A 107,104-nucleotide genomic window follows, 5' to 3' on the forward strand; every position below is an offset into this window, starting at 1 on the left:
AATGCATGACGTAGAAGGTTGCTATATATTTTATAATACATCTCCATGATAAGTACTAGCGTTATCGCATTGATGTCTTATTTATTACTATCTCTGACATCATAATTATTTATTTTCAATTAGCTAATTTCCACGGCTAAACTATACTGAAATTCCAATATTTGCTATTGTTATTATAGTGCACATCATATACTCATGATATCTGAATGTTTAATATTCATATATGTCTGTTTTGTATTAGTATGCATTCTCTGAATTATTGTAACTTTTTTCTAATTGGTAACCTATAGGCCCATTGGGCCGGGTGTTATCTGTTTGATACTTAACTAATGAATTTGTATTATGTTTATACACATGTCACGGTAATAAACAATTTACTTACTTATTTACTTACTTTATATGTAGGAAGTAAGTTGATCTGTTGAAAGACTAATTCGTGAGAACAGTTTAACCATATTTTCCCTATATAACTCTATAGGCACTTTCGCTTCAGCGGTTTTCTCCAAAGTTGGCAATGCAAAGTTTTTACTTTATAAGTATATAGAAAACTTGGACCCCGGGGCTCGGCCGGCTCCGAACCCAGATTCATTATTTAATCATCTGGGTAAAGGACCACTTTATGAGGCTGCATGACAAAAATCAAGGTACCGTGGCTTGCGGTTCAGAAACAAATATTTTCAATGTTTTCACTATCTAAGAATTTAGAAAAGCAGGGACCCCTTGAAAGGGGCCATTTTCAACCATATTGGCATGCATTGTAATTTGAATAAGATATCACTGCATGATACTGCATACCAAATATCAACAGTCTGGGCCTTGCAGTTTTAGAAAAGAAGATTTTAAAAGTTTTCACTGCATAAGTTATAAAAAACAGGGACTCGAAGGGCGGGGCCACTTTTGACCTCAGTGCCATAATTAAATGGTAAAGGACAACTACATGAGACTGCATTGGTTGGTGGTCACTAAGCCGGACAAGTGAGTTTTCTACGGTTTAAGCAACAACACAAGCCCACACTCTCGCGCAACAGCATACCAATTCGATTGACATAGTATTCATTTTAAAACGATTGTGAAAACAGTTATACAATGTATTATCTTATAAGTTAATATAACGCTCTTAATAATCGTTGGAAAATCAACTCAGCAAATCAATGAACGATTGTCAAGCTTGATTCTTAATATAGTACATAAGGATTTTCGATCAACTTTTTGGAGAAGCGTCAATATTTTTAGTTATATTGTGCCTCTGATTACTATGAAGACATTATTTAGGCAGTTCTGGGCACTTCCAAGCCTGTTATAATCTAATGATATTTATCTTACTAAAAAGTATCACGAAATTTATATATTTATAACTATAGTGAAATTATTTCTTTAACAGACCTGGAGCCAACTGAAAATGCTTGAAATTTACGGTGGCACAGTACGGTGGCACAGAGGTGACATCCGCAAGACTTTATTTATTGTGGGGCCACAGCTTAGTAACTTGTGGCCACAACTTAGTTAATCGTGGCCACAATTTACTAACAATTTACTAAGTTCTGGCCTCAAGTTACTAAGTTGTGGCCTTAATTAAGTAACTTTCCATCTCCTACATTTGTAAGGTATAATTATTGGATGTCCAGGGCTGTTTTGGCGACATCAGAATTTTAGGGAGATCGTTCGTAGCTAACAACAAGTTAACAAATAACAGCAGCCAATAAGGAACTTAAAAACGAAAAAAATGCTGTTTCCATTACATTTCGATTTCATTCCGTCGCAAAACTTTAAAAATGTGACGGAGTTTCATTGCTAAAATCGACTCCAGACATTTGGGAATGCTAACCACATCAAATGAAATTATATGGATACCATATGTTTATTAAATGAACATTTCCTGAAGAAAAAAATCAATCCAGCAATTCATACGCTTAACATCACTGATTTCACTGAATAATGAGCATTCGATTTCGACTTTCGACGCCACACTCTCACTTCGGACATTTGTGGTCATACCTTAATTAAGATCTCATGTCACTAATATTTAGGTCGAGATAGCCGCACGGCCGTGTCAAACCATAATTCGTGTCAGACCTTGATACCCAAATAATACAAAATTAGACAACCACCATGTTTATGATGGGTTTATCGTAAACTCTTTAAAAATGTGCATTAATTTCGGTCAACGTAGGTAATATTACTTTGCTCAAAACATTTACATCTTTTGTTGTTATCTTTTCATTCCATGGTTGAATGTATGTTGACTAATAATCTAATAGACCTCACAATGCAACTATAGCCCAGTCATAACCGGGCTTTCCCTGCTTCTAACCCCGAGGCCATCTGTTACCAATGCCTTTGTATACGACAATCTGTTCGTAATTATATGTCCACAAAATCAATGTGAAACAGTCGAACGGAAATTTCTCATGTTCATATGATTGTTTATATGCCAATTGCGACTGCAAATATTGTTGAATTATCTTGGCTTCCAGTTCTCGTATTATGACTGAACTTTGGAAATGTGCTAAACAGTAGAAGAAGTTTCATCATGTAAACGTTGCTGCATTACACCATATATAAGTAAGAAAATAAATAAACTTAAATCATGAAAACTGTTTTATCATTAGCGATTGTTTTCGTCATTCTGACGTCAACATGCGTTGCCGGTGAACGTCTGAAACGTGATGAAGCGACCGGTAACTCTTTCGGTGATATGTTTAATAAATTTATGGCGGCAATGTTCGGTACAGGAAATAAAAATGACGACGCCGCAATTGATGCCATTAAGAATATTACTGCAGATAATGGAACAAATGCAACAAATGATACAGTGATACAAAAGATTTTTAATGACGTAACTGATTCATTGACATCAGAAACGGTCAATGATGCAACAGATGATACGTCATCTCCTTCTTCCCCGTCGTCATCATCGTCTGGATCATTTACGTCGGAATCCTCATCGACGTTGTCGTCAACATCTTCAACGAAATCAACGTCACGAAGTGGGGACTCTTCTATGATGTCATCCGATTCGTCAGCGTCCTCAACGACGTCACCAAACTGGATAACAACGATCGTAGAGGATACCAGGTGCTTCTCAGAAGCTGTGCTACAGGTACACATAGTATTAATTTGTAAAAGATGCAGGCTATGTACTGGCAAAGAGTTGTCAGGTTCTAATACACTTTATTCCGTGCTTTTACCTGATACCGTACGTCAAGATGTTGTGCAATGATGAAATTTACATATTATTAAAGGTTGCATATCATAATCTCCTAGTTCGCAGACCAATATGTTATATACTTGTCCATGTTTCAGTCGGAGCTGATCTGGTAATGGTATGAAACCTCTTTTCTGTACGTGGATACAATAAACAATGACAGGTCAACAAAAGTTTTATAAACCGTGTAAATTACCCATGTTCCAGAATTTCTGTTCAGTTGGGGCTGATCTGGTGGATGTATCGTTCTGGGATCTTTACTCTGTCCTGTTCTCCGACACCGTTATTGACGCCCTCATGATCGGCTGTACCCGGGGTAGCTGGTGTCTACAGGTAATGTTGCAATACGCAATGATCGGCGAGAAGCACACTTTGAATACTGATATCTATTTACTTCAAATACATCTATACAGAAAACTCATTGTATTGTTTTTATTTTTATTGGCTAAATCCAATAAAAGCTGATTGATTCTCATCCATTGTAAGGAATATGACCACTCTGTTACCCTCATATTAAAAGTGATACACGTGTACGATCTGAAGTTTTAAATGTAAGTATACACACGCTACCTAAAACATTAAAGCTCTGTCCCACCCCGACAGGACCGTTTTGACTACTGGGAAGCGTTGGTCGTTGAGCGTGTTGACATGGTGATGAACTCTGAGATAGCGGCAGATATGTGCCGCCCCGAGATTCGCCCATGTCTCGACACTGTCATCGAGAACTTCAGGGATTGTGACGCATTCCTGGTAAGATTTATTAATTTAAACCTAAATCTGTGTTCATTTTTAACTTCCATACCAGTATCCAATCCCGTTGTATGCATGCATTTAACTATAATATCTCATATTATCTTTACAGCAAATGGAGTACACAGTGGACGCCCTGCAGCTCATCTGTGACCTGAAGCAGAACCCATCTCTGACGTCAGAATGCTACAAGCACGCGCTCGCCGCTCTACACGTCACACTGGCTGACATCATGAGGAGAAACGAGGTAAATTAACTTTGGCGGTAGATGGACGTTGACGTTTACTGGTAATAGTCTCCGCACTCGGACGTACGGTAGATATTTCGACACAGTTAAGCGGATGCATACGCAAGCTTCATGTGAAACGCTTGAACATTGTTTGAGTTGTTTCCAACGTTTTTGCATGATAACGTCAGCGAAACCATAACCTCGACTTTTAGCTTTGATAAACACGTACGACTTGGTCCATCTAATGACAACAGTATAAACGCACTCCATAAGATAAATGAATACATGCACATCCCTTTGCGGATGCGGCGCACGCAAATAATACTTGCACATGTAGATTCCTATATGGAGGTCAAGATATGTAATTTTATCTTCGCAGTGAAGTGTTTCGAATGTTGGTAAAATGTTAACTTTTAAGAAAACTTATGAATTATGATCGGTTGAAATCCATTCCATCCATTGGTGTCCCATTTCAAGCGATGGGTGGATTCAATACATGATTCCACACACCTGTATTAATGGGCATCGCCACCATCATCATCACCACCATCGCTAATAACAACAACAAAAACACGAAGAAAGAACATCACCAACATCATCGCAAATTACGACGACAACAGCAACAACTACAACAACAACAACAACAACAACAACAAACAAACAATCCATCGCCAATAAAAACAACAACACAAACAAACAAAGGGAACCACCATTACCATAACCACCATCATCATCAACAACAACAAACATAATCAACATCAACACAATTAACAGAAATCCTATCTAATTGAACCGACACTAAAAGAGTTTACAGGACAAACAATTACATTGTGAATTTTGTTTCCAGAGCAGCCTACAGAATGCGAAAGAAGACATCTGTAAGTCTCCTGAGGAACATGTAAGTCTTCTGATTGCTTCCGATGGCGTAACTCTAGTCTTTAAAGGTAGTTGTCTTTTTCATATGAATCTAATAGTCATAGCTTGCCGAAATAACGTGGGCTGTTTTATTAAGAATCTTTCATAGGATAACTTCAACAGTGCAATGATAATGTCTAAAAACTGTCATTTATGAGCAAAGTCGCCATGTCTTAACAAAAATACCGTGTGATTTATTAGGCCATACTACATCGTAAAATGCGTTGCCGACCTAACACAAATGTCGAGCTCTCAGAAAAGCAACTCGACAACGTCAAACTTTAAGACAAAAACTAAACACTAATTTTTTAGCTTTATAAAATACGAGAGATTAATAATTATGTTACAATCTAAAAGTTGTCTCGTTTTTAAAATTAACTTCATACATTAATGCAGTATTTCTTTCGCAATAATTTGGAAAAAAGAGTTGTTGTTAACATAAAATTAATTTGGAATGTACTTCAAAATGCTTCTTCGAATCACATTTGTCATATCATTTCAGTTTAAATGTATTTGATGAAGTATAGAAGTGTACCTTTAAGAGGCCTCAACCGGAAGCGTGCGAACAGTAATTTCTACATCACTACCTAGAATATTGTTCCTGGAGTTGTGTTTAAAGGTTGAGAGTGGCAAAATGAATAAAAGGAACAATTTATCCGCTTTAAGGCGATCTACAAAAAGCAAATTTGCTCCAATTTTATACGTTTTTCTGATGTACGTTCTAAATGATTATTACCAGATGACGAGAGGACTTATCTGCGTGACCAACTCGTGTCCGAGTGAGATACAGGCCTTCAACGGGTAAGTTTTGTCGTTCGTAAAACAGTTTCAGTAGATACTTCAATAACGATAAGAAATCTCACGTCAGCCACGTTGGAAGTTAAGGTGGGGTCTAGGTCACAGCGTCGACCTATGTGAAAAACCACCAAAACTTCACCGTCAACCCGACGTCGAAATCGAACACAGGTGTGCAGTTACACTGACATCTAGTGTCTGTTGGGGACGCATTGCTTCTTTAATATAAAGAGTTACACTATAAAGAGTGGCATAAAACAAGCCGAATTGTATTCCCATATTGATCGTAATAAGCCATTCGGCATCCAACATTGGCATGATTGTGTAACAGTTACCCTGGAGGTTCTAGCTTTTTAATTCAGTTTCGGTCCCTGGTCGTGGTTTACTTCCGTGGTTGATGACCTCATTGACCGATGTGACCTGGATCCCAACAAGTGTCTCGCCCTGCTTACGGTAAGATAACCTAGTTAGTATTAATTCCTAATGTGACATTGATCACAAATCGTACATCGCTGTTCTTAGGGTTGGTGAATTTCGTAAATGTAGGTTTTGTAACAGAATAGGAAGCAACTTATGACTAATAGCATAGTTTACAATCTCAGTGGACGTGATTAATAGATGTGACCTTGACCTTTACAAGTGCCGCGCTGAAAAAACTCGCACAGGAGTTCTTTGGGAGATTATAGACTTTTGAAGCAATTAATGTCTTTAAGTATAGTTCATGCGAACGTAGAGCGTTTCGTGATTGACCCTGGACCCTATTTCTCGACAAGTTAACCGTGTTACTGAGCGTTTCGTGATTGACCCTGGACCCTATTTCTCGACAAGTTAACCGTGTTACTGAGCGTTTCGTGATTGACCCTGGACCCTATTTCTCGACAAGTTAACCGTGTTACTGAGCGTTTCGTGATTGACCCTGGACCCTATTTCTCGACAAGTTAACCGTGTTACTGAGCGTTTCGTGATTGACCCTGGACCCTATTTCTCGACAAGTTAACCGTGTTACTGAGCGTTTCGTGATTGACCCTGGACCCTATTTCTCGACAAGTTAACCGTGTTACTGAGCGTTTCGTGATTGACCCTGGACCCTATTTCTCGACAAGTTAACCGTGTTACTGAGCGTTTCGTGATTGACCCTGGACCCTATTTCTCGACAAGTTAACCGTGTTACTGAGCCTTTCTGTAAGTCAAAGCGACAACCTTTCATGTTAATATTTAATTAAATTATTAATATAATAATAATTATATTATTGACGAGCTCGTGTTCCCTTTTACCGCGAGCTTGTCTTTATTTGTCGGAAAGTTATAAAGTTTGTCCGAACTATTTTAGACAACACTATAAGTACATAAACTTTACAGCCACAGGCAGGAAGGTTGTATGAGGGAGAACTAGGAACGCTGGTGGGCGTCAGCGTGGTTACCATGGTAACAGCGGTCGTGCTCGCCATTGCAGTTTGCACGTGCTATAAACGTCACCGCCGGAATGCCGTCATCAAGGACGGCTACCAGCAGCTGCTTAACGACGTCGACGAATCGTAAAACCTTTCTACGATGCCGTAATTTCAAAACGTTTTATCGTCGGATACAAATAATACATTGTTTCTTCATGTAAACGAAATAAACCACTCGGCTGTCAATGTTGGAAATGCGAGAATAAATTTGTTCCCTATATTGACATTGAAACTTAAAATGGGCGCTAAAAATACATAAAAAACTATTCGGTTTTCTGTGACCTCAATTTAATGTTTGTGCAATTTTCTGATTCTATTCAAATAAATAAACTTATTAAAGAAAAGTGGTTTAGCTGTGTGCACTTTACATAAATCTTACATGATTGTATAGATACCTGCCAGGGTAGTTTGAGTTTGTTTTGTACGTTTTAAAGTGAATAGACACTAGATGATACAATTGCAAAAAAAAAGAAAACTGTCAGAAAGTTACAAAGAATTGATATCGTTGTGTACAGCACATTGAATCTTACTTACTGATGTATCACACCGCTTACAACACACGCATCTTTCGAAGTTTATGCGCATTTTTCCAATTTGAAATTTCTGGGGTTTACTAAGTACTTAAATTCCAATAAGTTTGAAATGGCATCGGCATATTTATATGTTCTCATCACGTGACTTTCACACAACAAATATACATAATTCATGGCTTACCAGAAAAAACGACATTACAACAAAGTGGAATACTACTGGAAAACAACACAGAGCCGGACAGATCAATATCGGTGATAAAATTGAGCAATGAAAACTTTTGAAAGAGGATTACTTTGCTGAAAATGTCAGCGAGTTGCTTCAACACTTATTGACAATTTTGTGTGTCAAAACGATTACATGACTTGCAAGGTGTTTGGAAAAACCATTCCACGCTTTTTTTAAACTGCAAAACTATTGGTCACTATTTTTAAACTGGGAAACTCTCAGCTGAGACATTGACATGATTGTTGTGCTTCTTCTTTTATTCAAGTAAAAATATATATTATCGGGAATTACGGACACTACGGACCATGGACATTACGGACCAGACATTACGGACCAGATTTAGGAACACTACGGACCAGATTTAGGGACATTACGGACCATCTTCGGAATCTTCCGGACCATGATTTAAACATATTTTTTTTTAAATTAATCACTCATTAGTTTATAATTTGTTAATAAATACTTGAATATGAGCGCTCAGTATGACGTTATATCTTCCATAAAACTGAAAAATCCCGTGAAGTTCGAATAGATCGCAATATAAAATCCTGTGAAATTTCAAAAGGTGTTAAAGACCTATGCATTTATAACAATTATGTAAACAATAATGAACGAAATTTGAAAGATCGGCAGTTAAATCAGTTAAAAGCAACAGAAGAAATATTTTCCAAAACAGTTTATTTCCCAAAATAAATCGAGCAGAAGTATTTTCCAGAACAGTTTATTTACCAAAATAAATCGAGCATATATTAAATAAACGATGTGTGTTTGTTGCAATTCTTGCAAACTGATGTTTAAAACTGGCAATTTCTGTTGCCTTAATTAGTCTTTATTAGTTATAATTGTACCCGCAATTATCGGCGCTGTATAACAAAAGAAACAAACATTGTACTGACAACCTTTAATTGGCAATCATAAAAGTGTGAAAACCCATTGTAACGGCGCACTTTCACTGAACCCACGGCTCAATACACAATCCGACTGGTAGGTTACATTGCCATTTATCATTTTGGCTCAGATTTAGCGGAAAATGAGGTTATGGCATGTTGACATTACAAAACAACTGCAACCTATCTTTGTAAAAATCGGAGCTGCAACCTATCATTTTCATTTCGTTCTCATATCTTTTAAAATCATTAATATATTTGTTCACAAATACCCGTACCTGTTATATGTAAACAAAACTTAAGTGTTTTATGCGGTTTTCCTGAACTTTTATCTCATTTTCTACTAAATCTGAGCCAAAATGATAAATGGAACTGTAACCTTCCAGTCGGATTGTGTACATGTTGGAAACATTGCAGAAGTGTTCTCGAAAACGGTAACAGTTTCAAGGAAAATATGGATATGTAAATACACACTAGGTAGGTAGGCATATGATAGGCTATGTTTAAATTCCAAGAAACTATCATAATTATAGATATAACGTTGATTTTCGGCTCGAGTCGAGCGTTTTTGTGACGCCGTCTTGCACTGAAACCAACCATTTGGTCACGTGGATTCCCCGCCTTGACTGAACCTTTCAATTAAAACAGTTGAAACGGAAAACAAACAAATATGACGATTCAAAGTTTATTTCAGAAAGCAATCGATCACATATGAAAACAGGATAAACACATATTTCGTTCATTATTATTCAAATTATTATAATATTTTATTAAAAATACATTGATGTTTAACATTGGAATTTCCTGGATTTTTCAGTTACATTAAAGATAATTTTCATACTGAGCACTAATATTCAAGTATTTATTAGCAAATTTAAGACCAATGAGTGAATAAATTAACAAAAAAATGTTTAAAAACATTACAAATGATGGTCCGTAAGTTTCTGAAGATGGTCCGTAATGTACCTAAATCTGGTCCGTAGTGTCCCTAAATCTGGTCCGTAATGTCTGGTCCGTAATGTCCATGGTCCGTAGTGTCCGTGACCCATTATCGGCCCCTTACTAGCTCGCATTGACACTACTGTATTTGTCGATTTTGATACTATCTGGTGTCTAGTCCCTTTAAAATCAATAGAAGCTGTCACACAATCAATGTCAAACAAGATGCATCAGATGGTTTTCATGTTTTTGTGTAATTTGATAAACATTTGGGGGAATTTCTTCTGTTTGTTACAGGACTGGTGCAAATCATATTTTCATACATAAACATGTAGCAGTATTTCACTAAAATTCTGAGTTTAATTATTCTATAAAATTGCCACTTATTAGGCAATATTGTTAAAAATGTCTGTAAATGTTAAGTTGCTTCGCTAATATCAAGACAAATTTTATTAGAAACAATTTTAAACAATAGCTGTCATAGGAGAGCACTCTCTATTATACAGAACTTTGTCTTAGAAACTAATACAAAAATGATGTAATATGTGACTGTCAAAAGCGATAAAAAGACAAAATAATAAGTTAACAAACACCGCAATGCAACACAAGAGGTCCATGATGGCCCTAAAACGCTCAACTAAGTAAAGGGCCACAACTCTGTGATAAAGCATTAATAAATATGTTGCAATTTAAACATATCTTTACTGATGACAATGCCTTGTTTTATTTTCGGAAAGAGTCATGCAATGAAGCTACCTGTAAAGTTTCATTGAATTTGGCCGTGTAGTTTCAGAGATTTTTTTAAAGCAAAACAGTTAGTCGGCCATTTAGTTGTTGTTGTTGATCAATCTCAATGCCTTGTTGTATAAGAAATACAGAATTTATGAGGGTCATAAATTTGACCCATCCTTTTATTTTAAGTTGCGAAAGAAAATTTCAGTTTTGGACGATTTTAGATTTAGCCATTATTAGGTAGAGCTGTTCTATAGGGGGAACGTTCGTTGATAAAGTACTGAAATATCAAATCATCTCTGATAAAATTACTTCTTTTACAAATTACATTCCGTGTCTTTTTCTATAATTGATCGTTTATCAAGACATTTAATTGGGGCCATTTCCACACCTTTATTTTAACAGTTTGGTATTTTTTCTAATAGCAGTGTAACACAAAATTGGGTGTGTAATTTCGGAGAGAAACAGCTAAAAAGAAATATTAACTGCAGTTGCTATCATTTAGTACCGGTCTTTAACGATACAAGTCAAGTAAAATGTCATTAATGTTGTATTGACAATAAGACAGGTATACCCTTTTATTCCATAACAACAAGTTGATTAAATGGCATTTTGACACGTTATGAAAACCAAGTGCACTCCCTACTAAAAATATGCTGACAAAATTTCATGTAAGACATTTCTTGCCTAATCAAAATAATTATATTTACGCTAAATTTATAAACATGTTTGGTTGAGCGCAAAATGGTAGACCAAAATGTTTACCATTAAGAATTAGAACTGAAGCAATACTAAAAAACATGTTGACTAGATGTAGATCTGTAAACTACTATCTTTGAATACCCTTATTTATTATGTTTCATAGCCCATATGTATTTAAAAAATTGCCAATGAAACTTTAAACATTAATATTTTATAAGAAAAGTGTTACGTTTTAACTGTCTGTAACAGTGATTGGGAATCATTTTTGCTAAATATATTACTTTCTTTTTTTACACAAAAACAATATATGAAATTTCTTAACTACTAATGTAAATGAATTATCGAGTATCATACATAATTTCAATTAAATAATAATGATAAAAGGGGAAAAATCCGAAATAGTTATGGTAATAATAATATTTCTATAATTGACAATCTTCGTTGCACATGTCATACCCAGTGTCATAACCTTACCGATGGATTATTTCTATCCTGCTGTGAATACGCCGCGGGGTCGACCATATTTACATAAATGTTCAAAAAGGACCAAAAAATATTTAAAAATTCATTATTTCGAAAAGTGCATTTGAAAGAGAAAAAAATTCTGCATCGTAAATCCGCTGGAAGCTAAGCGATCGGATGACTATTATAATTTTAAATAGCAAAACAATTTTTAGCTCCTTCTTATTTCAATGTAACTTTTAATGACCAACAAAACACTTAAAAAGGACCAAAATGTAAAAATCATACAATTAATACAAAACCATCATCTTCAAGGGCAAGAATTATCCTAACATATATGTAGGAAGAAAGTTGATCTGTTGATAGACTAAGTCGTGAGAACTGTTTAACCATATTTTCCCTATATAACTCTATAGGCATTTTCGATTCAGCGGATTTCTCCAAAGTTGGCAATGGGTAGTTTTAGAGGTGATGTTTTTTAAAAGCAAAACTGGAAGTTGACCATTTTGTTGTTGTTGTTGTTGGATCAATCGTGACCCTTGTTGTATTTTGTAGAGGGTCACCAAAGGAAGTTTCATTGAATTTGGACTGGTAGTTTCAGAGAAGTTTTTTTAAAGCAAAAGCGGAAGTCAGCCATTTTGATGTTGTTGCTGTTGTTGCTGTTGATCAATCGTGAACCCTTGTTGTATTTTTGTAGAGGGTTACCAAAGGAAGCTTCCTGTAAAGTTTAAATTGAATTTGGACTGGTAGTTTTAGAGGAGATGTTTTTTTTAAAGCAAAACAGGAAGTTGGCCATTTTGTTGATGTTGTTGTTGTTTTTGTTGTTGATAAATCATGACCCCTTGTTGTATTTTTGTAGAGGGTCACCCAAGGAAGCTTCCTGTAAAGTTTCATTGAATTTGGAGAGGTAGTTTCAGAGATGGTTTTTTTAAAGCAAAACAGGAAGTCAGCCATTTTGTTGTTGTTGCAGTTGTTGTAGATCAATCGTGACCCCTTGTTGTATTTGTGTAAAGGGTCACCCAAGGAAGCTTCCTGTAAAGTTCATTGAATTTGGCCAGGAAGTTTCAGAGGAGATGTTTTTTAAGTAAAACGGACGGATGGAGGGACGGACAAAGACCGATGTGCTCTGGTGAGCTAAAAACAGGTTTTCAATATTAAATTGACAGAAGAACTTCGGCCTTCCTTTTGAGATTCAGTTTAAACAGTAATTTACCATTTGTATTAACAGTGACCTTGACCCTAGGGGCTTCAAATGGTAGTCTACCATAATGACTTCGAACATACCAAGTTTGGTCACAATATATCAATCTTAACTACAGCTCTTCAGTATTGAATGATTATCTATTAATAGTAACAGTGACCTTAAATTTTACCCAAGGGACCCAAATGCAATCCAATGAAAGGTCTCAATAAACTCATCCTATATAATAAGTTAGGTTGCAATATGTCAACCTAAACTAAAGCTATTAAGGTCCAACCATTTTTACTATTTTAAGTAACAATAACCTTGACCCTAGGGGCCTCAAACGCAATCCCATGAAAGGTCTCTATAAACTCTTTCTGGATACCAAGTTTGGTAGCAATATATCTACCTTAACTAAAAAATTTCAGGACCTACCATTTTTCTATTTTAAGTAACAGTGACCTTGACCATAGGGGCCCCAAACGCAATCCCATTTGGTCTCCATAAACTCTTCTTTTATACTAAGTTTGGTCACCATTGGTCAAACCTAACTAAATTTATTCTATACCATACCTAAGTTTGAAGTTGTCATCATGCCACCTGGCCCCAACATCAGTGTACATCATTCTAATAAACAGGTTTCACTTTTCACAAATAAAATCAAGGGCCATTATTTGTATTTAGGGTTAATATTGAGTTATGGTCGTAACCAACTGTTTAAGTATGAAGTCAATTGAAAGAAGGGTGTATATATAATTAGTGAAAGTCCGAACTTGCCCTTAAACTTAAACCAGACATAATGTGCCCTAAAACTTTAACCCAAGTTCTTAAGTCAATCAGGGGCCATAATTTGTGTTTAGGATGAAATGGTTCTCTGTAACCTGTAAGATGGTCATCAATAATCTTGTGAAGTATTAAGTCAAGTAAATAAAGGGTATAGAAGTTATTAGTAAATATCCCCACATGCTGTAAAACTTTAACCTGGCACTATGTGCCATAAAACTTGTACCTAAGTTCCTAAGTCCATCAGGGGCCCCATTTTATTTTAGGATAATATGGAGTTATGTAACCTTATTGTGTGATTGTTTCTTTAAAACTGTGTTAAGTGAATTGAATGAAGGGAATTGGAGTTATAAGTGAAAATGCCTACTTGCCGATGCTGGGCTGGGTTGTAAAGCCTCCTTATTCTTCTAATAGTCCAGCTAAAACAAAACAAGAGGCCCAAAAGGGCCTATGCTCTACTGGCATGGCTCTTGTGGTCATTTTCAATCCAGAGCATGTACGTTTGAGTAATAGGCAACAAATATATAGTTTACTTTTAGTGTTTTGGTTAGCTGAAAACGCTGCACGTTCAACATCTGAGGACAGGAAGTGTTGTAAGCAGATTAGTTGCATGAACTATTTTAATATGTGCCAAGTAAAGGTAATCTGAGGGTAAGATATATTTGCTTTTAAAACAGTACTCATCGTCAAAATTTCATTTTTGTAGCCTTAAAAATAAAAAGTTGGTCAAAGGTCAAAGTCAAGGACATCCGAGGACAACATTAATGATTGTTTGCAAAACTGTTCACATGGTCAAAATTTCATTACTGTAGCTTTAAAAATTAATAAGTAGGTCAAAAGGGGTGGGGCCAGCTTTTGCCCAAGGGGCATTATTTCAAATGTTTTCTATTGCATCATATGATGCTCCACAACAAATATCAAAGGTATGGGCCTTGTGGTTTGAAAAAAGAAGATTTTGAAAATATTTCTTAAATAAGTCTCTAGGAAAATTGTGACACCCAAGGCAGTGCCAGTTTTGACCCAAGGGGCATAATTTGAACAACCACTTGCGGGACAATATCCGGGGGGGGGGGGATATAATCAAAACTGAAGACTGTATCATGTTCACAAGCAATTGTTTACAGACAAACTGATTTTTTAATACTTTCAAGGCCCATAATCTAGGCATGCATGGTTGGATCTGGCTGGTTTTTGAAAGGAACCGAGCTCTAATGGATATCTAAATACTGTACAAGTTTCATCGAGATACAATCAAAACTGAAGACTGTATCATGTTCACAAGCTAGTGTTTACACAATAGCATTTTTTTATACTATAAAGGGCCATAACCTAGGCATGCATGGGCCGATCTGGCTGGTTTTTGAGAGGAACCGAGCTCTAATGGATATCTAGATACTGTACAAGTTTCATCGAGATACAATCAAAACTGAAGACTGTATCATGTTAACAACCAACTGTTTACACAATGATTTTATCTAGAAATATAAAAATGATGTAAATGCAGTAAGCTTGTACATCATGGCCTATTCAGTTTGGGTTAAATGGATTAATGCATAGTTCCATGGCTAGCTATGAAGTGGATCAATGCATATTTTCATGGCTAGCTATGAAGTGGGTCAATGCATAGTTCCACGGCTAGCTATGAAGTGGATCAATGCATATTTCCATGGCTAGCTATGAAGTGGATCAATGCATAGTTCCATGGCTAGCTATGAAGTGGATCAATGCATATTTCCATGGCTAGCTATGAAGTGGGTCAATGCATAGTTCCATGGCTAGCTATGAAGTGGATCAATGCATATTTCCATGGCTAGCTATGAAGTGGGTCAATGCATAGTTCCACGGCTAGCTATGAAGTGGATCAATGCATATTTCCATGGCTAGCTATGAAGTGGATCAATGCATAGTTCCATTGCTAGCTATGAAGTGGGTCAATGCATAGTTCCATAGCTAGCTATGAAATGGATCAATGCATATTTCCATGGCTAGCTATAAAGTGGATCAATGCATAGTTCCATGGTTAGCTATGAAGTGGATCAATGCATAGTTCCATGGTTAGCTATGAAGTGGATCCATGGTTAGCTATGAAGTGGATCAATGCATAGTTCCATGATTAGCTATGAAGTGGATCCATGGTAAGCTATGAAGTGGATCAATGCATAGTTCCATTGCTAGCTATGAAGAGGATCCATGCTTAGCTATGAAGTGGATCAATGCATAGATCCATTATTAGCTATGAAGTGGATCAATGCAAAGTTCCATGGCTAGCTATGAAGTAGATCAATGCATTGTTCCATGGTTAGCTATGCAGTGGATCCATGGTTAGCTATGAAGTGGATCAATGCATAGTTCCATGGCTAGCTATGAAGTGGATCAATGCATAGTTCCATGGTTAGCTATGAAGTGGGTCAATGCATAGTTCCATGGCTAGCTATGAAGTGGATCAATGCATAGTTCCATGGTTAGCTATGAAGTGGATCCATGGTTAGCTATGAAGTGGATCAATGCATAGTTCCATGGCTAGCTATGAAGTGGATCAATGCATAGTTCCATGGTTAGCTATGAAGTGGATCAATGCATAGTTCCATGGCTAGCTATGAAGTGGATCAATGCATAGTTCCATGGCTAGCTATGAAGAACTTTTCAAAATGATTGTGTTTGAAAAAACGTTTTATCAGACATAGATACAGATTGTGATGTACAAAAATAGTTAACCATATGTTTTTACAAAACTTACCATTGTCATTAAAATGTTTATTCATCATAAAACAATTAACTATCACAAAACAAACATGAGTCAATAATCATTAAAAAGAGTATATTTGAAGACTTTACACAATTTTTTTATTCAGCTGTTCTTGGCCTAAAACATTCTGCAGTTTGCTCAACTCTCTAGACCGCTCCTTGGCTAAAGCAGATCTTTGCTGTTCATAAAACACATCCAGTAAAGCTCTGAGTCTTTCTTTCATGGTTTCTGTGTTAATTTTGTGCTTTGTGGAGATTTTGTACACTTCTCGGAAACGGATCAAATTCTTTGGCCGCAATTTTTCATCAACGTCCGAAACCAACTCTGTAGCGATATAAGAAATGTTAGGTTAGGTTACATTAGATTAAGATATTATAAAAAGATTTTCCCTTGTGAAAATCACTTAATACAAACATATAAAGCAACAATCAAATGCACTTAATTACATTTGAATATCTTAAATGTTTTTTTTTCTTGTTTTTGCTCATCAATGAAGCTGATGACAAGGTCACAAAGGCCACCACTATACAGTGACCTCTTTTTTTAAAAAAAACAGAGGACGTTATAATATGGAATCAAGCGTAGGTCTACTATGACATTTACCTGGCATATGTTTGATCTTGTCTATAATGCTGTCGGTGAGCTTGCCAGACCGGTCAGTATCGATCTTGTTTAGAGCTATCACAGCTGGCTTGTGGAGGAGATCTTTATTGTACAGCTCTAATTCCTGGTATAAAGAAATTTATGTTGATAAATGTGTAAGCCAATCTTAATTATTTTCACTCAATGATAGAAATATAGTAAAAAATAATAACAATTCAGTTTTATCATCTTTAGTTTCAAACTGGTATTTATTTAACTAATAATGAGTCTTGGCATCAGTAGAACAGGACATGTGAATGATTTCATTCCAAAGTGTGAGTATTGCCTGTATAGGTATATAACTAATGAATTAATAACTGCCAGTCAAAAAACAATAACAACAAAATCTGCAATGTTTCAATTAAATATGGCTACTAGGATATAACACACCCACCACTCCAAACATTTGCCTAAATCTATGAAATTTTACCAGTATATAAGAACAAAGTTACGGTTACCTATTTAACCATTTTCACAAAAAGGCCTTAAGCACAAGATTTGTTTTAGGTAATTAGCTACATCAGTATTATATTTATATATATATATATATATATATATATATATAACACTGTGCAAAAATTGCTATGTGCACCTGTCTTGGTTCGATCCCATGACCTCTCGCTATGCAGACTGACATTCTACCCTATCGCTATAAAACTAGCTCTATAGCGAGACAGTATAAATGCCACTCTATACATATCATATACCCGGTTACATATTCCCCCTCCATTTTGAAATTGGTCCTGGATTTTTGGACACTTAGGTTAATTTACAATGACCTTGAGAGTTATTGTGTAATGCAGGTCCCAAATGTAACAGACTGCACGGATTGCTATGAGGTTGATGGGGTTGGACTGATTTAAATTTCAAACTTTTAGAAGCCTTAAGCATTGGTATAACTTTGCCAGTCAGGGAACACATTTTTTTAACACATTTGGGAAATACTGGTTCTAATCAAACTAGGATTTCTGAGGTGTGGAAACGTACAAAATTTTGGAACAGTTTGTGGAAAAAGTGGATTATTTAGAGTTTTTGTTCATGAAAGTTTAAGCAGATAAGCCAAAACCAGGAAGAAAGACTTATTTTTAAAATTTTACTTTTTCTGTCATGGATGTACCTTATTAAGCAGAAGAATTGTTTCAAAGGCATTGCGGAAAATGTAATCCTGACTGAGCTGGAATCCGTTGATGTCGACCATGAACAGCAACATCTTGGTGCGTTCCACGTGCTTCAGGAACTTGTGGCCCATACCATAGTTGAGGTGAGCACCCTCGATCAAACCGGGCAGGTCAGCTACTGTGATCTATAGGAATGTTTGCTGAACATATAAGTGCTTTATGGGTTTATATTTAAACTTATTTACTAAAGCTGGATGTGAAAACTTGACAAGCTGGTATACATGGGGTAAATCCATCTAGAGTCTGTTCCAGGTAGAAACCAGTAAGAGGCAAAGAACACTAGTACACTAAAATTCATAATCTCTTCTGATCAAGTGTGTTGTTAAAATTTTACAAGTTAAGTGGATTTTCAAAGACATGGTATGGAAGTACAATAAAGGACACACCTAACAATACTCTGTGGGCAGTACAATAAAGGACACACCTAACAATACTCTGTGGGTAGTACAATATAGGACACACCTAACAATACTCTGTGGGCAGTACAATGTTGGACACACCTAACAATACTCTGTGGGCAGTACAATAAAGGGCACACCTAACAGTACTCTGTGTGCAGTACAATGTAGGACACACCTAACAATACTCTGTGGGCAGTACAATGTAGGACACACCTAACAATACTCTGTGGGTAGTACAATAAAGGGCACACCTAACAATACTCTGTGGGCAGTACAATGTAGGACACACCTAACAATACTCTGTGGGCAGTACAATATAGGACACACCTAACAATACTCTGTGGGCAGTACAATAAAGGGCACACCTAACAATACTCTGTGGGCAGTACAATAAAAGACACACCTAACAATACTCTGTGGGCAGAACAATAAAGGGCACACCTAACAATACTCTGTGGGCAGTACAATGTAGGACACACCTAACAATACTCTGTGGGCAGTACAATGTAGGACACACCTAACAATACTCCGTGTGCAGTACAATAAAGGGCACACCTAACAATACTCTGTGGGCAGTACAATGTAGGACACACCTAACAATACTCTGTGGGCAGTACAATGTAGGACACACCTAACAATACTCTGTGGGCAGTACAATAAAGGGCACACCTAAAAATACTCTGTGGCAGTACAATGTAGGACACACCAAACAATACTCTGTGGGCAGTACAATGTAGGACATGTGTGCAGTACAATAAAGGGCACACCTAACAATACTCTGTGGGCAGTACAATGTAGGACACACCTAACAATACTCTGTGGGCAGTACAATGTAGGACACACCTAACAATACTCTGTGGGCAGTACAATGTAGGACACACCTAACAATACTCTGTGGGCAGTACAATAAAGGGCACACCTAACAATACTCTGTGGGCAGTACAATGTAGGACACACCTAACAATACTTTGTGGGCAGTACACTGTAGGACACACCTAACAATACTCTGTGGGCAGTACAATGTAGGACACACCTAACAATACTTTGTGGGCAGTACAATGTAGGACACATCTTACAATACTCTGTGGGCAGTACAATGTAGGACACACCTAACAATACTCTATGGGCAGTACAATAAAGGACACACCTTACAATACTTTGTGGGCAGTACAATGTAGGACACACCTATTAAACAATACTCTATAGGCAGTACAATGTAGGACACATCTAACAATACTCTGTGGGCAGCACAATGTAGGACACACCTAACAATACTCTATGAGCAGTACAATGTAGGACAAACCTAACAATCCTCTGTGGGCAGTACAATAAAGGACACACCTAACAATACTCTGTGGGCAGTACAAAATAGGACACACCTAACAATACTTTGTGGGCAGTACAATAAAGGGCACACCTAACAATACTCTGTGGGCAGTACACTATAGGATACACCTATTAAACAATATTCTATGGGCAGTACAATATAGGACACACCTTACAATACTCTGTGGGCAGTACAATAATGGGCACACCTAACAATACTCTGTGGGCAGTACAATATAGGACACACCTAACAATACTTTGTGTGCAATACAATGTAGGATACACCTAACGATACTCTGTGGGTAGTACAATGTAGGATACACCTAACAATACTCTGTGGGCAGTACAATGTAGGACACACCTAACAATACTCTGTGGGCAGTACAATAATGGGCACACCTAACAATACTCTGTGGGCAGTACAATAAAAGGACACACCTAACAATACTCTGTGGGCAGTACAATGTAGGACACACCTAACAATACTCTGTGGGCAGTACAATGTAGGACACACCTAACAATACTCTGTGGGCAGTACAATGTAGGACACACCTAACAATACTCTGTGGGCAGTACAATGTAGGACACACCTAACAATACTCTGTGGGCAGTACAATGTAGGACACACCTAACAATACTCTGTGGGCAGTACAATGTAGGACACACCTAACAATACTCTGTGGGCAGTACAATGTAGGACACACCTAACAATACTCTGTGGGCAGTATAATGTAGGACACACCTAACAACACTCTGTGTGCAGTACAATGTAGGACACACCTAACAATACTCTGTGTGCAGTATAATGTAGGACACACCTAACAATACTTTGTGGGCAGTACAATGTAGGACATACTTAACAATACTCTGTGGGCAGTACAATAAAGGACACACCTAACAAGACTCTGTGGGCAGTACAATGTAGGATACACCTAACAATACTCTGTGTGCAATACAATGTAGGATACACCTAACAATACTCTGTGGGCAGTACAATGTAGGATACACCTAACAATACTCTGTGGGCAGTACAATGTAGGAGACACCTAACAATACTTTGTGGGCAGTACAATGTAGGACATACTTAACAATACTCTATGAGCAGTACAATGTAGGACACACCTAACAATACTCTGTGGGCAGTACAATGTAGGATACACCTAACAATACTCTGTGGGCAGTACAATAAAGGACACACCTAACAATACTCTGTGGGCAGTACAATGTAGGACACACCTAACAATAACCCGTATGCAGTACAATGTAGGATACACCTAACAATACGCTGTGGGCAGTACAAAGTAGGACACACCTAACAATACTATGTGGGCAGTACAAAGTAGGACACACCTAACAATACTCTGTGGGCAGTATAAAGAAGGACACATCTAACAATACTCTGAGCAGTACAATAAAGGACACACCTTACAGTTTTCTGTACAAATACCTGTCTATGATCAGGGTACATCATGGTGCCAATCTGGGGACGTAGAGTTGTGACTGCAAAAAAAACAACAACATGCAATTAAAGTCTATTTATGTTAAAGCTTACTGGATGAGCAATTTTTTCATTATATGTTGACATATGTTAGTTGTTCCAGAGTGGTATCAAAGAAAATCTCTGGTTAAATTTTAAAAATATCAGAAATAATCAAATTTGACCTGAACGTCAATGCAATGAATTACATCTTAAGGATTCAGGTAATAATATATATTAAGAACAACTTACAAGGGTATGCAGCAATCTTAGGGCTGGCCCTGGATATGGTGGTCAAAAATGTAGATTTACCCGCATTGGGAAACCTGTAAACAGGGAGATTGATAACAATAAAGTCATATATTTGGTTAATTAACTAACAGTGAACCTTCTTTTAAACAACATTTAATATTGATATTACCACTTCTTGTTTTCTTTGTTCAACAGAATAACCAAAAAAAACATTCTCAAAGACATAAAAAAAACAACAGTAAACTGTTTTACTATTTTCATAATTCTTAAACTTATTGAAGTTATGTTTTATATTGTCATTGTATGAATAACCGATAATTAGTCATTGGGCCCAGGGTAATTTTCCCGTAATGACTTTGAATGAAAAAGAGCACGATTTTTCCGAAAACTACTTTTTACATGCCAGAAAAACACTTCTCATATGGTCAATTTACTATGCCACGTATAATGAGTGAAATAACAAAAGAACATTCAAACAATTTAAAAATTAATTAAAGTCAAATGGCCTAGACTCACTGGAGGTCAGAGGCAGTTTGAATGTTGTGCAACAGTAATCATTTGGTGTGGACTACTTCCATTGTACCAGAGTGACTATAAATAAGCTGTTGCATCAGTATAACATGACATCGGCAATAAAAGACTGTCCAAGAAGTGGCAGACCAAGGGTTTTGACGCCGCGACAAGACACCGATATAAGGACTACACACCTCAGAAACGGATACTTTTTAATAGTTTAGTATATTTTTACAAATCCAAATGAAGTTTTTCCCAAAATACTTTGTAATTTACTTATTATTAGAAATGTGCAATTCGTGACTTTGCATGACACATGAATATTCATTTAGATAATAATAATAGATAAAAGCATTAAGTTTTCAACAAATACCCGCTTAAACTGATGTTTTCGTGTTTGTATTCAATACGCATTATTCATTTTTAATAATTTAAATAAACTTTATATCCAAATCTGTTCATCCCTTGTTCTATATTCACTACAGTATGCTACAAACATTAGCAGATTTTTTTTATATTAAAAAACACATTTATTTTGAAAACAATTCAAATTAAACATTTAATGATCATATAACATTCATGAGCCTGGTGAAAATTGAAATTCTTAACTTGACCCAAAAGTAAAAGAATAAATAAACATGCACTATCATATAAACAAAGCAATGGATACTATTAACTAAAATTCTGCAAAATTAGATGTGTTGCCGGTTTGGAGTGCGCATTATAATCAAACCAATTTTGTAATACTAATTTTAATGTAAAATGTGCAAGAATTTGTAGTCAAGTGAACTTTGTCTGATTATCCTAACATTTAACAATAAGTAGGCCAGCTGTATCTTAATACAGAAGGAATGATTTAACCAGCAACTGACCCTGGCCGAGACAATATGCCCACAAATATTGCTACCAAGTTTCAATATGATTGAATAAAAATCACTATTATTTGTTTGCACATAACATGAACCTGAGCATACCTCTGGAGAAACTGAGACAATATCCTCAACAGTCAACAAGACATTATGCCCATAAACACTGCTAAAACTACCTACCCAACCAGACCAATGTCAGCAATGAGTTTGAGATCTAGGACCAATGACATGGCTTCTCCTTTACGTCCCAGGTAATCATTCTCAGGGCTTCCAGGTGCTCCGCCATTTGCCACCACAACCTCATCCCCCTCAACATTCAGGTCACCTAGATAATCAGGGCAAAGTTAAGTCATAGATTAAATAAACCCATGTTAAGGTATTCATGGCCAAGAAGGAAGAATACTGAGGGATCTTAGCAAAATTGGCTTACATTTTAAAGGAATACACTTTAATATAAGTTTTAAAAATCCTTTAATATTTAATAATTTTGATATCTAGTGATTTTTCAGTAATGTATAAAATGCTAATAAATGACAGCGAATGGATCAAGAGGCAATGGAGGCAGTAACCTCTAGGGTAATGACCACGGATTTAGCATGTTTAATGCTGTGGTCAATCATTATCAAGCAATAACTATTCAGTCCTTTCTTTTTAAACCTCCGTACCAATCACACGTCCTTCATCAGTTGAGATTGTAACACCGAGAGGAACAGGAATAATATGTGGCTCTCCAGATGATCCAAGCAATATCTTCCTCCTATTGGATGTTAAATATTTATTATATAATTGTTTAAAAGTTATAAATTAAATTCTTTAATAAAAAAACCCATAACCATCATCAAAGTGATTAATGTCAAAACAAATATCAAAACATGTAAGAGAAAAAAATGTAGTTATAGAGGAACATCTTTACCACTAGACCACTCTCAACCTGGTGGGGCTTGAACCCACAAATTTGTGGGTGATAGTGAAACATCTTTACCACAAGACCACTCTCAACCTGGTGGGGCTTGAACCCACAAATTTGTGGGTGATAGTGAAACGTCTTTACCACAAGACCACTCTCAACCTGGTGGGGCTTGAACCCACAAATTTGTGGGTGATAGTGAAACATCTTTACCACAAGACCACTCTCAACCTGGTGGGGCTTGCACCCACAAATTTGTGGGTGATAGTGAAACATCTTTACCACAAGACCACTCTCACCCTGGTGGGGCTCGAACCCACAAATTTGTGGGTGATAGGCGAACATCTATACCACTTGACCAATCTCACCCTGGTGGGGCTTGAACCCACAAATTTGTGGGTGATAGGCGAACATCTATACCAATAGACCACTCTCACCCTGGTGGGGCTCGAACCCACAAATTTGTGGGTGATAGGCGAACATCTATACCACTAGACCACTCTCACCCTGGTGGGGCTTGAACCCACAAATTTGTGGGTGGTAGGCAAACATCTATACCACTAGACCACTCTCACCCTGGTGGGGCTTGAACCCACAAATTTGTGGGTGATAGGCGAATATCTATACCACTTGACCAATCTCACCCTGGTGGGGCTTGAACCCACAAATTTGTGGGTGGTAGGCGAACATCTATACCACTAGACCACTCTCACTATGGTGGGGCTTGAACCCACAAATTTGTGGGTGGTAGGCAAACATCTATACCACTAGACCACTCTCACCCTGGTGGGGCTTGAACCCACAAATTTGTGGGTGATAGGCGAATATCTATACCACTAGACCATTCTCAGTTTGGTGGGGCTCAAACCCACAAATTTGTGGGTGATAGGCGAACATCTATACCACTTGACCACTCTCACCCTGGTGGGGCTCGAACCCACAAATTTGTGGGTGATAGGCGAACATCTATACCACTAGACCACTCTCACTCTGGTGGAGCTTGAACCCACAAATTTGTGGGTGATAGGCGAACATCTATACCACTAGACCACTCTCAGTTTGGTGGGGCTCAAACCCACAAATTTGTGGGTGATAGGCGAACATCTATACCACTAGACCACTCTCACCATGTCGGGGCTTGAACCCACAAATTTGTGGGTGATAGGCGAATATCTATACCACTAGACCACTCTCACTATGGTGGGGCTTGAACCCACAAATTTGTGGGTGGTAGGCAAACATCTATACCACTAGACCACTCTCACTATGGTGGGGCTTGAACCCACAAATTTGTGGGTGGTAGGCAAACATCTATACCACTAGACCACTCTCAGTTTGGTGGGGCTCAAACCCACAAATTTGTGGGTGATAGGCGAACATCTATACCACTAGACCACTCTCACCCTGGTGGGGCTTGAACCCACAACCCCTTAGGTGATATGGGAACATCTATACCACTAGGCCACTTTCACCCTGGTGGGGCTCAAACCCACAACCTCTTGGGTGATTGCGCAACTTAAAATCGATTAAACCAATATTTTCACATGGTGTATTAAAATGGGCTGCAATATTAATAATGTATTCCCTTTATCTTAAATGAGTATAAGAACTTTTTTAAACTTTCTGCATTAAATGAAACTGAAATTGTTTACCTACATGTAAAAATATAAGTTTTTTTATCATTTGTGTATATTTGTGTTCTTCCTGACACATTTTTTAAATACATGCGTATAAACCATATAATAATCAAATTATTCAGTCTTGTAGAGGGTCATGCAATGAAGCTTCCTGTAAAGTTTCAGTGAATTTGGACTGGTAGTTTCAGAGGAGATGTTTTTTAAAGCAAAACAGGAAGTTGGCCAGATTGTTGCTGTTGTTGATCAATCGTGACCCCTTGTTGTTTTTTTTGTAAAAGGTCACCCAAGGAAGCTTCCAGTGAAGTTTCATTGAATTTGGACTGGTAGTTAAAGAGGAGATGTTTTTTAAAGCAAACCAGAAAGTTGGCCATGTTGTTGTTGTTGTTGTTGATAAATCGTGACCCCTTGTTGTATTTGTGTAGAGGGTCACCCAAGGAAGCTTCCTGTAAAGTTCATTGAATTTGGAGTGGAAGTTTTAGAGGAGATGTTTTTTTAAAGCAAAACAGGAAGTCAGCCATTTTGTTGTTGTTGCTGTTGTTGTTGTTGCTGATCAATCGTGACTCATTGCTGTATTTTATAGAGGGTCACCCCAGGAAACATCCACTAAAGTTTCAATGAATTTGGAGTGGTAGTTTCAGAGGAGATGTTTTTTTAAAGCAAAACAGGAAGTCAGCCATTTTGTTGTTGTTGTTGTTGTTGTTTATCAATCGTGACCCCTTGTTGTATTTTTGTAGAAGGTCACCCAAGGAAGCTTCCTGTGAAGTTTATTGAATTTGGCAAGGTAGTTTCAGATGAGATGTTTTTTAAGCAATTGTTGACGGACAAACGGATGGACGGACGAAGACCGATCACAATAGCTCACACTTCATGCTCTGGTGAGCTAAAAATATATGAACATATCACATCGTTTTCAATTACTTTTCTTTGTTCTTTAACTTATTCTATATAAACTGTTTTCCTTCCATAAAATGGTGAATTGTCTTCTTGTTTTTGTAAACTAAGCTCTTCATCAAGTGTACACTTAACCACTACACCAACCACTACACCAACACATGCACCTGAAAATCAAATTGATGTTCATCTTTTTAAGCATTGTCCTAATTGATTGATTGCCACTGCTTTACCTGGATCAACCACCTTATGTCCACGATAGTTATCAGTCAGAATTAAATGTATCATTTATTACAGGCTATACCTTGTTTGAAGTTTAATATAATCATCACATTTTTATTTGTATTACACATGTGTTATATAACAATGTCACTCTGCATGTTTGTTAACAATTTTATATACAGAAATAAAATTGTGTTCTATAATATATGACGACTCATGACCGATCCTTAATATCTGTACTTGAAAATTAACACAATAATAAATCAACTCACGAACTGTTGCCCCCTGAAGCTGCCGTAAATCTTTTCAATGGGTTAATGGTGACAATTTTCTCTAGCGTTGACTTTTCATGGGCCCGAATCATAACATCTCCGCCTTTTCCACCAATACCACCAAATTTCGGGTAACCTTGACCCCCTGCTCCGCCCCTCACATAAATACGCAGCTTGTCAAAAAAGGGTCTCTGAAATAATATTCTGTTTTTGGCTTAAAGTTTCAAGGGTATGTAGTGTTGTAAATTATGTGCTGTGCATTCAGTTATTAAACCATAATTATCCCCAATCATCCAAGATCTAGGCATAGTTAAGATGTTCTGACCAAATTGGAAAATTCTTGAAAATCACAATAAATCCCAATTTTATCTGTAACAAGCTACTGCTGCAATTGTTCATTTTTCAGAAAAATAATTTCAAAAGTTATGCTGAAGAACCAGGGGTACCAGGAAAATACTGATCAAGCTAACGACTGTAACGTGCAACGTCAAACAAACACCAACAGTTCCCTTCAGAGAAAAGCATGCTCGACCCTGAAGGGGTCCACTAGTCTTTACATAAACTATAATTATCTACTCACACAGAGTCCGGGTTTGCTAATTTGCATATTCCTAACCAACTGAACATACGTCTATGAACGAACTTCCCTTTATAACGGAATGTTATTATGAACGCACATCCGCCGCTTACAGCAGACCGTTACACTATGAACGCACATCCGCCACCTACAGCAGACCTTTACATTATTTCCCCCTCCGAGTCTTGATCTGGGAAAATCAAGGGTAAGGCAACACCGTTCCGGCAGTTGTCAATATCCCACCGCTGCCTCCATTTGTAGTATGCGATGTCAAACAAACACCAACAGATCCCTTCGGAGTTACACTATGAACGCACATCCGCCGCCTGCAGTGGAGCGTCACACTATGAACGCACATCCGCCGCCTACAGCGGACCCTTACACTATGAATGCACATCCGCCGCCTACAGCAGACCGTTACGCTATGGGCGCACATCCACCACCTTCAGCGGACCGTTACAATATGAACGCACACCCACCGCCTTCAGCGGACCGTTACACTATGAACGCACATCCACCGCCTTCAGCAGACCGTTACACAACAATCAACTTATAAAAGGCATGGAAAATTTAAATTATGTCCATTTCTCTGAAACATACAGAAAATGGTGTTCCAAAGGGGTGCATCCTTGTTTATGATAAAGGTTTATCAATGTTTAAGACTCTATTTAAGCAGCAAATAATATTTGGTTTGGGCATCCATTAATCCAACAGATGACCTCCTACATTGAATCATTCTGTTACAACAGTATTTTGAATTTAAGCTTTCCATCTGCTGTTGTTTAATATCACTGTTACTCCTCTACAAGTGCAGAAATGTATGCATATTATGTTAATGTATTTTTTATAAGACAAGTCGCTACTGAAACATTAGAAAGCCTTGACAAAGTGTCATAAAATTTTGACATAAAATGTTTTCTACTGTATACAAGTCTCAAGTGATGAAACAAGCCATTGGACCTGTTTAGAGCATCTTAGCCTAGAAATGTCTTCTACATTTCTTTATGAATGTTTTGAATGTGTCATCATGTGGACCCACACACTACAATGTAGCTATATTCATACATTTTGTACCAGTTACCAAAAATCCTGCATTTTATTTTGCTGATACCAAGCATGCTGAAAATGTGAGGGCTGTCACACTAAATCATCGACTTTGTTGATATAAAAATAATACAACGTCACATTTGAAAAATACTTTGCATCTTATTTATACAATATTTAACAAATAAAAAAATCAAGAAAAAACTGAAATGGTATTGTTTAGTTTAGTGTTCATACATTATTTTCAAAGAAAAAGTATACTTCACCGGCGCAGTCGGATAAACAGACTTAAGAAAATACATGTGCTCTGATTAAAGTGTTCTGAGAAGACATATGCGTCAATTTCCCCAGGAAAATATCATATTGTATGTCGATGCTGTTATTTTGAAGTCATCATGTTAAGCTTCAAATAATTGAGGTTATTACTGACAACGATATGCACGATAAAATTACATCATCACAAATTGTGTTAAGCAGAAAATGGTGATGTCAGGCAAAGAAGCGGTGCACAGAACATCTATTCAAGTGTACAATCAGGAGTGATGAAATCCAAAATGTTACAAGAATGTTTTAAGAGCACTTGTGTATAAATGGCATGGTAGATAAAGCGTCGGTAATTCAGAGTGTACACCTTGTGGGCGGCCGAAGTACAAGGATTGCAGAACAGTGAAATCCATAAAGGACCTCATCGACTGTGTTAAAATGTTAAGTTTGTGGGCCATGGCTGCAGGCATTGTCAAGTTATTACACAGACACTCTTTTTGTGTTCAAGGACACAGGGACCTTGAACTTTGACCTGCTGACCCCTAAAATCAAAAGGGGTAATCTACAGGTCAGGCCCAACCTCCAAACTAGAGTTATCTAACTTGGTTAATTGAGTAGGTTGGATGGTTGAGTACCATTGTATCAAGTCTCAATGCAATACCTCAAGTAGTTGCTGAGATATTAACCTGTGTGCTTGCATGCAAAACCTTAACCAGAATTTCTAAGTCAAATAACAAAGGCCTATTATTGGCATTTAATGCAAAGTAGTGCTTGCACGCAAAACCTTAACCTTAACCAAGGGGTGACGCCGACGCCGACGCTTGGGTGAGTAGTATATCTCTCCTTATTCTTCGACTGGTCCTGCCCAAGCCAAGTTTGGGGTCCATCGGTACAGGCATTGTTGAGTTATAACTGAAACAAGCCTTAATCATTCAAGGTCACTGTAACCTCGACCTATGGCCAAATGACCCCAAAAATCTATAGGGGTTATCTACCGTTCAGGCCCAACCTCAGTCAAGTTTTAAGAGCCACGGGTGCAGGCATTGTCGAGTAATCACTCTGACAACCCTTTTTCATTTAATGTCACTGTGATCTTGACCTTTGGCCCGATGACCCTGAAAATCAATAGGGGTCATCTACTGGTCAGGCCCAACCTCCAAGTCAAGTTTGAGGGCCATTTGTGCAGGCATTGTAAAATTATCACTCGGAGAACCTTTTTTCATTCAAGCTCACTATGACCTTGACCTTTGGCCTGATGCCCCCCAAAATCAATAGAAGTCATCTACTGGTCAGACCCAACCTCCAAGTCAAGTTTGAGGGCCATGGTTGCAGGCATTGTTGAGTTATCACTTGGACAACCTTTTATCATTCAAGGTCACTGTGACCCTGACCTTTGGTCTGATGACTACCAAAATAGATAGGAGTCATCTACTGGTCAGGCCCAACCTCCAAGTCAAGTTTGAAGGCCATGGGTGCAGGCATTGTTGAGTTATCACTTGGACAAGCTTTAAAATCAATTTACCATTAAAGGTCACTGTGACCTTGACCTTTGATCCGATGACCCCTATAATCAATAGGGGTCATTTACTGGTCAGGCCCAACCTTCATGTCAAGTTTGATGACCATATATCCAGGAATTGTTGAGTAATCACTAGGACAAGCTTTGGTCTACTGACGGACGGACCGACCGACGTGTGCAAAGCACTATACCCCTCTTCTTCGAAGGGGGGCATAATTAGGGATGGCAATGAGTACCTGAGTACGCAATCAATCATCCAAGGATCTGAGTACTATTTCACATCTCAAGTTTTCGAAAAAAAAAGTTTTAAATTCTCTAAATACACAATATACAACATACAGACCATGTCAGTACTATTACATGATCTGTATGTTGTCTGTATATTGTGTATTTAGAGAATATAAAACTTTTTTTTCGCGCGTATTCATTACTTCACATGCGCTATATTGCATTGTCATAAATTTATATATACAATGAAATAAAAAGGACAAATTTAACACTCTTTCTTTAATTCTTTTCATTAATGTACAGTTAAAGAACATAATGACAGACTTATTCAAAGATGGAAATGGCCAATATTTAGATGACCCACGCACATGGTACATGAACAATACATGTACATAACATGCACATAAAATGTCTCTCAGTCTCCAGAAAATCAATTCAAGTTTTCCGATTTTTTTTTTAATACTGTTCTTTTATTGTGTTGTTTTAATATTTTTCAGTCTCACTTGTATATAATACGACTGGTAATCCTTTGACGGCACAAAAATGCAATTTATGTCAATGTCCATTTTTGACCCAGTTCTAATTATATCTTACTCATTTGACTTTAGTCCCAGTATCTTAAAGTTATGTAAACATTCTGTTGCTACGCATATTCAATTGATTTCTCTGAACTTTTTGATAGTGATGGGATATCGGTTGGAGAACTGCAACCGATTATCGGTTGGAATCGGTTAGCAAACCGAAGCGATATATCGGAAAAAATAATCGGTTAAATGTTATTTATTTTAATAATTTTCTATTCAGATATTTATGTCTTAAAAGTGACTGTTTTACTTAAATTCTAATGATCTTTTGAAAAAGTAAAGAACTTAAATTACAATCTGGTGTATACATAGCTGGCATTTGTGAGAACTGACTGGTATTGTAGTGGTATATACCTCTGTAACAATGTACATATCTAGCATACAGCAAGGAAGTACAAATATTTAGTTTCTCTGGATGATAAAACTGTGATTGTCTGGAAGAAAATAGTCATTTTTTGGTAATATTATTGTAATGGTTACATTAGTGATAAGTTGCACCATGTTCCTACTGCTTGTTGCTAGGCAGACATTATAATATTACTACCAAAAAATTACTATTTGATTTTAAGAGAAGCTAGAATGAATCAACTGACATCTTTTAGAAATGACACATTTCTTTTAATTTATTAGGAATTCAGTAACATAACATCTACAGCTTAAACTACTAAAACTAGAACTTTGCAACAGACTAGAAGTAAATATCTCTGTACAAACGCAACAAACTAAATTGTTTGGCAAAATACAAAACATTTCAAGCTTGGCAAACTACTTCAAAGTAATTAACACATTTTCACTTAACTTGCAAAACTTAGAAACATTACAATACTTAAGTGGTACAAAGTAACACTTTGTTTATTGTTTATGTTTACATTCTTTATTGTTTATGCCGTAACTTTACAAGGCCTTTACGTACTTGATTCTGCTTTATATACATGCTCTTTTTACACCCTTACATCTCAAGTTTGATACTTTTTATTTATGAAAAAACATCCCGTTTAAAACCATCCCGTTTAAAACAAACAACAAATTTAAACACAAAGACAGTTTACAACTTATTTATAATAATTTTTTTTCTAGATATTTAGTACAAACATCAGCATTATTCACATAAAAAACTGTTTTACACTTTAACATGTACATTGAATGTCACTGAAATAATCAAGTTGCATAAAAGTTCTTTCCACCGATATTACATAATAATAGATATAGAAATGTCACAGCATTTTTGTCTCTTGTTGACAGATAGACTCAATCGGACATACCGTTAAAAAATCCAAAATCTATCAAAGTTTTGCTAATTCTTTCGAACTTATTTTTTGACGCTATGGGTGCCGCCATATTGACAGTTGTGCCTAACTGTACGATGTTAAATCAATTTCCATTGGATAACTGCAACGAAATACTAACGCTTCATTGGCTGACCATTTGCCGGCATACTTCGGTTTTAACCGTCAAGCATTAACCATGTCTGATATTTCGGATGCTTTAAACTTTCGGACAGGCACGCGTTCTTTCTATTAAAGTGGGGACAATATATTAGCAAAACATTAATGATGATACCCAAACACAGCTCTTGAGTTCCAAAATATAATGCTGAAGCCTGATATTAAAATACTGGACGGGAAATTTCAAAAGATTCAACTAACCGGTGTTTTTGTAAGTCTTTTTACAAAGACGACAAATGGCGATGTTCATATTCAAATTGTCCTTCGTTGGTGGCAAATTCAGGGCGATCTTTTGAAATCCAAAGACCTTCCATACATTAGACTTAGATTTGGATCCTGGGTTAATAAATATTTCCGACTCTCTATTGCCGTCTGCTAGAGCGGCCATTTTGCACGCTTTCAGAGTTATTTCCCATTTGGAAACTTCGTTTGTACCCGTGAGTATTCGTACCCGCTATCGACTCGGAGAAAACACAATCGATTATCGGAATCGGTTGGGCTTTTCTAGCCGTTCATCGATTATACCCACTAATCGGCCCATCACTACTTTTTGACATTATAATCCTACAGTTTGAAAAAAAAAATACAAATTTTGCGCAATTACAAACATGCCGGGTAACCGAAAGTACACAATAATCATACTAACACCGTAACTTTCATAAATAAGTTCAATTGAAAGCTGAATTATATTCATTTAGAGAAGGATATAGATTACGACAATATCATCATACAGATGAAAATTAATTAAATCTGTGATTTTTAAACCACAGAACATGAGTTACCTTCATACTTTTATAAAGTCATAATTAACAATGCAATTAAAAGGGAGCAGGACTTTTCAACCCCAAGACTTTTCAACCCCTTCTCAAAACGAAGACTTTTCAACCCTTAGACTTTTCAACCCCTACTTTAAAGACCCCTACCGGTTTGGACTTTTCAACCCCTTAATCAAAGACTTTTCAACCCCTAGTTGAACTATTTTGATAGCCATATTAAAGACTTTTCAACCCCTATATCAAAGACTTTTCAACCCCTATTATTTTGTCAGCCAGGTGTTGTCTTTTTCATTGTTTTTGCAACAAACTTAACCAATTGTTATTGAAATACAATTAAATGAAAATTGTTTGTTTGGCTTATTTGTTACACTTTTCTCCAAAGTATTGGATAAATTTTACAAAGGCTTACTAAGCACTTGATGGTTAGTGTTTTTCAAAATAATATTCCGAACATTAACAATGGTACGGTAAAGTAAGGTTTTGATGCCTCAGGTTATCCCGAACATGCAATTGTTGTATTATTCTGAAGGATATTACATATTTTAGCGAATTCACATATATTATGTACAAAGTTATTACCATAATTTTGTTCATTAAATAACAAATTTGAATAATTGCAAAAGAAAATGAATGCAAAGAAAAAATTATGGAACATTCTCCTTTTTGTGTCTGTAGAATGCCAATAAAAACCTGAACTTGAACATTCATAAACATTCATTGCTATTAAAAAAGGTCAATAGTGGAAACTTTTTTATAGTACCATATTGCTATTTCAGTAGTTTGATTTTAGTTCTTGATAATGTATTATAAATCTTAAAATTCAGAGTTTGGGGATATAAACAAATAAAATATAGTTTTTGTTTGGTTTTAAATCCTGAAAATCATAGACAAAATGTATCAAGCTGCCCATAGTTTGGAATGATGGCCATGATATTAGAACCTTAATTAACTATCACTTTCAAGTTACTATAACATCAATTAAAGGTGTTATGAAGCCCCTTAATCCCTTAGTAATTTATGACCATGTCACACATGTTGCCCATTAATGAATGTGCGACCTTCATTCCATTCTTTAATTGCATATAAGACAATGAGACAATACAATGCTTATAGCATTTTTTTTTACATATATACCACTTTATAATAGAATGTCCTTACTTATTTATTTTTGTAAACTGAGAAATAAAAAACGTTAATAAAATCTTATGTTACACTTATGTAATTTGAAAGCATTTGGAACTCAATCTATAATACATTTTTTTTTTACAAAAAGTGTTTAAAAAAACTAAAAGAAAAACAAACGCTGTTTCAATTAATTTATGGAGCAGTACCATGCACATAATATATTATGTGAGGATTTCCTCAGGGAGATAGGGAAGATTTATGGCTAAGTGACTAAATAGCAAAATGGACAGTCGAGCATTTTTTATATATTTATTTCAATGTAAATATTTAATGAATTATTGCATTATCATGTGTTTCAAGTATGTATATTTTGTATGTATTACATATTTTTTGTCTGTTATATTATTAGTCTTAATATATTCTTGATTTTTAAAAGAAATTTCAAAATAAATTGTTTACTATTGTAGTTATTTTCTTAAAAAGGTGAGAAATTAAGGGGTTGAAAAGTCTTCGTTTATTAGGGGTTGAAAAGTCTTTGTTTAAGGTGGGGTTGAAAAGTCTTAGCACTTTTAGGGGTTGAAATGACAAAGGGGTTGAAAAGTCTTTGATTTCACAAATGACAAAGGGGTTGAAAAGTCTTGGGGTTGAAAAGTCTGACAGCCCAATTAAAATACTATCTGGAATGCTGTAAAACAACCGATATGTTTAAAAAAATACAAAAAGGTATGAAGGTAACATGTTCAAGGGTTTAAAAATCACCATAATTTAATTTCTGCAGATGTTTTAGTACCATTATGCTGTTCATGCATTCAATAAGCATCTCAAACACTACTATATCAAAAGCAATGTGCCAATGAGAAAAATAGGAAGTCGCGAAATTATATGACTATTTCATTAAATACTTTTATTGAGAGAGAATGGTACTTCATACCTTTTTCTTTGTACAATATGATCGTCTTAAAATAAGTATAGTATGCTTTTGGAAATTCATGTCAACATTTAAACGTCACGTGAACTATTTCAGAAAAACTCATCATTATTTGTTTCAAAAACGCTTGGCTCAGAGCGTCTTGAGATTTAGATGATTTTGTATACAGTCATAACGACAAGAAGGAATAAAGAATGATGGACCGGTGTATTACACAACTAGATGTTGCCCCAGATGGATGGGCGGGCGGGTGGACGGACGGACGGTCGGGCGGGCGGACGGACGGACGGACGGACGGACGGGCGGGCGGGCGGGCGGACGGACGGACAGACAGACAGACAGACAGATATATTTCAGAAAGAATTGCACATACATGTATATGGACATAAAAACACAACATGTATAGTAAATGAAACATTATACATACATGAAGTAATAAATAGCCATGACAGGCACACCGAACCAAGGATTACACGAAAAAGAGAAAACGTTTATTTCCATTGCGTATATTAAAAGTTATATACATATATATAACTAACTATATTAAAAGTAAGTCTTAATGCATAAAAATAAATGCTACGTACAGTAGTTGTATCACAGTTACTTAACATAATAAGTTATAAGTTGAGCAATATATATATATATATAATATTTAATTATTACATTATCGTATGAATATCACAGTATGCAATACGAATAAAATGCGAGCTTCAGTTAAAATAGCTCCTATACTGAAAATCATTGAGTAAATAAATGAAAAAAATAAGAAAAAAATATGATCAATTCAGCTCCCATGTAATCCGGGGCTATGCCATTTTTTATTCTAAAGACATGACCCAGAATAATCAGGTCAACACGTTTGTTGACAGGTAACCAGTTGAGAGATTTAAAGTGTTCTGTGCCAGTGAGCGATCTTGCATCAAGATCCAAAACAATTTATTTGTGTAATTTGATGCTTGGTTTTAAGTAACTTGGTCAGACCATGTTACCACATAGAACAGGCATAATCAAAATGATATTGAAATAAGGACATGACAAAGAGTTTCTTGGTGTGTTATGTGAGGTAACCTTCCTTCCGATATTGATATTTACTGAAATTGAACCTTGCATAAGCCTTTTTACACTATCTGCGCATGCGCGCAGGTAGTCTTAAGACCGCAAAATCCGAAGAACTACTTCTTTTCATGTTGTTTTAACCCATTTTTTTGTCTCAATGCGCTCTATGTTTAGCAGAATGACGTCGACACCATAAAAATAGATTAGTTGTATTGCCGTCCGAGTATGAGTTCTTGTTTGCTCGGCTATTTCCGCGCTGCGTTTCTGTATCCCGACGTTTTATTTATAGCAGAAAACAACTATTTTTAGATCGCTATACGTATAAGATTGATGTGGGTAAAAAAAATGGAGGCTTTGGTAGGAAGGTAACATTATGATATTCACTCTGAATTTAGAAAGATGTTCCAGAAATTATTACCGACCACAAGTGTCCCATCGCCTGCAGGGTTTGTTATCATGTAGGTCGTGACCCTGAAACACGCTTAATTATTTTTAATGATGTGTTTTTGATATTACTTTAATGGGATAAGAAACAAAAATGATTGTCTGAATGTCAAAATAGTTGCATCTAAGGTTTCGCGTTGCTAGTGCTTCAAATACTATATGATCTGCCTGCTATACAATAACAAAATACTATTCATACTATGACTTTTAGGCGTATACTTTTCTAATAAGATGTTCTTTTTATGGATTAAAGCTTCGTTCCGGTGTATTCTTGGCACATATATATATATATATATATATATATATATATATATATATATATATATATATATAGTTTTAGACATTAGGCGTTCAATTTATATAAGAACACATGCCCTGATACGACAGTGCTCGAGTTATGCATACTTTTGGTCAAGCAAAGTAGTTCGGATTAAACCTGTAAAACATCCAAAGAGTGCGAAGTAATCATAACAGCACTAAACACTGTATTATGTGAAGTTAGAAAACCACATTAAATCTAGAAAAGCCATGTTCCCTTCCACAAAACATTGTTTAACAAAGTTGAGGATAACATAGCCAAAATGGGCAATAACGACTGCACTTTGTACTTCAAAGAACTGGAATAATTACACAAAGCTGCATTGTTGGTGCGTGCATCAACAATGGTACTTTGTACTTCAAGGCACTACAACACATCAACAAAGCTGCATTGTTGGTGCATGCATCAACAATGCAGCTTTGTACTTCAAGGAACTAGAACACATCAACAAAGCGGCATTGTTGGTGCGTGCATCAACAATGCAGCTTTGTACTTCAAGGCACTAGAACACTTCAACAGAGCTGCATTGTTGGTGCATGCATCAACAATGCAGCTTTGTACTTCAAGGAACTAGAACACATCAACAAAGCGGCATTGTTGGTGCGTGCATCAACAATGGTACTTTGTACTTCAAGGAACTACAACACATCAACAAAGCGGCATTGTTGGTGCGTGCATCAACAATGGTACTTTGTACTTCAAGGAACTACAACACATCAACAAAGCTGCATTGTTGGTGCGTGCATCAACAATGGTACTTTGTACTTCAAGGAACTACAACACATCAACAAAGCGGCATTGTTGGTGCGTGCATCAACAATGCAGCTTTGTACTTCAAGGCACTAGAACACTTCAACAGAGCTGCATTGTTGGTGCGTGCATCAACAATGCAGCTTTGTACTTCAAGGAACTAGAACACTTCAACAAAGCTGCATTGTTGGTGCATGCATCAACAATGCAGCTTTGTACTTCAAGAAACTGGAACAATTCAACAAAGTTTCATTGTTGGTGTGTGCATCAACAATGGTACTTTGTACTTCAAGGAACTAGAACACATCAACAAAGCGGCATTGTTGGTGCATGCATCAACAATGCAGCTTTGTACTTCAAGGAACTAGAACACATCAACAAAGCGGCATTGTTGGTGCATGCATCAACAATGGTACTTTGTACTTCAAGGAACTAGAACACATCAACAAAGCGGCATTGTTGGTGCATGCATCAACAATGCAGCTTTGTACTTCAAGGAAGTAGAACACTTCAACAAAGCTTCATTGTTGGTGCATGCATCAACAATGCAGCTTTGTTCTTCAAGGAAGTAGAACACTTCAACAAAGACGCATTTCACTGTTAAGCAAAATGAACATTTCAGCAAGTCAACTTTTCACTTATAACCAACAATTGCATTTCAACAAAGCTACCATATTGGACCCTGCTACTTAGCTTATGTGTTATTTTAGAGTGGTTGAACTTAATGTTCACTGCCACACAATGTGAATCTGGCCACTTTTATGCTTTTCTTTGCTTTTTTCAGCAATTGAATACTTCACAAATTCATTATGTATGTGTTTTTGTCTTGTTTTATTGAAACATGGTAACACTAGATGCCCATAGTCCACTAACTACCTATTCACATGCTATGGTGTTTATAACATAGTGATATGGTAGGCGGTAAAATTGTTGATATGCATGATGGCTGTACCGTATATATGCTTGTGTGCACGCATGTTTCTTGTGTATCCTGCATTGCATATCCCTGTCACACATAACCGTTCTGGATTAATGAATTTTCAGAGCCCTTTTCAAATTTTTATTGTCTTAATCTAGAGCTTGTTAATGTGACATGGCCTCTAACTTTGGAAGTGATAGGCACTGAAAATTCATTCCAACCATTCATCCATTCTTCTCATTACTTCAATTCATACTAACTCCTAGTAGTTTGCAGTGGGTGATGGTTGGTTAACAAGGCAACCCCAGTGTGCAGGGACCTTGGGGCTCACCATAGGTGTTCGCCATATTACTTTTTAACATGTAATCCTTGTATAAGTCAGGTAAGTGGTTCATGAAAGACTCAAGACTGTATTAGGGATGGTTTGCATTTATTTTGGGGCTAGAAATGACTTTATGTTTTGTTATTAAGTATGACTTTTCCCAAATATACATGCTTATTAAGGTGAAACATCCATATTCTTCATGACAACCAGTCAATTGGACAACTGTAATGAATTGACATACTTGCAAATCTGAATTATATTTTCAAACTCAAAATGCTTGCAAAATTGGTTCCCTGTACATGAGTAGTAGCTAAAACAATGAAAACATGGCTAAACAATATAGAATTAACACTTAAAGGGGATGCATTCAAAATTCATAGTTTTGATGTACTAAGGAGTTTTTGGTAAAAAATGTTTATCCAGTTCTCAGTAAAATAGCGTATGTTTTAGACAATTTTTGCAACAAATTTGTTTATTGATTTTTAAATGGAAGAAATAACTTATACTTTATAACCTAATATAAAATTATTTGGAAATGATTAACAAAAATATGTAATTGTCAATCTCAGTTAATTTTACTATATTATTATTGAAAATGTAATACTGTTTGCTGGTTGTGAATAGAAAAATTAACAATTTATAGTTGTCATTTTGTACAGCATAAACACACTACTACAAATGAAACAAACACCATCCTTTTCTTATTATGTTTGAAGGGTAAGAAAAATTACATTTAGTTTCAATTATAACAATATTGCGCACAATTGTGTTTGAAAATAACTTTCATCGACTCCTAACATGTAATACACATCAGCACAATTTATATCTACCTTCATCATGAATATCAGATTGACTTCTTCAAATTATGACCAGTGGTTATACCCAATTTCTTTATTTAAAGTCATAACTATTACATGAGAAGCTTTCTTACAATGAAAGAGTACCAATGCATGAAGGTTATCGTTTTAGTAGTCATCATTTATTATGACTTGTGTCAGTGACTGTTGTAATTGAATGTGACAAATGATCTATTTAGATCTTTGATGATAAATCCAGAAGGCAGTCATTCTCAGTCAATCTTATGTTACATTCAGAAGGTAAATGAAGAACAAGTATTATATTCGTTACATAACAATTTACAAATTTGTAATACCCTTTACATGAGGAATAGCTCAAACAATGATAATATGGATATACAATATCGCTGAAAGCGATGCATGATTCTAAACGCCCGTTTGCTATGAAAAAGCAGAACTTGTAATACAATTGCTAGTAAAAACTAAATTGTTGTAGCATTATTATACACAGTTGGAAAGATTCATAATATGGAGATGTGGGCAGGTTTGAATAATAAATTTAAAGCTAATTTACAATGAATGAAGCACAAAAGCAGCAATTGAAATCCATCAATATTGAAGGTATGGAGCAGATGAACTCCTGCCAAGAAATGTATGAAAATGAAAAACATTTATGATGGTTATTGATGTATTTGAACCGTAGCGCTACCTTGAAACCCCCAAAAGTTTGGTAGTCATGTTTGTATACAGCAAGGGGTGAAAAGCATTGAGCTTAACAAGTTTCAAGTGGCGGTTCTCATAAGGAATGTGCTACCTTAATATGAATGATAGGCTTATGATGAATGTGCAGTACACTCACTCTCATTGCAATTTGTGTAAATACAAAGTATCATATCAGTCCCATCAGTAGTTTTTGCAGTTATTGCCTGGACAAGCACCAATTGTGAAGAATGGCTGTTGGGGTGGATTTTATAACTATGCATTAAAGGATTATGGTACCAGCCCAATGCATCTTCTATCAAGCCATCTATCTAAATACTAAGTGTTATTTCAAAGTAATGAACTATTGGTTTTAATATAAGTTATAAATTGCAGGACCGATGTCATTTTCGGAGATATGAACGCATTTTGGCTGGTCAAAGTATGCATCAAGTCTTTTGGACTCCACACACTTTGACCAGCCCATTTGCATTGATAACCGAAATGACATCAACCCCACAATTCATTCCTAAAATAACATCCGTTCTGTTGACATTGAAGTATATATAACAGCTAAAGTATTCATGGCAAACCTAGTAAAAGTATTTGCAGCTCATACACAATAGGTAGTGATCATTGTCCTTTGCAAGTGATTAAATAAATCATCCCTTTTCAGGTCTTGGCCAGAGCACTATATTATAGTTATTAATTGGAACAAGGCAGTCCCCTACCGTTGTTTTTTAGTATATTTTGTTTATCTCGCAACATGACTGATACGTTTAATCTGACCAAAATTGTACACAACTGGTCAAGAGTGGAAATGTAGGTAATACAATTAGTTTGATCGGTAACCTTCAATATCATTTAAAGATTCTTAAAGATTATTTTGACTAAAAATAAGAAGGAGAATTAGTCCTTGATGTATAACATTGATGAAATAGCAAGCCTTAAATATATATGATCAAGTGATACATATGTGTTGTGGTGACGTCATAACATAGTTTTAATGCTTTTGAAGAGAAAACACATGTTGTAAATATATAATCGCATTTGAGTCCATTGTATTTTTATATATTAAGCTTGTTTCACCTAATGATATTGCTTGATATAATGCGCCAAATATCAATCTGTGCAACTTGTTGAAACACTTTCAAATAGCATTAATATCTTATCCTCTATTTAGCATTGTCATAATATGGACCCAAAACGTAATGATGGATTACTAGCACGAATTGCAATTGGTACGTGTTCTTGGATCAATTCAGTTATTGTTGCTAAAAGTACATGAAATCTATAAGGTCAATGAATATAATAATAATTGACATGCCTTCACTGCTAAATGTAAAAAGCCTGGACACAAGCATGTGTACTATGACCTTCAAATGGCATATGTGACCTCGACCATAAGATACTGGACTCAGGTCCAGATCCTTGCACAATAAGGACAACATTTGTACCAAGTTATAGTTTTTTTGGTAATCCTGAAATGCATAAGTACGGAAACGAGCGGGTGTACTCAGACCTAAAGAAGTATCATGAAACCTAGACCTTTGAGGTATTGACCCTCTTCAAGGTCACTGCACATCGTGTCAATGAGGACAACATTTTTACCTAGTAATTTGGTAATCAATCAATGCATGAGTAAGTTTTAGCACGGACACTAGCATGTGTACTCTGACCTTTTAATGTCTCGTGTGACCTTGACCTTTGATGTATTGATCCGAGTCAAGGTCACTGCACATCATCAATGAGGACAACATTTGTACCAAGTAATATGGTTATCAATCAATGCATAAATAAGTTATAGGCTGGACAATAAATGATACAGACGGACAGATGGACGGACGGACGGATGAACTGACAGACGGACGAAGTGCATTACTATAATAAAATTGCATTATTCCTCATTCATTATTTCTTTTTCGACCAATGTCTTGATTTCTTTGATTTTCTTCCCGAGTATCTCATTGTCGAATGTCCTCTCAATTCCATTAACAATTATGGAAATTATTACACAATTGTCACTGTTCAATGAAAGTTTGTTCACAAAAGTGACATATCTCCCCCTTCCTTCAGGTGAAGAAATTTCTCCTGTAATGTAGAAGATAGTTCATTGTAAGCAGTAGAAAAAGCATGTATGCTTATTTCAGTTTACAACATATGGCATTTATGGCATAATAATATAAAAATTAAAAAATGCTGTATGACTCGCCTTTTGGTATGACAATTTAGTGAAATAAATCATTGAAACTGTCTGAACAGACTGCCAAATAATTCATAAATGTTTTAGAATTTCATTTTCATACCCGTGTAACGGAGCATTTCTTCAGATTTGAAGAAATGTTCTTCAACATCTTCCCATGTTTGCTGGTTTAGCGACTGACATGCAAGGATCTTTAAGTTTTCCCTGTAAATTGAACGGGGTTAAAGGTCAAAATATGCATGTGGATGAATCAAAACCATAAGTCCAGTGTTAACATGGAGTTATTTTGTTGTTAATGATATGAATATTTATCTCACGCGAATTGTCCATGTTGTAATCTCACGTACATGACATTATATATTCCGTACTGTTACACTGACATAAAACATTTTCATCAGGTGTTAATATCATATGCTATCACCTTAAATGGCATATATATTTATATAATTGTAATGAAATGATGACTTAATGTCATCCTATGGTAATTAATTCCCACTGATTGATTGAAATGAATTTCTTAACGTTACATTCAACAGTGTTTTATTACGTAATATTCTTCCATCAGATATGGATGGTAAGCATAAGTTGCCCTATTTAAATGACGATGATTGGTCAATGCGTAATGATGTCACCTCCGTTTGTCTGCCACAATGATTCGGGACACTTTTACTCCGTTCGTCCCAACAGCTTTGGACAGGTAGGGGGTCCTCTTATCATCTGCGACTGACTGTAAGTTTCGGAACAGCTGTAAGTGAAGATTTTCTATAAAAGTTAAATATGTGTTTAATTCACAGGCTTTTTTTATACAATGTATAAAAGGGCATACATTTGTATATTTGCTTTAACAGCCAATAATGGATTAATGAACGAAAAATTTGTTCTTAACATATGAAATTAAATACTCTAACGTAATGATATGATACTGGGATGGAACTGACTTTGTATATGTTCTTTCATATATTTACCATTTGGGGGAACGATCCATCACTGAAGTGGTTGAACACTTGTTCAACTAGCAGGTAATTATTTGTGGAATAACATGCCACTGATAAGATTGTGGACAAACCGGCCTTCGTATGCGTCTGCAAAGTATAAACTTATATTAAAATTGCTGTATATACATTACATTGACTTTGACCAAAGACTATTTTTTAACAAGAGATGTCACAGAGACAGCGCGCTTGACTATTCCGCCGCTTTTCGGTGTATGGATTGTTAAGTTTTGGCGAAACATGCATGGATCATTGTTAGATTAGATTTTAATAAAATACATGATGTGCTGAGATATTTACATTTGAATGGAAAATTTTAGAATTGGTTCGCAAACTTTAACGTACATTCTGAGTATAAAAAGGGGCATAATTTTGTCAAAATGCTTGATAGAGGTACCTCCTCTTGTGTACATGATGAGGGCATGTTGGTGAACAAGTGTTCAACGTTTCAAAGGCAGATGTCAATGGACATTGAAAATAACTGAGGTGGTATGCAAACTTAAACGTAAATTCTAAGTAGAAAAAGGGGCATAATTTTTTCAAAATGCTTGATAAAGTTACCTCCTCCTGTGTACAGGTTGGAAGCATGATGGTGAACAAGCGTGCGAAGTTTCAATGCCAGATGTCAATGGGCATTGAAAATATTTTAGGTGGTACGCAAACTTGAACATAAATTTTAAGGTGAAAAGGGGTATTATTTTGTCAAAATGCTTGATAGAGTTTCCTCCTCATGAGTATAGGGTGGGGGCATGATGGTGAACAAGTGTGCAAAGTTTTAAAGCCATAGGTCAAAGGACTAGTAAGATATTTGAGGTGGTACGCAAACTTTAACATAAGTGGTTACGCTCGGGTGAGTAGGATAGGTCTCCTTATTCGTCGAATAGTCGAGCTAACAATTATCTCATTCAGTAAATGTAGGGCTGGAATTTTGTCTTAATTGAATATTGACACAGAAATGAAAGACATGTACGACTTCAACATGAGCTTGATTAATACTGTACTCATACCTTTCCCTCTATGTATCCCAAAGATACAACAGCCTCTTCTTTCCACGAGTCCTCATTTTTCATATATGCCCGTCGGGCAACTCGTACTTTATCCTGCATTGTGAAAGTTATAGTACAACTTATGCTTTATGCTTTCAAAATGTTATTAACAAGATAATCATGAACAGCATGCAATAAATGAGCATGCACAACAGCTGGCATTAAGAGGACTAGTTAATTTCAACTTTATATTTCCAGGCACAACCTTTTTTGACCACAGCTTATTTTCGACCGCCCCCATAAAGTAGGTAAAACACTTCTATGTTGCGTCACTTTTGGTATAAATATGGTCAAAAAACAGATTGTATAAAGGTCCAATACAACATGTGACAGCTGCCATTTTGGATGCAATATGTAAACAACAGATGATTGAAACATTTAACAAATTAAAGATGAATTATTTATTCAAATGGTACACAAACTTTTGTCTAGTATCATCAATTTTATGATTGAAATGTAAGTAATACTAAGTTGGTCAAAACAGGTTGTTCTAGGATAGCTGTCAATATTTCCATGTTTTTATTATCATAGACTGTCATTTCTATGTCATACAATGAGAAACCAGTTTTTTATTCCTGTTCTAATTCTTCAAAAACAATGTCTATTCAAACTTTTACAATGGTCAAAGAATGTCTTAACAGCTATCTATTGTGCACCATATGTTGTTGATAAACTGAAGTATTACATTAATGTGTGAAATGTTCATTGTTGTTATGTTAGTTCACCAAACATAATGATCTTATTTGGAAACATTCAAACACATAGGCTAAGATAACCTTTCATTACTGAAGAGCCAAATGAACTTGTTATTTTCTTAAAAGATTTGAAGTTGTTAATTAGAATAACAATACTATCAAAAGAACGGATTGCACGGTGTATCATTAACTTTACACTTGGAACGTACAAACAAGTGGCCATGATGGCCCTAAAATGCTCACCTAGGGAAATGGCCACAACTCTGTGAAAACGCTTTAATAAAAATGTTGCAATTTAAACTTTTATTTACTGATGACAATGCCTTGTTTATAATTGTAATGGGTCATTTATTGAAGCCACCTATGAAGTTTCATATGAATTTGGCCGGGTAGTATCATAGATTTTTTTAAAAGCAAAACAGTAAGTTGGCCATTATTTTCAGCAATTGTTGACGGACGGACTGATGGACTAAAACCGATCACAATATCTAACTATCTGTCTCAATTTAATTATAAAACATAATCAATAGGGACACCCTATCCCCATAAGCTAAATCTTAATTGTTTAGAGATTGTTTTCTCCCAGTAATATCAAAACTTAATCACACAATAAGAAATGAATTTTATTTTGTATATGTATTTAGATCAGTCATCGAAAAAAGACTTTCGGATGAACAAGTCTGATTTCATATAAAATTGCTTGGCAATTTTTGAACAAGCCATGCTATATAAAATTAAGAATAAGAGTAAACCTGAATGACATTTTGCCAGTGCAGGGCTTGAGGTCTTGTGCTAATTTTGACCACTGTTAGATTCTTTGAATATTTTCTAATATAACAGCGGCGCAGTCCCATTATCATATCATACCTGGAAGGACAGCTGTAGTGTTTTTGTCTTAGCATTGTGGAGGGATGACAAGTACAACGCTTCCACATCATTTAATCCCACATACACCTGCGCATTGACTTTGCTGAAACAAATGTTAATGATTAATCAACTTTTAGGTCATACATCAATGGGCAGATTGCCAGTGTGGTAGCTGTCTTAATCATATAATGTGTATTATAATAACTAGTAAAAGTTCTACGATGTTATTTGAAATTAATGTCAAACTGTTACTTTATACAAATAAAACAACATTGACGGTGGCGATACTATTTCACGGTCCCGGTCTCATCCGGTCTCTGTTTTCAAAATGTTATAGTAGGTATTGGGCGTGATCGTGAAGGTGTGAAGGACCATGGGGGGTAATAGGATTGCAAAAGATTACAGTTTATTAATATTTTGATGATAATTATTTCCTATCTTTTATCAATAAAACAAGTAAAAAATTAAAGCAAAGATAAAAAACACATATAATATACACATGTACTAAAATTAATGTCAACACATTGTTTGTTTGATTTTTCAATATTAAATTTAGTTATGTATATATTAATGATAATATTAATAGAAATAGAAACAATGCATGAATACCTGTAAATCAATTTTGCAAATTAATTCAGTAATTCAGGAATTCTAAAATATTGTTGTTTATTATAAAGACAATGATATAGAATAAAGGATTGTTATGCAAAGGCTCTAATAAAGATTAACAAGAGCACCGCGGAGTGGGTGCCAACGCTCGTCTGTTTTTTTTCCAAGTCGAAAAGGGGGGATAACTCAATATTAATTAAAGGCAAAATTATATGACCTGCTATAAACATGCATAGTGTTAATAGGAACACGTGTAGCAAGTTTAATGTGAAAATGTTGAACGGTTTTTGAGTTATGAGGTAAGGTTAAAGTTTTTGGACGACGACGACGACGCAGACGCAGACGCAGACGACGCCGACGACGCCAAGGCTATCACAATAACTCGACTTTTTTTCTTCGAAAAACAGACGAGCTAAAAATAAAATGATTTTAACATCTAACCAAATTTTAAAATAAATACTGTAATCAGCATCATATTTCATAAACGGTTAGAGATTCATTGCAAAGTTCCAGTAGACGAATAAAATATATTCTGCTAAATTTGTGTAATAATGACAAAGGTATTCAAATTTATTTAAGGAATGAATTGCGGGGTTGAAGTCATTATCGGGGTATGAACGCAATTGGGCTGGTCAAAGTGTGTGGAGTCCGAAGGACGAAAAATACAGACGTAATAGTTTACACCTATAACATATCGCATCAATAGTTAACACATGTAACAAATTGCATAAATTAAAACATAATGTTTATATATTTTATTCCATTTTGTAACATATAAAAGCAAATAAGATTGTCATATTAGTTTAACATACTTCGCAAACACAATCTGCTGCCTGATGCCATAAGTTATAAACCGGGAATTGAGAGGCCGGATGAGACCAGATTTTACGAGGAGAGACCGGGAAATAGTATCGCCCCATTTACAGCCTTATAAAAAATCAGCAACTTTAGCAAGATAAAACTGTACGCATTTTTAATAATCACAAATAGTTTCCAGTCCAATTTTCCGTACTCATAACACAAATGTACATACCCTAGGCATTCATAATCACTGCTGGTCTGATCCGCCATGATAAGCTTCATAGCTGATACTAAATGGTTCCCACCCAGTATGATGTACGAGTTGTTGTCATCAGCTTGGAAGTCATCAATTGACAGGCACAACTGTATAAATTTAATGTGTGATATTATGCTAAATCAATATGTGTATGTAAGTTATTTTTTGGAGCAATTCACTGCTTTCTGAAGGCTGTTTCCCCTTACCAAAGAACGCCCCCCCCCCCTCCCCAAATATTGTTCTTAAAGAAGTGCAACATCGAAACATTTACGTCAACACTTATTGTATGTAATGAAATATGAACGTAGGGCATTATCTATACAAATGACTATGTGTTTGTAAACGTAAGGATTTCAACTACCATGTACATATCGAGGGCTCAACGCAACACTATTGTAACTCATTTTTTCAAATATTACAGGAGGTTGAAAAAACTTCACAATTTTTTGTATTATACATATTTTGTAAGATTCTTAGTATATTTGTCTTTGAAAGTAGAATCAATTTAATAATCCAAATAGAAATTTGAAGTATAATGTTGTGTTTTTATTATATTTGAATAAATATTAGTTACAATAGTGTTGCCTCTGAAAATGAGAAAATATCATTTAATTTTTCAACGCAACACAATTGTAACTGAAGTTGCAATAGTGTTGCATTTATCTTTTTTTACCAGTTTTCCAGTTATATTTACAATTTGCAGAGCAACACAATGATATTTTTTTTTTTAAGTTGTGCTTACATATTAATTTAAAACATAGCTGAAAACACATTTAATTCCTCATAGTTCTTTGTAGTTTTTAGCTCGACTATTCAAAGAATAAGGAGAGCTATACTACTCACCAAAGCGTCGGGGTCAGCGTCACCCCTTGGTTAAGGTTTTGCGTGCAAGCACACATAGGGTAATATCTCAGCAACTACTTGAGATATTGCATTGAGACTTTATACAATGGTACTCAACCATCCAACGTACTTAAATAACCCAGCCCCAATATCACGCAAATACTTAAGTCAAATCTCAATCTCTATCTCAACTCATTTTACCACATAGAAGCATCGTATTATTCAAAATCTTGCATGTTTTCATACTTTTTGTAAACATATTTTCTCTTGAGTATTTGATAAAAGGCAATGAATTGAACTCAAGTACATTTTTTGGCAATAAAAAAGTTTTCAATTGGAATCGAGACCAAAGGTTTGATCAACATATTCAATGAAAGAATGCGTTTTAAAAAAAATGTGAAAACATATTCTTGTTTCCAATAAATTTTGTATAATATGGTTAAATGAGTTGAGATTGAGTTTGAGATTTGACTTAAGTATTTTCGTGATATTGGGGCCAGGTTAGATACCTCTAGTTTGCATTTAATGCAAATATTTGCAATTTATTATTGGACTTAGAAAATCTGGTTAAGGTTTTGCGTGCAAGCACACATTGGTTAAAATCTCAGCAACTACTTGAGGTATTGCATTGAGACTCGATACAATGGTACTCAACCATCCAACTTACTTAATTAACCAGGTATGATAACTCTAGTTTGCATTTAATGCAAATAATTGCCCTTTATTATTCAACTGGTACTCAACCATCCATCCTCCTAAATTAATCAAGTTAGATAACTTGCATTCAATGAAAGTTGTCAAAACGTTTAATCTGTGAGAGTGCAGCTTTAACAATCTGACTTTTTAAAAATATTTTATAACATGATGTTGCCATCATAAAATGCCCTGTAAATCATAGAAATGCAATTTATTATATAAATAGAATATCCCATTCGTGGTCATTTAAACAAAATTTATTAAGTTATGTTTACTGAATTGTCAAAAATTGATAGAAAGTTTTCACAGCTTACGGTATTTCAATCAATTTTAGAAAACTTTAATAAATAAATGAAAAATAAATTCCTTATTAAACGAACACTCATGCTATCCTCTATGTTTGGCAAACGGGGAATACACTGAAATCACAATTAGGCATTCAAATTAATAATCTGATGTTAAACTAATACATCATAATATTAGCATCGTTGGCAACTACAGTACTTTTTCTGTTAAATTTCATACACAATGAAGCATAGCGATGTTGATCTGACGATGAATAATAAGATATAAATAAATTAATTTATAGATTTATACTTCTATAATTGATCTCATAATTTTCATATGTTCTAATTTTTAAAGAACACTGTACTAGTGGCATAGTACTGTTTTGGTTTAATAGTTTATTTGATTCACAGAGATTATAAGTATCTACCATAGCCGCTCGTGTAAGATTATAGGTTCATCCCGACCCTCGCGCAGGGTGTTTTGCGGGAACTCAGTAAACCTCGTCTTACACTCTCAGCCATGGAAGATACTTATAATCTCTGTGAATCAAGTTCACTTCCTTCTGAGGACCATGATATAGCTTATTTGATAAAAGAAGCTATTTGGCCTCTCTGAGGTATATGATACCGTCCTTATTTCATTGTATTTGACCTTTTCATTATCTTCATTTATTGAAAAGTTTTTCACATTGCTTGTCTAAAATGTCAGTCGTACTCATTTCTTTCACAAAATATGGCCTTTCATGTGATGCAGTTCGGACAATTGCTGCCCACTAACCACTTGTATACACACCGTCATGTTTTGATGCTCTCTCAACTTCAGCATGTATTGAATCTCTTTCATTTTGTGTATAACCTTTTTGCAAATAATTATGTGTGATTGTCCATAGTTTGCTGCTCCCCCTTTGCAGGAGGCTACTGGTAGCCTTGCCATATGGCAGCTACTGAGTTTGCAACACACTGCCGGTCACATCCTTTATGGGAAGCATGTCTCTGGTGTTTAGAATCTTGCAACATATTATCTGTTTCCTAGATACAAAAAAATGGATTAAATATTTTATAGGATGTTGTTATTATGGATAAAACCCTTTTTTCAGAAAAAGTAGCATTTTTTTCAGCAAATACTTCTATTATCCCACAGAACCTTAACAAATCGGATGGAATGCAAATATGGCATATTTCTAAGAACTTTTATGAAAAAACATTAAATTGACCGGACTAAATGACTTGTATCAGGGTCTTATAACAGATTTGTTGACATTGTTTGTATTAACATTTTAGGACACTACTAAATGATATTTTTCCTAATTAGGTCAATTATAAAATTATTTGGACCATAGTATTAAAAAAGTGAGTGTTTTTTTTTAAATTTCCGTTGTATTGCATTGGGATGTTATATAACACCTGAACTACATGTACCAAAATGTCATGGTATTCACTTAAATAGATTATGGTTCTATGGTGTCAGGGCCACATAATTAAAGTTAAATCTGTAATAAAATTGAACTATTAATATAACAAAAAAATATTTAAAGAAAATGTTTAGAATGGTTACACATATTAATCTTCATATACAGTAAAGCCAACCATTAAAAAATAAAAGAAATCAGTTTATTTTTACCTTGTAATGAACATAACATAATAATATTTTTCTTGTTATTTAATTTATAATTTCATAAGATATTATTACAATAAGAAATTGTTTATATGAAAAGTAAAACACTTCTGTATAAAGCGCATTATTGCAATATTGACACAAACTTTAGTGAAAGCTGATGATGTGATATGATTCTTACCCTTTATCTTGGGATAATACACATGTTACTATAAATAGTAACATTTCACTATAGAAATTCGTTCCCGTAATAATGATTATCGTCCCAACCTGTGAGATTATTACGATTATTGCATAATTGCCCGATGAGAACGAGAACGTAAAGACTGACATCAATTTCACGTTAATAAGAATGGCCGCTGTATACTTTGTAGGCAAACATTTTGTTTCAGTAATGAGTACTACCCGAAACTGTACCAGATGTTTACATCCGTTAAAGGTCATAAAGCACTGAGGCAAGGAAATGTTTTGTAGAAACGTTTTTTTTTTACTTTACTCGCTGAGAATTTTTAATTATTCCAGCAGAATGGCTAGAGTCATTTAAGTCGAGATGCTTATGAAATTGCTCCTTATAGAACTGGTTGTGGCTTTGATAAGGGTTGAAGTTAGCCAAATTATTTTTTGATTGGTCAATATTTATCCAAAAATTATTGAGTACCATTAAAAAATAATGCTTTCATGAGCAAACTAGACAAAATATAACATTGCATAACTTATTCAGTTTTATGCAATTAGCTGCTGATCGTTTTGATCATTGAATAGATGACAAACCTCAGAGTCTAGTACAACCGGTATCGTGGTGACCGGCTGTGACGGGGTCTTCAGCAGATCTTTTTTGATAGCACTGACCCATGATGTATTGATAGGCCTGATACAGAAACTTTCGCTGCGTACCAACTGACTGATGGCAATACAGAAGACACCTGTTTCGAGTAAATGACAAGATCACTTCTGTTTTAACTCACTGAAATGTGCATGGTTCAAATTCAGGAGTAAAAATTAAAAAAAGGCATGTTAAATTTAAAGACACTCTATTTTTTCAGAAGATATGCAATCCTTGAAATAGATATGAACATAATTTAATTACCACAAGATAGATATAAAATTTAATTAAAAAATGCATACTTTTGTTTTTATGATAGACACACATAAGTTAATGACATAGATTAACATTATGCAGTAAAGATAAGTTTTTTTATGCGTGTTGATTTTAAAATCGCCAGCAGCTGATGGCAATGATCAGTTCCGAAAAGCACAGTTTTAAGTATTAGTGGTTGAACATTGAATTTGATATGTATCATATCTAAGGTTCAATTTTTATAAATAATGTCAGATACAAATTTAATGCTTCGAGCACTTGTTATGTTACCGGCGCATTTAGATTGGATGATTTTATGACCATCAGGAACAGTAACCGTCTCTGGTACAGGATCATGGTCAGTCACACACTCAGCAAAATCTTCACTGTGAACGTTTCCTGAGAATAAATTCCGATTAATTAATTGTCAACTCAGGTCCAATTCAGGGGCATATCCGGAATTTGATTTTTACAGGGGGAATAATGTATTCATGTGACATTTTGACTTAAGCCCCTTCTTCATAACCTGAATTGTTTTCTTTATACAATGGTCGAAATTAGCACAAGCCTGCAAGCCCAGTGGTCGAAATTAGCACAAGCCCGCAAGCCCTGCACTGGTAAAATTTATTGTTGGGCTTGCTCAAATTCTGAATTTTATATAGCAGGGATTGTTCAAAAATCATCTATACATTCTAAGGATTTGTGCTGAAAGTTTATATAACTATATTCATTTCATTTAAGAGGTCAAGATTCACGGTTTGTGACACATGCCATGATATAAAGTCTAAACTGGAAAAGACTACCAACAAAATGGAGAGGAAGGAATTACACCAAAGAAGAGAAAAGCATCTACGCCAACAAAAGTAAAGTTGAATATCAAACTGTAAATAATGCAATTAAAACAATAATGTCATATAACAGTTTATGCTCCATGCCTTCATGATACTGAGCTTACATAAAAAAATAAGCAAAATGAACTTATAACATGATACGTTATCTCATAAATTTTGTACATTTCATAATATCCATATTGTTATACTTTCAGTGCGGAACGCTCAAAATACTATAAGCTTATTAGAAAGGCAAAGTCCCAGCCGGACCAGTACCTCAGCATTATACTGGTAAAATTGATTAAATTGCAATTTCAAATAATGATTTATCATTGGAATACCAAATCTATATGAATAAGAAAAAAAATATATATATATATATAATCTTATAAATTCCTTTGCGAAAGAGTGTCAACATCTGGAAATCAAACAGTTTCTTCAAATAATACAATTTTTTCAACATATATTCAATTACCCAGGGTCTGCATGCTCAATGTATCAGCCTATAACTTTCAGATACTGTTTACCATTAAATGTGGCATTTTGTCTCTAAATTAGATAAATATTAACGTTAGCTTCAAGTCCATCAGAATGTGATACACTAGTACATTATTTAATGAATGAATTGCTGGGTTGATGTCATTATCGGGTTATAAACGCATTTTGGTTGGTCTAAGTGTTTGGAGTCCGAAGGACACCACGCATACTTTGACCAGCCCATGTTCGTGACCTGCTGACACAATACAAACAATAACAAGAACACTAGCTTTCACGTATATTGTTATACGATAAATTGCGATCCAAACGTATCTGATGATGTTGCGTTAATCGATTGATAAATGCCGTTGCTGAATGGCAGTTCATTGAAGGAATGGAAATTGAGGTGTAAATATTGGGACATATATATGTTAAACATCTGTTAAATGTTAATATTACTATCAAAAGTAATTGAAGATTGAAATTATTCCTTTCTGATAACAGGATGGTATGGACCAGGAAAAAACAAGACTGCCGCATTTGCCAACTACACCAAAGTCATTGTCCAATGCCTGGAAAGTCCAGTTCAATCTCATGGGTGCCATTGCCCATGGGATAGGCATATATGGATTCTTTGATCCGTTCCAGTGGTCACATGGTGGAAACTACACAATTTCAATACTCTGTAGCATTTTTGGCATGCTGGACTCCTTACCTGAAGTGTTATACCTACAGCTGGACAATTGCCCAGGAGCAAACAAAAACAGGTATGATTAAGTTTGTAAAAAAATGAATATTATTCTCAAATAAATGACTATTTGTAGGTTAAAACATTCAAAAATAACAAATTAACTATTAATGCAGAATGAAATAGACTCAATTTGAATGACTATTCTACATGTTTTACTTCAAAAGTTTTCATTTCATTTTTTTGCAGATTTGTCATCGGATTCCTTGCCCTTCTGGTTCAGGCAGGAATATTCAAAAAAATTAAACTTTCGTTCCTCATGGTTGGACATACCCATGAAGATATTGATCAGTTGTTCTCAAGGTACATGTCTAATTGAATAAAACATGAGCAATTAAGCTACAAAAAACATTATTCATTTGCCATAGATATGAAATACCAAAAAATGTCGTCAAAATCGACAGATTGCCATCTAGCAAATTAAAGGTAATCTATTAAAAAAAAACACTCATTTTCTTCGTCAAAAACATTTAAACATAAGCACATAATGGAACCTACAGAATGGGATATTTATGAAAGCATTGTTTCAAATAAATTTTGCATGCTCTAAAACAATATGAGTTAGTTCACATAATGCATGGGTATTGTACTGATATTTAAACATCCGAGTTTTAACATGAAAACATTGATCACTTATCAAAATTATAATGATTTTAACTGCAATGTAAATGATATTTTATTCAGGTTTTCAACCAATGTGCGAGACAAAATGATCATGACACTGGATAGCTTGATGCAGTGTTTTGAAAGATGCTACAGGCCGACACCTACAGGTATTGTTATAGAAAATAAATGAGATGAAATAATCATTAGTATAATAAGTTACAAATATGGTTTCATGCCCTAGTATACACCATATCGGTCATCTACTGACTCTGTAACGTATAAATTATATCGAGAATCACTTTACATTTTCAAATTATTAACTTATTCATTGGGACTATCATCTGAAACCAAACTCTGTACCATTTTTGGTACAATATAATTTGTTGACCAATCGGGAAAAGTATGCCTGACCAGTTGTGGACCAATGGCATTGCATCATTCATGTTGGAGACCTGACCTACCTCTTTTCCTAACTACATTGGTTAAAACCAAAAAAGCATAAAACTTTGTATGAAAAAATACAGCCTTTAATTTTAAATTCCATTTGTTCTTTCTTATTAAAATAGTTGTAAATCATAAAAGTTAAATACAGTTGATGCCCCATTGGCTTGAACTCGCTTGGCTGGAATTCCTTGTTAGCTTGAAGTGGAGGTAAATGACTGGTTTTAATACACTGAAGGGAAGCATTCACGCTTGGCTCGAATTTTTCGAATTATTTTCGAGCCAATGAGGTTAAAATGTACTTTTTTTCAAACACCATTTTTCATAAATTGAGCTATTAATTAGTGCTTTTGCTTGTTTGAAGAATGATAATCAAGATCCTAAAAATCAATTCATTTCAGCAATTAGGACAACTAGCGTGTGGAACTGGTCTGAGACAATGGACATCAATTCAATCAGAAACCATTCGCGTCCACATCTATTCAAGTTTGTCAAAGATGATAATGGCACAGCGATATATTTCAAGAAATGGAGTACTGATCAGGTCTTTGTTTCATTAACAAAACCATTCATATTAAAATCTACACTTAACAATACTCATACATGTAAACAATACACATTCCTGTAATGTATAATTGCATGTATCTGACTACAGCATACATTTTGTGCAGCCATGAGCTGATTTTAATAATAATGGTAAATGAATCGATTGATGAACGAAAATGCCGAAAGGCAGTTAATTTAAGGAATGGAAGTTGAGGTGTAAATATAAGTAACATTACCAAGCAACTACACTGAGATCATAGGGGCATTCGAATGTTTCAGGTACAAGAATTGTTGATTTTGTATAAATTTTCCTCAATATGTATTATACATAAAGCAATTACATTTTGAACAGGAATGGACAAAATGTGAAGGCTACTTGCTGAAATGTGACACGGTCAAGAAGTGTTCCAGAATGCCATTGATACCTCCATGTTGTGAAAAGGTTGATGAAAAGGTTACAACTGATACCTTCTCAATCTGCAAGTAAGTCACTTTCAACCTCCTTTTTCAAAATACAATGAACATTAACTCACTGTAAGCCATTACAAGTGACATAATCATACTTATTCATTACCATTTTCACACAAAAGCTATATTATAAATTAATATCCCAACCTGCCCTAAAACTTTAACCTAAGTTCCATAGTCAAGCAGGGGCCATAATCTGTGTAAATAATATTATGGAGTTATCTAACCTCATCATGTGATGGTCCTGAACAACTGTGTGAAGTATTAAGTCAATTTAATGTAGGGTATTGGACTTAAAAGTGAAAATCCCAACTTGCCCTAACACTTTTACGAGACACCGACGCTGATGCTGGGACGATTATTATAGCCCACCTATTCTTCAAATAGTCGAGCTAAAAATAAAATGATAAATTTTGCACTTATTCGTTACCTCAGTTCATTTCAGTTAAAATTTCATCACTAAATTGCCTACATTGTGCATTTCAGATTTTATGATGACGAAGTGTCGGGACAGTGGTGGGCAGATTTTTTCCAAGACCTCAAAGAGCAAGGTACAAATAGATAAGAAACTGTACCACCAGCAGATTTACATGGTGCGCACTTTGCTACGCATCCTCTTAATTTGTTGACTTTTTTGTGTCAATATCAGATAATTTGTATGAAATGCGCAACAAATATTAATAAACACAAACTTTTGAATCGGCCATTGGGAGAATACAAATAAAATATAAAATAGTGAAATATATAATAAAAATAATTATATCACGCACTGTACATAACAAATAATAATTTTTTTATGAAGAATTTAAACTTAAAATTACATTATAAACAGTATGACGGCCAAATTTGGATAGTCATAACCAAATGAAATTGATGAACCATTGAATGCAACAATAACTAAACACAATTAATTTGGTCTTTCTACAGAAGATAGAGAGTATAATGCAGATGACATAATCTCATCCCTGAAAGCAAAGGCCCTGCATGAACAAATCAACCAACAACCTGCAGCTCAGCAAGAAGAAAAAGAGGATGAAATTGCACCGGTAAATGCTAGCATGTAGTCATTTTCAAGTGCTACATCTTTTTTCTTTATGCTGCAAAAGTCCCATTTTAGCTTGGTTTAGTAAAAATTCAAAAAAAATCATAATTCATTTCTGCTTCATACAACATGGACGCTGATTAAAAGTGATTAAATTGCATCACATTGATTGTAAATCCACTGAAATCATAGTGAAGTAATTCATACCTGCAAACTTCTGGCCACAAAACATATTCAACTTAATACTTTCATTGCATAAACAAGGCTATAATAAATAATCTGAATAATCCTCTGATTCAATATTTGTTCATGAACTATTGTAACTTAACCTTGGATATATATATATATATATATAATCTTCAACATTACAGGTCATCATTGGACAAGCACCAAAAAAAAAGCCAACCCGTAACCTACAAACTAATGACATGGTCCTTGTGGACACAGTGAGATATGCGGATGAGTGGCCGCAGGTTGCCAGTGTGCTTAAGATTGAGGAAACATCTGTAACCGTTCAATGGTTTAAAGGGGCGAAAACTTCCCAGTGGACACCGGCATCAAGACGTATTCCAGGCAAGCGTGGGAAAACAGAAGCCTTCACAGAAACAATATCAAAAAGTGTTATTTGGTATGGTGGCTTTTCATTAACTCCAGGTGGACTTCTCCCAAAACATGCAAGGGATGCCCTTGACCAATACTTCGACGATTAACAATGTTTACCACCAGTGATTTATTTCGCGGTGCAATGTACTGCTTTCTAGCAGTTGCTTCCTTTTACGAAGATGTGTTCAATTGTACAAAAGTAATAATATTTTACTAAATCATTGATTACAGCTCCTGTTATTGCATTAAAAAGGCAATGATTTGATTACAGATGAAACAAAATCTTGATACGATTAGCTAGTTAACAGCATAATGTATGCAAGATCTATGAATATATATGACATCTTTAAATCGGCATTTCACATATTGACAGTAAACGATGTCTAGTGTAATCCACGACCAAATGATACATAACCCAAGCATATGTCATCGACATATTTCAGTCATCCATTTTTGTGTTTTAAAACCAAAAAAATAATACAATTTCAAATAGTATTCATTAAAACACAAACACGAGGTGTGATTTTGATGTTGCTAAAACATACTCTTGATATATAGCATAGCTATGTTTTAAATGATCTTACCTTAGGAAATATCTTAAATTTATCTATTACTAATCATTCCAAACCACACTATTTTGACCTGGAAACAATGACTCTGATGATGTCACGAATACAATAGCTACGTCATAGGTCAATCGGTCTGATATTTGATAATTGTCCAATTAAATCAATGAATTTTTTATTGTACAGTGGAGGAAATGTTGTTTTTCTTATAAAATGAAATAAAAAACACATATGCAATAAAACGGTTAAAAAACGACGCCGGGTTGCCATCTGTCCATAATGGCACACCTGGCCTTCGATGACCCTAGGGCCATTACAGACCAGGTGTGCCATTATGGACAGACGGCAAACCACCGCCGTATATTATCCTCTAAGTCATTTACTTGAACCAACTTAGAAAACGTTCTAAATTGTACTTAAAATACAGAATCAATAATCAAAACTATGTTTAAGTGAACACATCCCCTTTAAAGGGGCTGTCTCATGTATGGGAACCAAATAAGTTTTTTCTGTAACGAATCTCTAGACAATGATGTAATAGAATGTGATACGCTTTGATATCATAATTGTAAAAAAAAAATACCAAAAATCTTCAGTTAGTAAGTTTTAATGCTTGTACACGTCGATGCCAAGTTTATGTTAGTTTGCAAAATTTCTCTTTTCTTTTTCGTTATTTTATCATACCTGAATGCATTCCATTTAAGTGTTAATTCTATATTGTTTAGCAATGTTTTCATTGTTTGAGCTACTCCTCATGTACAGGGAACCAATTTTGCAATCATTTTAATTTTGAAAAAATAATTCAAATTTGCAAATATGTCAGTTCATTATACCCGTGACAAACAAAGTTTGAAGGGGATATATTGGAGTCACCCTGTGGTCAGTCGGTCGGTCGGCCGGTCGGTCGGTTTGTTGGTCATTCCGTTGCAATTTACCTTGACCGGATTAAACTTCATACTATGAGAGAGCATAATGAGAGGAACTGCAGTGTACAATAACCATAACTCTATTCTTGCTTATTAATGACTAATTGCCCTTTGTTACCGGTACTTTTTTTGTCCGAAGAATAACTTGAAAATTACTATATGGAAATCATTGAAACTTCATACAATGGTATAGCACAATGAGAGGAAGTGCAGTGTTGAAGAACCATAACTCTACTTTAGTAATTACTGAGTTATTGCCCTTTATTTGTTTTTTTGATGTCAAATATTTTTCCAGCCATTAACTTTCAAACTACTAGATGGAAATTTATTAAAACTTAATAATACAATGGTAAAGCAAAATGAGAGGAAGTGCAGTGCACAAAAACCATAGCTCTATTTCAGCTAATTACAGAGTTATTGCCCTTTGCTACTTTTTTCTTGTCCGGAGCTTAACTTGAAACCTATAAGAAGGGATTTAATAAAACTTCATACAGTGAGAGATCTTAATGAGAGGGAATGCAGTGAACAGGAACCACAATTCTATTTCAGCTGATTACAAAGTTACTGCCCTTTGTTACCTTTTCTTGTCTTGAGCATAACTTGAAAATTATTAGATGTAATTTAATAAAATTATAAGAAGGGATTTAATAAAACTTCATACAGTAATAGATCATAATGAGAGAAAGTGCCGTGTACAAGAACCGCAAATCTATTAAAGCCAATTACAAAGTCACTGCCCTTTGTTACCTTTGTCTTGTCTGGAGCATAACTTGAAAACTACCGGATAGAATGTAATACAACTTTATACAATGGTACAGCACAATGAGATGGAGTTCAGTGTAATTAAATCATTACACTATTTTAGCAAATTACAGAGTTATTGCCTTTTCCTGTGTTTTTTTGTCCGTACAGTCACTTTAAAACTACTACATGGAATTTCATAAAACTTCATACAATGATAAATCATAATGAGAGGCGGCATTCGGGGGTATTAATCATGTTCAGTGATAGCTCTAGTTAAAGTTATCCAATTGACTGGTTGTCATGAAGAATATGTAACTTTCATCTTAATAAGCATGTATATTTGTGAAAAGTCAGTCTTAATAACAAAACATAGTCATTTCTAGCCCCAAAATAAATGCAAACCATCCCTAATACAGCCTTGAGTCTTTCATGAACCACTTACCTGACTTATACAAGGATTACATGTTAAAAAGTAAAATGGCGAACACCTATGGTGAGCCCCAAGGTCCCCTGCACACTGGGGTTGCCTTGTTAACCAACCATCACCCACTGCAAACTACTAGGAGTTAGTATGAATTAAAGTAATGAGAAGAATGGATGAATGGTTGGAATGAATTTTCAGTGCCTATCACTTCCAAAGTTAGAGGCCATGTCAGATAAACAAGCTCTAGATTAAGACAAAACAATTTGAAAAGGGCTCTGAAAATTCATCAATCCATAACGGTTATGTGTGACAGGGATATGCAATGCAGGATACACAAGAAACATGCGTGCACACAAGCATATATACGGTACAGCCATCATGCATATCAACAATTTTACCGCCTACCATATCACTATGTTATAAACACCATAGCATGTGAATAGGTAGTTAGTGGACTATGGGCATCTAGTGTTACCATGTTTCAATATAACCAGACAAAAAACACAAGTATTCAATTGCTGAAAAAAGCAAACAAAAGCTTTAAAGTGGCCATAATCCCATTGTGTGGCAGTGAACCTTAAGTTCAACCACTCTAAAATAACAAATAAGCTAAGTAGCAGGGTCCGATATAGTAGCTTTGTTGAAATGCAATTGTTGATAATAAGTGAAAATTTGACTTGCTGAAATTTTCATTTCGCTTATTAGTGAAAAGCAGATTTGTTGGTGCACACACCAACAATGAAACTTTGTTGAATTGTTCCAGTTTCTTGAAGTACAAAGCTGCATTGTTGATGCATGCACCAACAATGCAGCTTTGTTGAAGTGTTCTAGTGCCTTGAAGTACAAAGCTGCATTGTTGATGCATGCACCAACAATGCCGCTTTGTTGATGTGTTGTAGTTCCTTGAAGTACAAAGTACCATTGTTGATGCATGCACCAACAATGCCGCTTTGTTGATGTGTTGTAGTTCCTTGAAGTACAAAGTACCATTGTTGATGCATGCACCAACAATGCCGCTTTGTTGATGTGTTGTAGTTCCTTGAAGTACAAAGTACCATTGTTGATGCATGCACCAACAATGCCGCTTTGTTGATGTGTTGTAGTTCCTTGAAGTACAAAGTACCATTGTTGATGCACGCACCAACAATGCCGCTTTGTTGATGTGTTGTAGTTCCTTGAAGTACAAAGTACCATTGTTGATGCATGCACCAACAATGCCGCTTTGTTGATGTGTTGTAGTTCCTTGAAGTACAAAGTACCATTGTTGATGCATGCACCAACAATGCAGCTTTGTTGATGTGTTGTAGTTCCTTGAAGTACAAAGTACCATTGTTGATGCACGCACCAACAATGCAGCTTTGTGTAATTATTCCAGTTCTTTGAAGTACAAGGTGCAGTCGTTATTGCCCATTTTGGCTATGTTATCCTCAACTTTGTTAAACAATGTTTTGTGGAAGGGAACATGGCTTTTCTAGATTTAATGTGGTTTTCTAACTTCACATAATACAGTGTTACTAGTACTGTTTCTACAAAGATACTTACATAAAACATAAATAACATTAATTTTACAATAAAACTTGAAAAAAGCAAAACCATATTTTCATTCTTATAACAGAAATTTCCGAGAATCTAAAATAGTTTCTACATACATTAACTGACCTATAATCTAAAAATATTTTCTACATACATTAATTGACCACATGTTTGTCCTCACCGCGGGAAATCGACCATCTGATAAGCTCTGCATTTTGAAAGGGGATGATTGCTTTAAGTTGTTCATAAAATAAAATTATTGCCGTTAAACAATTTAAACGTGTATGTTTATAAAACTTGCCTATCATATGATATCTAATCAAAGCACCGAAAATACATTAGAAGCAAATAAAAGGGGCCTGCATTTTAACCTTAGATACATGGGGATGGGGATACGTCGACTGAAGTGATAAGCTGTGCATTTTGAAGGACTTTTGCCTGAAGTTGTGCATTTTGAAAGGAATTATTGTTGTTTGTAAACCAATGATTTTCCTTTAACAAAACGTGTATGTTCATAAAAGGAAATGATATATATGATGTATTATACTTTATTTCTTATGATATCAATCAAGCAACGAAACACCTTTAGAAACGACTGAAAGAGTCATGCATTGTAACTTCAAATACATGGGGATGGGGGACTACAATGTACGACGATTGAAGTGATTTTTACATAAACAAAATGACACCAGACGCCATAAAATGGATACAGATATGTTTGTTTCCTCGCCCAATGTGGAAACACGCGCTCTTGGCCCTCAACACAGTTTTTACTTTTATCCATGTGTCATTCACCCATTCCTTTGTTCAAATAAAATTTGCAACTCTCACATATTTGCCGGCAGATAGTCTTTCAGCGCGTTCGCGCTTTGATTTAATATGGAACGAGCCATAGAAACAAAATATGGGGTCTGATAATAGTTGCTCCAAGATATTGAACAGCAGAAGTTGGTTCAATAGTGGTACCATTACATGTTATACAAGAAAGACCATTGATGCAAAGCATCAAAGGGCACCGTTTAATAGTTTATGCACTTGTTATATGTTGAAAAACAAGGAATGTCAAGGCCAACAAGCATATGATGGTGCATTGAACCGCATCTATGAAATTCTCAAAATATTTGTAGTATTCTGCATGACAACATAGGCAAAAGCATTGAAATTGAATATTTTCAAGTTGAACATTTCATTAGGGGTGGTGTACATTAATGAACACGACAGAATTAGGGTGCTTGTGCACTATACTTTTTGTCATTGCCACATACTCATATACCAAGTTTTATTTCAATACCATAAGTAGTTTTAAAGTAATGCTCTGGTCAAGAAAAAGCGGCAAAGGGCAATAATTATGTAATTAGCTTAAAAACAGCTATAGTCATTGTGCACTGCACTTCCTCTCGTTGTGCAAAATACCATTGACTGATGTTTAATGAAATTTCAAAAAAGTAGTTTTTGAACAGGGTTGTTTTTCAACCCTGTTCAGTGTAGCCACAAACTCGACACTCACAACATAAAAAGCCTATTTATAGTAACAAGTGTCGTCTGCCTTTTTACCACCAAAAATATAGTTTGAAAAAGTGCGAACTATATAAATTGCAAGCTATGTTTCCAATAATCGAGCTAGTTTTGACAAAGCTGTTGAACTTAAATAAAAATAATATTGAAGTGGTATCCCTGCGCCCAAAAATGAATGAACATCGAAACGTAAACAAAGAATTACTACCCACTCAAAGCGCATCATTCCATCACGTGACACAATGATCGCATTGATCTCAATGATCGCACAGTTTCCCCGCTTAAAACATCACGTGATAGCCCACGTGGGAATAAGAAACACACGCCATTTTGACAGGCACGTACTCAAGTGCTGTCGAGTTAGCTGACGATATAGAAATTGAAGAGAGTTGCTGACCATATACACAATGAAGGAAAAAAGTTTTGAAATTAAAGATTTTTCAAGACCTAATGTTAACTTTATTTTCAATACTTTTTATAGTGTACGTATAGACGTTGTTTTACACGGGGACTCTTAGATTTGCTGTGCTACGTATCAGCAGCTTATTAATACACACATGATCGTGAATCATACGGGTGAAAACCCGTATAAAACCCTGTTCATGGAGCGCTATAAGCGCTTTGATCTAGTTATGCTCCGGACAGGAAAAGATACAAAGGGAATAACTCTTGCAATACGCTGAAATAGAGTTATTGTTCATGTATACTGCAGTTCAAATCATATAGGGGGAAGGGGCAACGTTACCATGCTGGAATGACAACTTGTAGGGAAGAATAAGTGATATGAAATAAAAATTTAACAATTTGTGTAGTACTTTAATAAACATTATCATTTCGTCCGAAAGTTGCAAACATAAATAGAACATAAGTATTGAACTGTAAAGTTGCAAACATAAATAGAACATAATTATTGAACTGTTATATAAAAAGTGAACATTGTTTACTAGATGAAATGCATTTATAACATAACATGCCTTGTTTTTAGCTGTTTAATAATACTAAAATGTAATGTAAAATTGTATAAAAATCTAGTCAATTGAGTTATTATGTTAACTTCTTCATTTACATAGTAGAGAAGAGTTGAAAATTGATGTTTTTAGTTGATATTAACACAAAAACAGCATGTGTCTTATTGGACATAGGCAATTTTTTCAAATATGATAAAAATAACGCATTCAAACTGAATATGTATCAGACTATGTATGAAAGAAATAATACTGTTTCTATTTTTCGCAAAGGTTTTGAAATACAACAATGCACATATAAGCATAAATAGGCCAAATATGCAAAAAAAATTAGTAAACAATGTGTGAAAGTGATACTGAACACTTAAAACAATTTCTTTGTGCATTAAATGAATATATACCAGAAAAGCAATACTAAATCAAGTCCAAAATGTATAATAACATGAAGAACACCCCTTTATGAATATCTTCATAACAAATCAGAGTACATGTAAACAATAATCATTTATATCATTAGTATCATATGTGTCTAGTTTAAAGTGTGTTTTCATTTGCATTAAATTACATTGTAGTATATACCAGAAAAGCAATTATAAAAATCCTTAAATGTATAAGAAACTGAAGACAATAAAGAATAACACCCATTTATGAATATCTCCAAAACAAATCAGAGGTCACCTATATATAAAACAATAATCAATCATATAATTAGTATCAAATGTGTCTAGTTTTTGCTGTCTGTTCATTATCTTTAAATGAGCATCTTTAAAGTGAAACTCTTATTTGAAATCAATACATATAATTGTATTTATAACACACATCAAATTGAATGAAAAAAAACAATAACTACTTACTAAATAATGCATTTACTGAAATATCGTTTACTGATAACAAGCTTGTCACCCTGTTTATAGTAGCAGAAAGCATGACAAATATTAAATGATTGGTGATTGCTAAAAGATTTACTGTGGTCTACTATAGTATCACAAGGCAGAAATACCATGTTTTATGTTCATTCTTATTAATTAGCAAATTGAACTCAAGATCCTTCATTAGAAACATTTTTGTTGACATCTATCAACCCATTTTGAAAAATGAAAACAATAATATTAATTATCATAAGTCTTATTTGGGAGTAAGAGTGCATCTTTAAAAAATAGTGTGTGTGTTTTTTCACTTAAATATGTAACAATTCAATTTGACAAATGAGACAAAAGTTAGGAAATAGAAGTAGTAATTGTACATACAAATGTAACACAAAACAACAACAAAAATTGACGAAGCTCAATATAACAGGAAATCTATATGAAAACACAAATCCTTAAAGGCCATAATTATTTAAACTGAATTAAGGTATAAGTAATACACACTTTTATAAAGCTTTTATCGATAACATAGTTATTATCATGGTACACTATGGGACTTTTATCCAAATTTTGAAGATTTTTTACTGTGAATTAAAAATATCTTGTCTATATTTGATTTTTTTTTCACCTTATCAGAGATTATGAAATAAACACAACAGTTTCTGGTAAAATAAACTTCAGTTAACAGAAAAATTAAGTTCAACCGAACATATTATTGATACACATGGAAAAAAATCATTTTGATTGATCTTGTGAGTCTTCGGAACAGAGCAGTATTTCAATGTTTGAAAATATATAGCAGTTTTCTAAATTCATAAAAAATAGTTAATAACAAGACAACCTGCTGAAATCATTTTAAATATTTTCTATGATGTCTAATGAACAATTTAAAAGACAATTTATGATAGTTTACCGTTCAGTTTTGAAGGAAATATACATAATGTCATGTAATTATACATTTTTATAACTAATAAAATGCTTAAAAATCAACCTTTTTATTGTAAAAAGCTTAATTGGACTTATTCATAAAATGTAATCATTCAAATAAATAAATTTTACTTGTGATACTAACTCAGAATTCAGATTTAAAAACAATGAATGTACTTTTAAATTAAAATATGTAAAGAAACAAGAACACTAAGTAGGCGGTAATGCCCCTCCAAAAATGTCAGAGTGAAAGTTCTCAACTAATGTCTTTTTAATATTATAACATGTAAACAGTCTCTGTTGGTAATCGATGTCTATTTGTTTTATTTAGTCAATGGTATTCTAACATTTAGAATTTTTCACAATAATTCTTCACTCTTCAACATTTGAAGTTTGGTTTGTTCCCATGCGTTTGTACTTGTAGTGTGTGCACAGATGAAAATTACTCAATGCTGAGTCAATGCTGATTTGGTTTTCATGCCCCTTCAGGTTCTTTACCCATCTAGTAGAATGTTAAGTGCTGTAAAAGAAAAAAACAGTACTTTCTAACTAATTTGTATAGATAATAATACTGCCATACAGATACATTATTTAAAAACAACAACAATAAGCTGATACATGCATGTATATAATATAAAGAAAATTACTAAATTTATCAATAAAATTCATCATCACCACCACCATCACCACCACCACCACCACCACCACTGGATTATTGAAAACAGTGAGTTTATAAAACAACAAACACCAACTCAAATATGTTTTATATGAAAAACTCACATCATCTCTATCAGATGTGACTGGCTTGTGGATAGACATGGATGTCAAATCTGTCTTGATGATCCAACAAAGTATTTAATGCAGGCTGGAATTCATCATATAATAGTAATATTCAGTCCTTTTCCTGCCTGAAAGAAATTAGACTTCTGATTATCAACCAACAGAAACTACAACCGTAAAATACAAATGCACATGTATTAATTATACATTCTGCACTAATATCCGTTTTAGCCAAGAGTAAGGGTTGGTAGGCACAAATGTGTAGTTGTTGTGCATTTGGTTGATAATGATTCACAACAGTATGTGTCCAAGCTGTTGTGGCTTCCAGCCCGAAACCATGTACATCTTTTAATACAGGTTTATTTTGAAAATATGCAGTAAACTTGTAAACAAATAATGGGCATTTTTAAGTCTAATATTTTTCTAAGATAAAACAATCAAATAAAAGATTACATACTCATATCATATACATAAATGATGTACATTTAAAAATATGTAACATGTACATAATGCACAAGTCAATTGTAACCACGGCCCCCCAGGTCTGGGGATATGCCGGGGAAAGCCGGGGAAATTGGCTGTGTTTTTACCTTTCAGGTGGCCTCGCAGTGCCGGGTGAATGCGGTGGTTTTGTCTTTGAGCAAAATATAGCAGGGAATATGCCTTACCTAGGCTCCCTGGGGCACGGGGCATATGTCAAGGATTTGACCATCAGTTCGTCCCCGCAGGACGAGGATTTTATCCGGGGTTGGCTGGACAGAAAGTCAAAGTCCCAGCTATTCCTCGGACCTTTGGGGCGGGGTTACAATTGACTGGTGCATTATAAGTAGATGTAAAGTATGTAACATGTATATTTATAGAACATGTAGAAATATTAAAATGCTGTCTTTACATTTAGCAAATAAAAATGATTTAAGAATTCCAAAGAAATTAAAAAACAAACATTTTTGAACACATAAACTTACACAACTACTCAAGGATACTTACATGAATAGCCCTTTGATACGAATATCCCAGTTCCATGCTGATTGTTGACATTAGTTTTTTCGACAGAAAATCTTCTCTTACGCGTATAAGTCACTTATAATCCATGTTTTACTGTAATGACTCAAATTGTTAGATGTATCGTAATCAACTGTCAGTGTGCACTTATTTTAAACGTATATTCATGACAAAACTTCACCGAGTTTCCAACTATAAATCGACGATGTAGAAATTCCATTATTGACCTATGAATAGCGGGGAAATACCTTCTGGTTCTAAAAATAGCAACATCCGGATATGTGTAGTGTTCTAAAAATAAAACAATTCGGGGGCAATCGTAATAAAATTTTACTAATGTCACCATCCACACATTAACAAATAAAGTTAGGTGAACATTTAATTCCAATATCGATTAAATTAAAGAAAACAGCCTACCTCATGGTTTATTAATGCAGTAAACATAACAAAACAACATAAAACATAATTATTCCCATTCACATAATTACCGGTCCACACATTTTACATTTCATTCGGAACTCCTCCGAATATTTACATTTCCGGCACATGATATTACAGTTAACCAATCGGAAAACGTAAACGAAACGGGAACAGTTATTAAACTTATTTGTCGTTCTTCCGATATAATGTTTTGAAGATAAATTGAAGACAATCTATTCAACCATAAATAGCATTTTTAACACCCATGCAATCGCCATCCATTTGCATTTTTTAATCATAATAAAATAACAGTAAAACCCAACTGTCAATCAACTTAAAAACCGCTCCTACCACTAACTAAAATAAATTCCCATTCCATTCCATAATAATAGGCGCGCACTCCAGTGCGCCAATCAAGGGTCGAGTATGACCTTATTTTATGTTTAGACCCAAATAAAATTGACCCAGTTTTACCTTAATGAAGTGACAACTTATTATCAACCAACCATTGACTGACAATATGCAGGTCATCTGATGATTCCAGAGAAAACTTACATTTACCTAAAACAAGTATGCCAGAATCATCAGCATATAACAAGAGTTTGTTTTTAACCATTGCTAACATATCGTAAACATACATCAAAAATAAAAGAGGGCTTAGTATGGAAACATGGACTCCACGTGTAATACGAGTAGTAACATAATGAGTACTAGAGACATCAACTAGCTTTCTATCTCAAAGATAGGATTCGAACCATCTTAAAATGTCATCGCCAAGTCCTGCTGATCAAAGCTTCATAAGATAGATGAAGGGGTCGACTGTATCGCAAGCCTTTTGGGGGTCTAAAAGAATCATATATACCTACTACGTAACCTTTGACCTTCTCCATCTTTATGAAATATGTTAAATGAATTAGACTTGAAACTGTTGAGAAGCCACTTCAGACCCGGACTGAAATTTATACAATAACTTGTCTACCTTGAAGTATGATTCAACTTGGTCATATACAACCATTTCATAAATCGTTGATACAATACTTAGAATATAAACCGGGCGGTAGTTGTAACCTACATAAGTTTTGTCATTCTAATTAAATATGGGAACTACTCTGGTTGATTTTAGATAACCTAGTACCACACCTTTAATAAGGGATAAATTTATGACATGAGCAAGAGGTTCGGCAATTATGGAAGCTCCATCATTTATAAAACGGGAAGACATACCGTCTAAATCCTGTAGCCTTATTAGCACTTAATTGAGTTAAATATTTCAAAATCTGATTTTCGGAAACCAATGAAAAAGATTAGCTTTTTAACAACACACATACATTGGCATACAATTTTGTCACAAAATATTTTCCAAACTTATTTACAGAAACTGGCAATTTATCAACAAGCGTCGAGGCAACTGGTATGCAATGAGTTAAAAGAGTCGGCAATAGTTTTCTTATCAAATATCACCATCAATATTAAGACAACTATTGGAACTTGAAGAAGACAACCCTTTCTTAGAAGGTAAGCCAAGATCTTTAAGAATATACCACATGGACTTGGAATCATTGTTGTTGTCTTCCAGAGTATCAGTAAAAAAGCTTTTCTTGGATCAATCAATCAAATACTGTGTTTTGTTACGTAATTATTTTAATGTACTATAATTTTCATCACTTCTGGCTTTTCTATACTGTTCACAAGCTGAGTCTCACCGTTTTATTGCATTTAGGATATCATAATTTATCCATGGTTCTGTTCTTTGTTTAATACACAGTTGTTTAACTGGTGCAATATTGTTAACAACTGACATAAAATTAAAGTATTCTTAAAAAGTTTCCAAGCTACAGATGCCTTGTCACAAAGAATAATACCTGTCCTATCATCATGCAGCTAACAAGTTTGCTTGATAATCTTCTTTACTATAGTTTTTCATGGACCGTGTTGTAATATTATTATGCGATTCGATAAATGACGTGAAATATTATTTTGATCTGACACATATATCGTATTAGATATTTTGAATCGAGAGTTACGGAATGGGTCGCAAGTTGGTACCAAACAGATAAGATTTCCAACAAATACATATGTCTGTTTTATAGTAAATGTCAAGTAAAAATGAAGCTGAATACAATGTTAATTATTTTATCTGCCTATATAAAGAACTCGAATTGAAATTGTATACATTGTTTAAGAAACCATAAACTAATTAAAGAGGTAAGGTCGCAATATTGAAGCTAGTACACATGTACAAACATATGAAGTTTCAAAGATCGCATAAGAAAACAAAACAATAATACATCTTCTATAAAGTGGAATTAGTTTCTTGAATAAAGGCCAAATCTATGAGAGAAGCTCCCACATACTAATAGATTGTATATGTACTTTGCGGTGGTGATAGATGCAGACCTAGGATCACGTTAAGGGGGTGTTGTTGGCATATACGCATACTGGCTATAACGTATTATCGTATACGCATACCAGCTATAACACATACCAGCTATGACGTGGCATACCAGCTATAATGAGTATATCGGCTATAACGCATACCAGCTATAACGTATACCAGCTATAACGTATACCAGCTATAACACATACAAGCTAAAACACATACCAGCTATAACACATACCAGCTATAACGCATATCGGCTATAACGTATACCAGCTATAACACATACAAGCTAAACACATACCAGCTATAACGTATACCAGCTATAACACATACCAGCTATAACACATACCAGCTATAACGTATACCAGCTATAACACATACAAGCTAAACACATACCAGCTATAACGCATACCAGCTATAACACATACCAGCTATAACGCATATCGGCTATAACGCATACCAGCTATAACGCATACCAGCTATAATACATACCAGCTATAACACATATCGGCTATAACGCATATCGGCTATAACGCATACAAGCTATAACGCATACCAGCTATAACACATACCAGCTATAACACATACCAGCTATAACGTATACCAGCTATAACACATACAAGCTAAACACATACCAGCTATAACACATACCAGCTATAACGTATACCAGCTATAACGTATACCAGCTATAACACATACAAGCTAAACACATACCAGCTATAACACATACCAGCTATAACGCATATCGGCTGTAACGCATACAAGCTATAACGCATATCAGCTATAACGCATATCAGCCTTAACGCGTATACCAGCTATAACGGATACATTTCATATACAATATTATATTACACATACCATTTGTACACACCTTTTATTGGACATACCGTTCATACAGCCATTATTTTTGTATACCCTTTAGACATACCCACTTTATTGTGCATAGTTTTTGTACATACTTTATATTACACCACATTCTTTCATGTTAACATTTCATATAATATGTATGTCACTTGCGGTTCCAGGGAGGGGGCGCACCCGGCGCGCGCACCCCTATAATCGTCCAAGTTTACTTATTATTTCAATAAAGGAGAAAAAAGTAATACAATACGCCCAAAAATTCCCCATTTCGTACAAGACATTGTTCAAAAAGATTGGGGGGGGGGGGGGGGTTACCCCCCATCCACACTGCCAACATATTAAAACAAATAAATTTTGGTTATGAGGGAGGGACGCAAGTCAAAAGATTACGCCCCCTAAGTTATGCCCCCTCTGACGTCAAAGCCTGGGACCGCCCTGTATATCATCCATAGACACAATGTATTACGTGCACCTTTCATACACACATTCTGTTGCTAAAACATTCATACGCAAATGTTAATACACACGGTGCTTCAGTAAAGAAATAACACTCTTTAAATTCGTTACACGCATTATAATGAAAATGTATGTGGTTACGCCATCACACGCTCGAATTGATTTGACACCCTCCAAGTTGCGTACCAAATACTGCTATATCTTCTACTAGAATCACGCGTTACAAATAATATTAAATTAATTTGATATCTGCGTACACAATTATGCACATGTTTTGAGTTTCTGCGTACTGCGTACCAAAAACTCCGTAAAAAGCCCCCTGAATACAGCGTATCAACATAGGCGCTTTCAGCCTCCTAAAACCACCTTGCGACATCATTGAACGCATTTCTTAGACGAACAATATTTGTTTATCTGGATGAGACATCCCATGTTTTCAAAAAATAGACGATATCGATAATTGCTGAGTAAGCGAGTTTTATATATCGTGAGCACGAATCGAAACTGTGATATAGAAAATGTATGCTACTTTCGCTTTGAGATCATTAAGAACAACGGAAGCATTCGGAGCTCCTCGGCCATTTTTTTTTCAAAAACAACCTCGGATGTATGCCGGTACATCAGTTGAAGTAGTTCGTAATTTTTTGAATAATATCATTAATTAAATGTAGGGTTTACGAGTTGTATTAATTGATCTCAGTTTAAATTGATTGCCAGTGAAGTATTTTATTGCAAACATAATTAAGATTCCCAAGAGTTAAGTCATAAAGTTAAACTGCTAAATAAGATTACTAAGCGATCTATTTGCAGCGGACTTAAACGTACCACTTTTTGAGTATGTAAACCGTCCAAATACATTCGAGGTTGTTTTCGATAAAATGGCCGAGGAGTTCCGAATGCAACGGAAGGTTGCCTTTTTCTTCTTCTTTTTTTTACATTTATCGGTATCAGAATGCGTAGGTGATAATGATATTAACTGTTATATTCGATTCTCAATACGTTGTAGCGGAACATACAGGAACTAACCTATTGAATGTACAAAATGTATCGACTTAAATGATAAACTGAGGGCATTACTGTGTGGCGGATTACTTTCGCTTCTCAAAATGAGGTAATGTCTTGTATCATTAATTCGAATATGACATATGAAACATCGTCTAAACATTTGGACAATTATGACAATATATTATTAGTAATGTTACAAACAATATCAAATTACAAACTTGCGTTAAAACAGTTTCAAACCTTGATTTTGTTCTGACACATGCAATCAATATTCTCATGTTGCGATTAGGTCACTTTATCGAACTGTTTACATTCAACTCATGTATATTTTGGCAAGTGCATGATCAATGTATTAAAACACCGGCATTTTAATATGCATTTTTCAATGTTTTGCACTGATTTTCAGACCGTAAATGTAAGACAGAGGGCCTTTACTTTAATTGGTTCACAGAGATTATGCATGTACATGTATAACGTAATTGGTGTTCTACAGTGAACATGGTTCTCGAGGAGTGCATAGTGAAATTCATAACATTTTCAAACCAATGGTTGCAGAGAAAAGCTCGCCTGTGGGTTTATCATATCAATATTTTGTTTTTCTCGATCACTTGATGGCTATTCGTCGATGGACCATGGTGTGAACATTGCAAAAGGAGGGGAGGCACGTACAAGCTAGCACACTTTTATTGCAACATCTGCAAAACCTTATTTTGCATTGAATGTCAAGATTGCCATGAATTGTATGGATTGAAAAATTGTCTTGAGGGTTCAGTTCACATGTCTCAACTTTGTAGTATCTGCAAAACAAGTGGCAAAATGGGAATTGCTTTTAGGCATTGCACTGAGTGTGGTTACTACCTTTGTAAAAGGTGCATCATTGTATCATACAAGAAACAAAGTGCTCAAGGCACACATACTTGATAGAGTGAACAAAGATCCCTCACAGCATTTATGCAGCGGATGTGGCGAAACTGAACAAAAGTCACATGAACACCCACCGTTCACGTACTGTACACATTGTAAATGTGTGTTTTGTGAAGCATGCTTCACCAAGCACCACGAGAACGAATGGCCAAGCATGCATGTCAACGTTAACACTCGTACATGCAGTAGGATCTTTCACTGTGGGCCATGTTTTCTCAGAAGACAGATCAACAAAGCAGTTTTTTACTGCACTTCCTGCGACTTTGAACTGTTTTGTGAAGACTGTGCAAAGTACCACGGGCGGCAAAAAATTGCACTTTCCCATGAATTACATACAGACATAGAAAACATTGATTTGGAAATTGAAAGGTAAATTAATTTTTATTGACTAAAAATGAAATGTTACGATATCAATCATTCTGTGGCATTGCAATACGGCATTCATGAGTATAAACAGGAAACTTTCATCAGTGTTTATGCATACGGAAAGACAAAAAATAAGTTAGAAAACGACATTTTTTTCAGATTGGAAATAGCAAAGGAAACACGAACGGTGAGTGTAAACATATGAGTATGGGTAGTACATTATAATGAAATGCAGTTCGTTTTTGACTTCTTTATACATTTTCTACAACAAGCCATTTGCAGGCATATTTCTTCTGGATTTACAAACACAAACTTGACGTTATGAACAAACACAGCGTTCTTTTTCAGTGTGGTGGTTTCTTTATTCCTGGTATTCCCACCATTGATGGTGTTGGAGTAAACCATGTCAGACTTCCTCACAATGGCAGATATCGCATCAGCACCAACACTCCTGGCGTAAAACAGTGGTCAGTCTACGATGAAGACATCGAGCGTAATGAGAATGTTAAAGTGGAAGATTTGACTGAAAACAGAAAGTATCGGTTTAAAGTCACTTTAGTTTTCAATGAGAATGAAAGTTTACACAGCCGGGAAAGTGAATGGGTCGTCACGAAAGAGTCTGAGGCTTCAAAATTAGCCAAACAGGCAAAAGAAATACCGAGCGAGTCAAACTTAGAGCCTGCTAAATATATTGTGCCCATGTCTGAGGTCACTGTCAATACTGACAGCGGAGGTCGAATTAGAGCATACTCCATTGGAAGATGTAAGTACATGATGCATTATATTTATGCTATAAATTTATGCAATCCTGAGCAACAGTGTTTTATATGTAAAGAAATTAAATACATTAAGTAGCATCCACAGCGAACGCCGATATTTGATTTTGAAATTGGCATCCAAAGCGAACGGCGATATATATGATTTTGAAATTGGCATCCACAGCGAACGGCGATATATGATTTTGAAATTGGCATCCACAGCGAACGACGGTATATGATTTTGTAATTGGCATCCACAGCGAACGGCGATATATGATTTAAACACGCATTTACGTGATTATGTAAAGGTGAATAAAAAGAAAGACGATGTCAAAATTTAAGCAAACTTTATAAACATGCATTTTGTTACACATTTGATAAAGGTCTGTGTGATCGAACAGTACACACAACTGTATTGTTTTACAACGTCATACCAATTTAAATAAAAAATTAATAAAAAACCCGAATTGAATCTATTGTTAGCTCGACTGTTTCCATCGAAAAAACACACTAGCCTAGGTGTCGTCATCAAAATTACGCAACAGAAATATGACGTTTGAGTTTTGTGTTTTATTGGGTGAAAGCGGAAGATAAGCAATTCCAGTTGGTATTAATAGAAGTTTAATAGAAAGCAATGTGGATATAATCTATATTCTAGAATAGGAAATGTTAGTGTTCATCTGCCATAAAATATTTGCATTTTATTTTGGTGACTTCTATTGTTTCTTCTGTTTGTAGTCGCTTTGTAAGTATGGAGCCAAAACTTTAACTAGAGCAGAGACAGCGCGCTTTTGCGTAGCTTCTAACCAGAATTCATTGTTCGAGTAACAAAGAGAAATCATTTGCATTACATACAAGATAATTGTCTGACCTGATCAGTTGAGGACCTTGTATGTTACAATACATCAAGAAGTTGTTGTGTAGTGATATTGACCTTTACACGCTTAAACCGGATAATAAGAGGGCCATAATTTGCATTATATGAAAAAATAGTTATTGAAGTGGATTAATGAAGAAGGTAGGATGGATGACAGTGCCGTAGCCACACTAAGGCACATTGAGGCAGCTGCCTCGGTTAAAATTTAGAGAGCAAATAAATAAAATAAATAAAAATAACTAATACAATGAAAACTAATAGGATCGACCTCTGAATTCGTGAAACGACTACAATGTTACATTTAATTATGAAAATGCCGTAGCATAAGACACTGAGCAAAACCGAGGCGCCTTCCTCGCTGTCATTTCGCACTGCCGGGACTCTGTACACTGTATCAAACCTAAAGCAATGCCTTTTTGCCCGCGCATTGAGGGCACGCTCTATGTATAGAATGGCACTCCGTATTATTCAATTGATTCCGCATGAATTTCAAATATTTTATATTTATAATAGCCTAGACAATATATACAAATTTTATCAACGAATTATTGCATGTTCCATTTCATACATGCTAAAATATTGGCTACATGTATCAAATATATAAACATTTAATGAAGTTTAATGGAATGAAAAGCTTGCTAAGTGTAGAGCACGCTTGTTAAAGGCCTAGTTTAATAAAGGTAGCACACCCCTAATGAAAACCTCCTCTTCGATTACAATGCTTTAGCCCTTATGTTGTTAAGCACAGGACTACAAATCTTTTGAGGTTTACAAGGTGTGGTTCGAATCCAGCCAGAAGCACTTTTTTCTTCTTTGTTTTCATTAACTAACATTTTTTTACAGATGTTAATATTTTATTTAAATTAGCTTCTGTGAAGATTTCATAACTTGCAGGCACGGCTGAAATAGGTGGTTGGGAATTACAAGCCTTATTTTTTTTTAATGAGACGGTAAAACATTTTGATTTTTTGGTATAATGTCCCCAAAAGATTAAAGATAATTATTTATAAAGAACATGTCATAAGTATTTCTAGAACTTGTTGAATTTGCTTTTAAACCTCGAAATTCCAATTTTACGCGGTCAAAACACAAAGTATGTTAAAATTGAAACAGTACAGTATGATTACAATTGTTGGTGATGTGATCAATAATGTAATATTTCTGAAAGCAAATATATTTCTTGTTACTCTGAGACCAGATTATTACCAAAATGTTGAAATATAAATGAAATAGAGGATTTTTCTTGTCTCTCGGGTGATGTCGTTTTTATCGACGATTCTGAAATGGGGTAGAGTAATTCAAATTTAAATAAAATTGATATTTGACGGTAAATTTCTTTTAAATTTTGTTTTTGAATTAAAGAAATGATACACATTAAGAAATTATCAAGCTGATCATAGTTCGAAATGGTGCCCATTAGGGGTATGCTACCTTAAGGAATGTTTGGCATGACAATCCCCTCCTGTGCATCTTCTGCTATTTCCTGTTTATTTGTTTATAAGGCAATTAGACAATTAGATTAAGATCAATACACAGAGGTTGTGTACAATACACGGCTGTTTTTTGTTTAAAACTTTTTTCTTCTTTTTTTGTGGGGGGTCACTTAGTCACTTGGATTAAACTAGGCCTTTAAATAAGCAAACACAGACCTGTCCACATGGACATAATGAAGTTATTATAAAACTTACTGCAGGGAGATTTCCTCTCAGAGGGATAATATGGTTAAAAGTCAAAAACCGTGAGAAAGGAAATAATAACTTTTTTATGAACTGGATAAGTACATATGAGGTAAAAATTTCCAAACCAAATTTACAGCGCTGCAGCCAATTACAACGGGACAATTTCCCTAACAATTCTCGAGAAAAAGTGTTTGATGGTACATCGACAGTGAGTGGCCAAGTAATAATGGCATTCAGGCTCGGATTACTGACCTTGATCTTTATGCTAAATATGTCATGCATTGTAGAAATTATTGTTTAAATCAAATAGTTGTCTATTTATGCACTCAGGTTCTTAACTTACTCTTTTTTTACAACTCCGCAAAATACACATGCCATGAACAAGGCGCATTGTCTGACCAATGAGCCGACTTCACCACAGTTTGAGGAGGAAACAAATATGTCATATTCAGTGGACTTCAAAAGGACAGACTCTCCCTATTCGGTTACAAGATGGTTATCAAGAAAGAATTTCATTAGAACCATGTCCATTATGAACAATTCATAGCATTAAAGATACTTTTAACGAACAAGATGCGGCAAGTTATTTGAAGTCAATGGAAAACGGTATAAAATTGCATTTATAAGACTTTTTTTATACATATTTATGACAGGTCAGTTATATTAGCTATACAAATAGATATATTGCCAGGGCAACCAGACAAAATCAAAGGGATAAAGAACGGCGGTGTAAATACATCAGTGATGGACCGTTATAAGCTTAATCACTTCTATCCATTTTGGACCACGTAATACAGCATTCCTCTTCACATGAACAATTGGAAGACGTGAGAGGGACATATGTGTTACCTGGAAATCATGATCATCTTCCGTTAAGCTTTGAATACAAAATCAATCAAACAATTTTAAACGAACTTCCTGTGATTATAATATAAGCAAATTCTAAACCAATGTTATAAGATGGAAACTCTCCTACGTCACTCAAAGAAGGATTTTAAATGTGTGACGAAAACGACTTCCCCACTATTGATGCAATCTGTAAGTTAATTTTAAGATTACCTGTGGGTTCTTGTTCGTGCGAACGCAGTTTTTCTAGCTCTTTCAGAAGACTCCAAACATGGAAACGATCAGCCATGTAAGACGCTCGTCTTAATCGATTGGCTTTGATATCTGTTCATAAAACATTCCAATAGACTGCACGTAGACTCTGAGATTGCGATTCTGGACGTGACAAAGTGTGTGTTTTTAGCTCACCTGAGCACAAAGTGCTCAAGGTGAGCTATTGTGATCGCCCTGTGTCTGTCGTCCGTCGTCGTCAACAATTTGACTGTTAACACTCTAGAGGTCACAATTTTGGCACAATCTTAGTGAAACTTGGTCAGAATGTTACCCTCAATAAAATCTTGGACGAGTTCGATATTGGGTCATCTGGGGTTAAACACTAGGTCAACAGGTCAAATTAATGGAAAATCTTGTTAACACTCTAGAGGTCACATTTATGGCTGTATCTTCAGGAAACTTGGTCAGAATGTTATTGTTAATGATCTCTAGGTCAAGTTCGAATTTGGGTCATATGCGGTCAAAAACTAGGTCACCAGGTCAAATTTAAGGAAAAAGCTTGTTTACACTCTAGATGTCACATTTATGACTGTATCTTCATGAAAGTTGGTCAGAATGTTAATATTAATGATCTCTAGGGCAAGTTCGAATCTGGGTCATGTGGGGTCAAAAACTAGGTCACCAGGTCAAATTTAAGGAAAAGCTTGTTAAGAACCTAGATGTCACATTTATAAATGCTCCTTCGTGAAAGTTGGTCAGAATGTTTTTATTAATAATCTCTAAGTCAAGTTTTAATCTGGGTCATGTGCGGTCAAAAACTAGGTCACCAGGTCAAATTCAAGGAAAAGCTTGTTAACACTGTAGAGGTCACATTTATGACCATATGTTCATGGAACTTGATCAGAATGTTATTCATGATGATCTTTAGGTAAAGTTTGAAACTGGGTAATCAGAGGTCAAACACCAGGCCACTAGGTTAAATCATAGAAAAACTTTGTAAACACTGTAGAAGTTGCATTCTCTCTTTAATCACAATGAAATTATGTCAGAATGTTTGTGTTTATGAAGTCTATGTCAAGTTTGAAACTGGATAACCTGAGTTCAAAAACTAGGTCACGTAGTCAAATCATAGAAAACATTGTTAAACCACTGTTGCGGTCATGTTTTCTACTTTATCTATATGAAACCTGATCAGAATGTACTTATTACAGCAAGGTAAGGTTTGCAACTGGGTCATCGGTGATATTAAAAAAATCATCCGTGATATTAAAAAAACAACTTGGTCACTAGGAAGGATCTAAGTAATATATTTTTTAATTCCAGCAGGTATAAGTGTTTTGATTCCGTACCTCATGATTATATTTGGATGTGAATGAGATGTGAAACCCAAATCTTTAGTCCTGTTTTGCACCATATAACCTGAATTAGTATGCGGTAAAGCCCATATAACCAATTCACCATCTTACTTTACCTTATATGATCTAAAGTAGCTGAAATGAAGATGACCCTTCAAATTGTGGTTTAAGGCTGATAGGGAAGAGTTTTGTCACAATTGCCCTCGCCCTGAAAACACTTATTCCACACTTGAATTGGATCAGGTGAGCGATACAGGGCCCTCAGGGCCCTCTTGTTTTTTTGCTTTTGATTTAGAAAACAAAATTCAATGTTATATATATGGTGTATCTTGAATCAGTGCTTGCTTACTTTATCACTAAACCCCACTTTTTTCCACCGAGCTCGTCCCTGTGTCCTATTACCAATATATGAATCTATGACATTCTTTTTTTACGCTCACTCATTAAAAATGAAAATGTATATAAAGTGCCAATAATGCAAATTTTACGGTGGTTTTACAGGGCCGAAGTGTAGTCAATGGCAAACTAAGAGAAGTCCTAGAAAAAAGGAGGGAGCATGCTTCCGGACCCCTCTAGAATGCCTCGGTTTAAATGTGCCTCTGGCTACGGCACTGTGAGTTAGTGTGTTTATAGCGAAACAGGAACTAAACTGGGCATAGTGAAGTGCTTGCCTGAAGTGTGAAGGGAACAACATTATGTTTGAACATTTAGAAGTCAGTCTTATTGTCTTGTTTACTTGAGGACTTGCAGTTGTAGGCTGCTTGTGATCCCTTGCAGTTTCCGCAGAAATGTGGGTGGGGCATATTTGGCATTCTGACAAAGTTTAGTTTTGTTGAAATTAAAGCAGGTCTTTACATTAACTATGACTGTATAAATGAGGGAAACAGGAAAGGTGATCGGATTGTTGATGTACACGCCGTGAGCCAGAACTCAGTATGCAATCAATCCCAGGGTTTGGGGGAATGACCCGCGCAACCTTCTGAAATCGGCGTTGTAATAGGAGAAAGCAATACTTGGACGACGCGCGGCAATGCCCCGGACGATTTCTGTGTACTTCATTAGCTGGGCAGTTTCATAAAGAAGTTTGGTGGTATACACTACTGAAAACTTGATAAAAGCTGACGCCCAGGATTATATGTTCGTTTTTTTTCCGTGCGCGGTTTAAGGGTTTAACGAAAAGTAAGAGTGATGTTCCAATTGTATTTTAAATTGGGTATTGGAATTAAATAAAGAAAAAGAGGGCAGAAGAGAAGGAAAGCCGGTGAATTTGTTGCGCAAAATGTCTTTACATATTTAACTTTTTATTTGGTTGATGATTGGCTAGTAATTGGGTCAGCGTATTGAATGTCATTCCCTGTCAGCTTGGCAGCGTGCTTGGGAATCGCTTGTTGAAAACAGAAAACTCTCTTGTTGAAACTCATTGGTGTCGGAAGCGTCCGAATTGTCCGATCTGAATGTTAAGTTGGAGAGGTTGAACCAAGTCACGGGTTGTGTGGAGTGTGTTCAGCATCCGGAATGTGTTGTTGAACATAAAAAAAGGGTTCCTCATGGAGGAAAAGTGAAGCGGCGGTGGAGGGTTGTTGACGAGGGACATGAAGAGGGTGATTTGTTGGATCAGGGGTGTCGCCAGCTTGAGGTTGACTCTGTCGTCTTGCAGAGACACCGGGCTCCTGCGTGAAGACTGGTAACAGCGGAAGAGTTTTGCATGCACTGAAGGTGCAAGTGCAGTGGTCAACAGCCGGAGTAGATTGGGGCTAGACAGTCGTTAACAAAACCATGAAAATGAATGATCATACAAGTAATGGAAGAGGTTCGATAGTAAGAACCAAATGTCTTCAGTTTCAATGCAAAACATGATGAGATATTGACTTAAATGTGGTTACATGCAAAACCTTACACAGTCTGTATTTTCTTTTACTGAAATCGTCAAATTTTACAAACAAAAACACAAGCTGGAAATAAAATGAATTATTAATTTACTAAAACAAATGTAGCAATAATTTTAAAAGGTTACATTAAACTAAATAAGTTAAAACTGTTCCAAATTTAGGTACTCCGAGGACAAAAATGGCAATCCTGGACTTGTGCAGTTAATAAGGTACCTTACATGCAGTTAGTAGTATCTTGAAAAATACCATTTATATAAACCAATTGGTCTTGAATCCTAGTATGCTGATTGAAATGGGTAGTTGTGGTGCAAGTCTAACTTAAAATATTTCAAAAATAGTGCCGTAAGTGTTCCGATTTAGGTACTCACCAAGAACACGGCGTGTTTGGACCAGAAGGCGCGTTAGATTCTGTATGGCGCACTGGTTTGTTTTACACGGTCAGTTAGGATTTACTGGAAAGTTTATCCGTATCACTATGAGCACCTACGTATCACTATGAGCACGTACGGTAATCGGACATACGCACAAACGTACCCAGTAAACTCCGATATCATTAGTGTTCGCAAATAAGCTCGCCAAGAAGTACCTTCGACATTTCTCGATCTAGTTAACGTCGATCAATTGTTATTGGACTTAGATCATACACGTAGCAATTGCGGTTGCACGGTGATGTCCGCGATGGCCGGAAACCCATCTTTCGCAGTCGACATTGCGTTAATAATAATAATAATAATAATAATAATAATAATAATAATACCAAAGGTTACACATTTAGAGATATGAAAACATCTATTCTAATTTCCAATATGGCCTTCAAAGTAAAGAAACAAATGAAAAAGCATTATTCTTAAAAATAAGTCACCTGTCAATGTTAAAACCAGGAGATACATTTACATATAAGACTATTAAACATTCTGTTAATAAATGCATTCATGCTTAAACATTCACTGACAGAAACTCAAAGGACATGACTATAAATTAAACATATAAATATGTTAAAGAAAATGTAAAATAACTTATCATTCACACAATAAATGAAGCTTATAATTTTCATTGAATGTTTTAAGGGTTTTCAAGGTACTTATATTTAAAGGAATATTATTCCATTATTTTTGCTATAATATGTGAAAGATGTTTAATACGAGGTGTTATCTGTAAGACAAGATCCTTGTTTGATACTGATCTTAACTGGTAGGTTTTATTGTGGTTCGCATATTATCATCACTCTGGTAAACGTAGACTGGTACCCTCTTCCTCTTTTTTCCAAACCTGTCTAGGTAAACGAGAATGAGGGGTATTTGCATCGGTCTGAAAAACGCATCCATTTTCAATTCTTCGAATAGCTCTGCCGATGGTGTTCGCATCGGTTTATTAAGTATTATTTTTGCAACTCGTTTATCTTATTCACATAGTTACTTGTTCCTTTGCCCCAGGCCGTACAACAGTCAAATATGGGCAATATATATATATATATATATATATATATATATATATATATATATATATATATATATATATATATATATATATATATATATATGCGTTCATTTCAGATGTGAGGTAATATATCATGTTCTTTAACAGGTCAATTTTGTTATCCAGTTTTTTACAGGCATAGTCTGTGCCAGGTGAGTTTATTGTCAACATAAACTCCAAGTAACTTATTGATGTTCAAAAAATATACACGCGATGATTGACCGTTTGAACTTGTGAACCTTTCTATACATCGAATTTTATTTACCTTGATGAAGTCTTAAGAAAAAGTATTTAAGAAATATATTTTTCCTCCAGAATTTAGAGACGTTTAAACTGGCTTATATGGCACCTTATGAAGTTGGCGCCATTCAACCAATGAGTTTTGTCCAGTAGTTTTGTGTTAAATAGACAAACGGTCAACGATTTAAGACTTGTTTTTGCGATATCGTTTAAGGCCGTTTTTGTCGATACCAAACTAGTTTCAGTTTGGGTTTCAAGGTGTTCGGCGGTTTGAACCCGTTTAGAAACGGAAGTAACAAACGGATTGGTTTGTGTACATTTCCAACAGCAGATGGTTGTTCGCATGTTTTATCACAATGGTGTTTCAACACACTGTCCTCCATGTTGTTCTTTGAAAATGATCTAGTTTCGGATAAAACAAACGACGAAACTGCCCCCGGAGGAGGTTTCGATAGTTCAATTTTCGTTTGAAACTGTAATAACAAATACACAGTTCGTGGAACCAAAAAAGTTTATTATCAAACAAAACGCCCATACTGTTTTGTATGAATCGTGCGACAATCCAATTGAATCAAGGGTATAAATGCATCATTGGAAGGACTAGAATAGCCCCATTTCCTAGTTGTGCCATCTACATGTTTTCCCTGTTTATATATATGTATGATACTTATTATCGAAAATAGCTTTCGTTTTATGTGTTCATGTAAATGGTTTTATTATCAACTTAATAAACAACAAATGGTTATGGTTTTATTATCAACTTAATAAACAACAAATGGTTATGGTTTTATTATCAACTTAATAAACAACAAATGGGCATAAATCCAGAATATATATATATATATAGGTGCTGATGATACATGAACCATCAAGAAATCTTCCCATTACTAAACACATCTTTAAAAGACATCACCAAATGTTTTAACCGAAAAACTTCCCCATAATCTGCCTGTTCATCCCTTGTTAATTTAGGCTTATTCCTAAACTCCACAATTTCCTTAAAATTCTCTGGCAAGTACTGATCACAGTCATTGCAAATACTCTCTATCTCCCTATCAAAACCGTAAGGCATAATCTGTCTATGTAACATAGGTACAACCAGATTATATCTGTGGACCTTGTCATTTATGTCATTAAGATTGATTTGGAACAATTCCACATGCTTTTTCCAGAAATTGTCATCCTCCACTTTGTAAGGTGGGTCTCCTAACAGTTTCCTCTCTATTGCCAGGCGCTCTCGACACTTCTGTAATTCTTCCCTGAAAAACAAAGACAATGCAATATTTATGTGAAAAACTACAGAAACAAGCTCAGTAGCAAAACGTTTAAACATAAACCCGGTTTAATGGCACAGGGTAAACGCCAAAGACATAGAACACAAGAACAAAAAATCACAAACAAGAAACATGAAACAACAGCACATAACTCTTCAATCAACACAGTATTTTCTAGCTTTACTTTAAAATTTTCTTTATAAAATAACACTGACACAGGAAATGAACCAGGAAAGGATTTCAGTCAACAGTCTTTTTTTGTAACAGAATCTATGTTGAAACTGTTAAGCACTGGTAAACTTGTACTGGTTTAAAAAACTGGACAGGTTCATTGTGTTTTGAAATTGAATGCTTCTGATAATTTGGTTAAATGTACAAAATAAAATGGTACAACTTGCATATTTCCATCTGGGTAAATATGACGCCGCAAAAATATTTGCCATTAAATTTTTTACACTAAAGCCAGAAAAATTAAAATGTTCCTAAAAAATATTGTAGATAGTCTTAATTTTGTAAGTCAGAGGATGTCAATGTTAACCCCAGCCAAATACTAATTTACCATACTTGTCAATGACTAAAACCAGTGGGGTGAATTTTAAATTCAAAATTAGGCAACATAAAAAAATGCAAATACATTTTCAGTAATGATCTCACCTGATTTCCTTCTGTATCATGATCCACTCTGGCTGACAGTTATTGTCTTTTAGGATCTCGTTGAGTTTCTGTGTGATTTTATCGGTGTGCGGGTTCTCCCTACTGTAGTTAAGGGGCTTGCCTGACCCTTCTAGGTTCTGGAAATCCCCTTTAGACATGGACTCCTGTATCAGATCCTCAACTAGCCGGTCCATGGAACTCCTTATAGTAACATGTAAACAAGAGATGTTTGTCAAACATTATGCCCTCCTGAGCACCATGTTGTCAGGATTATATGGACAATTGAATGAAATATGCATGGACCGAAATGACAGCTGATTTGTCACTGACTTTGGATGCCGTTGAGACAGTTTTAAGATTATGACCATTCAAAGTGTGAGGATAGAGTGTGTTATGACCATGACCTTTGATTCTATGACCTCAAAATCCATAGGAGTCATTAGCTGGTCACCAAAAATCTAAATATCAAGTTTGAAGTCCATGGGTGCAGGCTTTGACAAGTTATCACACAGACAAGCTTTTTTCGCTCAAGGTCACTGTGACCTTGACCTTTTACCCGCTGACCCCTAAATTCCTAAGGGGTTATCTACAGGTCAGACACAACTTCAAGTCAAGTTTGAGGGCCATGGGTGCAGGCATTGTCGAGTTATCACTCGAAATATTTTCGCTGTGAACTTGACCTTTGACCCAATGACTCCTAAAATCAATAAGGGTCATCTCCTGGTCAGGCCCAACTTCCATGTCAAGTTTGATGATCATAGGTTCAGGCATTGTTGAGATATCACTGGAAGATTTGTTAACTTTTTATTGCGTTAAAGGTTACTGTGACCATGACCAGATGCCCCCAAAAGTCAGGAGGGGTCATCTACTGGTCAGGCCCAACCTTCATGTCAAGTTTGATGACCATACGTCCAGGAATTGTCGAGTTTGCTTTCAAGGTCACCGTGACCTTGACCTTTGAACCCCTTAAATCAATAGGGGTCATTTACTGGTCAGGCCCAACCTCCAAGTCAAGTTTGAGGGCAATGGGCGCATTATTGTTGAGTTATCACTCGGACAACCTTTTATCATTCAAGGTCACTGTGACATTGACCTTTGGCCTAATGGCCCCTTAACCAATAGGGGCCATCTACTGGTCAGGCTCAATCTCCATGTCAAGTTTGAGGGCCATGGGTGCAGGCGTTGTCGAGTTATCACTCCGACAACCTTTTACCATTCAATGTCACTGTGAACTTGACCTTTGGCCCAATGACCCCCCTAAACAATAGGGTTCATCTACTGGTCAAGCCCAACCTCCAAGTCAAGTTTGAGGGCCATGGGTGCAGGCATTGTCGAGTTATCACATGGACAACCTTTTACCATTCAAGGTCACTGGGACCTTGACCTTTGGCCCAATAACCCCCAAAAACAATGGGGTTCATCTACTGGTCAGGCCCAACCTCCAAGTCAAGTTTGAGGGTCATGGGTGCAGGCGTTGTCGAGTTATCACATGGACAACCTTTTACCATTCAAGGTCTCTGTGACCTTCGCCTTTGGCCCAATGATCCCAAAAAACAATAGGGTTCATTTACTGGTCAGGCCCAACCTCCAAGTCAAGTTTGAGGGCCATGGGTGCAGGCATTGTCGAGTTATAACACGGACAAACTTTTACCATTCAATTTCACTGTGACCTTGACCTTTGCTTTGGCCCGATGACCCCAAAAAACTATAGGGGTCATCTACTGGTAAGGCCCAACTTCCATATAAAGTTTGATGACCATAGGTGTAGGCATTGTTGAGTTATCACTCGGACAAGCTTTAAAATTATTTTACCATTAAAGGTCACTGTGACCTTGACCTTTGACCAGATGAGCCCTCAACTCAATAGGGGTCATCTACTGGTAAGCCCAACCTTCATGTCAAGTTTGATGACCATCCGTCCAGGAATTGTTGAGTTATCACTCGGACAAGCTTTGGTCTATCAACGGACCGACCGACCAACATGTGCAAAGCAATATACCCCTCTTCTTCGAAGGGGGGCATACTAAGATACAAACTATTAGTTAAAAGTGGGTTGACAAAATTAATTATCAATAGTATTTTAAAGAAATAGTCATTTTTTTATAAGAGGCATACACTTATGTTTTCTGTGAAAAAAGTAATAAAACAAGAGCGGTCACAGACAGCTATATCCCCCGCCTCATGGGGGCATTTTTTGTAACGAAAGCCAATCAATGGTAAGGGTAGTTTCTCAGGAACATAAGATATGCGTAAAATTAAGAAAGGGCAATAACTCTTTCAAAAAAGGTCAAATTGCAAAAGCCTGACAATATGCGCTGCATCACTTTATAGTCATAAACGTAAGAGGAGTTGCGAAGAAACCAATTTTAAATGTAAAATAAGCACAGAGCAATAACTCTTTAAAAAATGGTCAAATCAGGAAAGCCCGACAACATGCGCTGCTTCACTTCATGATCATCAATCTGTGAAAGCTTGGTAGAAATCGCATGAAAAACGTAAGAGGGGTTGCGAAGAAACCAATTTTAAATGTAAAATAAGCAAAGGGCAATAACTCTTTCAAAAATGGTCGAATCGGGAAAGCCCGACAATGTGCGCTGCTTCACTTTATGATCATCAATCTTTGAAAGTTTGGTAGAAATCGCATGTAAAACATAAGAGGAGTTGCGAAGAAACCAGTTTTAAATGTAAAATAAACAATGGGCTATAACTCTTTCAAAAATGGTCGAATCGCACAAGCCCGACAATATGCGCTGCTTCACTTTATGATAATCAATCTGTGAAAGTTTGGTAGAAATCGCATGAGAAATGTAAGAGGAGATGCAAAGAAATGAATGTGGGACAGACGGACGGACTCACACGCACGCAAGGAATCGCGCCTACCATTACTATATCCCCTCGCCATTTCAAGGCGAAGGATAATAAAATGCTTGGTGGTACAACATTTCTTTTCAGTTTTCATATGGACAGATATCTTGACAAAGACCAAATAATATTGACATATCTTTCCCTCTAACGGCACAGAAGGAAAATAATAATTGTTTCGGAGCAATGCATATAGTTCAAAATAGTGCCAGTTTTGTGTAAATGGCATAATTAAAACAAACATGTAACATGTATTGAACACCTCAACTGCTTTACTCAACAAATCTATGTAAATTTGATCATATTCAAATATTACAAATGCACCTAGTCATCTTCTTGCTTCTGGCATACTTCTTGTCCTTCTGAACCAGGGCATTATCATCAGGTGAATCAGAGGTCATCATTTTCTGCTTTAGCTAAAATGTTATAAAATGAAGGAAAATGATATAATCTTAAAATACATCAAGAACATGTACAGGGTGTTTCATAATACCTGTCCCCTTTTGAAATCCTTCGTCAAGTACATAGTTCATATACACCGAAACAAAGTTGAAGGATTACAGTATATAAACACATTAGAACAGGAAAACATTGACGACATTAATGATGTCATTTCTTATGGGCAGTGTTTTAAAGATGGCCCAATCCAGAGAACAGTTTAACAAAGTGATAAAATTATATTATATAAGAAAATCACCCATAATTACAGTTATCAGAACCATGACAGAGAAGTATCCAGATTAAAAGAAGTTGAACAAGAAACAAATACACCAATTAATTGAAGACTTGAAGATACAGGGTCAGTGGAAGGCTTGAAGATACAGGGTCAGTGGAAGACTTGAAGATACAGGGTCAGTGGAAGACTTGAAGATACAGGGTCAGTGGAAGGCTTGAAGATACAGGGTCAGTGGAAGGCTTGAAGATACAGGGTCAGTGGAAGACTTGAAGATACAGGGTCAGTGGAAGGCTTGAAGATACAGGGTCAGTGGAAGGCTTGAAGATACAGGGTCAGTGGAAGACTTGAAGATACAGGGTCAGTGGAAGGCTTGAAGATACAGGGTCAGTGGAAGGCTTGAAGATACAGGGTCAGTGGAAGACTTGAAGATACAGGGTCAGTGGAAGGCTTGAAGATACAGGGTCAGTGGAAGACTTGAAGATACAGGGTCAGTGGAAGACTTGAAGATACAGGGTCAGTGGAAGACTTGCAGATACAGGGTCAGTGGAAGACTTGAAGATACAGGGTCAGTGGAAGACTTGGAAGATACAGGGTCAGTGGAGGGCTTGATGATACAGGGATAACCAGGAAGACTTGAAGATACAGGGTCAGTGGAAGACTTGAAGATACAGGGTCAGTGGAAGACTTGAAGATACAGGGTCAGTGGAAGGCTTGAAGATACAGGGTCAGTGGAAGGCTTGAAGATACAGGGTCAGTGGAAGACTTGAACTATTTTAAAATGTGCCAAGTAAAGGTCATCCGACAAAAAAGTGCTTTCAAAACTGTACTCATTGTCAAAATTTCATTTCTGTAGCTTTAAGAATAAAAAAAGTTGGTCAAATGGTCAAGGTCATCCGAGGACAACATTGATGCTCGTTGCAAAACTGTACACATGGTCCAAATATCATTGCTGAAGCTTTAAAAATAAAAAAAAGAAGGTCAAAAGGGGTGGGCCAGCTTTGGGGCATAATTTCAACTGTTTTGCTAGACAGTCATCACATGATGCTCCACAACAAATATCAAAGGTATGAGCCTTGTGGTTTGAAACAACAAGATTTTGAAAATATTTCTTAAATAAGTCTCTAGGAAACTTGAGTGCCAGTTTTTACCCCAGGGGCATAATTTTAACAATCATGGTAGCAGACCACTAAATTAAAATTTTCCAAGATTCCCAATTTAAGTATACCAGACCTGTGAACCCTGGGGGATGGCCAGTAATGACCCCAGGGGCATAATTTGAACAAACATTCACAAGCAATTGTACTTAGATGGATGCGCGAACACACAAAAAGATTTTCAAACATTTCTCAATTTAAGTATACCAAACCTGTGAACCCTGGGGCATGGCCAGTAATGACCCTGGGGGCATAATTTAAACAAACATTCACAACCAATTTTGTTTAGATGAATGAGAGAACTACAGACACTTTGGCCAATAGAGCTAAAAAAATGGCCTTTGGCATTTCAACAAGAACAAGGCAAAGTAATTCACAAAATCAACTGCAGAACTAAAAAAGCAAGCTGTTTCCTTTCACCCTAGACTTGACTTTACATGTAAACTTGGCTAAAAATAGACAAATTCGCTCATGCAGACTTGGCTAAAAATAGGTTAGCAAAAAATAGCATTTCTTTAAAACTTTCAAGGCCCATAATCTAGGCATGCATGGGCTGATCTGGCTGGTTTTAGAAAGAAACCAAGCTCTGATGGATATCTACATACTGTACAAGTTTTATTGAGATACAATGAAAACTGAAGACTGTATTGTGTTCACAAGCAATTGATTACAGACGCACTGACGCACGCACGGACACACATACGACGTACACATTACCATCTTGGTCAGTAGAGCTAAAAACTGCAGATATTGAGGAACTAAAAAACAACAAAATAGGCCAGACTTAAAATATTCCTTGTTTCCGGCCCTGTGACCTAGGTAGATATGGTATGAGTCAGTCAGTAGATGAACATTTTTTTATGCTTATCTATTTCCACAGATTAGAGATACATGTAACAATGTCTTATAAATGTTTAATGTTTAGTTCAATCTTCTTTGGAATTAATTATATTAAACATAATTTTTAAGCCTATGTCAGACAATGGAAAAAATACTGATAAGAATGTTTAGATAACATTCTTAACTGGATTTGAAATTTAAAAGCATGTCGTAGAAAAAAATTTTTTGGTAAAAAACAATACACACTTCTGGACATTTTATTAAATAGTTTGCTCTTAAGTGGCCGTTGCTGCCTTTGAGAGACTGGTTGGGTCAAACCATAATATAGTTTTGACTCTGATTATAACCCTGTGCAATTCTGTCATTTCATGGAGGAGTTTTATGTTATAAATGCAGGCAGGCAGACAGGCAGCTAGTTGACATGCCACCCTTTGGAATAAGTCCTTTTTTTTATACATACTTTATACTTGTAAACGTTCTGTTGGGCCCTGGATACTTTTATCTGCTCATACTGCTTCTGTCTTTCTGTCCTGGTACCAGTACCAAAACCCTGTAAATAAATGTAAGTTGAGTTTAAAAGATGAATAATATTGAAGTACTGTGAAATCATTAATGTTCGTGGGCATGAAATTTCGTGGTTTGCCGAAAAAAAAAACAATTTCGTGGGTACTTGAATTCGTGGATTTTCATTTTTGAAAAAAAAATCGAAGATGCGATCGTCCTAGATCGTCTGCATAATATCCACGCGCTGGCCCGTGATTTCCACCTTCTACGTCACTCGGTTTATGACACTCGCTAATGTGGTACGACATGCCAATTAGTGCATATACCCATGTCACTTATCGATTTAATTGGGAATAAAGGTAATAAAAGAAGATGTACCCTGATCATAAATACAGATAGGGGAAGCCATTGAATGCCAATTAAGAATTTTGCAAACTGTGAAAACACCGAAAAGGTGCGTATATTGTCACGTTCGGTGCTTAGTAACCTTCAATATACTAGTAATCGATTAATTATTTTATTAAATAAAAAAAATCGAGTATGGACACTCATCACGCAGATCTTGTAAACTTGGAGATTTTCATTAACAGCACACGTTTAAACACGTGCTTATAACTGTCATTTGCTGCATAAAACACATGTAATTGATTTAGTTCATTATTTGTTAAAGGCAGTTATAATATATTAACAGAATAATGATCGTAAGTTATACAGTGAGACAGGTGTTAACACTGTATACTGCGACCTCTGTAAATAATATACTAGAGTATGAACATAACAAGGCAATTGAAAAAGTGAATAAAGGGTTTATATTTCGTGGGATCTTGAATTCGTGGATCACCCAACCCACGAAAACCACGAACATTAATGCCCCACGAACATTAATGATTTCACAGTATGTATCCAAAGACAGCAGTGTAACTTATATTAGAAAATACGTTTACATGTAGCTGTCTTTCAGTTTTTAACAAGCAAATAAGAAATGACACTTAACACATTTACCTTTGTAATGTTACTGTAAAAAAAAATAGATACAGTTCTATCATAAAAAGGAAATAGCAGCTATTGTGTATAAATGTATTATCAAAACTCACATATGTTAAACTATATGACGGTTCTCAGTAAATAAGGCATAGAAATCAGTGGTGGACAGAAACATCAACACTTTAGTTCAATGTAAAATTGTGATAATTTGACTTGAAAATTAATCATATCTGTTGTGGAGTAAATGAGAAAAAACAACAGATTTGGAAGGGGAAGAGGTGATTTTTTAGGAATTTGCCTATTTAATACACAAGGTAAAGGAGCTGGTGGTGGACATAAAAATCAGTATTTTGTTTTGGAAATAATTCAATGAATATATATGAAAAATGGCTATATTAACTTTGACACCTAAGTTTGGTCTTAACATTGAAGGTAAATGGCTGGAACATACACTCTGTCTGTTGTCTCCATGTGGTGTACATTCATCAATTGAGGGGTTATAGGGCGTGCACACAAAACTGCTACATGACCTTTGACATTTAAGTGTGACCTTGACAATGAAGATAGGTTCTGCTCAAAGATTTTACAGGAGCATAAAAAGTACCTCATTATCCAAGAACTGTCTATGTTGTGGTTGCTGTCTTTTAAATGAGTCATCATCATCATCATCATCATCATTGTATACTGAATGCTTGCTGCCATTTTCAGCATTGAGCTTGGACTGAAATACAAAATATGATACTACATTAAAAATCTTACTCCAGTACTAGAATAAAAAACTTGACACAGCCTCAAATGCATCTCAAAGGGTTACTTCAGCTTGATATAACAAAATGACCATAGTAGCAGAGTAACATAAGTGACATCTGAGTAAAATCTAAATCATGTAACATTGACTCCTGGCTGCCTGCGCAACACACATTTTTATATCTATGTCAAGAGCAATTTAACATTTGAATAATTTTTCATGACTCTGGCTCTCAGACTTTTGAGATACCTGCGACGCATTATTTTGTGATGGATGTACCGTATGATATAGGCAAACCTATAAATATTATGACCTTCCCGCTTTTTTAGTAGGGGTATTAAAATGTCCCTGACAGCTTTTTATTTCAACTTTAAGAAAGATAAAGATAATACCTTGATAGCTTTATATGCTTCTTTGACCTGGTTGAACTTTCTTGCGTCTGCTGTGGAAGACTTGCTGTCTGGGTGGTACTCTCGAGCGAGTTTAAAATATGCCTCCTAAAATTTATTAGAATTGGTACAAATATAACCTAATTTTTAATCATTTCAATTTGAAATTATTTATTTGTCTGCTTTGTATCTACTGTATTTAGTTTACTGAACAGGTCAAGCACAAGAGAGCTATTAGGATTGCTTGGTGTCTGAACTCGATCGTGCTTCAACAGATTGCATATAAAAAATATTGACATTGACCAAGCGTTAAAAGGCCATCACAGCTCTGTTGTTTTTCTTCATAGAAGAAAAACAATGTATTTTTTGTGATTAAGGCAACACATTTTAGAATAATAGTCAGATTACTGTCAAAAATAAAAACATGCCTATAAGTTATGCATCTTCAAAAACCTGCTTATACGTATAAAACAAATGTATATACTAAAAATTGAACCAACAAGTACCAATGACCCATGACATTTTATTAAACCTAAACAAACAAGAGGGCCCTGAAGGCCCTGTATTGCTCACCTGATTCAATTCAAGTGTGAAATAAGTGTTTTCAGGGCAATGCAAAAGAGACAGAGGGAGAGAATAAGTGTTTTTCAGGGCGATGGAAAGTGCAACGAGAGGGGACTTTATAGTAAAAACAAATTTAAGACTACCTAAAGATTACAAAAATAACATTCTGATCAAGTTCCATGAACATATGGCTGGTTTTTTTCCATATTTTGGGAATATGACCTATACCCATGAGATTGGGAAATTTTGGCGTCAATTTTGGCAAAATTTGGAATTTGTGATAAATAATTATAAAGAATAAAATTTATATAATATTAAAATGAATAGTATTGGTATTTTCAACATATTATTCACTGACTCTGTTAGTACCTAACATTGTTTAACCCCTTGTTTTAACTCTTTGAAATAGTCAAAAGCTCAGAGATCTGTCCACATGATGATGCATATAATTCTCATCGATGCATCAAAATTACTGAGGAATCAGGCGGGACCAGGATACTATATTACACACCATATTTTTTAAAAGCTCCACAGGAGATTTGTTTAGAACATCTGGGCATTTGGGTCACATACCAGGGGATTTTCATTATTGCCATGAAGTGCTATGGGACATGTGCCAATTGGATACAAAATCTGATATCTATGAAAAATAAACAGAGTTGTTTGCAACTGATCAAAAGCAATTCAATATTTTTTTTAAATTTCATCAGCTTGTTACTGAGTTGTCAACTTTCATTTTCACTTCTCAGTTCTGTCATATTCCGATAATTTGGCAATGAAGGTCAATGTCATGTATGTGAGGCATGACAAAGAACTGCATTGTCTATTAGTTATCTTAATCCCTTTCCGCTCGAATAATATACTGACAACTTTAAATTATTAATCCATTTGTTAACTAGCACATGCACAATGTGAAGAACTCTTAATTTGGTACATGCTCTCTGATTGGATATAAAATATTATTCAACCAATGAAAATCCACCTTTCATGGTGACCCGGATATTACATTATTGTATGTTTCTGTGAATAGACGCTTGCATGTAGGGGAAATAACTGTTTTGTTTACATTTTCATTGTCATTTTTCTCTTTTTTCTTTCGTAATTTTTGGAACTCCAGATTCAATGGGAAAAAAAGATACTTTTTGCCTTTGGGAACATGACCAAATACCAGCTATAAAAATTGCTGTATGGTCATAAATGTGGCCTCTAGTGTTAACATGTTTTTCCTATGATTTGACCTAATGACCTAGTTTTTGACCATACATGACCAAGATTCCAACTTGGCCTAGAGCTTATTAATATAAACATTCTGACTAAGTTTCATGAACATACAGTCATAAATGTGACCTCTAGAGTGCTAACAAGCTTTTCCTTAAATTTGACCTGGTGACCTAGTTTTTGACCGCACATGACCCAGATTCGAACTTGACCTACAGATTATTAATATTAACATTCTGACCAAGTTTCCTGAAGATACAGTCATAAATGTGACCTCTATAGTGTTAACAAGCTTTTCCTTTAATTTCACCTGGTGACCTAGTTTTTAACCCTAGATGACCCAATATTGAACTCATCCAAGATTTTATTGAGGGTAACATTCTGACCAAGTTTCATTAAGATTGTGCCCAAGTTGTGACCTCTAGAGTGTTAACAGTCAAATTGTTGACGACGGACGACAACTACGACAGACGACGGACACAGTGCGATCACAATAGCTCACCTTGAGCACTTTGTGCTCAGGTGAGCTAAAAATGACACAAAAATCAAGCCTAAACAAATTTGTTAAAGGGAAATATTATATTCTGTTACCTTTAACTCATCAACTGTACAGTCCTCTGGCACATTTAGCCGATTGTAGCAGTCACTCAGATTGTCTTTGATTTGGTATCCCACCCTGCAAGTGGTTGATGACGTAATCCTTGCAGAAAGTGTAGCATGCAGATTTAGTTTACCTTGAAGCGGCAAATCGCTGATGATCTGGTAAGTCAGCCTTACTTGGTTACACAGCGATTGCCGAAGGATGACAGAAAACATCTTACCCACAATTTACTAGCAATTCTGTCTGAAAATTTTGAATGTGTATAAAGAGGACTAGTACTCAAAATAGGTGTCTTGCTAAAATGCTACCAATGTAAGAATAATTAAAACATTTTGCATTATAACATACTTTAAATGCATCTCTTGCTGAAATACTACAAGTGATTTTAAACACATAAACAAGAGTAACAGACAGAACACTTAGTTATTTAATTAAGCTAAAAATGCAATCAGTAAATATGTTATGTACAAATACTACTGGTTCTACAATATTTATCTTTCATGAACAACATTAATTATATATAAATTGAGATGTTATAACTATTTAATGTCACTTTGAAATCAGAGCAAGTTAAATTTGAAAACTTTGTATATATATATATATATATATACATATAATATAGCTAGGATATCTAATATCATAATACACACATTTATTATATCTGCCTACCAATTTCTCCTTACATATCTGACAGTGAAAACACATCTCGCCATGATAATGTAAAATCTACATCATGCTACTTCCATATCCTAAAAACATAATCATGGTTATTTGACTGAATGTATTGTTAATTTTAAAACATCATCATTGCAGGATCTTACTGTATAGTATATATATATATATATATATATATATACGGAAAAAAAAAGGAAACAATATGGTGACCCCACTGCCCACCATATCGTTTCCTTTTTTCCCCCCGTATATAAATGATATCCCATATCGGGTGCCCTACTAACCCCGCAACTTATATAATTACTGGGAGCAAGACAAATCGGCCCTTACCAAATCAACCTACTACCAAATCAGCCCCTGAGACGTTTCGGCCCTGCCATTTCGTCCCCTTTAAAATAAATGACTCGAGACTTTTCGGCCCTTTACTGATTTTATCAGAGACATTTTGGCCCCTTAATTAAGTTTTTATTTTAAATATAATTAAAACAGTAGAAATGTTCAAACACTATTTTGATATAAGTTGTAATGATTTGTAGTTCCACATAAAAAACATAATATATTAAATTCACTGCAGTGCTCCAGCTAGCCCGTTTTTCAATGGCGCAGCGCCCGTGCCCCTTTTCTTACCGCCCTGCCCCTTTTTTGAGTACTGCCCTTTTCACAAATGCTCTATAAGCGCTAATTATCCCGTTAGTGCCCTTTTTACTATTGAAATCATTATTAAAGATCGGCAGCCGCTGTCATAATTGAGTCAAATTACGTAATTATTAATATTTATGATAATAGTGTTCCCGCTAGGTGTCACCATGCTGCCCCATTGCCGACTGCTTAAAATATGCCGTACTGCCCTTTTATCTTCCCATGTGCCTTGTCCAAGTCATATGACAGCTATTTGTGTAGTGAGCAGACGACATGTGTTTTCATAACCGGTCATCTTTTAATCCGATAATTAGGAAAAGCCAACTAGGGAACATCGGCAGGAGGCGGAGCTATTGAAAACCAGCCAATCAGAATATACATTGAGAACTCGTTTATTCAATGATGAAAGTTCGTAAAATGCGATAGAAAATGTGAGGGGATGGTGAAAAATGTTGTCAAGCACAATTAAATATTGTTAAATAATTGTTTATTGTATTGTACAGACGAGACTTGCCATTTTAAACAGTGTTGATTTGAAGCAGACGGTCACTGCCGATTTATAAACACAGGAAAAGTGGCGCTAACACAATCAAATACATCACTTATTCAGTAAATGTTTTGAAAGTTTATTTGTAAAATATTGATGATGAAAATTTCTTTGTAACCCACAAAAATATGTTGATGCTTTATCTAGTGTTTACCTATCATGTCCACGATCTTGTCAAAATTCGCCGAAACCGCCATTTTGTCAGACCGAATTTAGGAGTTATTTTATCAATGTTTTATAAGTGACTTTTTAAGAAAGGGCAGTGATTTTAATTGTCATTTTATTCTAAAACATGAGCATATTAAACATTATTTTACCAAAGACAATTAAATGACAGCCAGGCTGAATGTAACATTCGTACCCAATCCTGAACGTACCAAATTAAGATTCGTCCCTTACATAATTTGTTTTTTGTGTATTTATTTATTTGATTGCTGTCTTTGTTTTTTTCTTCATTTTACATGATTTTTAGGAGAAATATGTGACATTGCACTAAAGAAGACTCCAGTCAAGTACAATCACACTATACCACAGACAATAAGACAAATTTTAATTTTGATATTAAAACACACCCTTCTAAATTTTGAGAAAAAGCCCCATTTTGTTCAAGTCTGAAAATCATGTAAAATGATTTAAAATGAGTATGAAAACAAAACAAATTCTAGGGTGAGACCTCCTCCCCCCCCCCCCCCGAAAAAAAAACCTTGTAACAGGGGTGGACCCCTCCCACAACCACCCCCCAATCGCCCCTACACGACTCATGTAGCTTGCCCTTTTCAAAACTCCACCCTGCCCTTTTCAAATCCTGGCTGGAGCACTGTCACTGTACCAACTGTCAAACTATACTGAATATCAACACCTATTTGCCGCTGTAGATGGTTTATTCGACCTCGAATGGCCTTGAAGTAATCTCCTCTGGAGAAGCCTATTAAGGTGGTTATGAAAATACAAATAAAATAACAATTGCAATTGTGTATACCATATCGCTAAAGAACCCTACCCTATTTCTCATTATGTAGTAATAGACATTAAGAAAATTTTCCCAGCAAACAGTCTTTGGTGATTTGTCACATTCCAAACAAAGATGACGGGCATTGGAATTCGTGACACTTAACATATTTACAAGTTTTTTCATCCACACTCATGACAAAAAGAGCATGAGAACACATATGTCTGTTTTATGAATTTGCCAAAATATCAACATTCAGTAAAATTTGAAATTTGTAAAAACACAAATTCCAAAATACAGGCATATATGCAGTTTTATTAGTTTTATTTAATGTAAACGGAAATATGAACGAGTCCCTTTAATACAGCTATTTAAATCATATACATTACTAATAATACCATGTCAGATACATGTTTATTTTATAATGCCGACAAATGACATAGGGGTTTATAATGCCGACAAACGCAGAGAAGCATCTTTTAGTGCCACAGCATGCGTGAGGGGACGACAAAAGTAAATATTTGACATATTGGGTAATTTTAATGACAACTTTGATGCTACCTCATATTGTTTTAGTATCATATATGTTTAAAATCTAAAGATAAATGGGGTTACCATTATTGGTAAGCTCACTTTTTGTGGATCGGCTGGCTACCTCATATAGTTTAATCTCTAAGAAGGAATTGGTAACTCACTTTCCAGGAATTATTTAACATTAAATTTGTTTAATATATATATACTTGAATTGAGACTGAACATACATGACCATTTGCATGATGTCTATCTACTCAAATCATCTTTAATTACCTGTCAAACACATAAAGAAATTAAAGACACTAATTCATTCACATGTCTTTGAATGCCTCTTGTTCACACTCACAACCCAGTTGAGTATGGTTTGCCTGACAAACGATGCCTTGATCAACGACCATTTTTCTTTTTTTAATTAATCTACAGTAAAACTGCGATCACTCGAGGTCGCCAGGGACCGAGCCAAAACCTCAAGGGAACCGGTGTTTCGAACGACCCGATTTTCAATTTTCCAGTTTGATATGAAATATCTTTCAGTGTATTTTAAGTTTGAAGTCGTCAAACAGACTGTTTACTAAGACACGATTATGTGCTGCGTTGTGGAAATCGCTAATATGTTGACGTCAACTAAATGTAAAACGCAAAAGAAAAAACAATAAATGAATAAATAGAAATGTTAATTTTAACAATAAAGCACATTTTCGTAACAAGCAACATTTAAATGACAGATCATATTCTGGCATAAGTCAAATTTAGGTTTCACAAAATCAAAGATTGTTGTTTGGCGCATCTTGTCGGTTTCGCGAAACTGTTCAATCGTAATGTGACGTAACAGCGTACAGAGTGTCTGAAGATCACGGTCAGCATCGGCAGTAAATTCAAAGAACCTTTTGACCACATCTAAAGCGATAACTTCTCGTCACTAACTTCTCATTTAATTATCATCTCAAATGCCCATATCAACTCATATCGGTGATGCGTTAACAGTGAAAAACAGTTTTTCACACCTTATCAAATTGCCTTTCAACTGTCATTGCAATTTTACTACTTGCGAAAATTTTAACACCTAGCAATTGTTTGTTTATTTTGGAACACGCTTTCGGGAAAAAGTGTGAAATTATGTCCTCGAGGGAGCCATAAGGTTTTGTGCACGATTTGTGTACTTGGGACCGAGGATATTGCTCGACTGCTCGACATAATTAGGTTTCGATGCAGCGTGGGTATATTTTATATGAAAATAGAAGGAAAAAAGTTTGGGACCAAGCTCCGACCTCGAGGGAACCCCGGTTCTTGAACGACCGCTTGTTTGAGGGAACGCAGTTTCACTGTACATCTATTTAACAGTTTTAACAACAAGAGCTGTCGTAAGACAGCGCGCTCCACTACGCCGCTTTGACTTAGAAGTGAATACAATTACGATGTAATATGTGCCTGTCAAAAGCAATAAAACAATCAAATTAAAAAGTGAACAAGAATCGCGATGTGACTAAACCGGGTTTTTAATGATTGGCAGAAGAGATTCAGTTTCAACTGCTTTCTTCTATTTTTTGTAACAGTGACCTTGATCCTAAGGGCCCCAAACACAATCCCATGGAAGTCCTCCATAATCTCTTCCTACATATCAAGTTTGGTCACAGTCCATCAACCATAACTAAAACAGTAATCTATTTTTAGTAACAGTGACCTTGACCCTAGGGGGCCAAAAGGCAATCCAATGAAAGCTCTACATAAACTTGTCCTATATACCAAGTTTGGTCACACGATGTCAACCCTTTCTTGAGTTATTCAGTACTAACCATATACCTATTTTTTTTAGCAACAGTGACCTTGACCTAGACGTTAACTCTCCGGGCCAAAAACACAATCTCAACCCTTTTTCTATTAAAAGTAACCTTGACCTTGATCCAAGGGGCCTCTAACGCATTCCCATAAAAGGTCTCCGTAAACTCGTAAGTCTGGTCTCTTTATGTCAAACCTAGCTAAAATTATTCGATACATAAGGTGACTTTGACGCTGCCCTCCAACCAGCCAGTCTGAACAATGAATAGTCATTCAAATAACTTGTTTTCCCTTTATGAAAATGTGGTTTAGAATATAAAAATGTGCCTGTCAAAAGAAATCAAAAGAAAAAAAAAAAAAAAAAATCATGGGCCATAATTTGTATTTAGAGTTAAAATGGAGTTGTGTGACCTTATTGTAAGATGGTTGTCATTAATTGTACGAAGTAATAAGTGCATTGAATGAAGAGTATAGAAGTTATTCTGTTAAATCCCAACTTGCCCTAAAACTTCAACCTGCCCTAAAACTTTAACCTAAGTCAATCAGGGGCCATAACTTTTAACTCAATATAGAGTTATGTAACCTCATTGTGTGATGGTCCTGAACAACTGTGTGAAGTATTAAGTCAATTGAATAAAGGGTATTGGACTTTTAAGTGAAAATCCCAACTTGCCCTTAAACTTTAAACGGACGCCGACGTCGGGGCGAGTAGGATAGCCCTCCTTATTCTTTGAATAGTCGAGCTAAAAACGTATTTATATTCCATGTAACATTAATAAAGAAAACAAGGGCCGAAACGTCTCCGTAATCAGAGGCCGGAATGTCTACAGGGTGGGGCTGATTTGGTAAGAGGCCGGAAAGGTTACCGTTTAAACTACATGTAGGGGCCAATTTGGTAAGAGGCCGATTTGTATGCTGGTAGCCTTATTACTTATAATGATATGTATAATAAGTAATAACACGGACCTTTAAACCATGGATTGGCAACTTTCGATATCAGTGAAACAATAAGAAATAATAATTTACCCACAATTCTTAGCCCACGCTTGGCAAATTCCGCCGAATCTCAGATCAGAGATTAACGGCAATCTTCTGTATATTATAATCAGTTATTTTCGCCAGCTCTGCTGATAATTATTTTTTAACACCGACATGTCGCATGCAATATGTTTGTAGTTTGTCGTTATTGTATTTTCTCTAATTATGGAACAATTAATCAGGACCTAATATGTACCTGATTAAACTAATATTTAATAAGGATAATTGATGTATCGATCATTATTTAGAAATCAAATAGTCGTCCTGTTAAAGCCAGTACGTCTTCAAACGGAGATACCTATAATCAACCTCACAGTTATGTCTTGTTCTTTATAGATTTAATTTTAATTGATAACTGATTTTAATCAGATTCCATTGGACTATTATCAACTCAAATGAAAGTATTCTGCACTTGAGTAAATTTTAGTTAATGTTTTCCTACATGTACATGTATATATTCGGCCGATGTCGGACGTCTCGAAAATGACCACACGGTAAGATCTCGGAATGAAATCGCGCTGCATGCGTGATTTTGAGCTAATCGCATTAACACAGACGAATGTTGCCAATCCATGGTTCATAAGGCCCGTGTAGTCATTCTAAAATGCCGTCCAGGCTTTTTTTTTTAATGATGGTTAGCCTGGAACGACGTCCAGGCTAACCATCATTAAAAAAAAAAAGCCTGGACGGCATTTTAGAATGACTAAAGGCCCGTGGTAATAATATTTATTGAGAATTGCTTTTTTTTTTGGACTTTTGGGTTGATATTTAGGTTTTTGTGATTCATGATCGTATTTTTACCCTGGTTAATTACATGTAACCGCAACGTACAAATTACGTAAAATTTCAAACGAGCCACACTAACCTGCCGTAGCGTAGGATATTTGGGATAAATGACAACGGCTGTCAAACATGTGAACATCTATATATAAACAGTAAGTCACAATACTGTAAAGAGTCTTCCTTCAAAAAATAATATATTATTTGTTAAAATTAGTGACTTTAAAAAACAAAAACAACTGTCAGGTCAACTAGGCGGTGCAAGTTAGTCCTCGGGAAGGATTTACAGTCAAAACGTCCCCAGGTCAAAACGTCCTATGGTCAAAACGTCCCCATTTTGGTCAAAACGTCCCCAGTAGCTGGTCAAAACGTCCCCAAGAACGTCCCCAATTTTATTTTTTTTAATTTATACATCAACTTCAATGTTCCTGAAAGATACAATACATTAATACCTTTATGTACATACAGATAAAAAAGATACAATACAATAATACCTTTATGTACATAAAAATAAAAAAGATACAATACCTTTATGTACATAAAAATATATTTTTAACGACGTATTTAAACATTAATATACATAACAAAACTATAACTTTTGATTTCATTTAATTTGATCTCATTTACACTTACTTTCACATTATATGTCTAGCCGGCCGTGTCACAGAGGAGGTCGCGCAATTTTCTGGAGCAATTTAACATAAATGATATAACATCCTATAGTTGTTCTAGTGTCGTTATAAAAATAGAAATATAGCTAAATTTGTTAGTATAATTACATTAAATAACAGCAATTCAGGTATAAAAGGAAATAATTTATTGATATCTGCGTACCATGTTCATTTATGGATTAAACTATTATCTCTCGTTGTTGTTGTTGTTGAGTTTATATAGGTCTGCCCGCGCCCTATAATGGCTGCATTATGGCTTGACCCCGCCACATCCCCAAGTGTGACTTAAACAGAATTTTGAAGCCAAAAGGGGAGTTTTACCCCCATCGGTTGATGGGATATTCGTCAAAGGAGTAAATTTTTACCCAAAATGCCGCGAAACCTGCGATGAATGACATCTAGGGAGGTCCCACAGCTCTGAATATTGGATATGGTTTCATTTCTCCAGTCTTGTATCTTAAAAAACATTTACGTGTAAGAATGGTATTTATTTGAAGGATGGGCAAGACTCACGGTCAGTTCATTGACAAGAAAGTGTTGTGAGAACAGGACTTTTTGCCCACTATATGTATTAATATTTCTAATATATATATGAACTGATTACTTTGTTGTCGATGCCCGACTATTGCCTCACTATTTTATTTACTTATTGGAAATTCTTCAAGACCAGAGAGTGCGTTGACATTACTTTGCCTACATGTTTTTTAAATGTACATGTACATATATAGAGAGGGTTATTATGGTTGTTTTAAAAATAATAATAATTAATAATATAGTTTTTTGTTTTTTTTTTGTTGTTTTTTCCCACTGCCTGCGCCCGATTTTTTCCATTTTATTATGTATGTGCGGGATAAAAAAAATACATAGTATACTTTCTTTACACAGGTATGTAGCCCCTGGTCCAGTGCCTTCTCTTTTTTATCAATAGGTCGTAACCATGTATATTTTCAAAATTTCAATAGAATGTGAATGAATGAATTAGGGCTAGGATTAAAAACTGTTTTTCCTAACAATAAACCTGGACCAGAAGCGTTATATTACAACACCATCACCATAGCATGTAAAATCATCATGGACTTCTAATAGCACTATGGATGTAACGGTTTAAATCGGTAGAATTGTTAACTCAAAATGTCTCTATACAGTTTATACCGATATTGGTTTTCTTTCTTGACAACTTCGCCCGAAAAATAATTTGGTTTCGTTTTAGGTTATGGTGACTTGCATTTAATAATTTATGGTTAAATCGATGTATATCATCATACTCCTTAATACCTCATCCTTTCATGTGAAAACGAAAGAAGAAAAGAAAAGAAATGTTTTGTCACCATAATGTAGATTGAAAATCAGTTATTTATAGCTACTAAAAGTACGCGTCCAATTTATACGCGTTCATCTCATAACTCCAGGAATGAAATGTTTGTTTATCGGACTTGATAATAATGGATAGTCGATTTGGTATTCATCGTTCCAAATAACCTGCGTAAATCCATGAATTCCATTCGTATGTTTCGGTAATTCCAAAAGGTAAAATATGTAAAGCAATAAATATTCTATATACATTTGGCTGTTAGCTTAGTATTTCGTTCATCGTGTGAATCACTATCGTGTGTGTCGCTTAAGGTGCCGGTTACCGTTTCGTTCCCTCTGCTCTTTCTTGTTCAATATAATATAATGTGTTTGTAGTTGTCAGGTAAACCTGCCATATTTGTTGTTTGTAATGAACGTATCTCTTAGCAAGGCGCCGGAGGGGATCGTGATGCCCCTCACTAAGATAAAGTTTTACTTATAGGGAATTATTTTATAAGCTTCATTAGGATGTTTGAGCAGTCATTGTATTACCACCCTTTTGAAAAGGGCCCCAACAACAGGTACACGGCGTATACAATGAACGTGCTTTATATTTTATTTTGTTTTATTTCTCAAGTTATTATTAATGTATGTTTTTTGCTTCCTTGGGATGTTAAAGCAGTCATTGTATTACCACCCTTTTGAAAAGGGCCCCAACAACAGGTACACGGCGTATACAATGAACGTGCTTTTTATTTTATTTTGTTTTATTTCTCAAGTTATTATTAATGTATGTTTTTTGCTTCCTTGGGATGTTAAAGCAGTCATTGTATTACCACCCTTTTAAAAAAGGGCCCCAACAACAGGTACACGGCGTATACAATGAACGTGCTTTTTATTTTATTTTGTTTTATTTCTTAAGTTATTTTTAATGTATGTTTTTTGCTTCCTTGGGATGTTAAAGCAGTCATTGTATTACCACCCTTTTGAAAAGGGCCCCAACAACAGGTACACGGCGTATACAATGAACGTGCTTTTTATTTTATTTTGTTTTATTTCTCAAGTTATTAT

General features: G+C 35.4%; 6 protein-coding genes and 1 long non-coding RNA gene across 11 annotated transcripts; 3 read left to right on the top strand and 4 right to left on the bottom strand.

Annotated features, from left to right (window-relative positions):
• The first annotated feature begins 2,388 nt into the window (after nucleotides 1-2,388).
• LOC128229362 (uncharacterized) lies at nucleotides 2,389-7,693 on the top strand. Its single transcript, XM_052941246.1, has 8 exons — nucleotides 2,389-3,100; nucleotides 3,413-3,538; nucleotides 3,809-3,955; nucleotides 4,068-4,202; nucleotides 5,032-5,082; nucleotides 5,839-5,900; nucleotides 6,257-6,347; nucleotides 7,254-7,693. The coding sequence occupies exons 1-8, from the start codon at nucleotides 2,588-2,590 to the stop codon at nucleotides 7,431-7,433; spliced, it is 1,305 nt and encodes a 434-aa protein (XP_052797206.1). The 5' UTR covers nucleotides 2,389-2,587; the 3' UTR covers nucleotides 7,434-7,693.
• A 2,674-nt stretch (nucleotides 7,694-10,367) lies between these two features.
• LOC128229370 (GTP-binding protein 10-like) lies at nucleotides 10,368-35,752 on the bottom strand. The gene is made up of 9 exons (XM_052941257.1): nucleotides 35,619-35,752; nucleotides 27,126-27,316; nucleotides 23,862-23,953; nucleotides 23,377-23,521; nucleotides 21,815-21,888; nucleotides 21,533-21,585; nucleotides 18,298-18,483; nucleotides 17,142-17,265; nucleotides 10,368-16,862 (listed from the first exon to the last, which is right to left on the bottom strand). Exons 1-9 carry the CDS (start codon nucleotides 35,676-35,678, stop codon nucleotides 16,624-16,626), a joined length of 1,164 nt encoding a protein of 387 aa, XP_052797217.1. The 5' UTR covers nucleotides 35,679-35,752; the 3' UTR covers nucleotides 10,368-16,623.
• Nucleotides 35,753-40,771: 5,019 nt separating this feature from the next.
• On the bottom strand, nucleotides 40,772-51,018 carry LOC128225704 (uncharacterized). Its single transcript, XM_052935616.1, has 8 exons — nucleotides 50,998-51,018; nucleotides 48,370-48,500; nucleotides 46,728-46,830; nucleotides 45,127-45,219; nucleotides 44,093-44,209; nucleotides 43,760-43,872; nucleotides 43,231-43,331; nucleotides 40,772-43,015 (listed from the first exon to the last, which is right to left on the bottom strand). Exons 1-8 carry the CDS (start codon nucleotides 51,016-51,018, stop codon nucleotides 42,822-42,824), a joined length of 873 nt encoding a protein of 290 aa, XP_052791576.1. The 3' UTR covers nucleotides 40,772-42,821.
• A 2,249-nt stretch (nucleotides 51,019-53,267) lies between these two features.
• On the top strand, nucleotides 53,268-60,009 carry LOC128225715 (uncharacterized). Its single transcript, XM_052935625.1, has 11 exons — nucleotides 53,268-53,300; nucleotides 53,654-53,775; nucleotides 53,958-54,033; nucleotides 54,724-54,986; nucleotides 55,157-55,270; nucleotides 55,652-55,740; nucleotides 56,416-56,558; nucleotides 56,913-57,043; nucleotides 57,515-57,579; nucleotides 57,956-58,074; nucleotides 58,442-60,009. The coding sequence occupies exons 1-11, from the start codon at nucleotides 53,268-53,270 to the stop codon at nucleotides 58,778-58,780; spliced, it is 1,494 nt and encodes a 497-aa protein (XP_052791585.1). The 3' UTR covers nucleotides 58,781-60,009.
• Nucleotides 60,010-65,200: 5,191 nt separating this feature from the next.
• Nucleotides 65,201-69,108, bottom strand: LOC128237822 (uncharacterized). Its single transcript, XR_008261628.1, has 3 exons — nucleotides 68,907-69,108; nucleotides 67,920-68,047; nucleotides 65,201-67,659 (listed from the first exon to the last, which is right to left on the bottom strand). It is a non-coding gene; the product is annotated as an uncharacterized LOC128237822 (long non-coding RNA).
• A 4,819-nt stretch (nucleotides 69,109-73,927) lies between these two features.
• Nucleotides 73,928-82,589, top strand: LOC128239250 (uncharacterized). Its single transcript, XM_052955815.1, has 5 exons — nucleotides 73,928-74,149; nucleotides 74,450-75,336; nucleotides 75,493-75,520; nucleotides 75,682-76,096; nucleotides 81,563-82,589. Exons 2-5 carry the CDS (start codon nucleotides 75,122-75,124, stop codon nucleotides 81,676-81,678), a joined length of 774 nt encoding a protein of 257 aa, XP_052811775.1. The 5' UTR covers nucleotides 73,928-74,149; nucleotides 74,450-75,121; the 3' UTR covers nucleotides 81,679-82,589.
• Nucleotides 82,590-84,732: 2,143 nt separating this feature from the next.
• On the bottom strand, nucleotides 84,733-104,353 carry LOC128231740 (dnaJ homolog subfamily C member 28-like). 5 transcript variants are annotated; one of them, XM_052944939.1, is made up of 9 exons: nucleotides 104,158-104,353; nucleotides 97,804-97,883; nucleotides 97,125-97,209; nucleotides 94,755-94,859; nucleotides 94,219-94,335; nucleotides 92,587-92,676; nucleotides 89,781-89,872; nucleotides 86,595-86,795; nucleotides 84,733-85,925 (listed from the first exon to the last, which is right to left on the bottom strand). In XM_052944939.1, the coding sequence occupies exons 2-9, from the start codon at nucleotides 97,845-97,847 to the stop codon at nucleotides 85,535-85,537; spliced, it is 1,125 nt and encodes a 374-aa protein (XP_052800899.1). In that variant the 5' UTR covers nucleotides 97,848-97,883; nucleotides 104,158-104,353; the 3' UTR covers nucleotides 84,733-85,534. The 5 variants fall into 5 exon arrangements, with proteins under 5 accessions (XP_052800899.1, XP_052800873.1, XP_052800881.1 ...); XM_052944913.1 differs by having other exon boundaries at nucleotides 84,738-85,925; nucleotides 97,125-97,377; XM_052944921.1 differs by lacking the exon at nucleotides 97,804-97,883 and having other exon boundaries at nucleotides 84,738-85,925; nucleotides 97,125-97,373.
• Nucleotides 104,354-107,104: the final 2,751 nt, after the last annotated feature.

The sequence above is a fragment of the Mya arenaria genome, chromosome 1, assembly GCF_026914265.1.
Source record: "Mya arenaria isolate MELC-2E11 chromosome 1, ASM2691426v1".
NCBI lineage: Eukaryota > Metazoa > Mollusca > Bivalvia > Myida > Myidae > Mya > Mya arenaria.

What these genes read in the sequence shown, in the direction of transcription:
- LOC128231740 (XM_052944921.1), bottom strand. Translation starts at nt 97,349, where the DNA reads ATGTTTTCTGTCATCCTTCGGCAATCGCTGTGTAACCAAGTAAGGCTG. An exon ending in AGAACGTTTACAAGTATAAA is followed by an intron (nt 89,873 to 92,586) that starts GTATGTATAAAA and finishes ATAACATTTTAG; the next exon opens with CTAAAGCAGAAAATGATGAC. An exon ending in AGAAGCAAGAAGATGACTAG is followed by an intron (nt 86,796 to 89,780) that starts GTGCATTTGTAA and finishes TGTTACTATAAG; the next exon opens with GAGTTCCATGGACCGGCTAG.
- LOC128229370 (XM_052941257.1), bottom strand. Translation starts at nt 35,678, where the DNA reads ATGAATTTCCAAAAGCATACTATACTTATTTTAAGACGATCATATTGT. An exon ending in TAAGATTGCTGCATACCCTT is followed by an intron (nt 21,586 to 21,814) that starts GTAAGTTGTTCT and finishes TTTTTTTTGCAG; the next exon opens with TCACAACTCTACGTCCCCAG. An exon ending in CAAGATCAAACATATGCCAG is followed by an intron (nt 16,863 to 17,141) that starts GTAAATGTCATA and finishes ATATCGCTACAG; the next exon opens with AGTTGGTTTCGGACGTTGAT.
- LOC128225715 (XM_052935625.1), top strand. Translation starts at nt 53,268, where the DNA reads ATGGTCAGTCACACACTCAGCAAAATCTTCACT. An exon ending in CACTCAGCAAAATCTTCACT is followed by an intron (nt 53,301 to 53,653) that starts GTGAACGTTTCC and finishes ATTTCATTTAAG; the next exon opens with AGGTCAAGATTCACGGTTTG. An exon ending in AAGAGGATGAAATTGCACCG is followed by an intron (nt 58,075 to 58,441) that starts GTAAATGCTAGC and finishes TCAACATTACAG; the next exon opens with GTCATCATTGGACAAGCACC.
- LOC128225704 (XM_052935616.1), bottom strand. Translation starts at nt 51,018, where the DNA reads ATGACGGTGTGTATACAAGTG. An exon ending in ATGGATCGTTCCCCCAAATG is followed by an intron (nt 43,873 to 44,092) that starts GTAAATATATGA and finishes CTTCACTTACAG; the next exon opens with CTGTTCCGAAACTTACAGTC. An exon ending in ATTGTGGCAGACAAACGGAG is followed by an intron (nt 43,332 to 43,759) that starts GTGACATCATTA and finishes TTCAATTTACAG; the next exon opens with GGAAAACTTAAAGATCCTTG.
- LOC128239250 (XM_052955815.1), top strand. Translation starts at nt 75,122, where the DNA reads ATGCATGTCAACGTTAACACTCGTACATGCAGTAGGATCTTTCACTGT. An exon ending in ATTGATTTGGAAATTGAAAG is followed by an intron (nt 75,337 to 75,492) that starts GTAAATTAATTT and finishes CATTTTTTTCAG; the next exon opens with ATTGGAAATAGCAAAGGAAA. An exon ending in TAGCAAAGGAAACACGAACG is followed by an intron (nt 75,521 to 75,681) that starts GTGAGTGTAAAC and finishes GTTCTTTTTCAG; the next exon opens with TGTGGTGGTTTCTTTATTCC.
- LOC128229362 (XM_052941246.1), top strand. Translation starts at nt 2,588, where the DNA reads ATGAAAACTGTTTTATCATTAGCGATTGTTTTCGTCATTCTGACGTCA. An exon ending in GGGGTAGCTGGTGTCTACAG is followed by an intron (nt 3,539 to 3,808) that starts GTAATGTTGCAA and finishes CCACCCCGACAG; the next exon opens with GACCGTTTTGACTACTGGGA. An exon ending in GAGATACAGGCCTTCAACGG is followed by an intron (nt 5,901 to 6,256) that starts GTAAGTTTTGTC and finishes TTTTTAATTCAG; the next exon opens with TTTCGGTCCCTGGTCGTGGT.